General features: G+C 40.1%; 1 protein-coding gene across 3 annotated transcripts; it reads right to left on the bottom strand.

Moving 5' to 3' along the window:
• Positions 1-25,601: 25,601 nt before the first annotated feature.
• LMO7 (LIM domain 7) lies at positions 25,602-70,715 on the bottom strand. 3 transcript variants are annotated; one of them, XM_082485056.1, is made up of 27 exons: positions 70,622-70,715; positions 69,171-69,423; positions 68,406-68,705; positions 67,764-68,054; positions 67,303-67,503; positions 66,100-66,816; positions 64,540-64,569; positions 61,901-62,018; positions 60,561-60,703; positions 58,781-59,222; positions 57,688-58,008; positions 54,621-54,735; positions 48,976-49,137; positions 47,411-47,514; positions 46,674-46,734; positions 43,411-43,436; positions 43,003-43,107; positions 41,086-41,178; positions 39,303-39,673; positions 37,363-37,428; positions 36,963-37,028; positions 35,066-35,118; positions 33,282-33,501; positions 32,094-32,366; positions 30,648-30,756; positions 28,753-28,855; positions 25,602-26,342 (listed from the first exon to the last, which is right to left on the bottom strand). In XM_082485056.1, the coding sequence occupies exons 2-27, from the start codon at positions 69,383-69,385 to the stop codon at positions 26,320-26,322; spliced, it is 4,728 nt and encodes a 1,575-aa protein (XP_082341182.1). In that variant the 5' UTR covers positions 69,386-69,423; positions 70,622-70,715; the 3' UTR covers positions 25,602-26,319. The 3 variants fall into 3 exon arrangements, with proteins under 3 accessions (XP_082341182.1, XP_082341181.1, XP_082341183.1); XM_082485055.1 differs by lacking the exon at positions 68,406-68,705 and having other exon boundaries at positions 57,688-57,728; positions 57,879-58,008; positions 70,622-70,697; XM_082485057.1 differs by lacking the exon at positions 68,406-68,705.
• Positions 70,716-144,179: the final 73,464 nt, after the last annotated feature.

Genomic DNA, 144,179 nt, shown 5'->3' on the forward strand with positions numbered 1-144,179 from the left:
ACTTTTCAACTCAGATTTGCTCCCTCAGAATTTAGGTGTTGTAAAAACAAGCTTTTACAGAACTGTACTGTTGGCTTTGCTTTAAGACATCTACGGAAATGGATTGGTTTTAAACAAACAACATATTCCCCAGCACTGTTGGCAGCCTAAGCTTCCTCAGACACAGAGCCTGAAAACAAAACTGATATTAAACAAAAATGCAACTAACCTCGATGTCTAAAATAAACAAAATGAAGGAAAGGAACAAAACAAGCAGTCCACAGCCTGGAGAGTGAAGTGCTGTTTAATATCTTCAGTTTTCCTGAGGTAAGAGGTTGATCTCAGTCTTACCCAAATCAGTGAAAAGATTTGGAGTGACTTTTAGGGAGCTCCGCATTAAGCCTGCCATTATTATAATGTATCATCTAAAGTGTGTTTAGCAATGATCAGTATCTTACTTATTAATTATCAAATTCTCTAGGATATATCCATGTTAAAAACCAAAACGTTAACTTCCAATATCCTTCTAAAAGCTTCATGGTAACCGCTGGTTTTGCCAGAGAAGTTTTTTCAAGTTTCTCTTGCTAGTAATCCAACACAGAATTTAAATATAAACCATATTTAACACCATACTGAATTGCTTGTTCCAAACATGCGGATTTAAGAGGGTAGGCTCTTCCTGAATATTACAAGATTCCTAATGAGTCATCTGGATTTTGGTTAACACACAGCACAATAAATAAATAAATAAATAAATAAAATTTCACCAGTCCTAGCCCAAAGAGATTAGCTAATGCCTGGTTCAAAACATGGGCCAAGTAATATATACAGATTCCTTTGGTCTGCAATCTCAGAACATTTGCAGTATTTCAAACCTTAGCAGCTAAGACCAAGACAGCAGAAATCAGGAAAGGGATGGGGAAATGAGAGAAACAAGACATCCAGGAGCTTACAGCCAAAGCAGCAATTAAGATTGTGGTGCTTAACACTATGATGAGCACTTTAAAGTGGAAAGTTAAAAGCACGGTACAAGTGCTTCAACCCACCCCTGTAAGCAGTGCCCTCTGCATTCTCACAAATAGAGCAAATCCTTTAATGCCCTTCATCCATTTTCAAGTTTCCTAACACGAAAGCAGTAACGTGCAGTGCTGCCCCTCACTTTGCTGCTGGGCTTTGCTATGGCTGTGATCGCTTGAGGCCTCTTTCTATGCTCTGTACAAAAGGAGGAAATGAAAGAGCAACAGAAAAGCTGCTTCTTAAGTTCTCATCTCCTTCAAGTATGTATTGAAAGAAATCTCTCCAAGAAGAAAAGGCATTTCTCCCACATTCACTGTGAGATGGAATCTGCATAGTTTTTGAAAAGAAATCCATGTTGTGGTTACATGAAAACGTTAGTACTCATTTTCCCTTCAGTCTAATGTTTCTACGGAATTATTTCCATGCATGCATAATTATATACATACATACATAAAAAAGAATTTGTAATTATAAAAGCTTTTTAAACACAATTTATTATATTTGTACTGGTTTTTCCCCTTCTGTTTTTTTTTTCAGGGAGAAGAGGGAGTAGTAGCAGCCTGCACCCGTGACGCATGGGTACAGCGATACTGAGTCTCGTAATCTACTGTCCCTCAGCAATGGCTCCTGACTTTATGTCATCTAAGTTTAAAGTCCTGACTCCTCATGTGATCAGTGAAGGGAAAAAGGCATCTGGAAGGTATCTAAATAGAGAGGCAAAAGTATATGTGTCTCACTGGTCCAAATTACTCTCTGGAGTTAATTCTTCCCACAGCTATATAGGGAACTTCAGCTCTTAAACTAAAATGAATAACTAAAATGTTCTTTCTTTAAGTGTTGTGAATACCTTGCCAAACTTCAGTCCTCAACTCTCTTTCCTACTTATGGAGAAGATCAGATAAGCCAGTTAAATGACTACATATTTTTTCCTAGAAAAAATTCATTTACCCTTATGAATAACCAACTGTGAATTAATGCATATAACCATTCAGTGTGTGCCATGTTCACAGACTGATAAGACGTATAATCCTTACTGTAAATGTAACTTGATAGACTTAAACATTTGAGGGTCAATGGATCTGTATTGTTTTGAGGCATTTTTTGAAAGATGATTCATACACCCAAGGCCAGGCAATATTGTTACATTCTTTTAATCTACTTTGATGAGTAATAGAAAACACAGCTACAATTCAGTGATTCATACAGAAGACCTATCATTTCTCACAAGACTAGAAGTTTGGAAGCAAATCTGTAGTCTGAGCCCATTTCTATCTTGATCTATCACGGAAGTTTGCATACATAGTATTTAAATACCAAATTAGGCAAATAAGTATTTAATGATTTTTTAAAACCTGGTTCATTGATACATTTGAGCTATTAGCATCTACTCCAGACACACATTCATGAAGTTCATAAAATGTTCATTAACCAAACCGAGGAGAAGCAGACCTCTTGTTCCTTGCTGTAAAGTAAAAATTTCATATTATATGTCATTTTAATATCAGATGGACCATAAAACACCCATGAATTATTTTTATATAGACAATATAAAAAGCACAGACTTCTGCCCAGAAAAATCTGAATTAAAACCAGAAACGTGCTTATGCCCAGCAGCTGACTTAAAATTGCAGGGCTGAGCCAGCTATGAATTATTTTTAGCACATCAGGGGAGGAAAGTATGAGACCACAGTCGGGGATTAACAGCTAGACACAATGCCAGAGTTCAGCAAAAATACAGATCGCCCCATCTTAACAGCCAAAGTCATCAACTCTTGAAACGGTTTAAAAAAATCTTTCCTAGTACAGGTAAGATACCCCACACCGGGCTTCAGAGATCTCCGTGGCTGGGCTAAGCGGAAGAAAGCAGAGCAGCACTTCACAGATCAGGTTCCCTCATCACCATGCTGTTTGGATATAGCAACCATCTCTCCATCCTCCCCCTTCAGGCAGACTTGCTTATCACAGAGGCTTCAGACCTCATCCCCAGCAAATTCTGAAGTTACATGGACCACCTGCGTGTAAAAGACAGCTGTTGGTCATGTCATCGTCATCGTGTCGTGTCGTGTGTCCCCCATATTTTCTACTTCATTCACGTGCTGGTACATACTCTATTGCTTTCTCACCCAGCTCGGAGGAGTGGATCCCTCCAGCCTGTTTCCTGCAGAGGGAGTGGTTGCCCTGGGATTAGCCTGTGCTCCCCAGCATCTCCAGCTCTCCTACAGAGGCAGAGATCGGAGAGGCTTCATGCAACAGTTGCTAAAGGAAAAAAAAAATAAAATAGCAGCAGGTCCCTCCTTGCCTTTGCCCTCTTACTGATCACATCTGGTGTAATAGGGATGGGAGCACCGGTTCCTCACGTGTCAGGACCACTGCTCTTCACTCCTACAAGGTGTTTCTAGACAGTTTTTCTAGAAGGGAAGAGGTCTGAGTTTCGAAAGTAACTAGTGATATCAGGACCTTTGCACTTTGCCTAGCTTGCTTAAAAGGATTTTGCTCTGAAAGTAATGTAATCCCATCCTTGGACTGTAAACCCTATCATTTAAGGTATCTCACACACTGAGTACCAAAAAAAGTGCAGAGGCATCCAGACTCTAGTCCTTTTCCAAAAGCCAGGCCAACAATTTTAATAATGAACATCACCCTGTATGTTACCCATACAGGCATATGCCAGTTATTCTTTCCCTCTGCCCCACGTAAGAGAGAAAACTGTCAGAGCTAAAAGGAAAAGGGAGAAAACACTGAATAAATCAATCGCTAGATGTGTCACTTAAATGTCTCACCTGCTAAACCTTCTGAGGTTTGCCCGCTGACATTTACTGATTGTATTTGGTCCCAGATGCTGGTAGACTCCCTGTACTTCGATTTCTTTGTAAGGCAGCTCTCTGCTTTGCTGGTGGCCCCCTTACATGGAGTTCATGCCAGAATCGCCCTATGAAGAATTATAAAGCACAAAGCCTCCCAGGACCTACATGATACGTAAAGGCCATGGCAGCAGGGTGCTGTCATGTTTTCTTTAAAAATCAATGGCAAGATGCCCGTTGACTTTGCTGGTGACAGGAGGATTTCATAGCATGTACACGAAGGCCAGGTTTGAGTGCTGCTGAGGTCTCAATTTTATTCCTCGTGAGTGAGAAAGATGACAGGAATTTTTAAAATCATAAAACCAGCTTTACTACTTCAGTGCTATCTCATGTCCCTGCAAGAAAGCCTTGTGTATTCTCGGGGGTTTTTAATGGTTGTCATTAAAAGCTCATTCTCCTCAATCTCACTCTGACATAGTTTGCTGTAGCATATCTTTTAATCTTAGCTGAAATGACTTAAGATGGCTATGTTATGCAGAGCATCTCCAGGATAACAAGGCAGGAAGGCCCAGGTTGGGGCGCTGGGATTTGAATCTCGGACTCAGCTCCAGGTTCAGGTATCTCAATGTAGATGCCTACAGAAGTGTCCATACTTGGTGTTAGTGGAGATCTAGTCAATACAGCTAAGGGCATCAGAAGAGCAGTTCAATGAGCAAATGTAGGGACACAATTCAATTGTCTCAGTCAGCCATCTCTCACGTATGCAAGGCCCATGCAGATGGCTCAGATAGCCATGAATATCTCAAGTGGCATTAGATGCCTAGGTTTTAACAACTGAATTGAGCCATAACTATCTGGTACATGATAAAATGCATAACCATCGCTCTCAGTCGGTCCCACTGACTGTATTGATCCGCTCTCCTTGGACTGTAGTGGGAGCATAGACACTGGACACACAGGTGGACATGTAGACATACACATTAATATGTGACCCAGGAGCTGAATCGCACCGTGGTACGTTGCTCGCATGCATCAAACCTCTCTGAAGAAGAGAGGATCCCAAATTCCAAACTGACGCTTTCAGTCCAAAGTGAACACGCGTCTGCATTAATTGCTAGTGTTTATGACAGTCATGCACCCATTACCTAAGTGAGAAATGTAAAAAAATAGTACTTACAGGCAGGTCATTAAAAAAAATTCATATGTATTTTCCATTTTTGCTGCTTTTGGATCCTGTTGAGTTACACTGGGCTATGTGCCTACTTTGTTAACACACACACATTATATACATATAAGACATGACGTGACATATATACAGGTACTTTTAACAAAGGTCAGAGTCACCTCAAAATTTGGAACACTCTTGAACGCCTATTTAAATAAGTATTCACATCCATGATTAAACATCATTTCTATCCTCTCTGCCTGACATCAGCTGTGCTGTGACATTAGCCAGCTAGTCACTGATACTTTCCAGACACTCCCTCGCAGACTATTTGAAAAGGATTTCATTTGCTTTTCACATTGTCTCGTCTGGCTTCAAGACTGTTTAAGGTAAAGAATGTGGAAACAATGCTCCCAGCTTGAACATGATCTTGGGTGAAATGCGGGGAAAAAAAAATAGAAAAAAAAAAACCAAACAAGTGGCCAGCAAAGCATAAACAATGTGACAAGACTTTTCAATACACTGCAAAGCTATTTTCTCGCCTGTTCAAAAATGACTGCTTCCATGAACAGCAGAAGGGTCCCGCTGCTGGCTGCCTATGGTTTTGTGGCCTCTGTCCCCAAAACCTCTTCACCACCACAACTGCACATCCCCACACCCCCTGCGGTATCTCCATGAAGAGCCCAGGATGGTTGAGAGCCACCTAATTGACACATGTCAGCCAAGACCAGTAACAACTGAGCCTGGATTCATCTCTACTTATCAAAAACTTTCAATGCGGGCACTGATTTGAGCCTTTTCCGTCCACTCAGCATTTTCACAGAACCCCCAGGAATGTAGTTATTTTGAAATTTCCACATCTCTGCCAGGTTAAGCAGATGTTAGCCAACAAAAGCCTGACAGACAGAGGCAGTGCAATCACAGAAGCCTTTAGCTCATAGGAAAGAAGAAAAAACAGATTTCAAAGGTATTTTCCGACTGAATGGGGAACACCTATATTTCACTTATCCTGGAGGAGGTGTGAATTGAAAGTAGCGCACATCTTCCAGTGAAAATATTTAGTTTGTACAAAATCTGAAACAAAAATTACATTCGATAGTGCACTGATGTCACAGAGGAAGAGTAAGAGCCATTTTAAATGGCCACAACATAAATGCTAAGTTTGCTGGTTTTTGTCTGCTAGACATTGCACAGAAAAGGTTAACCGTTTTTCATCCAGGAGTTTCTGGATTTTTCCATGGGGAAAGGCAAAGAACATACCTACCATACCTGCCCATACCTGCCCATGGATTCAAAAAGAAAAAGAGTTACAAAATCAGAAAGCAAACAGTAAAAGACACAGAGAAGAGGAAACAGAAACTATTGTTTTCCTGTTGAAGACCAGCAGGTAAAATTCAAAGTGGAGTCAGAGTCAGTTAGGAGAAGTCGTCAGTGTTAACAACCAGTATTTCTTTACTTCTTTGCTATTTATTAGGAAAGACGAAGAGAAAAGGCAGTTTCCCTGAACACAACAGGAGTCAGACAGCAATAAGCAGCAGCCTGGCTCATCAGAAAGCAATTCCCGATCATGGGAAAGTTTGTTTTCTCAGCAGTTGTTCCTTTATAAGGGAGAATAGTGCCATGACCTCTAAAAAACTGCAAGCCCCAGCAACCACCATGAATATTCAGTGGCTCTGTGGTCATAGCGCTTGTGTTGGATGAGGAAAACTCAGGGGTTGGTAGCACTCTGTGGGTTCCCTCATACCACACCTCTGAGTCTACTAACACTTCTGGGATCTGCCTCTGCATTTTTGCCCATCGATGTAGACCTAAAACGTTCCTGTTTGAAGTTTCACTGAAAGCCCTTTTGGAAAATTACTTTCAATATAATTAGTACTTTTCTATTATTTCTTTTTCTCCAATTCAGATTTTTTAAAATTTGATCTTTCTCTACTTAACAGCTCCAGCCCTCTTTCTTCATCCAGAGGAATTCTCCCTAGGCTTTTCCTGGGCTGGACCAAATCCCTGGGCTTGGGTCTAGCTTTATGCTGTCTCTCCTATTTTCAGACACGTGCACACCTTTGCTCAATCATGCCAAAGAGAACGTTTGCATGTCACACACCTTGACACCCAGAGAGAAGAGGTGGCGGCAGGGAGAGGCTGACCAAATGGGGTGGAAATGGAGGAAGAAGCAGGGTGAGGTAGGTGCTATTCACCACGTGAGTTAGAGATCTCTAAGCAAACGCCATGAGCAGCCTGATTTTTTACATAGAATTGCACACATTTTCAGCAAGAGCAGCAATTTTTACCAATTTAAGAGCTCTTTTAGTTTGTTTCTTTGTTTAGTTGAGCTTTTCCTTTCTTTTTTTCTTGGAGCAGGAAAAGAGAGAAACTCTTGTCATAGTTTTTTAACACCTTAAATGAAACTTTCACCGTCTCTCTATCTGCACTCCTTATATGAACATGTCATGCAGTGATTTGCTTGTGTCAGGTTTGAGGTAAAGCTAAAACACAACTTTTCCAAAACAAAACAAGCAACAAAGAATTTTTGCAATTACAAACACATTTTCCCTTCTCTTTCCCTAAGACAATACATTCTCCACTGCAGCTATCCTATGATATATTTTCACACCTAAAAAATTATTTGTTGGGATGATTATTATTTTGATACTTGTGGGATGTAAATAAAGCCTTTAAACAGAGAAGAAAAACAAGTGAATTATCAAACTCTGGAATTAAACTGCACAGCAAACCACAAAACCATTTCAATGAAGCGATAAGCCAAGATGTGGTGAGTTTTACTTACTAATGAGGTAATCGCTTTGCAAAGCGGATAATTTACTTTCAAGAGTAAGCAGTCAACTGTTTGGGAGCATATGAACCGTGAGAGGATATGCTTCCTTCAAGTTATTGTTGTAACTCTTGTTTATATGAGGAAAACCAGGCAGCATTAAGTGGATATGAGAGAGGTTAGCTGAATTAAATGGCTGTGTGCTTGCAGAGCTTTGCTTTTTCACAGTTAACCAAGGTTTTCATGGGGATGTTGGCAGCGCTGATTGTATTCAGGAATGTCTGGACTTGCACAGCAAAGAGGCATCTGGGCTGTACTGCAGGCAGATAAACACTGGGAAAATGCAGTTGTGTGTAGTGAATAGATGAGTCGAGTAAAGACAGATGGCAACGAACAGACTGACAGCATTTTTTTCTTTTTTGGTAATGAAGAAATTATAGATTTCTCCATTCCGGTCCCTCTGAGAGGTTTTCTCCTGCACCCATAAAGACACCACGACTCCTCTTTTCTGTGTTCAGCACGACGTGCATCAATCAGTGCACAACAGCTGCACCCCACTGATGTTTTATTACTGGAGTGTCTTCAGCAACAGATTTTCCAAACAGCTGGCAAAAGATTTCCGCCAGCAGAGAGGCCAAGCTGGAGATTTAGGCTAGAGCCTTTTTATAGTATTTTTTCATTACTCGCTAAATATTTCACTGAAGTCAGGCATTTCCCCTCCAGAAAGACCATAAAGTGGGTTTAACCTCTACTACTCTATGGAGAAGAGTATTGAGCCATTTAAGCAATGAGTATTTTGAGAAAGGCACTTTACATAGCTCACGGACATTGGTGAGCTATTCCCATTAACAGGGGGAGTCCATACCTAAGCATGACTGTCATCCTTTCCTATATACAGCTGCAGGATAAAAGAAAGCCTGGTAACATCCGAGGGGACTAATCCGTATGTTATCTACACACCGGTTACACATTGTAAAGAAGACAGCTGGTCTTTCCACAGGTGCAACCCCTGCACAAGTCACAGTGAGATGCTATGTGATAAATTTGGGCCGTACAGATGTTTACTTTGCCTGAAAGTTAAACAGCCAAATAAACAAAAGCGTCCCATTGCCCCATAGAGTTGGTTTTATTATGGCCGCCTTCTCCACCTTGTGGGAGATTCCCAGTACCACGTGCTAGCCAGTGCTAAGGAAAAGACTAGCAAGGGAGAGCCTGTACGGCACAATGACTTTAAACAGCCAAGAATTGCCATCACTTTATTTAAAAACAAAACAAAACAAAACATACACACACACACAAAAAAAAAAAAAAACACAAAACAAGACCAATCTCAATCGACGGAAAAGCAATGTTTAAAGGAAAACAACAACTCTGCAACAGTACCTGAAGGGAGATCCAAAGAACCGAGAGGAGTCCCTGGGCCATGGTGGAAATCACTGCACCCTTGTGATGAGAAATGTGCAAAAATTCTGTCTGCTGGAGTACCATGGTCCACTGAGATAGTCATAGCAATGCAAATATTTGTTTGAATGGAGACTAATATCCTGATGATTTTAGACATAATGAAAGACAATAGTACCTTAGGGAGTCTACAAGAGAAACAGAAATACCCTGGCTCAGTGTCTGAGCCTGATTCCCAGGGTGCAAAAATGAAAGGTTTTAACAGAAACAAGTAAGCATGCTTGCTAAATATTGCAAGTACCACAACATTACCCCAACTAATTTCTAAATACCTTATACATTGGTGAATACTATCATATTCTATATTTATTATATTACAAACAGAGCCAATACAATCTCGCATATTATTCCACTGTTCTGATTTACTATTTCTAATCTGCATCTTGAGTTACAGTACAGCACATGGGGCCATCACAATCCTGCTGAGAGATCCCCCTGTTTTTCTACAACGAGATGTTCCAGCCCTGACCTACAAACCTGAATCTCTAGATGCTAAAATAATTTCATGAACATGTGTCAAGGGAAGCTACCTCCACTGCCTGGTAACAGAAAGTTTTCAACATGCCATAATCTTGCCAAATCATTTTGGATATACTTTGCCTTTTTTTGCAGACCGTGTGCTCCTCAGAAATACAGTATTTAAATCATGCCACACATAGTTAATTCACATTACCTTGAAAATACATATACCAGTTAATGACTAAAACCACACTGAGTTATAAGAATTTTACTGCAAATATCTCAGCAAAGGGTGGAGAGGGAAGAGTGGGTCAACTGCTTCAAAAGAGATGCAAGGGACCCCAGTGAAAATCACATGCATCATCAAATAACAGGGAAGATGAAAAATGAAACATAGGGATTAACACTTAACTTACAGAAGCAGATTAGAAGAATTAAAATACGAATAATAGCATTTATATACATTCTAAATGAATTAAGGGCCTCTCTCTACCAGGTCCATTTGCAAAATTAAACACAAAGCTCATGGATGACTTAACATGCTACTCATAAGATAGCATGAAATACAGCAGCATTTACTGCATTAAGACACAGTAAACTACTTAACATATACTTTATGACATAGCAAATTAAAAGGTATTTCTTGAAGGAAATTTTGCAGAATAGGTTGCCATGGTAACTAATAAAAAATCACTGTCTATTGTTAAACTTAGTACTTACTGACTTATTAAAAATAAAAGGAAAAAAAAACATTTTAGGTAGCCAACACACTCTGTGATCAACAGCTGGAAAATTAAAATGCATAGGAAAATTGTTAATTGTTGTTTCAATTCATAGCTTACTTCATTTTTGAAATAAGTAACAAGAACAAAAGTTTTTAAAAAAAATCCCCCAAAGCTATTGTAAAGAGAAATTTTCACTTTTTCCAGGATTTTCTAACTTTCAAAGAAATGGACTGATTTGGATTGATTTTCTGTTTCACCTCAAGCTACTAAAGTTCAGAACTCTTGGAAAGTCATCAAACATGTCCTTCCAAAGTCGCTCTGTGTTGAAATTGATGAAAGAGCTGATCCTTTCTGACAAATACACATCCGTCAGTTTCTACCGCAGATGCTCTTATTGCATATGAAGAAAATAAAAGTAGGCTTATTATTAGAAGCAGCTGCTGCCCTTTAATGTGGGGGAATAGGGAACAGAAAAAATTTTATTTGTTTTTAATATGGAGCTCCCAACTTCTCTATGTTTGTAATGCGCATGAAACAATTCTACAAGGGTGAATTTTTTAGGAAATAACATTTGAGCATTTCTCGAAATTATTTCCATGATGTCATACTTGAAGAATGAATATTGAAGAATAAAGTTTGTGACTAAAAAACCTTTTCGCTCTTTTCACTGCCCAATTTGAAAAGCAAGTAATAAAATCAACAAACAAGTACTTAATTTTTAATATGTGTTTATTGTCAGTTATCGCTAATATAGCAAATAAATAAATTTGAATTATTGGGTTAATTCCCTAACGTTGAGAAGCAGTTTCTGCCCTTTACTTTCGAAGATGCTAGGAAGCAAGTTGAGGATTTGGCTCAGGCATTTCACTAACATAGCATGAGAAAAAGATGAAAATATATGCACATGTCCAGAGTTTACTGAGTCATAGCTCTGATGTAATTTGCCACCTGACACCATTTGGGAAAGAAAACGTGAAGTCTGATGAACACAGAGATAGAAGTGACCATTAGAAGGCAGGCAGAGGCAGGCTTCATAAAGTATGATGCTTTAGTAAAACTCTAAATATTGCATCTCACCATCACATCGGAAAAATTAATTCATACTGTCTTTCTGTGCTATGAACTGAAAGACTGGAAGAACTTTAGTAAGAGGCTAACCATGGATGTGTCAGAATGTCCTTTTCAGGCTATTTCGGGTCAAGATCTTTAATGACCTGGAAAACAGAATCCATTCAATCTGAGCACAATGATACATATTTTGGAAGGGTATTCTTGTGACCTCAGGTAATGATGGGGAATAATGTCTGAGCGTTCTTAGAAAACTCAGGTCAGCAGGGGACGGAACTGCATTACAAAGAGGGCAGTAAATTGCAGAAGGGAGGGGGACCTGTGAGAAAACTGAATACATGATGTAGGTCTCAACCAGACAGGAATAAGATAAGTACCCACGTGTACTTGTACAGAATGAAAAGGACCTAATGCATTGGCATCTAACATCCAAATTCAGCCAGAAGCTAAATTTTTATAACATGCCATAGAAACAGATCAGGAAGGATCAAGAGCATTGCCACTGTCCTTAATCCTGCCAGCAACGGAGAATTTGCCTGGTGAAGCTCCCTTTTTCTCCTAGTATGTCCCACACATTGGTAAAACCCCAAAACCCCAGTCCTCCTGACTGGGAAGGGCTCTGTCGTGGTCAATCCAGTCAATCCTGTGAGTGACCAAAGCTGGGTGATAGACCCGGGACCTACAAAATATACAAATGTCACTAGAAGGACAAACACACCCTACTCATGCCAGTAGTTGTAGCCAAACTACCATGCCTCAGAAACCATCAAGAGAGGGAAGAAAGAGGTTTGAGCCACAAGATTATTTTTTTCTATGCCCAGGAACTGCTCTGTTTTCTGCTAGAAACACTCCTCCATATATCTCTGAAAGTCCATCTTGTCTTTACTGCCATGTTTGGAATGCTAGCTCAGACCTCATTCTTCAAATGGTCAGAAATCTTCTGATTTCCAGTCGAAATTTATGACCGGTGTACAACGCTTTGGTCTCCTGCCAGTACTTCCTCTTAACTTGAAAAGATTTTGTCTTTTTTACCACCTTCCCTCTCCTGAATGCGTTTATACATGAAACATCATAGTCTTTTTCAGCCCTTTGCTAGGCCAAACAAATCTAAAGGCAATGGGACTCATGCACAGAGCGTTTTGAATGATTAAAAAAAAATAATGTGAGAGTCAGACAGGCTCACATGGCACCTGCATGTATTATAACAACCATGTAAGATCTATAACAGGTTGCATTTTGAATATAATTTGGAAGATTTAGCTTGCCCCTCTTCCATTCATTAGGATTCTAAGTGTATGCAAAGAAATACAATTGATGATTATCTGAATTCAATCTAAAACCCAAACAAAACTTAATCTTAACAAATTAGACTGTTAGCAAATAAAACAGAAACTGGAATGTTCACCTAATTGAATATTATACTGAGCTATGAAAGCAGTTCATTAACTCCAATAAGGTTTCTCAGCGTAAAAATGCAATTAAATATAGTGTCATTTTAAAGAAAAATCTTTAAACGCATTCACTGAATATATTTAAATGGCATTTATGGAAAAGAACATGACCTTTTATTAAGTGGTCTTAATACATTTAACCTGAGCAGATGTGATTCATGCTGTCTGAAAAGATTTTTGAGGGTAAAGAAGAGGTGAAACGAAGGTAATTACACTGTGTCAAAAAATGTATAGCGGTTTGTAAAATTATTTTAATATTAAATATTGCCATAAGTGGTCAGTACACCCTGTGAGCCTTTTGGGGCTTGGATTTCTGATCCATGGCTTCTGAGTTCAGAATCAGACCAGAGCACACAGGGACAACAGAGAACTCAAAGCCTGGATGCACTTTGCAAGCAAATGTCGGTGTGCCCTGGCCAGTTCTCAACCAAACTAGAAAGACTGAATCAGTTGTAGTTCTCAAACGTAACAACAGCTGAAGCCAAAACAGAGAAGAACAAAGATTTCAGCTTTTTAGGACTCTCTCCTGTTCTCTTCTCCACTTCCTCCATTTTAATTAAAAATTAATCAAAAGGCATATCTAACTCTTTAATCATTGTATGGTTCTGCAAAGCCAGAGGCATTGCCACAAATGCCACAAGGGAAGCAAGGTCAAACCTACAATGACCTTGGGTATGAAACCTCAGAGAAAATCCACCATCTAGGTAAGAAAGTGACAATTAGAGATAGTCTAAAGCCAACACTGTTTTCACGAAACATAGAAAAATTGCTCAGTATTTTTCCGATAAAAATCTCCAAAATTCAGCTCTTTCGTTGCTCTGAGACTGCTGATCAGCTGCTCCTGTCACTGAGTCAGTCCCAACTAAATTCTTCAGAGAAAGGCCTGTAGAAATGGTGTCTTTGACTGAAATACAAAAAGAGGGGTTTATCACATCCTAAAAAGTAAGAGATTAAGCCTATGATACCCTCTGTTGATGTAAATAGCTTTGCATCCAGTTGTCCCTCATGTTATGCAAGCCATATTACCATCATAGAGTCCTCCAATACAGTGAGGTTTTCACCAAACTGGTTCTAACCTCTTAGAAAAAGGAATTAAATGCATCTGTCAGAAAATGCCAAAAAAAAAAATCGTTTTGCACTGTGTCATTAGCCTTTAAGTTCTAAGTTTTTTTCTTTAACAATCAAAGGCGCAGCTCAAGGTATGATAAGGGAAATAGCTTTTAATGACTGCAACCAGTGAAGTTGAAAGCTGCCTTTCTCTGTTCTGCCTTCCTCTGTTCAGGGCTCTGCCCTTTCCTGCTGTGATCTGCCTTCATTCGAATTCCTGCAGTCAGCATATACCATCACACTCATCACAGTCTCACCTAAACCAACACACTCATCACGGTACCAGTTAAAAACAGGAGGCAACACTTCATAGGGTTCCCCTTATTCCTACTTTTCTTGGGGATGGGAATACAAGGGATTAATAGCTCCCCTGCTAAACAGTTCGGGGTTGCACTTCCTTTACCCTAAATTTATACTGTTCCTCCAGTACCTGATTTAGACAGTCAAAGGGTCAAAACGTTCTGCTCCCTGGGAGCCTCTGTCAGCAGAGGCGGCTTCTGCTTAAAATAAGCAACTACCACTGCGCGGTGGCAGGCAGATATACAGCTGATGGAAATCAGGAACCTCCAAAACCGCCCCGCATTTAAAGCAGGTGATTTATGAAACCTACAACTTCACTTAATTACAAGGTCAACGGGGAAGAGCTCCCCTCAGCATAGCGAATGCAGAGAAGGAACCCGAGCCCCTGCTGAATCTGTAAAGCGCTGCTGAAGCGGGGCTGAAGGAAAGCAATAATAGCTTAAGTAGCAAGTCACGCGCGGGCTAGCTGCCAAAGAGACATCACTCCTTCTGCCAGCAACACGTCTGTCAGTAGATAATCGCTGAGCCAACCTGACAGTGCCGTAGGAAAGTGAGGAGACTGCCACATTTCGCTTTCCAGCGCGGCTGCAAGAACTCCAAGGCTCACCGCTTGGCAAGCAAAACGCTACAGTTAATTACTGACATTACAGGGAGAGGCCGATAGAGGCTGAACATCAGGTTTCCTCCTTTTTCAGCTGTCAGGAATGCAAAAATTTGACTTTAGTGCTGGAACGTGAGCATGGAGAAGATAAAACCAGCAGCCATGATATGGGAGCATTTCCAACCCACTTGTCCAGAACCACCAGTGAAGAAAATGCACCGTTCTGCTCAGAAAAGCAACCAGGTAAACACGTCAAATTCTGCCCAATGCAATGCACAGGGCAAATCCTGTACCGGCAGAAAGAAGAGAGTCCATGCTCTAATTCCAGAGGAAGCAGGACAGCAGAACTTGCCTGGCATTTATCTGTCCTGGCTGTTATCTGCCCTTTTCTGTATTGAAAAGCCGGTGGATGAAAGCCGTTTCTATCTGTTACAGCTCTGAAGTGTTGAATCAGGTCTCAGAGGTTCAGGGTTTAATATCTGGGCAGCGGAAAGAAACAAACACTACTCTTTCTAATCTGACCCAACGCAGCAGAGTGGGACACGTCTGGCAAGAGATTTGAGTCCCCAAACCTTCTACCACTGCTGGAGATGATGTATTTCAGTGCAATCTCCCCATCCCCACAGCGAGTGCCCTCCACACAGAGAAACAGAGCAACAAAGAGGAAAAAGTTTAGATCTTGGCCGAACACAGATCTAAGATTAAACAGAAACATATATCATCCTTCTAGGCATTCTGCTTACAGGTTGGTTTGTTGAATACTGAAGCTTACTCACAGCTGATGGGTGCTACAAATATGCCTGGAAAATTTTAAAATTTAAGCCCTCATGTGGAAAATAATAATCAATACAGCTACACAGATTCATGTTACAAACATCTAACTAGAAAAGTTAGAAACTACTGCCCACAAACTCTTTTTAAAAGTAGTGGGGGATCCAGGACCAGATTCATTTTATAATTTAAGAAACAATTAAACCTTGGTATTTCTTTTGGTGAAGCAATCATCTATCAAGGGCTCTTCACACTCTATTAGCTGAAGAAATACCAACAGAAGTTAATTTTTCATTCAACTATTTGGTTTGCTGTCATTGTTTTCTTGCTCTAAGGAGAAAAAAAGAAGTCACCTGGTTTATTAAATTTACCATTTATTAGACAGCTTGAAATCAGTGGCTTCAAGAACATCACAAAGGAGATTTCTAGTCTGGCAAAATAGGTGAGCATTCAACACCTTCACCGAATCACAGCATATTGTTTTCATCACTTAACTCTCCAGTTACTCTCTCAAGCTTCCAAAAAACAACCCCAACCTGGTGGTACCTGTACGCCTGTAGAAGAACTCTGCAGCACCTATACAAAAACTTAGAGTAGAGATAAGAATTACAAAATAGTTGGAATTTCATCTGCACCATGCACACATCCCAAGCTGAGGAAAACCACTGTGGTTCTGCTCACATCAGCAGAGCTGATTTTTCTAACTCTGTCGGGCAACACAGCCTTTCAGGATTTAGCTCCCTCAAGGTTATCACTTCACAGCCTCACTAATGGGCCTTGCTGGTCCAAGTCACACTCCTGTTCTCACTGGCCAGCAAGGCAGTAAACCTCCAGTGGTGGAGGCTCGCCTTTCACGCAAGCCACTGGAGTTTATTGAACAGCAGAACATACCCGTGGGTTGCACGGGGAAATCTTTTTCCCAGGCTAGAGAGCGGCAGCGCTGTTGCAAAGGGCCTGTTCCATCATGGGAGGCAAGAGGTGGGCAGACGACTCCCAGGCTCACTTTTGTCGAGTGCTCTGCTCAAAACCAATCAGGCTCTGTGGGAATCAGAGTTGCAGTCGATCTATGTGCATGAGAACAGCATTATAAATGCATCTGTTTTGCTGCCTCAGCATGAAGCCTGATCAGAAGATAAATATATTTGCTGAACAGTATAACCATTGTTGTCATCATGGAAAAAAACAGTGAAGCAGGACTGATGAGAGAAAAAAACACTAACTGTGAAAATTGGGGAGTGCAAATATCTGCTGCTTGGGGGACTGACCCAGGAACATTTTCGCTATTGATACTTTTATGGACGTACTTCCAAGGTCGTAGCCTTGAGACACTGAAGGGAAGAATTCAAACGCTCTCCAGTGCTAGGTGAAGGGATGCTTTGGCTTTGCAAGCTGAATGAATTTAGCACTTTCAGTTAGTATTTTATACACAATTCAGTCTTATGAACAATTCACGATCTGGCAAAGAGATTAGAAATAAAAGATTATGTAAACAGCGTTTCTGAATCAGCAGGTTTCTTGGCTTCGAGTCCAAGATGTTACAGACAAATAGGATTTAAGAGAACATAAGTGCATAGGATACCAAGAACACGCTGTGTGATAACACTGTATATCTTCAAAGTGCTACAGGAAATAATCAGAGAGCATTAGCGTAATAAGGGTAAATGGATTGGGTAGCCCATATATCCTTTCTTGTTTAGCATCTACTCATCTTTCCAGTATCAAACTGGTGTTTGTCATCTGCTCGCTTTTTGATTTCCATTTAGCAGTACATCACGAGAAGAAGCAGATGAAATGAAAAAGATTAGCTGATGGTGAAACTAAAGTGGCTGGTGTAATACAGAATGTTCTGGGACAACCTAAATACCTTAGTACATTGACGGAGATGACCTTCAGTCTAGAATTTCCATTCTAGAATTTCTTTTCCCAGTGAGGGGCAATGGGCACAAGTTAGAACACAGGAAGTTCCATTCAAATACACGGAAACACTTCTTTACGGTGAGGGTGACAGAGCACTGGCACAGGCTGCCCAGGGAGGTTGTGGAGTCCCCTTCCCTGGAGATTTTCAAGACCCGCCTGGATGCAGTCCTGAGTAATGTGCTCTGGGCAATCCTGCTTTAGCAGGGGAGTTGGACTAGATGATCTCTAGAGGTCCCTTCCAACTCTGAAACTCCGTGATTCCGTGATTCTTTTATTGCTGAGTTGACACAGTAGTGAGGGAGAGGAAACACATCCCGAAGTTTGCAGGTATTAGATATGCTATGATCCATCACGGGCAACAAAAAATCCCAAAGAATACTGAGTCCACCAGTCAAAAGCCAAAACCATCCAATTATCCCAACAGCAAAGGGCAAAGAAGTGATCTGTCACTTTTTTTTTACTTGCTGAGGTCCAAAAGTACTTGTAAGCATTTAAATTGTTGATAGAAATGCATACTCATTTGTAACATGAATTTTGCATAAAATATGCTGACTAGCATAGCTCGTGGCTGCCATTTGGCAGTGTGCAGTCTTAGATGGCCATGGCTTATTAATAAGCAGTAGCTGTGCCTAGCTAAAGGCTGCTCATTTACTGACTTGCTCCAAAGGGGGCCTACAGGAGAGCTGGGGAAGGACTTCTTACAAGGGCGTGTAGCGACAGGACGAGGGGGAATGGCTTCAAACTGGAAGAAGGTAGATTTAGATTAGATATTAGGAAGAATTTTTTCACTTTGAGGGTGGTGAGGCACTGGAATAGGTTGCCCAGGGAGGTTGTGGAAGCTCCATCCCTGGAGGTGTTTAAGGCCAGGCTGGATGGGGCTTTGAGCAACCTGGTCTAGTGGGAGGTGCCCCTGCCTATGGCAGGGGGGTTGGAACTTGATGATCTTCAAGGTCCCTTCCAACCTAAACCATTCTATGATTGCAATAAATGGGGCTTGTCCTAAACTGTTTTGGGATTCTCCTCTGATTTGCACAGACAGGAGTACGCTGGTACAACCATTGGCATTAACAATGAGGTGCAGCACATAGATATCTCATAAATGCAATAGCTACCTCAGTAGGAATTAATTTGATTTAAAATGAAGTATCACATGCAAGTAAAACTAATGTTTCTCTGCAGGAGTCTTCTTTACCTGGGCATCAAAAGACTGTTATCTTTAGAGAGCTAGAGGTTGATGGAAGGCTGCAAGTTGGAGCCCTCCTAGAAATACCTGCCAAACATTGAAGGAACTAAGTGTATTTTTGCAGCTGACAATTCATGCTGAGAAATAAAAATGGAATGTGATCTTCTCCCTTTGTCAACTAAGACATGTCATCAGGGGAATCTCTTACAGGTGCTTTCCTAAGACAGGAAAATGAGCAGAAACACACAGGAATTTGGGCATGGTCATTCCCACAAAGGCAATTCAATGCCTTAGTAATTATGGCACAAGATTTATGCAGCAAAATTCCCTTGTGGGCATAAGGTCTTATTTGAATCTATGCATTACACAAAGAAATTCTTATAGACCTTAATGCACTTAAAGATTATTTCCCCTCTGTTCTAGATATTCTCCTGGGAGAGTTTTGTATTGCAATTCACTGAGAGAGGGTCGGTTTACCCACAATATCCTCCAATGGATGTAACCTTGCATTTTCTGACTGATGTGAGAGCAGTAAGGCTTTCTGTACAGGCGCGAACAGTGGACGTTGTCTACCTAGACTTCAGCAAGGCTTTTGACAGTCTTGCATAATATCCTCACAGGTAAGCTTCAGAAGTGTGGGTTAGATGAGTGGACAGTGAGGTGGATTGAGAACTGGCTGGCAGACAGAACTCAAAGGGTTGTGATCAGCGGCACAGAGTCCAGTTGGAGGCCTGTAGCTAGTGGTGTACCCCAGGGGTCAGTACTGGGTTCAGTCTTGTTCAACATATTCAGTAACGACCTGGATGAGGGGAGAGTGTGTACCCTCAGAAAGTTTGCTGATGATACAAAACTGGGAGGAGTGACTGATACACCAGAAGGCTGTGCCACCATTCAGCAAGACCTGGACAGGCTGGAGAGCCGGGCAGAGAGGAACCTAGTGACGTTCAACAAGGGCAAGTGTAGGGTCCTGTGCCTAGGGAGGAATAACCCCATACACCGGAACAGGTTAGGGGTTGACCTGCTGGAAAGCAGCTCTGCAGAGATGGGCCTGGGAGACTTGGTGGACAAGATGACCATGAGCCATCAATGTGCCCTGGTGGCCAAGGAGGCCAATGGCATCCTGGGGTGCATCAAGAAAAGTGTGGCCAGCAGGTTGAAGGAGGTCATCTTCCCACTCTACTCTGCCCTGGTGAGGCCACATCTGGAGTACTGTGTCCAGTTCTGGGGCCCCCAGTTTAAGAAAGACAAGGAACTACTGGGGAGATTCCAGCAGAGGATTACGAAGATGATTAAGGCACTGGAGCACCTCTCTTAGGAGGAAAGACTGAGAGACCTGGTTCTGCTTAGCCTAGAGAAGACTGAGAGGGGGTCTCATCAATGCTTATAAATATCTAAAGGGTGGGTGTCAAGAGGATGGGGCCAGACTCTTTTCAGTGGTGCCCAGCGACAGGACACGGGGCAACAGGCACAAGCTGGAAATTCCATCTGAACATGAGGAAAAATTTTGTTTTGAGGGTAACAGAGCACTGGAACAGGCTGCCTGGGGAAGTTGTGGAGTCTCCTTCTCTGGAGATACTCAAAACCCGCCTGGATGCATTCCTGTCCAACTGTTGGACTAGATGATCTACAAAGGTCCCTTCCAACCCTGACCATTCTATAACAAGAAATAAAATTTAAAAAAATCGGGACTACCAAAGTCACAGGTACAATCTAAGAGAAAAAGAAAAAAAGAGTTAATCCAGTGCTAAGATCCTAAATCATGTTAAATGAATGAAAATAAAATCATAATAAGCTAGCAAGCTCATTAAAATAAAACAGCCAAAAATAAAATCAACATTTTTAAGAGTGCTAATTAACCACTGGAACAATTTATGTTGACATATGGTAGATTTTCCATCATTTGCATACTTTAGATCTACACAGGGCTTCTTTCCAACAAAGAACACTGTTGTTCACACAGAAGTTTTGTGTTCAATACAGGAATTATTGGGGGAGAAGTTCTGATCTTTGTAGGGACGTAGGCAGATCAAATGATTGCAGCAGCCTCATCTGACCCTGAAATCTGTGAATTTCCATCCCAGAGAGTCCATATGCAATTGATGCAACAATAAATGGCACATCTGGTTGACTGCCTTGGGGCAAAAGAAAATTCCAGTTCAGGGAATCAGAAGCACTTGCTGTGGCACAGCTACTTGCAAAAGGCCATTTAAGATGACATGCTGGGCTGACCGCAAGCCTGCTCTCGTTGGGTTGTATTTAAGAACTGTCCATTTAACAGCCCGAGCTTTTTCTTTCGTCTATTACAATTAATAAAGACAATCTGCGTGTACACACACCCTTGTACATACCTTTTAGTGCTTTAGTTCTTCGTACAATGTTGACTGTTAAGGCAAACCCACAGAAGCCAGTACTTCCCATTGCACGATGCATCTCTTTCGAGTGTTTGTTGCCTACAGCAGCTAATTAATTGGCAAGTTTGTTTCCAGTAGGTTGTTGAACCAATTAAAAAAAATTCTTCAGCTTTAATAAACTGATACCCTACCGCTCACCCTAGAATATTCCTTTTGTGATCAAGTGCTCTACATCATCCTCCTATGCTGTTTTATGTCGCAGCCCCTAGCTCCCAAGAAGCATGGAGCTAAAATGAAAATGCTGAAGAGCTTCCAGCATGAAGCTCCTCTTTCATGTAATTACACCTGCTGCTAATAGCCTTCCATTACAGCTCTGGCACAGGTTTTGCTAATCCATTACAAATGATTGGTTGGAATTTAAAAGACCGCTGCAAGTGCTCCGGATTTCACATTGAGCTCAAATTGTCAGATTTCAAACCCTTTTACCCTCTGTAAGCGACGAGGTGGGCCACGTTACAACAGCTATTACCCTAAGGGAAGTGTTGAACTTATCACTTGGACCCTCCTCGGGGTTCACCTGTGAGGTGCCTTCCTGAAAATAATGAGACTGGTTCTGCCCATTTCTTGTATCGGTGCGAGTTCCAAATTCAGACACCAGGCTGTAACAAAGGGCTTGCTGCATAAATCTCGCCACTAACCAGCACTGCCTGCAGCGCTGCAGCTTGCCTGGAGGGATGAATGCATAGGTAATTGAGCTTGAAATTTCTGACAAATGTTCTATTTTAAAAAAGTTCTTAAAGAAATATCAGCAAAACTAAGAGCATATGCAATACCTTGAATTTCACTCCGAGATGCTTGATTTGTTTGTTCTTGTCTATTAGTGGAATCCCACAGTAAGTTCATATACTGAAAGTTATACAAAGCTTTTCCTATTTTGAAGTGCCGTTTTATTTATATATTTTATATTATTATGCCCTGTGCCAGAGCTGCTATCCATAGACCACTCAGTTTCAAAGCCATATTCAAATTTACATTGCAATTAGCTGACAGCCTAAAAATAGGGTAGATGAAGGATTTAGCTGAATCGGTGTTCTTCAGATAGAATCATAGAATGGTTTGGGTTGGAAAGGACCTTGAAGATCATTGAGTTCCAACCCCCCTGCCAAGGCAGGGATACCTCCCACTAGACCAGGTTGCCCAAGGCCATGTCAAACCTGGCCCTGAACACCTCCAGGGATGGGGCCTCAATAACCTCTCTGGGCAACCTGTTCCAGTGCCTTACCACCCTTAAAGTGAAAAACTTCTTCCTATACTTCCGATACCTTCGGAAGAATTCAGTCAGTATTAAGACACAGGAGTGCGAAAATGCAGATGTCTACGTGTGAGCCAGGGTCCACACACCTCTTAAAGCCAGTCAAGCTTAGACAGCCAAGCACCTCACCTGACAGTGGACACCTACTCGCTGGCCCGTGAAATCACACCTTTGCTCTGCTGTCTGTAGGTAGTTGAGCTTGATCCCATTTGCTTGCTTATAAATCTCAGCTGCCCTTTCAGACGCTCTAAAGCATTCCACGAGACCTGCACCAGCAGCTGTACGAGTATCTTCCAGGCTTGCACCATACCTGTCCCCAACCCTGGGCAGATGTCCTAGACACTCGAAAGCATCCCAAGCAGCACCAGACACTGGAGAGCAAAGAACAGAGCTGAGCCTTAAATCTGCCCAGATTTTAATAGCAGTGCAGAGGCCTAGATTGCCTGTAGACACCTGCATTTAAGGGTTTTAACCTCAGTTTCTGGAGCTGATGAGCAGAGGGAGAGCAATTGATTCTTCCTCCATGAATAGCATCATAAAATTTAAGAATTCAACAAAATATGCCCAAACCCTCCACTGTAAATCATCTAGTTTATTTTTCTTCATAGGAAGTGTTCTCTTTACTTTTCTCCCTACTCAGTATTGGTATAAATAAAAGTTCATTAACCAGTTAATTAACCAACTGGCAGACAAAATCAAAGGAGACTGCTCAGATTCAGTTGCACATCCCACCTCCACAATGCCAGGTGGGGAGAAAGGCCCAAGATCAAGAGGAAGTTCTCTCTATAACTCTCATTACATTGCAACTTTAATATCATTTAGCAAATGCGATCCTTTTTATGTAAGATTACAACCATGGAAAAGGCTTTTTATTGTGCGAGTTGCACTTACACACTGCCATCTTGTGTTGCTAGCGGATAATCGGTTTTGCTGAACTTCAGAGCCCAACACACTCCAAATACTTTAGTGAGGATCAAAATACATCGATACAGCGGCATTCATCATGTGGGGTTTCTCTGCCTGTTGCCTCCAGGGAAAGGAGAGGAGGAAAGAGTTTTCGTTGCTCACATTTGCCAGCTCGAATTAGCAAACGTAGGTTTGAAGGAGCCTTGTTTAACCAGGTCTTTTAACAAGGGTGAGAAACATGGCTTCAGCTCTGCAAGAGTTTCAACTTCAGCTCTTCGAGCCTCACTAAACCAAAATTCCCCTCGCTGTTTGCTCACAGGCAAGCCATTTGGAACAGGCTAATGAAATACTCCCCCCCCCCTTTTTTTTTTTTCCCTGATATTTTGTGGGAAAATGAAATTGGAGGCCCCATGGAAATACTTGACACCATTTAGGAAAAGCCAGCCTAGCTCAGAGCGCATCACTCCAGGCTGTGGGACACCAGTCAGGCAGCTCTAGCGGCACTGCAGACCGCAGGTTGCTGAGCTTTCTTTTCTTCCTCTGTTCTTCACCCCCCAGGCGATTCCCATGCCCAAGTGATTCCCAGGGACAGGGCAACAAGACTGGTCTTAAGATGCAAGAGGTGGTGTGACCATCCCTGACTTTTCCTGATGCTTTGCTGCATAACACAATGCTGTGAGAGGGGAAATCATGGATAGGCTAAGATAAATTCATTGATGCCTTGGAGGCTGAGAAACTTTTGACCTGTAACAAAAAAAAAATTGTCTCACTGTATTTCAGGGCTGGTGATGAGAACTGTGGGGATCTTGAATTTACTGGGCGGGGGGAGGTTAGTTCATAGTCTGATTCTGCTTACCATAAAAGGAGGCTGAAAACTAGGTGGTGTAGAGGGGCATCCAGAACATCTCCGTTAGGTATGTGCCTTAACTGAGAGCCAGATCTGCACAGCACCTAATTTGGGTTCCCATTCTGAATAGCTCTCAGGGAAGCAATCTTCTTCCACAAACAGCAGAGAGGACCCCGGGCTCGCAGGGGGCTGTGAGTGTGGATATCCCTCCATGGTCTGTATTTGAGGACTAGGGTCTTCATATCCCCGAGTTCTCACCTGCGATCTACCACATCATTACTTACCACAACTGTGGAAACCAAATGAAGTATCTTTACCAGTCCACCTCATAGGAGACACTTTAACTGAATACCAAAAGCCAACGCCAAGTCACGAAGGTGATTGAACAAGAAGCTTGTCAACTTTCAGTTGCTGAGGCATTTTTTTTTTTAAAGCAAAATTTGAAAATTATGTTTGGCATTTTGTAATTCAGTATTTATTAGCAGGGAGTTCCTTGGCAGAAGGCAGAACCCATCTGTTCAGGGGAAAGATCAATAAATGGAAGGAAAACAGGAGACAGGCAGAGTTACAACCAGGAGAAGTTACAGGAGGCCCACACAGGTGAAGTTCTCACACTACACAGAAACAGTGTGATGTTCCCTTGCTGTCCCCAGCTATCACAGACACAATCTCTCTCCCCAGTCTGCTAAGCTCCCCTATCCGTCCGTGAAATCCCCTGAGAGGAAGGAGCACCCTAAGCTACTTTGGCACCCTCACTGCGGCTCCTCATGGTGCCAGGTACAAGCTCAAACTCAGAGCCCCACCACCCTCTGACATCTCCCAGCTGTCCTCTTCCTCAGTTTCACCCACAAAATGCTCCCCCAAACTCCTCCGATCCACATCTCATGTTTTCTTCGCTGCTTCCCAAGATGCAGACACAGAAGGGTACGTAACTGGGCATGAAAGGCTTTGCGTCAGAAGCCACTGACCGAAGCAATTTGCAAGCCACCGCTGAAAAACACATAGTGCACATTCCAGCTGCATTTTCAGAAGGAGCAGAACCTAACCCAAAAATACTTTCAGCACCTCGTTCCTAGTCACAGCAGAGAGGTTTCGGGGAACTTTCACCTCTTTCAATTGTCATGCTTCAGGGATGAGCATAGACGTCAAAGAATCAGTCTTTCCACTTGTATTAAATGCAAAAGGCAAAGAGCACAAGGAGCTTGACGGGAGAACTATATACAAAATTTGACATCTACTGTAAAGGAAAAGAGAAAAGCAAGAACTATTGTTCTTACACGTATTTAGGTCTTAATAATTTCATAAAAAAATATTTTCCTGAGATGAAATTCAAACAATTTTATATTTCAGCAAATCAGCTTAGACATGCTTAGCTGGATAGAAAGGAAAAAAAAACCACCACACTTCTAATAAATGCAACATCAGAAATTTTATTTACAAATATACTGTAATTCAACAACCATTTTCCACTCAGTTTGTGGAAGAAAAAGTGATAGTTACATTTACCAAATGGGAAAAGACAACTCTTCTCCTTAAATGGATTCCACAGAATATTATGCCAACACCACTGAGCAAACAGACTATCTGTTGTATTTAAGTTTCAAAAAAGCAGATAATTTTAGAAACCACCAGACGGAAAGCAAACACATTTGAGTGCATTAAATGCAGCTTCATATTAACCTAGAGAATTCACTTTCAGTATATGTCAAAAATAAAGACAGCAATTGCAAATATATATATTTATATTAGCTATTTCTCTAATGCTCATTTCAAGAGCTTAGAAACAAAATACCCTCTTCATATACCATTGGAAAGTCAACTAGTTGATTATAAGCCTCAAAAATATTTTGAAGTTATTACTGAAAATATACTTATTCTCCCTTGTGCTCTCAGTACTTGAAGCTGAAAAAGTGAAAGCATTTTCCCCAGATATTTCCTTACTGCAATTACTTTCTTATAAATAAAAATAGTTATATGAAGAATACAATGCATAGCTATGAAGACTAGACAAGCAAGAGTTACTCTTAGAAAAAACACACATACACACAATATATATATTTATAGATCTACATCAGCAGCAATCACCTCTTCTTTTATCTGCAACAGTGGTTTCATATCTTCATTTGCTTCACATGGAGGTTGGTTGTCCAGCTGTTAGAGAAAGAAGAAATTGTAATTAAAGTCTAGCTACTGAAGAATCTTCGTGACAAAAATTAAAATTTCCAAGTTAAAAATAGTCAGATAATGTTATTTCCAACACCTATTGCAAATGGTAACACGAACTAAGGTATACATTCTGAATCCAAATTTAATGAACAATACAAATTTGAGTTTAATCCAGTTATAGCACTGCAAGTATTTCAGGCTAAGTAATATTCCACAGCACATGCACCTTACCAAGTTTTTAAGAATTATTTTTAATATTAACATAGAGACAGGGTGACAGTTTTTCTAAATTTACCCTTCAATGAAGAAGTTAAAATTTGCTAAATAACTGTAACAATATTAAAAAAGACCTTTTGTATCCTCTCTCTGCACATATTTGTGGGCATCTGCCAATTCGCTGGTGTTTCGCTAATAATGTTCCAAGTTTAAACCACAGAATTAACATAAAAATGTGCAAAAAATATCACACCATAACATTACACAGTGAATATTAATAATCTTACAGTTTATCAAACCTTTTAGCCCATATATTCACGTTCCAAACTAACGAATAATTACCCAGGCTGATGTCAAGTGCCAACTGCAAACAAAGTAATCTGCATTACAGACCAGTGCTGTGCTGTCAGTATATCTTCATTGCAGTAATCACATCGCTGGTTTTTGTATTATTCAAATAGCTAATTTGAATTACTAATCACTAATTTCAATGCTTTGTTCTGTACCTACAAGTTCTTACAATTCCCGATTCACTCGTATCTCATACAATTATGTTTTGAGGTGCCCACTGGCCCAAGAAGATGCAGTTTTGAAGGGAAGGGAATAGAACCATTTCTCACAGATCAACTCTGCTTCTGAAAGGCACTGCTGTGACTTTATGGGCTGTAACGTCAGAGAGAGACTAAATAGCAATTTATCCACGATAAAGTTCTTGCTTACTTCCATCACCAAATTCCTGAATACTGTCTTGCCAGGAAATAACAAAAATCGGATTATTTTTTTTTTTCAGTACCAAACTTAGACAACTTCTCCAGCAATTTTGCCCACTAAAAGAAAAGATAAAGCAAAAATAACACAAGCGGGCTTCAGATGGAATCTCCCACACATTTGGGTGCTTCAAATAGGAACATGGTCACTTTGGTGTAGTCTTGTCACCAAGCGGGAGATAAATTCTCCAAACAGTAACTCTGAGAGATAGGACCCGGTGCTCTGGATGACCTCCAGATGGAAGGGGGTGCATTCTCTTCTTCCTTCCACTGATCACAGCAGCACCCTTACACCTAACATTTGCCTCTGTGAATGCACTGTTAGCATCAAGGAGAGCTGTGGGGTTTTCTGGTTTTAGCTTGGGTACCACACAATCATTTCTGTGTGGTGCCGGCAGCTTTTCCTCTTCCTGGAAGCCAAAAAGAGCCTGAAAATACTAACAGCATCAGATGCAGAGCTTCTCTTTTTCTGAGCTAGGCTTCTCAGGCAGCAGCTGCCCAAGTCCTGCTCAAGTGTTGTTGCATGAGTATCCTGTTCCCTTCACTGCCTTCTGGTCCACCATGAGAAAAATGTGCCAGGCTCATGAAGAAACGCGGACATCTTTCCCAGGAAGTAATTCAGAAATGCTTTCCCTTAGATGAATTTTACAGTTCCAGAGAATTCCATATTTGCTACGTAAAGATAGAGCCACGTAAAACTCGCGAGACTTGTCAAAAATTAGGAGATTGTCTACCATCATCTATGACAGCAGAAAAAACAACTCAACACCATTATTCAAAGCCTTAACATCATGCTCCAATAAATCAGAATTCTGCAAAACATAATAAATGAAAAAAATGATACTGCACCTTTTAATTAAGATCTGTAAGTAAATCAATTCCTCCTGAACTTGTACCTAAATGAATAACCAATCACAGACCTATAATTCAAATAATAATAGCATCGCAAAAAGAAACCAGCATTTGTGCCACCTGCACAGGATAAACTAATAGCTTTCCAGGTATGCGTTAGGATTGAATTAAGTACATATTCAGATTACTTTTTTAAAAAAACGTAGACAATTTTTCAAAAAGACTTCTATGTTATCAAGACAAGCCTGTTCAGCAACTGACAACTCCCTGACACCACTTTCTCAGATCTATGAAGAAAGCAGCAAGACTACACCGCGTTGTCTGCTTGAAGCTGCTTAATAACAAGGTGGCAAAAATCAGCTACGAGCAACTTAAAAGTTAGGAATGACTACTCTACAAAAGAGAGAAACTGGCAATCAGACCTTGCTGAACCTATTCTCTTAGATACCAACTTAAAGCTAAACGTGAAAGCTATCGAGTGGCTCAGCTGTGCAAACACTTGAGGTTTTACAGCACAAAGAAGAACTACGGTCATGCACACTGCAGCTGGATCACCTTACTTTTAAATCTGATATAGCAGTCGTTGCAGAAGAGTTTGTTGTTTCGGATCCTAACTTCAGCTCCAGAGCGGGATCCTCCAAGGTCGCATCCACAGGCAACGCACTGTATGATAGATGAATAATTAGCAACTCCTTACAAAATATTAGGAAACGGAAATGCTGTTCAAAAGCAGCTTGGATTAAGCTCAACAAAGCTTGAACCATAAACCCACAATCACTAGAAGCAAATGTATAACGATTAGTAGATCAAAATGCAACCGACCCTCAGAAAGTATTTTAAGGCAACAACTGGACAACGAATAGCAGAGATACACCAACTAAGCAAACACAGAGCAGGCTGTTTTTAGAGATTAGTTCATTACATCTAATTTGAACTTCAGTTTCTCTGAAAATTAAAACTGGCTCGACATGAAAAAAATTTGTTCTCTAGACGGCAACAGCGATTTTGGCACAGAACACCTGGGTGTGCTACTTGCAGATTTCCATGCGGCACTATCTGCTGCTGGCATCCTCAGCCCTCTGGCACTCAAAGCAGCAAACACTCAGGTACCAACAACTTCCTGGGTTTGCATCACAGAAACAAGTTCTTATTTGGAGAGAAGGGGCAAATCTCATTTTTCTTGAATAAACACATAAATAAAGGGCTTGAAAGCTGTCACGCTAACATTAAACTATTTAACTATGGTGGCTGAACACATCTTTGCTGTGAATATTAACCACTTCTGGAAGGACTATAAACCAAAGCGTAACACTCGTCTTACCGAATTTACAAAGCAAAATACTCAGCTGTCTCTAGGACAGAGAGCTTGCCTGTTTAAAGGAGTAATGAATCTTTCGGATAGCAATCTGTTCAACAGCTCATTAATCTTCAGAAATTTGAAAACCACAAATTTGGTATTTTCTTACGTAGGTTAGGATCTACAGGTGGACTCCCTCCCACACAATACATGTTCAGCAGAAAGGGAACGACGACCAGCCCCCATGGATTACCCCAGTCCCTCTTGCTCACGCAGGCAGGACCAGAAAGAGCTTTCAGTAAATCCCCTGCAATATTCTAGCTGACCCATTTGAGCTGGGCATGGAGGGCAGCAGAGGGTTCTGTTCCGAACCAGACACAGAAGTCTTTTTCTTCAAGCCATGGAAGAAGCAGGGTCCAGCAGCACCTCCAAATCAGTCTAATTCCTCATCTGGTCCCAGGGCAAGGCAACTAGGAGTGTTTTTACATCTCTTTCAGGCAAGCATTTATTCTTTCAGGTCTACATATGCCCTAAGCTGACTGGAAACCACGTAAAACTATGTCTCGGTGCTGAGCATAAGCTAATGTACCTAGCTTCTGACCGGGGCTGATTGGCCCTAATATATCCAGCTTCTGACCAGGGCTGATTAGCACTAAACACAGCTTCTGGTTTGGTGCTGGGTTTTATCCTGCCAGTTTGAACACCGCCAACATGCCGTTGCCTGGAAAATACCATACGAACACTGTCTGCTAGGATTAGCTTAGAAGTGATGGATCATCTTAAATGATCCAACTGCATGGGTCCAGGCTGAGTTTTTTTTTTTTTTTTTTTAAGGAGAGGATTTCTGTGGGAGAGATGGCTCAGCGCCTTCTGATTTTTTTGCTATTTGAAGAAGGAAGAACTTTGATCTCACAGTCGACGTGTCCATTTTACTTGTCACAGTCCTACTTGTCAGCTCTGGCACTTAAGAAATAGTCCTAGAGTTGAGTGCTAAACGCCTGCAGACAGGACTGCCTCATGGAAATATGCACGCACCACGCTGTCAAGAGTAGAAGGCAAAGCAGGTGATTAGTAGAGCCCCTGTGAGCGTAACACTGAGTAGCCATGCGTGCTCCTGATTAGTTCCTGTTCGTTCGTGATGTGACTCTCGGCTCTCACCTTAAAGCAATGTAAATGATAACAAAGACCAAGAGATTCAATGATCATGGCTGCTCCTTTGCCCAGAACGTTATTACAGTATGAACAGATTTTCTTCCCACTGACTGACCTAGATACAGAATGAAAATCCTTAAAACCAGCTTGAAAAGGTTTAAAAGACAAAGAAAAGTTATCAAAGAACTTTTTGAGATTAAAAATAAAAACATACTGGTAAAAAGTGGACTATTAGGCTGCTTGGGGAAAATAAAGTTAAAAATATTATTTACAGTAGATCTCTAAGCTAGGGAAAGCTGAAGTGTTATAATTTAGATCAAAGTTACATTAGGAACAAATGAAGAAATTCTGTCACATCCTTGGGAGATATTTCATACCTTCATACCTTCTACAAACAAACATTAAAACTATATTGTTAGGTTTGGAGAGTAAGAACGCAGGTTTTGTGCTCCTGCCTTATTTCTTATTTGCAGGGAAGTATCCCAAAGGCTAAGTTTTAGCAAGCACTCCCGCCAAGTCCCACCATCTGCACCTAGTTAGATAACAGAAGGCTAGTCCTGGATATATAATATTATGTTAACTCTTGGAACATAAGCCATACGGAGGTCAGTTTCCATAGAACTACCAAGATGTTAGCAAATGGAAGCAAGAACAAGATAAGCAAACATGGTTAAGAAGGTAATTTTCTTACATTATAAAGGATGTAGGCGTCTAGCTTAAAGAAAAAAGGCTCAATTTATCACTAAGTGCCTGAGAGTGTAAGACCTACTGAAACAGTGTTCACACTGTCATTATATATAATACATGTAGTTGTGTGGGGATGATTCTCTATAGTCTTATCCCAAGGTATTTTTAAAATGTTTCAAGTACATAAACTCACAGAGTTATCTGCCCTACCACAACTGAATTCCATTTTTGTTTCAAAATATGTTGCAATTCTTGCTTTCTCCTCCTAGATTAAAACCAACATCCTACTCTGTAATTCTCCAGGGTCACGGGTTATAAGCATTCCTGAGTGCTCCTTGAGATGATATTGAACACATGCCAGGAAGGGGGGAGGAGAGACCAAGACGAGGGCCATAAAGCGTGGGTTTCAGGAATCTTTTGTTAAAACAAACCTAAGAAAATAAATGTCAGAAATGCCATCTGGAGTAGGCTTTTACTAATCATTTTGGTAACCGACATACAGCTTGGAGACTGGAGATTTATTATTCCAGTTCCTTTGTTTTTTTAACCCATGTCAAGCAGCAATGACAAACCTGGGGAACTTTCTGAATGACTGGAGCAGGGAGGTAACACCAGCCCATATTTCCACCATCCCAACCAGACAGAAAACTGGTACTTTTCAGACTTGTTAATCAAAGTTACGGGCGAGAAGACTGCTGTAGACCACCATATATACAAAGTGCAGCCCAACATTTCTACCTTCCCAGCAGAAGGGCAACCGCTCACCTGCTGCGTGTCTGGGACCCTGGCTGAGAAGCAGAGAGGGGAGACTGAGCCCGGGGGGCTGCCTGGGACATGGAGGGGGCTCTCGCAGAGGTGGCCGCAGGAGATGCTTTGCTGGAGGAAGGAGTGCACATGTAGGCTCGGTTTGAAGTGGACACTGGGCGACTGGAATCTTGACTAGAGGACAGGGATGAAGAGGAGGCAGACTGGCTCAGCCATGAATGGTGCCTCCAGGAGCTCGTTCTTGAAGAATCAAGATTGTCCAAAGACTCCCCTCTGCAATAAAGGTACACATACAGATGTAAATGGCAGTACAGCTGGAGCAGAAGAGCTACTATATTCTTATTTTTTTAAAAAAGAGGAAACCATTATCCAAGCATTTTTAAGATTTTCTAGCATTAATACGTTTGTCTGATCACCCTATGCAATATTCTTTACATACTGATTTAAAATGTTTGAGCTGCGAATCATCCTTTATGTCCAGTTCTAGTCTCATGGGAAAAAAAAGCAGGCAAGGCAAAAGAGAGGCGGCACTTAACCACTACAGAATAAAGGCAAAACACTCTTTGCTCCAGCCTTATCAGGGTGAACCATATCAAAAGCCGCTGTACAGCAACGGACCTCAGATACCAGGTTTGTTTTTGTTTTCTCCAAGGGATACCAGATCGAAATAGCAATCCACCCAGACTGGATAGCATCGTCTAGGTACAAGGTGTTGGCCCAATAGCCAAACACTCTCTGATAACAAGGCTGTTTCCTAAGTGACAAAACCAACATTCATACATTACTTAAAGCAAGAAACAAACTCCAGACTTTCTGACATATTTCTGTGTAAAAAGAAAGGTATACTCCTTAGCCATAATAATCGATTTCCACGAATTGTCATGCTGAAATTCTTAAGCACATCTGCCAACGGCAAGGCGCACGTATTGATTTCCATCGCTGGCATACTGACAGAGCAATAAGCATTTGAGTTATTTACAGGTCACATCCACATTCTCTATTTGCAAAAAGCATTTAATCCCAGCTGTAATACTGCTACTTTCTTCTATCGGTGCTGCTATTCAGTTTACCTTACAACATTTCACAGACTCAATTCGTTTCTGTGCTCTGTAATACACGCTGAAGTTTAGAATAACCAAACAAAAATATTTAATGAGAGACAAAGTTAATTTTTAACGCGATTCCTACCTCCTCATACTATTGCTGTACAGACTAATAGGCTCCTTGTGTATACTGGAACTGCGCTGCCTAATCCAGCTGCTGTCTGTGTGTAGAGATGTTCTCTTCCTCATTTCCTGAAGGATTTGCTGTCTCTCCAACTCCGCCGCAGACAGGTTGTGCTCCTTCTGAGACTTCTTCTGAGACTCACCCACGTTCCAGGACCTCTCTGAATACTTGCTCTGAGTACCTGTTGGGACAACATGGGCAAAATTCAGCTAGACACAGTAAGGCACAAAAGCAGTTATCACACGTCCAGTACTCTAGCTATAACTCCAAAAGCAGTCATTCACCGCTACATTCACAAGTTTCTCCAGTTCCTTTTTGCAGTGGGGTGACCAGTATCAAACTGGGCAATACATCATTATTATTACAGTTTTTTAATTCATGTTTCTGTTAATGTGGCCTTTTACATGATGTTTAACTTAAATACAAGTAGGTGTTTTCCTTCACTTCCTAAGTGCATATGCATATACATTTGTGTGTACACATACATACATACACACATACATGTGTTTTTAAAATGGTGTGATCTCTTTTACTGCCACAATTTGGACTCTTCCTCCATTGCAAACTAAAGCACGTATGGAATATATAATTCAACAGTGGGATACCTTCTTTCCCTTTAGGAGTTCACATTCTCTTCTATAAGTCGTCCCTGTTTTCAAGAATTGTTTCCTTATTCAAGGCACTAAACACATCGCTTCATATGAAGGGGGGTGTGGGGGTAGAGTGTGTAGTCTTATGGCCTTTGGCATTTTGGAAGGGGAAACAAACAAGACATCTTTCTCTGATGTGTCTTGACATGTTAGAAAGCAATAACTTTCCTTTATTTCCTAGATTCAGTAACTATTTTTTACAGTAAGACTAATTAAGAAAATTACTCAGCAATAAGTCATTCAATTGAAATTTTAATCCCTTTAAATGCTGCTCTGACTACAGATTTGCTCTTGGTTTTATTGCTATAGATTACCATTATAAAATATTGTGGATGTTTACTTACTCATTAGGTTCAATGACCAAGCTTTAATGTGTAAAAGCAGTGTTGTCAATCTGCAATAATTTTCTCTAATACATATTTACTTTTTATGATTACTTCTGGTTACTTTTTTTTAACCATGTTTTAGACACAGGAATAGCTTTCAGGCATTTTCCACTGTAACGCATTTATAAAAACTGGTTGGTTGGTTTGTTTGACACACATTTCTCTAAAAATGCAGTAACGTAACTGAAGGACAACCCAAGAAAGGCAGCAACGAAGCAGAGGCCAAGAGACAAGCCACTGTGACAGTATGGAGAGCTGGCTTCTAGCTGTGTTATTCCTACACTAGCTGAAGTTAAAAAGAGCAAACAGTTGTATTAAATACATTAGCATCTTGGTATGGGCAGCATTTTTTACTGTCAGCATAACAAGAGCACACACATCTTCGATGACATACCTACGCGATTGATTTAATTTCATATAAACATCAGTCATCTAAAATTTAAGCATCTGAGTTCCATTTGTGATCACTGCTATGGCACGTTGTGAGCAGTTAATCATATTTTTCCTAGGCTTATATGTTACTGTACGAATTTCCTCTTGCTGTTAAAACTTCATTAAATTGTGGCATGGTATGAATTTGAATTACAATGCAACTATCAAAAAGCACTTTGACAATTAAGGTTTTTTTGGATGACTATGTCTGATACACCTTTTTTTTTTTTTTCAAAAAAATATATTTTAAAAATAATGGAAACTAAACAGTACTGACCATTTCTGACTGTGTTGAATTCATTCAATTCTGAAGTCGACTTGGACTTATTCCTAAGGAGATAGAAAACATTCATTTCTCTATCTCAACCAGGAGAACTCATCATAGACAAAGATCTTACCATTGCAGACCACAGATACACAGCCCCTTTTTTCACCATCCATCTCATCAAGAACTTATGCTGTACTTAAAACAAGAGGCAAAAATACCCAAACAAAGACTAACAGGATATTAAGGGGAAAAAAGAGATGTCAATATTTAGAAGTCAATACCTAATCGCTGATGAAACTTTAAAACTGTGTATTGAAAGTTCCCAGTGCTTCAGGTGTAAGGAACTGAGCCCTGCCCTGCGGAAGCTTTGTGAAGACTACAGTAAGACAGCCAAAGAAGCAATAACTTTCAAAGCAGGTTTATAAATTATTTAACTTCATGAGAAACTTAAATCAGACTTCAGCTCAGTTACTAGCAAAACACCTCCTCAAAATGCAGATTGTTCTCCAGAAATTTATTACTCACTGATTATACCCAGCAGCATAACTTTTTAATGAGTTTTAGCCAAGAAATGTCATTCAATATACAGGAAGACAAATGGCAAAAAGCTGGTTTTCTGACAGCACAGAGGAGGAACTTCAGCAATACTTCTGTGCCGCATTATTAGTCTCAAGTAATACAGCCAGTTATCTTAGTTTAAAATACTTTGGAAAAGAAGAGAGATCCTTTGCTGGGTCATAACTCAAAGCTGCTACATTAATGTGTTTACATGTGCAGCATTGGTTGCATAACAGCATTTTGAGGGAGTCTTGTCCTTTGTCTGCAAATAAATGATGCATAAACTGCATCACATTTCTTGCTCCCCCAAGTTCTGGTTGTCTGTCCTATGGTGCAGACTTATTTTATTATCTATTTGAGAAGATGCAACAATTTCACAGTTGCTTATAGTAAACAAGAGCTCCAAAGAGCAGGTCAGCCTTGCCTGGAATGCTTTTAGCACCTGAGTGTCCTCACACATATATCCAACATGTAACTATTTAGTGCAGGCACCTTCGGAAGTTAGATTTAGATCCTCCATTAGTAACAGGTCCATTAGTTGTACCCTGTAAGTTTTGGGGTTCCTCTTAATATACAAAAAAAGGTATGCTCAGGCCAACTATAAGAACTGATTAAATATGCAGCAGGGGTGATCTTTCAGAGCTACTGTGGGATACCATCTAAGACAAAGGCTTGATACAAAAACTTTCTGGATTTAAATTACTTCAACATTTTTTAACCATAGCCCAGTTATTAAAAGGGAGAAGAAAAAACTATCTATTCAAAGAGCCCAAATCTGCAATGGCTAGTATATTCTATTGAAATAAAAACAAAACAAAACCAAACAAACAACAATAAAACTCCCAAACAAACCACCAAGCAAAACAAAATAGAAAATAGCCAAGGTAACTCGACAAGTGGCACCTCTACTATCTTCCTGACAAATACACTGCTGCAGCCTCTCACTTCCCTCCCTGTTTACTCTCTCTTAAGTTGCACAACCCTGATTGGGATGACTGCACCTTAATTTGTATAGGATGTTACGACACAATCACAATACTATCTGAAATTGTTTTCCAGCCAGGTAAGTCTAGTACCACCCACATATTTACTTCCTTACAGTTCTGCTTCTCCCAGTAAAGTCCTACTGACTGACTAACTGTTGTTTACAGCACAGCGTGCAATTTGCCAAAAGTTTGGCTGCTTGTTTTCTCAATATGAAAACATGCCATAAAAACTGCAAAACACAGCAGCAATGTACAGCACACACACTTAGCTGCCATGGATAAAATTTATTTAAAGTTTCAAAGCTTTCTGACACAGAAACGGTGATGTTACAATCTACGCTGAGATTTGGTATCACACATACCTGTCAGCAAATGACTGGCCAGGTTGCTCCTCAATGGTTTTAGAAACTTCATAACGCTCATAATGCCTATAAAAAAAAAAAAAAAAAAAAAACACAAACATTATGTTCATATACAGAAAAAGACATACATAGACATAAATATTTCCTACTAAAAATATTCAAAACAGATCCTTAAGGGAACAAAAGGAAAAAAATCCCCAAGAGTTAAAGTTCTAAGTAGGCTTAATTTTAGTCAGAAACACAACTAAAAAAAGAAGGCAGAAAAGGAAAGGTTATTATAAAAATTGCCTGAAATTACATTTTTGTAAGTGACAAGGAATCTAAGCCTGAGCGTGCCAAAATGGTTAATACTTATTGATGAAGATGTTTCAACCTACCTATCAATTCAATGTCTTATTACCTGTCAATGAGAGGATGGCCAGCTCGATCCTCTATTGTTTTAGATACTTCATAGCGCTCATAATGTCTAGAAGCAAAACACAGATAAAATACATTTTAAACACATAAAACACATTTTCTAGAAATTGAGCAAACAGTAAGTATACATACAGAAAAATGAGACAGTTCAGATGCATTAGTTAGAAACGTAAAAATACATGATAAAAAAACTCCAAAGGCTTTTTAGGATGCTGCAAAAATTACAAGTATCAGTATATGACAGTGATTCTCTCATCTGTTTCAAAGCCAGGAGGTAAGCTTTGTCCAAACACAGAAGTTCTCCAAAAGTCATATGTATATTCTAGCAAATTATGTAGATGCAGTTGGTAACCCATAGAAAAGCACTCACTGACTTCCACAGATAAAGCTCTTCCAGCTGCCTGTCCCCAGCCTCAATGCTCTTTGTAGCAAGTATCAAGCCTTCGCAGATGTTTATATAACATTTTAGATTTCAAGTTGTATCTTTGGATATCATCGTAAAGCAAACATTTAACACCAGATATTTTAAATCCCAGTTTCACTGAACTTGTTCCTTTACTGTTAAGCAAAGCCATCCTTGTCTAGCAAAACACATCCTTTGGCAGCAACCTCAGAAGCGATGAAATCCCCTGAGACTAAAGCATATATCAAGGATTTAGATATGCAGATATTGCAGCAGTTACCGCCCAAAGTCCTATTATCTTGCAATTGGAGCAAGCTAAAACTGTAGAGATAACCTGGCTCAGCTGCCAAGAAGAACCTGTTTAGCCATTGTAACAACTGTGCCTCTGCTTTGCTCAGCAGGGATCTCAAGCAGCAGTCATTTACAATGAGCTTAAGCAACTCCAGGTCTCACCATCTCCCCTGCAAGTATATGCAACTTTATAATCATATTTTCTTCTCCTAGGACTTAATCTGATACCATGTGTTATCTTCAGTCTTCTCTCATTACTTATACAAGGAAAGGGGAAAAATCCTCAAGAGAAACGGCAAAGCTAGTCATACACAAGGCAGTAAGCCAAATGCCCATGAAATAAGGAAAAGTTAGTGTTTTAATCTGTTTCAGACAGATTAATCTCCCACAATGACTGTAATGGTAGTCCAAAAACTTCTGGGCAAGAACATGCACTTGTAAACTAATAGCTAGAGGGGTGGATTGTTTGGTTTTTTTTGATCTAGTCATTTTTTTAATAAATAAGCTGCTGAAGAAGGGAGTGGAAGAAACTTTTTCATGCTCTAGAACAAATATATCCACAGTGGGTACTTCTAACAGGCTATGATATCCAAACCAGTATCTGTTCACTGATATACCATGATACCTCTCATTGACAAATTAACCCAGTAGTGCCATTGAATTTTATCATTGCACTGTTGAACTAAAATGAGAGAGGAGTCTGGAAAACCAGTAACACATTTGTTGGAAGAGAGTTAACTTGGTATTGAGCAACCTGGTCTAGTGGGAGGTGTCCCTGCCTACGGCAGGGGGGTTGGAACTCGATGATCTTCAAGGTCCTTTCCAGCCTAAACCATTCTATGATTTCTTCCGAAAGCACTGTATGTTGAACCACTGGCTCTCAATTTACAAGCTTATGCAGGGTTCTTACAAAATCTTCACGCTAAGTGCTTCAGGTCATCTTTGATTTGGCTGCAATTACTGTATTGACACTTCCTATTTAAAAAACAAGCTGAAGTGGGTTAATAGAGCACTTGATTCATGGGGAAAGACTTTGCCTTGTGCCTGATTCTTCTACCTTCAGAAAAAAAAGGCTATCCTGTGGTATCTTGCACTGATTGACTAATCTACAGTACAAGTCTTACATGAATACACTTATATATTCAGTACATACGCAGTCCCTTTAGAAATGAATTTGAATTTGTAACACAGAAGGAAGAGAGAGAGCGCATCCCATCACAAGCACACACCTTTGGTACTGAGGAGTCTCCACTGACACCTCCCTCTGCCTTTCAGCTTGCTGCCTCTGCTCCTCCATCTCTGCCTGCCGCCTCTGCTCCTCAGCATATTGCTGTTCCCTCTCTTTACGTTGTCTCTCAAGCTCCAGTTCCTGGAGTTCCCTTTCTTGCTCAAAACGCAGGGCTGCTTCTTCCTGGATCCTGCGTTCCTCCTGAAGCCTCCTCCTTTCTTCCTCCTCGTGCAGCAAGCGCGCTGCCAGCTCGCTTCCTCCATCTCCTTCTGGCTCCTCAGGAGTATCTGCTTCAGGGCTTGCCCTCCAGCTAGACACAGATGGAGCCCGTGCAGGGACAGACGTCATGTTTAAGGTTAGAACAGTCTGCTCCTGTAGCAAAGGGAAAAAAAAAAAAAAAAAATCATGTTTTTATGCAAGGGAGACGGTTTTTAAACAGGTTGCTCGCTCAGAAAAGTTCCTTTATTCTTTGAGGGAAGACTGTGTAAAAAAGCATCCCGAACACTTTCAATGCAAGACCCAGGGTGTACTTTGGTTTCATTTTTTGAGTGCCTGCTAGCACATTCTCCTAATGCGAGAGCTTCATTCCACACGGCAGCCTTAGCGAGTGCCACAGGCAGTGCGGCCACAACTATGCGAAACATTCTGCTTTCTGAAATATCACTTACATTTCAAGCCATCCCATCCCCACTTAGATATCCAGGGAAAACAAACTCTTTCATGATACCCAGCATTTCTCCCTACTGTTTTGACTTCGAAAACTGACACCTACCTAAAAGCGTATACACCAAGATATATGCTGCACATGTACATCAGACCAATAAATTTCACATGAATCATCATTTGGAGGAAACCCCCATCTCTCCTCCATTCTCCTACCATTTGAAAGTCAAGCCTCAGACCTACCACCCTATGACTCTTCTCTCAGACGTGAAAAAAAGGCCTTTCAGTGGTCAAACACATTTTAATGGCAGAGAACAAATACTGTTTGCCTACTAAGGACTGGTCCATCTAAACTTCTCATGATGAAAAATATGAAATGGTTTACATTCTTGTACAGAGAAGGCCTCTAACAGCTCAAAGAGCTTTCTTATTGAAGTCCTAAGCCTTAAATTACAGTCTACTTATTCCTGACTGTATAAACACAACTGATCTAGCTAGAATGCCTGAAGCAGCACTCGCATAGCAATACACAAGAGATATCTCAGACGCCTCCCACACCCAGGAAAAAAACCTGTTCATCTTCCCATAAGCAACAGCCACAAAAGTCAGCATCTACAGAAACTACATGCATTTGATATTTTGAAACATATGATAGCAAATCTGAAGCTGATTTGATATGTAGGTTTACCAGAGCTAGGATGAACTGGTTGCCAGTAACAAGCCAGGCACTTACGAACATGCCTCATGATGAAGCACTGAAGCGGAATTCTAACGAGTAGCATCAAGAGGTAAATATACAGCAAAGGTGACCATTTTATTCTGGTCACAATAATTAATACATGTTGTAATTTTTTGCCAACATATTTTTGGTGTCAGTTACCCAACCAATCCATAAGGAAAAAAGTCAAACTGAACGGGTCTCAAAACATCCCATTTACTCTTTCCTTCCCATTTTTGCAACCTCTTTCTACCAAGTCATAGACAACAATTTATTTTCCCAAATGAGAAGACAAATGACATAGCAAAATAAATTATTTGCCTGCTTGAATGCATCTCCTTTTAGGGGAAAAAAGTCATCATGGAACTAAACAGTCAAAGGTGAAGCCATATTCATAGCCTACCTCATCAAAATACTTGGAGCTCTCTTTTTCTGCTTCTTGCTTAGCTCGTAGCCATTCTTCCCTTAGTTTTTCTTGTTCCCGTTTGTACTTCTCCTGTTAGGTTAGATCGAAGTTAAACATGCAAATAAGAAACATGGTATTTTTTATTTGCATTAAAATGTACTACTGGTATTTAATGTGTTTCTTAAACAGACCAGCGTGGTGAAAACATACTTGAGATACACTAGGACATTAAGATCTGCCACAAGTGAATGAAATCCTGGCTCAAATACAATCCAAAGGAGTTCTGCAACTGATTTTAGAGAATCCAGGCTTATTACACGCTGAGTCTTATAACAACTGACCTCATGTCTGTTATATTCCCCATCTTACAGTTCAGTTCCCATTTGAACAAAAATCAGCTATCTAAGGTATTTATTGAAAGATGGAGTGATTATATTTAACTTGGAATTGGGCACATTAATACAGTAAATAGAAAGTGATCACTAAGTGAAATATGAGGCAGTAATTTGGTTTAAGCAAGAACTCTTGGTCTTTTGGAAGCTTATCTAAACAAAAAACAGTTTCTGGACCTCCAATTTTGTCCTATGACAGGATTTGGTATGAAATCAATGCAATGTCTTAAGGCATTGCTAAAGGTACACAATAAAAGTTTTGGTGGTTTTGTCAGTTACCACTTAGGTCTTGCGAAAAACAAAACATTTAATGATGTCAAAAGTATTCTTTCTAAGATGTTGGAAATAACCAAAGTAAGACTTCACTTCCTTTCTCTGTTATTTGGAAATTGATTACTGGGATCGTGGGGAAGAGAAAGAACATTATTGCTCTGGCCAAATTTACTACTTCAGGACTAAGAAAGGAGAAGCAAAGAAAAGAAAAATGATGGCAGAGGGGCTGAGATTGCTCTCAAGAAAGGGGAGCCAAGGTTTACATTCTTTAAAGCCATCTCTTCAGGTGTCAAATGGAGAAGCCAAACCATAACAGAGCCCACAAATATGTTTAGGAAGGCACAGTTCTTGCCTTGCAGAGTTTGTAAGCTAAAAGGAATAACAAAAGATAAAACATCCAAAAAGCAACAGAGTTGCTACTCTGTACTTTGACATAACAGTTTTCTGCTGAATGCACCAAACTTATTAAGAGGGCTTGTGCAGAGTAAATTATGCTTACTGACACCTCTCCTAGCCATCAGACTTTAGATAACTACGTTTAATTTAATTTGCAGAGATGTGTCTTGTTGAATGTGGTTGAATGGGCTTATGCTGAGGTCTTTGCAGAGATATGTGCTTGGGTTTTGTGCTATCCCAAGATGACAAACATCACCCCTTCCTTCTGCAATACTTCCTTCTGTCTCTAGCAAGTGGTTATCAAGGTGGTTTTGGGTTAGTAGGTTGAGCTTCCTGACTCGCAGAGGTCCTGGGAACCAGGTTGATTCCAAATTTTGGAATGATTGCTAGATGACGCGATGCTAGCAGGCATCTAACCATAGCACTGGCTGCCTTCTGTTCATCTCTAAATATAAGGCAGTATCGCTAATTGAAGGTAAAACTCATTCTAGAGACAATTTTCTTAAGGGGAAAAAATAAAACTAATTCCAATGTGAAGACTACTACCCCTTAGGTCTTTGTTTATCCTTTAAATTCTGTTGCCAGGAAGAGCATACCAGCATTGTGACGGCTGAGCACTCCTGGCTGTAGTGAATACTCAGTGTGGTTTAGATGTAATGAAGCTCACTAATGCATTGTCCTCTTTTTGCTGAAAAATTGCTATTATGTGTAACTGTGCAGCCCAGCAAATGTATCTGAAAGTCCTCTTAGGCCATCAGTAAGAAGAGTTGCAGGAGTCACGTGTTACTTTTCTTCCCTAATGGTTGCTGTACCCAAGGGATTGCGAGTTTATGATTATGAAGATTAATTATACCTGCAATAAGCGGTCCTGCTCCTTTTGCCATTTTTCCTGTCGTTTACGTTCTTCCTCTTGATCCCAAACCCGACGACTAGGAGCGCTAATGGACGGGACTGGGAGCTAATAGAGCAGAGAAAGGAAATAATATTACTTTCTTTTCGTGACATCGACAATCTACATATTAAAACACTTTTTTTCCAAAATTAGAAATAAAATCCATTACAAACACTACAGCTTAATAGTGACATGGACCTAAATTAGCCTTTTCTAAATTAGCCATTCCACTACACATTCGAAAATGTTAGTCAGTACTCTTGGATTTTATCACTGTTTTAAAGCAGTACAAAAAGCAATAGAAAGCAGTGGATGTCTTGAAAAGACCAGGATGATACAACTAATTAGTAGTTTGTAAATAGTACTTACATCAGGCATCGCAGGCTCTGGGCCTCCTGTGAGATTTGGAAGACAAAACCCAGAAATTATTAGAACCATAGATACTTGCTACTGCAAGACTTGTGCAAATGTGGAAAGTCTGAGCTCTAGACTAATTTTTGCCTCCTTAGTAAGCCATGCTTGCATTTTGCCCTACTGAACTTACTTGTGGCCAGAATTCATTAGGTGCTTTCAGCTAATGTGCGCAATTATTTAAAGCTTTACGTGCTTACAAATGCCATCAGCAATTGCTTGAATTAGCAGTACATATCCCACTGTGGCAATACAGAGGTTCTTTGTCACACCTTTCCTATTATTATTATTCCGAAACCCAAATGTTTAGCATGACCAATAACCAGAACGCTGCTCCAGGGTAGAGCAGCTACTCACCTACTGCCCTTGACGTGAATTAAAAGCAATAGACATCCGCAGGCAACTTCTCTACCAGAAAACCATGTATTTTCCCTTTCCAACTGTCCTCCTTTCCTAGCCCCAAAAGCACACCTGAATTTCGTGAGCTTGTCACCATTCTTCACAAAGTTTATGCTATTTGAGGCTACCATGCCTCTTGTGCCAAGATCATTATTAGAGAGATGTATACTCTGCTAATATATTAAAAAACATGAAAATGTGGAGAAGAACAAATTTAAGTATAATCCTTTCCGAAGCATCATCACTATTGTTGTTTGTTGCTAGCGTTACTTGTTACTTAGCTGTCCAAATTTCAGTTTAAAAAGAATGCATAAAAGCAACAAGTGGCAACAGCTTTCTGAAGTATGACCACATGAAGTGGAGAAAAGGTCAAATTTAGGATACATAGGATATCTAATGAGTCACAGACTGGTGTCCAGTTGTCGTGGACATATATATATATATATATATATATGCGCGCAAGTTTGTCTTCGTTATCAGATTACAACAGCCACAGTGACAATGGGACAAACGGACTTGATCTCTTGCAATTGCACCAGGAGATGCTGAAGGGAAGCATAGGCAGCACCTATCTTTGCTCTGCTCTTATCACCCCTGTAAGCTTATGCTGGTCTGTACAGGTTTAGAAAGAAGAATCTTTCATATCATTGTAAAGCTGAAGTGTCAAAAGTTTAAAGTGAATAAAACTGTACTGAGCGTACACTATAGAAATACACCCTTCTCCTCCCCATCAAGCACAAGCAATATTGCTATAAAATTTATCCAAATAAAAACCAAACTTCATAGCCAGCCTTAAAAAAAAAAAAAAAAAAAAAAAAAACCAAACGAAAAAAACAACAAAAAAAACCCAAATGGCAACAAAATACCACCATATTGCAGATACAATGCAACAGAAGTATTTAAAAGCAAACAGAACCACACAGATTTATGCTGTGGCATTTCACATATCACTTCTGGAGAAAACAGAAGCCATCACCACTGAAGGCAAAGTCCTGGCTCCACTAAAATCATTGGCAAATTTCACACTGAGCTTCCAGTGAGCCAGAATTTCACTGTTTCAGGCTACAGCAAAACAGCAAGGCATACATAGTCTGAAGACAGCATTAGACATACAAATTAGTGGAAGTATGTGAGTTTGACATGCAAAACACCAAAAAGCAACCTACAAAACCAAAATTGAGTGCCTCGTTTTTTGCCCTTAAAAGCTAGCATATTCAATTCAAAATTTATATTGGTCTTCTTGGGATCTTGCGACATCACCACATCATGGAAAGCCAGCAGCTGCTGGCCTTTTTCACCAATTTAGATGAAAGCACAGAGCTGCAACTCAAGAGTAAGTCAAATCCAGAATTAAGTATTTTACCAACAGCTCTTTGAGATGTGCGTAAGCCTCTGCTGGAATATTCAACGTTATTCTTGTTTTGTAGGTAGTAGCAAACCTGAACAGAGAGTGATATCCTTCTTACTCCTACCCAGTGAAAAAAAAGTATGAACAACATAGAAAAGACTCAAACAGCTCTAGATATAAGAGAACACACAAAGACCCATTACCACAAAGGTAGACCCATGAATTGTAAGAATAACCTGATGACCCTGGGGAAAGAAGGGAAATTAATTATGTTGCTTCATTGTAACTGCAACAAACAATTCTGAAGAGGTATAGTACCCAGCACCAGACTTGTTAGGAAGAGTGTGCAGCAGGAACATTTTCATGGAAGTACATGAAATGTTAGCACTTTGGTTTACCTTGTTCAAAAAATTGTGACCGTCTTTTAAAGTTTTTCAAAGAAATAGGTTCAGAAGCTATTTGAAAAATACAAAGAATACAAACAAGTCAATGAGGTGCTGTCTTTTTTTTTAATGACTATCACCACTGGATAACAAACATGTCAGACCTTCAACCTACAGTAACATCACTTCAGAAAAATAAAAAGACCCTGAAACACAAAGGAAATCTAATCTTTCATAGTAACAAATACAGTTTTTAGTAGGTTACATCATATCCTGATTAGTATTTCATTTTATCGCTAACAATGTCTAACTATAACAACAGTACAAGTGTCACACTTGGACTCAGTTTCTCCCTATCTAATTTAAGCCACTTCAACTGAGATGCCAAATTGGATTGAGGAGCCTAATCACCATTTAAGGTCATCAGAAAGGCATCTCCAGAGGGCAAATGATCTCTTGAGGAAACTCTTTTATAAATCGCCATGCACACTCAAGATAAAACGAATTACAAAGTTCCCATTTAAGGATTACTGTTCCATTAGGAAGTCTACGTACCTGATTTCTCTCACTGTCATCAAGTAAGGCTATAACTGTTCATAGCATCATAAGTAAGTATTATTCATACCAAAACCATCAACAGAAGTAAAATAATAATAGTAAAACAACCACTACCTCCAAAACCTCACAACTAAAATAGGAAAAAAACCCCACCCTGAATACTCTTTACACTCTTCCTGGGCAGCAAAATAAATTGATACTCATACTGACTCAGTCTCCACATGAAGCAGTGGCAATTACAATACATTGTGTGCCTTCTCCTTCCCTTTGACCCCTACCACACAGTGAATTTACAACCACTAATGCTGAGACTGGGGGGGTTGTCACTGCTTTGCTGTCAGTTCTCCTAGCACGTCGTGGAAGCAAACTACACCCAGTTTGGATGCAACTAGATCTCTGTGATACCTGTCTAGCTTTCAGTTCATTAAGGTCCCACTTCATCCACTGTATAAAGCTGACGATGATTACGGGTTTAGTGCCTATGCTTGTTCCAAACGCACACAAATAATGGATAAAAAGCAATGGTAGTTTACCTCTTTGTTCGCTAGAGCCAAGATCTCCTTGCATTCCATTTATCAACTTTGCTTCCGTAACCTGAAAAAAAATACAAAATAAAGGGCTTAGGTTCATTAGATTCGCGGAAGAAGAATCCAATTACATGTCTCCCCTGACAGGAACTGTATATCGTGAAACACTTCAGAACGCTTTTCACAGAAAGATACAAAACCATCAAAAATTTCCTGAGCGTATGATATGATAAAATGACTGCAGGCATTTGAGGGGATCAATACCCAGCTGTGAATTCGTAGATGAAATAAAATAAATTAGTTTGCAAGTAAATGCCAGAAGCAGAGATCTTCCTATTTTACCTCCCTGGCAAGCAGAGAGCTATTTGCAGACAATTTGAAAGCACATATACCCTTGCTTTTTGGGGCTGCAACTTTCATTTACACTAATAATAGAGGTAGAAGTCTTTTCTAAAGAATAAACACTCTATACATTTTAGTTAAAATACAGGCTGCAAATATTTTAATATTTATCACTTAGCAGTGTCCACCCATGAATGGACAGTAGCAAGTCTTTAAAACATCTTATTTACCTTAGTAAGTACAGGGCTACATCTCCATATTTGCTGTATCCTATATGTTCCTTAAGTAATACAAGTAAAAGTAAGATTTCTAACTTTTTTTTCCATCCTCCCCCTATCAAGGCATTACATTTTACTTTCTTCCTTCCCCCAAATCCCTTGACCCTTCAAAACCATACTCACAGAACTTTGAAGGCTGCTGGAGAAATCTCTTTTTGTTGATATGGTGGAAACATTTGAAACGTGTTCTCCAGAAGTTGCATCAATCCATTTATTTTCAGAGGTACCTATAATGTTGGTAGCCATACTGGTGAGATTGAGGATTTTATGCCTTACTTGTGGCAGGGAAGGCTGGTCTTTGCCCCAATCTTTTTGGTATGTGGAGGATCAAGAAATTAATGTAGACAGTAATGTCAAAGAACAGAACAAGAGTTAGTGAAAACACATGAAAATAACACAAAAAAAGCACATAACAGAAGAAGGAGAGACACAAATCGGGTGGAATTTGTGAAGACAGGAAAAAGGGCTTTTATGAGCAGACCGCCTTCCCCAAAAAATGCAAGTGTTAGTCATAAGCCAGGTAAAAGTTTACCAGATGTTTTGCTAATATGAACTACAGCAGCTCAACATTACAAAGCAATTAGTATTCATTGGAAACTATTTCATTAGCATTAGTAAGGATCGAGAAAATTCTTCCACCTTTACTCACACAAGGTACAATTTGACTCACACACTATCCAGGGATTGTCATTTTCCTGTCCATGCTCGTCAGGAAGCACACAGGGCAAAAAAAAAAGGCAGTCTAAACTAAATGAGCAAAACTGATGTGGTGAAGACAAATGATAATCTTCTATCAGACTCCATCATTTCTCCCCTCCCACTACATAAAATTTATTCAATGAGTTGTTCTCCACTAATCTTGCTCTTCATTTGTGCTAGGCCCTGTAGAAGTTGCGATTTGTTTCTTTTCTCTTCCTCACCTCACTATTTTTTCCCCACTTGCTGGTAACTTATTCTACCTAGCTTCCCACTAAGAGAATGTTTTGTATTTATACTGAGAAAAAAGTCATCGGTCGCGCTTCCCACTCCGGGGAATTCTTTTGGGACTTTGAAAGCGTATCCTGATTAAACCCATGGCAAGTCTAGAGATGCTACAAGGCCTTCAGCCAGGATGGAACTCCTCACTAGCCAGAATGGGTAGTACCATCCTGGAGAGATTACAGCATCAAAATATTTGGGTCAATGGCCAAAATCATAGCACAGACGTGCTACGTCATCCACAAGCTCATATGCCACCTGCAATACTCGCTGAAGAAAGGAACACAAGATTCACCTTCCTTGAAGAAAGGAAGCTGCTGATTGACGGAGAGAGGCTCTAAAAATTACTATCCTCTAGAGACCAGTCCCTCTTCGTTTCTGTGGTACGGCAGAAAAGAAAATGTTATATTCCCTTGTGTGGTGGTTGCACACTTTTTTACCTGTGCATCCTCTCAGAAACAGGCCAGAGCACAAGAGAGAGGTCAGTAGTTCAATGCTTTGCAGACTTGCTTGTCAAGACATTTCTAGTGCGCGAGTAGTTAAAAAAAGCCAAGTTGTGTTAAAATGCAACAGACACGCTGGCAAACTACTTAGCTTAGATACATATGACTACTGTAAGGGTAATAAGGACTCTCAGCTGTCAGGTACAGCATAGACAAAGCTTATTTGCCTTACAGAGCATACTGTATCTGCCTGACGAAACAACTCACCATTCTTTCCATATCGTCTGACATCCATGACCAGGTTTCCAGTTTCTAGCGCTCTGCTGATGGCTTCTTCCCACTGACTGTAGTCCATACGTGAAACCTTTGTGCCGTTGATAGCAATGATCTCATCATCTACATGCAGCTGACAAAGCGCTGCAGGACTACCTGCAGAAAACAGGAGAAAAATAAAATTATGTCTCCATTCACGATTATTTTTTTTACCACAGTTGTGACTGAGGGCAGGGTGGGGCAGGCAGGGAGAGACATTCAAAGAAATGCTCATTGGTAGATATTCAGAAAGTCTGAAATATCTAATACACTGTAATATCAGGTCAGTAAACTCAGCTGATATCCAAGAAGTGTTTCATTTTGAAACTCATGAAAATGACAAAGAACATCAGTCTGCCTGCACTAACTCACCTTTATAATCTGCAGTAATGAGAGACAGGCAGCACCACAGTGTCTGAAGCCAACAATTAGCTGACATTCAGCCAATGTTTGGGTAATCCTCTTACTTGCCAAAAAAAAAAACCAACAAACCACCCCAGCCTCCACTTTGTTAATTCCAGCAGAAGCTGGCTTCCTCATATTCTTATTTATATTTTGTGGGCTCTACGGACAAGAACATGCTGCTTTATTGCTTTGCTAAAATAGTTTGTTAGCTCTGAATTGACTGGTAACTGGACTTAAGACGTTGCTGGGTGCTGTCCCATTAGACTTCTCTGGATTCTACTTATTTTGTCATGTAAGAGCAAATGTTATTGCAGCTTGGACTTTGAATTCTACTGATACTTTGCAAGACAGGCTGCACTTTATACTCTTTTCCATCTACTACTAAACATTGGCAAGTGATCTCACTAGCCTAAAGACAGAGAGCATACAGGATCAATTAATAAACTTTTTTTCTATTTAATTGAGAAAACATAGTTGAAGACTGCACAATAAATCCTCACATTAATAAAATAAAACAAATTTGAATTGCACAATGTAAGTATTTTCCAAAGCAAGTAGTGAAATCCACACATCATTTTTAAAATATACCAAGAACAATGCTATATTACATTATCAGAACAAATGGGAACAAGCATGACAGAAGAATTAAGACACTGTATGCTTAGACACCTTCTTCTGACTCACTAGTAAAATGCTGCTAGAAGTCTGGATCATCCACTAAGGATTTGAATAGCTTTTAATGTTCCTGGCACCCCAGCAAGTTAAGAAATGAAGAAATGTCATGTTTCCTAATACTGCAGTGATCCATCATAGTTCAGTAAAAACCAATACTAACTACTATAGCATAGCTCCATATTCTGTTTTCCTGCTTTCTTCTTAAATTATGGACTAAAAACTCCATTAGCAGTTATCAGCAAAATTTTTAAAACACACCAATAACTTTCAAGCAATATTATAGAAGAAAAGGTAGGTTTTTCATTTGGAGGAAGAAAACATGGGTGACAGTTAAACTGAAAAAACATGCATCTTCTTAGTGCCAGGAAGATATTAAAGAATTAATGGACTTTTCAAAGCTATTAGCGGAAGGTACTCCTAAAGATATTGTTGAAGATACTACCGATGAAGTGGCTATTTTCAACAACACCATATAACATTTGGAATTGCGTCTGATTTAAAAATCTAAGATCTTTATTACCGTATAGTTTGACTATATGTAGACTGCACTTTATGCCTATGGCACAGAGAATGCTTTAGGCTCAAGGAAAGACATCAAAACTGGTTATTTCCCTGTTTTATGTTGTGACAGAATGAGCCCTAGGAACCAGAAAAGATGGTCTTCATTTTACTCAGATAATTCAACTGGGATGAGACCCAGTTCAGAGGCAAGAACAGTACCTCAGCTCAGTTACAGTAAGCCCGTGAGAGAAAAAGTGGGTTACTAATTCAAGTTTCAGGAAAGGAAGGAAACTTACGATTGCATAGTTCCTTTTATGATATCACCAGAAAAACACATCCAGACCATACAGGTTTGAATGAATAGCAGCAGTCTCTAGATTGCCCATGTAGAGCTACCACAGCCAGGACAACTTAACACTGCTCAATTTTTGGCACATAAATTTGCCAGCTGCTCTGCCTCTACAGTATGTGAATAAAAGGGCTTCTCAGGAGTGCAAACCAAGGTGACTATATCGGGCTTCTGCTCTGATTCACCTGCAGAGAAGTCCACAGAGAGTAGCTGGCAATTCAGATGCCAAAAGTTGTATGGTGCTGTCCTGGTTTAAGCTGCTTTTCTCTGTCCAGTTCCTCCAAGACCATAGTATTTACTGATAACTTCTTTCTACCTAAATATTCTCTCTATATAGAGGATTTAGTTTATGTTACATAAAACGGGTATTGCTGTTTTTCATAAGTTTCCCTGAAGGTAAAAGATTTTTCTTTCTTACTAACCCCCAATGAAAACACAACAAATCAAATTCACTCATTTTCCACGTGTATTTAGCTATCTCTAACCAACCCTCATCTGTTGTTATTACAACAGATAAATACTAGCTCAGACTCATAAAAAAAATTTAAAACTGGAAGCAAGTGGGTCAAATTTACTTTGTCCTGCATGCCTGCAAGTGTTTGAGCACAGACATGTGCACTCCTGCATCAATGCAATCTAAAAACCCGATTGCAAATAGCGTGGGTGAAAGGGAAAGGACTGAAACAATAAAGATTACATGACACTGAGGAAGTTGGCAGAACAATGTATAGATTAATGACTTGAAGGCTTTCTATTTACCTATTTTTCAGCATAAAGGTTGAAAATTCCTGTAAAAAATGAGCAGTGTCTTCTTTTATATGTAGTAAACGGGTCTCACTGAAACACATGTTACAATTTTAACTCTTATTAAGCTTTTTGAGAACACTTATAAGAAGTTAATTTTGCTTGCCAAGGAGTTTTCTTAAGATTTTTTTGAAGGAAAAGCATATGAAGAATAGAGAGTCATTTGTAAGTGGCAAAAAGTTAAATGCAGGTTATCACCTGAAGAAAATCATGTAGCTAGTTAGGATTAAAAGTACGTCAAGACAGAGAAAGTCCTCCTTGAAGCCGCTTCAGGATTCACAAAAGAGAGAAAGGTAACTGGGAAGAGTTGGTATGGATTTGCAAGCCTAAATCATGCTTGATCATCCTGGTTGTCCTCAGTGACGATATGAAAAGATCTGTGGATGAAGGGAGATTGGTGGATACCACCCACCTTGTCTTTAATAAGGCTTTTGACATGATATTCTACAGTATCCTGGTATCAAAGTGGGGATGGTATTCTCTACAGAGCAGAACCACCAGATGGGTGAAAAAAAGGCTGGGCTTTCAGCCTCTTTTGGTAGTGGTTAATGGTTCACACTCAGCCTGGATCCTGGTTACAAATATTGCTCCCCAGGGTTGTATCCTGGGGATACAACCTCTCTAACGTGTTCACCAATAACCAGGAGAAGGAGGTGAAACACACCCCCATCAAGTTTTCAAACCATGCCAAAACAAAGAGGGTGCCGCTGATACGCTGGAGGGCAGAGCTGCTGTTCAGAGCAGGAACCTGACATTCAACAAGGGCAAATGCACAGTCCTGCTCCTGGGATGGACTAACCCCAGTGATGGTACAGGCTAGGGGCTGATGGGCTGGACAGCAGGGCTGGGGGGACCCTGGTAGTGGTGGAGCTATATGAAAACTAGCAGATTGAGAGAAGTGACTATCCTATTCACTCAGCACTTGTTATGCCACATCAAAAATATTGCGTCCAGTTTTGGTGTCCCACTGTAAGAGAGACATCAATAAACAGGGGCAAGTTTCATGGGAGGCCACTGGGATGGTCGGGGCTGGAGCACTTGCCCTGTGAGGAGAAACTGACAGGTATGGGCTTCTTCAGCTTGGAGAAGAGAGAAGGACCTAACAGTAGTCCCTCCGATACCTACCGGGAGGTCACTGAGAACTTTATTGAATGAACTACCATGAATTTTCATGGTAGGAGAATACAGCACAGTGGTTACAAACTGAGACAAAGTTCAGTCTGACTGGATATGCAAGGAAAATTTTCTGAGAGGATAATTACGCAATGCCCAGAGAGGCTGTGCAGTTTCCAGCCTTGGAGGGTCTCACACTCTGCTGGGTAAAGCCCTAGGCAACCTGGTCTGAATTCAGTCTTGACACTTTTTTGAGCAGGGGTTTACTCCAGGTGATCTTTCAAGATCCCTTCCAACCTGAATTATCCTATGACTTAACCTTAAAAATAGGAAACGCAACATTCAGAAGTGCCCAGCTGAAAGCAGGTCTTACTCTTTCAACGGGCTGTCCACCTCTTCCATCCTTCTTTTTTTTAAAGGAAGATACAGCTTTTGAATAAGGATACAACATGAGTCAGTTGTTGAAAAAAATATGTTAAACACATGCTATAAACAAGATTACCAAGATATAGTCCATTCCCCATTCAATCTTTGTACTTTGTGCCCTTCCTTGTGAGAACAGTAATAAAGCACAACCAAGATAACAGCCACAAGGCCTTCATCTTCTCCCTGCCTATAGACTTGGGGACAGAGGCCACATGGACCTTTGTGAATGACCAGCAGGAACATTCACTACCCTCAGGTTGCTCTACAGCTGGCAATGTAAAGAGACAGTCCTCTGCCTCCAAGTAACAAAATTAAACCAGAAGCCTAGCAGCAGGGAAAGCAAATGGAAAGCTATTCTTCAGGCAAAGAGAATATTAATGGTTAAAATCTAATTATGAGAAGTACCGAGCTATAGTGAAGAGAGGCCCAAAAATTTAATTTTAAATGAAAAAAAAAGTAAAATCAAGGCTTCTCAGTAAGTGCTGTTAAGTGGTTTGTTTTTTTTTCCTCTCTGGAAAGCATAATGAAGGGCTAACTAAATGAGAAGTTTCCAGTTATTTCTCTTTTCTCAGGATGATCTTGTGTTAGCTGGAAGAAAGGGCACAATTCAATATTCCGCAAATATTACTGGCAAAGGGAAAGATCACAGTTCAGAAAACAAGCATTACATGTGATTTGCTTAGTTTTCTGTTGTGTTTTGTTGGGGTCTTTTAAATTAAGAAAACTGAGCTTGTTCTCTGCAGAAGACTACTAAAGCTTAGAAATAAACTTTATGTATGTTTCATTTCAAGACAAAAATGTTTACTTTTCCTCAGTATTAACACATCTGAAAAACTGCACTGGAAATCAATTTAGAAGTTGCAACTGCTCAAAAATATTAACTGTCTCCAAAATTCAACATGACTAAGAAAGGGAAAATTGAAATAAAAATCCTAACTTCTAAATAAGTTTCCTCTGCATGCATTACAAACCATATGAAGTGGAACCTTTTACACTTAGCTGAAACGAACAATCTGGATATTAGAAGTCTGCATGTACCCCCTACTGTTGTTCTGTAAAGGGCTCGGTGAATGTTTGAGCAACCACGTTTATGCCTTTTCGGTGGTTATAGAGAAGTCCTTGATTAGGACAACGCGTTTTCCGCATTTCTGAATTCAACCTGTTTCAAGAGATGAGGATTCAGAAATATATCAGCAAACTAAATATTGATTTCTCAATTCTCCACCTGTTTTTTTTTTTTCAGCATTCTTAACAGCAAATGTTTTAATTTAAAGGCTCTGAAAATTAAACATGAGAACAAAAATTTGCACAGTTAACACACGTTTACCTTCTTCAACTGTCTGTACAAAGGCCCCTGAAGAACTCCAATTTGTTGTAAACCCAAAGTTGCGACTGTGGCCAGGTCTCTGGTTTATACTGATTCTCAATTCACTGTACTGCTCCTGAAAAATAAAACATGACACTACAGTATCTGGTATCACAGGAATCTAAATGAGGGAAAGTTTATCCTCTAAATAAGTGAGGCTGCTCACAATGTCCACTTTAATCATCTATTATTAGCACCATAGACAAAGGAAACAGTATTGAAGTCAGTTACCCAAGTCATTTGTTTTTATTCAAACAGGTATGTTTTCAGTTTACGTTTATATTTTCTCTCCGCATATATTTAGCTGTGCATTTCTCTTATTTTAAATGTTTTGTAACAGAATCCTACAAAATGTAAGAAAGTTGAGGAAACTAAGCATGGGTCTTCACGGACAGTCTTGTGAATTTTTGGAACGCGCTGCCTCCTGAGAAAGCATCAGAGATGCGAAAAAGCTAGACAACAGTAATTCATCTTATTTTTTTCTTGCACATCCTACAGTGGGTATCATCAGTTTCCTTTAGGCTCAGTGTTGCAACTAGGTTTACTTGGGTGAAGAATCACCTTTTTAATTTCATGTGAAATAAAACCAGCTTGCTACGGATTTTGTAATGGAGACCTTAGATAATACAACTAATCCCAGAATTCGCTAGAATCCAGATCTTCCATTCTAGCAGACTTGCAAGATGCTTTCAAAATCAGAATCAAAACCTTACATTACCATTTTAAACTACAGAAATATTTGATTGGGAAAAAATTTTGTAACACTTGGTTTCAATCCCACACTATATTATGAGCATGTGTTGCATACATTAACATTTTAACATGAACTCATTAAAAAACAACTGAAATACCCAAATGCATGCTATTCACTTCATTATCATAGAACTGACATTGTTATAAAAGGAAAAAAAAAAAAACAGACTTTTTCTGTCAAACACAATTAAAATACATATATTCCAGCAACACGTACACAGAAGAGACCCTGACTGGTTACTAAAGTTGGTGTACTAAATGTGCACCTACATTTTAAGTTGCTTAGCGAACCAGCTTTACTGAAGGATGGGATTCATCTTCCCTAACTTAAAATATTTAGAAATCTAGGTATCTAAGTCAATTCCCCAAAGTTCCTATGGCGGTAGGATGCACCAGGCAGCCATAGGGAGCACCGCACAGATGGAGTTAGCCAGAGTCTCCAGGCAGGATGCAGCCACAGGAGGCTTCAGCAGTACCCCAGCGTTGGGTGCAGAAGACAACAACACTGCAAGGCAACATCCTGAGGTTTGGCCTCGTGTTACAGGAATGTTCCTGGCAAAACAGTCCCTGTTACAGCCCAGGGTAGAAATTAAGTCCTTACTGCGAAACACAACTACCATTGTGTAAATGCTCCTGTAGAACCCAAGTCCTTAGGTGTGTAACAGCACATTAAAAGTGAGTCTACTAATAGACAGGTTAGCACACTGGGGCAGAGCACGCATAAAGCTTTTGAATTTGAGCATGTTCCTGGAAATTACCGTTATTTTTATTTCTACCATCCTAACCTAGCTCTTCTTCAAACCTACCTCTTGTCAGACAAGTAATGCAACTTTGTACACTGAACTTCATCATTCGGACAGGTCTTCTCCAAAACACTGAGCACTCCACAAACCTGGTGTTATTGCCCTGATGACTACTGAACTATATCAATCTCTCAACTCTGGCAATGATTTACAAACATATCAAATGGAACTTGCATTCCTTAAGGTATAGCTTGTTTGAGGCACAACACAAGCTTTTTTTTTTTTATTTTTTTTTTTATTTTAAAACCTCACATTATTAATCTGCAGGAAGGACAATTTATGATCTTGTGACTAACGACAAGAAAAAAAAAATGGACTTAGTACATTTTGTTCTCATTTGGCTCACGTAAAGTGATACAAAGAAACCATATCTAATCTACGTTTTCACTGATTAGAACAGCAATTCCTCTGCCTGGTTTTGCTACAGCACAGGAAAAAGAAGTGGTCATGATCTCTTTCCTTATACAACAATCACAGTTTCAAAAAAATTAGGATAATTTCATGGCAATGGCCAAAGGGTATCAGGAGTATTAAATTGAAATCTGTTCCTTTTACACAAGTGATTAGGAAGAAGAATGTTTCAAAGTGACCAAATTTATAAAAAGCTGGTGTGGGAAGTGATTTCATGGATCAGCATCCAAAGTCTTATTATCCTCACCCAAGCAACTGGCACAATTAACTTTTACAGCAGCGTCAGGAATGCAAAGAGTTCATCTCTAATCTGTCAAGGGGTATGAACCACATCATTAGATATTATAGAAATGTATTGACAATTAAAGCTGTTGCTGGTCATTTTTCACGTGTGAAACATGCACAATTGGAGGAAACAGCACTTGAAGATACATACTCCAAAAAAACACAGAGCAACCCAGCTCCTGCGTAAGCACATACACAAAGAGATAGTGATTTGCTTTAAAATTCATTAATGTGAACATTAATTAGATTAATTTAAAGTCAATAACTATTTAAAGAAAAAAAAAAAGGGGGGGGGGGGAGCTTCAAGCCACAAAGGGTGGAAAAAGGGATAGTATGATACTAATGTTTAAGGCTGGCCTTTGAAAAGCTGATCTTTATTTTCCACCACCAGTTCAAAAGTGCAAATGAATGCTACAGCAGCTCAGACCATTCATCTAACTAACATACCTAATTGGGCACACAATGTGCTAATCTGGAGAATAACAAAAACTTTCCAAGCATCAAACAATATTTAGAATAACTATTTTGAATTAGAACGAGAAATAAAATTAAGGACAGGATACATAAAGGGTAGGTAAAAAATGCAGCAAAAGAACCAATTATTTTCTTCCCAAATATTCTCTTTCCCCTGAATTAAATCAAAGGAAATAGCAGTTCTCCAAGCTGTTTTCTTACTACCAAAAAATACTTGCATTAGATGTGATTTTATTTATTTTTTCTTTTACTCTGCTGTACCATTCAGTTACACTAAGTAATCACATTATTTCCACGCTTACCAGGGATTTTGAATCCTCAGGCTCTGGCAGACTCACATTTTCTGCAGAAGATGCAAGTGAAAGAGAATCAGGAGGAGAGCAATACTCTGGTTTAAGAATACTGCTTCCAGCATCTTGGTCTTGGGATTTTACAAGTAATGCCAAACTAGGAGGAGGTGTTGACTGAACACCTTCTTTTTCCTCCTCCTCACCTCTGCTTCTGAACGCACTAGCGGAGAGAGGGTGTGCAGAGTCTGGTTGTGAAAATGAACTGCTGGTGAACAAAGTTTGAGTTCTTTTAGCTTTTTCTACTTCTCCGTTGTATTTCTGGGTATCATCCATCTGGGATAAAAATGACAGTTTGGTAAATATGTGCTTAAAAAAAACCAAACAAACCCCAATATTTCAGCAATCTAAATATATAACGAAAAAAGCTCTCCCTTACATGCAAATTCTGGTTACTGTACCCATTTCTATCTACCCACTTTAAAGAAGAGCAACACATTTTTTTCGCTTGAAGTGCTTGCAGAAGAATTAGTCCTGAATTTTTAAGATACACTTGTTAAAATCACCTGCTTAGAATGATTTGCATTCCTACCATTTTTAAAATTGAGACAAATAGAGATTTAGGAGAAAGCTATGAAAATAGACATAGTAATCAGGGGGGATCAGTTTCTGTGTTTCAGTGCTTTACTGAGCAGGCAAATTTTAGGATAGCATAAAATTTCAATTTCAAAGTCAGCAGAGCAGAGGAAACCTGTATCACCTGAAAAATTTGTCTTTAACACTTAATTATGTTAACTTAGCTTCAGACAATTTCATCCGATGAAGGCAGGTTTTTTGATAAGGAACACTAAGGACAGATACTACGAGTAATAAAAAGATTATTCTATCATCAAATATATTTATCAGCCTTATTTCTAGGAGTGCCTTTAAGTATAGAAACATAAGTAAACATCTAAAGCCACAACAGAATTGTCTGCTATACTAACACAGCCTTCATCAAACAGTAGACAATTTTTTTAAAAGAACAATGAAAGTTAAAACTCTGCTGTTTCCCCAGCTATCCAAGACCCCAACATTTACAAACTTTGGGAAAGAAGCGGAATTTTACCGTGAACGACCGTGGAAGTGACGAGATTCCTCTTGACTGGGCACCAAAAGGTCTTGGTGTAACCACAGATGTTAACCTAGAGGTATCAGTTTTCTGGTAACTTCTCGGGAGAGAAGCTGAAACCTGAGCTGACCCAGTTTGAGCATTCACCGAGTAGCGGGTAGACAAAAGAGCAGAGCTCTGCTCCTCTGCCAGGCTCTTTGACAGAGAGGGAGCTTCCCGAGTGGCCAAGCTCTCCGGCAGGTTCTCCTTGCGCGTCTGTGTGGCATACGCACTTTTGTTGTCCTTAGTGCTGTAGGAGGTATCTTCTTCCAAAAGGTAATCTTTTGCTGCTGACTGTGTGGAAGGTGCTTTTTCGTCACTAAACACATCATCATTCAGTGAATACATCCATCTGCGTTCATGTTTTCGTTGCCCATAGGAGTCTTGATCTCTGTCCTCCCTATGGGGACAAAGCATGTTAAAATACCAAAGTGACTTGACAAACAGGTGGGCACTAAGTTTTTCAACTACTGAATGTTCAAGGCAGAACATAAACAGAGAAACACATCTCCAGTAAATTAAAATGAATGGAATCATTTAAAAGTATTAGTATTTTAATGTATTTTTAAATCTACCTTCTTCCCCCTCCTCCCCATTTCAACACTCCCATAACGCTCAGGTACTCCACTCTCACATTAGGTACTCCACTCTCACATTATCAGGTTGCCACTACGACAGAAATATCTTTGCCAAGAAAATGGCGTAGCTATTCAAGTTACATATCCTCAGGAATTCAGACTTTATTGAGGAAATAATAGGTAGAAGGTAGTCCCATAACACTGCCTGAACTGTATAGCTCTGCTGATGTCTCTGAGCTATGAAAATGCTATACTGAACTTTAGATAACAAAATAAGATGGTGCCCTGAAGTTCAGATTGTTTTTTTTTTTTCTGCTATTCCTTCCTTTGTCATAAAGGACAACCACCACAGAGATAGTCTTTACCACATCATTTTTAAGATTCTGACAATACTGGACATTCAATATAATTAGCATTCACATTTTTATTCAAGAGACCATTTTTTGTCCTCACAAATAAGAAAAAAAAAGTACAGAAACTCAAAACATCGCTTTAAGACTTATTTAAATTTCTTTTATGAATACATGCCATGTGCCTATTCCATTCATCTCAGCCATACCTGCATAAAAAAAAAAAAACCCAAAAAAAAACCAGCCACCCAAAACCCTGTCATTACTGGAAACGGTACTCTGCTACTCAGATAACACTTTTGACTCTTTGGAGAAAACGGCAGAACACCCAGAGGAACCAATTGGGGATAGAGGGGAAATCAAGTAAAAGTTTACAGCTCTGTGATATACATTAAAATTCTGGCTGTATTTATCCACAGTGGCTAAAAGAATAGCAAATGCAGTGGTAGGGGAAAGAGAAATAGTTAAGTTGATCCAAGAATAAAAAAGGCAATTATCCAGTTCAACACTATTGTTTTAACTTCTTTAAAGTGGATGTAAATACTGACTTCTCAATACATTTCTTATGGATAGAAAGTAAAACATTACTTATAGAACAAAACAATTTATCATTCTGTGAAAACAATGCATTAGAGGACCATATTCCACCCTTCAATTGCCTAGATTTCTACACTATAATTTACAACTAAAATTGTTGAGTTGTCCGCAGAATCAATTGTAACTTGCCAGTAAAAGCTGCTCAAGAATTCAAGGGAATAAAAATGCTCAGATTTAAGTTCTTCAACACAATACTCCCTTTAGGGTCATTACCTCTCCTGCTGCATTTCTTTCAGTGACTTGGTAGTCCTTTCAGACACTTCAGAGGCTCTCCTTTCTATTTCTTCTCTCTCTTCCTTTTTCTTTTGCAATTCGGAAGTGAAGCTCTTTCTACGATTCTTCCATTTTGCTAGATCCTATAAGAATAACATGAATGTACACAAACAGATTTTCACAAGACCTCATAAATCTACAGAGGCATCCCATCACATGCTACCTACTGCCCTGATTTTATTTCCATGTCTGCATCACAGCCACATTTTGATGCACCTTCCCCCTAAATAATAAACAGGTTCTCATATTTCAGTTAGGGTTACAGGCTCACTGCCTGTAAGTTAAATAGTAATTACCAGACTACAAGTGGAAAAGTATGTGTTTTGCCCTTCCCCCCCCGCCCCCCCCCTTAATATTTTCAATTTTATTCTAGAATACTTCACCCAATGACACATAGTTGAAAACTAATGCAAATGCCATTTGTATTTCTATGTTGTAGGCTTTGGAGTTTGGGATTTTTTTATTTTTTTTTTTTCTCCCAAAATCACTACCATGTTAGACCGATACATTAGCTTAAGCATAAACATGCCTTAAATTCTAAATTGAAAACATATACTTCTATATTTTCTTCAGTTCTGTAAAACCACAATGCGAACAAGCAATATTCTGCACGAAATACCAGAGCTGATTTCAGATAAGTATTGAATGTTAGAACTGAGATGGCTGAGATACATGAAACAAACAACTATGAACTTCTTGCTTGGAGCTCTGTTCTTAACTTCAGCTTCCTGTTGGTAATTATTATCAAGCAGAGATTTTAATAAAAAAGAAAAGGTCTTCAGATACCCTTATGTTGCTGTGCAAAGCTACCACATCAATTTACAAGCTGGACTTAAGACAGAATTATTAGGGGAGAGGAGCCTCAAGAATTTGCACAAGAAAATATTATTTCCCTCCCTTTTCCCAAAGGATCAAATACTCAGACATTCCAATCATTTCACAAAAAAAAAAGTATTCACAAATTTCATATAACACATGAAACTATGCCCTAACTTTTCTTTATGTCCACAGAACTCAAGCCTGAAGGCTTTATTACAACATACACAAGCTTTATCCTGAAGCATTAAACAGATACTTATGATGGTATTTAGAATAATTTCAGTGCTGCGTTAAATGGACATTCCCAAAACCACTGCCAGTTGCATGAGATAGATCGTTTTAGAAGTCAGCCCCGTGAATTGCTGCACACATGCCAAAGCCTCTCTTCTAGCCACACTGAAGGCAGGGGGCACCCAGCCCTTCAGCAGGACACGCGAGGAGGGGCGAAAAGGAGTACTTACTTCTTGCCACTTCAGATCTTGTTCTTGTAATTGTTCTTTTATCTTTTGAAGCTCTTCGTAACGGATTTTGCGCAATGACTGCAGCTCCTCTGCACTGACATCATTCAAAGATTTACTCCTAGAAAGAAAAAAAAAGAGTACTCGGCTTTATCACATCGTAGCCATCATTTACACAAGTGAAACCTTCAAGAGAGAGAGATTTGTATTAGTACAACTGAGCGCTCTTGAGTGTTATTTCAAATAGAGCAGGAAACACACAGGCAGCTGAACGAGCAAGGCTGGGACATGCTCTAGTGACAGCACTCAAGTCAGTAGTTGCATATTTGAGCAAATAAAAATCAGGTTAAGGGAATAAGCAGCTCCGTAGCAGCTCCACGCTGATCCTTCACATTGAGATCCTCGTACCTGACAGCTACTTCTGTTTAAACTTGTTACTCTCTTTATTGACCTTGCTACTTTCTTTGACCTAAAAGGCATCTCCCCTCCTTGAGTCCAAATTCCTTTCATTTCTTCTCTCCAGTAACAGCCCCAGCATTGCCTCCCATTCTTTCCTTTCTTAGGCTAACCACAAAATTAAGTCAGTTATCGATGCATGTTTCTACATAATAAGAGTCATGCATGTCATAGGCCCCACTGGCCTACATTACTCCTCCCCAAGCCTCCCTGATGCTTTCCATCCAAGTCAGGACAGCCATCTTTTCAATAATTTCTTCAATATGGCTACAAGTTTCACCCGTGACCTTCTACTCACTAGTTCCCTTTAATCTAAATTCCTCCAAGCTCCCCTTTCATGCTTTTTCCCCTTCTCTCCAAAGCTATTTTCTCCTTTATTCTTTCACACTACAGTGATAATCATAACAGGCCTTTTAATTTAGGTATAGGACAAGACTTCTGCTCAGAGCTGATCACAGGCTCCTGAGACACCAAGCAAAATGCAGGTGTTCCATCATAAAGTTCAGTGCTGTGATATCAAAGGAAAGCTACACTTCTGGGTTTTATTTTTTCAAAAATACTTCTGTTTGCATTTATCCAAACAAAATCAAAATGTAACCAAGTTCTAACAGGACTTGAAAGTGCGGCACTCTTATATGATGGAAAATCAGGTTAAAAACAAAACTGATTCGGCACAGGGCCTTGCTCTATCTAACCTGTTACATACCAAGAAAGCTCTGAACTAACAAATCAGGCTCTCTCACTTCCTCCCAAGAGGCCCAACTTGCTTTTGTTGGTAACATAAGACTTTGGACTTTGGCCTCTAGAAATAAAGGCCAGGGCATTAACTCATTACACCTGTTTGCTTGTCTGCTTTCTGAGTAGGAAGAACACCAAATTTAGCAAAAATCTCATGGTCGTTACTGCAGAAAGTCTTTTCTTGTCCAGTTTTTTTCCTTATTTTTTTAATGGTTAAGTTATATCACATGTAGAAAAGGTTTCGGGTAATGGAACTCTAGGTAAGTATCAAAACTGTTGCAGATGAGTTCAAGAAAACTTACACGACTAGGGTTTCCTTTTCTTTCTCTCAAATTTCTACAGCTGCCTGCAACAAAATAGGAAAATCTAGACCTAAATACAATATACTATAAGTATGGGTATATTAATACCCAGGAACAGGATGTAAGTTTCAATTCTGGTCTTAAATTAAAAAAATCTAAGTAGTGACTTGAGCGTTCTGAGACTCCCTCCTCTAACATCTAACTTCTTCTGAAATATTTCTTGCTTCTTCTGGAAGTGTTCAGCCATTTACCAGGTCTTGCCTCAAGGTAAAAATAAGTAAGTAAATAAATAAGTGTACAATTAAAAAAAAAAAATAGAACACCATGCACAACCGAATACTTATCATGCCATCACACAGTAAGTGGAAAAAGATTTTTCTTTGAGTAACAGTACATCGTAAACAATACCTAAGTTCACATGGTACTAACCAATAAGTTTACCACTGAGGATTCAATAACCTGGAGTATATAAAATAACCACAGAACATTCATCAATCCCATGACAAATACCATGTTGTTTAATTATTTTCAAATTCTAGCTGTTCAGCCTTTGAAATAAAATATTTACTAATCTTCCTTTAAGTTTTTGAATGTTTTAAAGCCTAATTTAAGTACAGAACACCTAGTACTTCACTTCAGCAGGAATAAAATATTAGAGCTGATCTTCAAAGTGCCTGATAATGGGTTCAAGTTATGTCAGATGAGGACTGGATATTAGGAAACATTTTTTCACTGAAAGGGTTATTAAACATTGGAATAGGCTGCCCAGGGAGGTGGTGGATTTGCCATCCCTGGAGGTGTTTAAAAAAAGGGTCGATGTGGTACTTAGGGACATGGTTTAGAAGTAGTTTTGTCAGGGTAGGTTAATGGTTGGACTTGATGATCTTAAAGGTCCCTTCCAACCTCAGTAATTCTATGATTCTATGATAACCATAACTCGGATACCCTAGATGCTAGAGAGAACTTTTGCCAGACACATTGCTTTTAGTCTCTTACATTTGTTATGTAAATTGCCCAAGCACAGAACAACAAAGCAGCATGCACAAGTTGCTTTCAGCATGAGATTTTTGGCTACTGTGCATGCATGAAAATTTAAACAAGAGGCAAAAATAGCGCTATGATCTTTCAAGCTTTTATAAAACTTACCCTTGCTCATCAGAAAGCTTTTGAAACAGTCTGAGAAATCAGAAACCAAAAAAGAAAAGATTCAGTGTCTTGATATTCACAACAACATTAATACCACCAGTACACCAGCACTCTCACCAAGTGAAGGAGAAACAGAAAGCTTGAGGACCAGCCAGCACGGAATAGCACATCGGAGATCTGACACTACTCAAAACACACATCAGGACTTGCATGATGTGCAAGTTGGGCAGAACACTGACAGAACAAGGCTGCCTGCAAGTTTCCAACGCTTCCAATTTGGCAATAATGCATGAATAGAGCCTTGCATTAATTCTGCACCACTTATTCCAATGCTGCTGAACAGCATGATGCTCAAAAGATACTCATTTCAAGAAATGAAAATTAACGCAACTTGAGTTCCAACAAGAAGCCTAGCTTACAGAGGCTGTTTTCTTTTTACTTCAACCATGTCTGATACTAAATGAAAGTAATACTTGGAATGAATAAGTATAAAAGGCCATATATAGAAGTATAGCACACTAAGCAGATAACCAAATTCATGCAGTGTGATTCAAGAAGATTTTTAGTATCCTTGAATATGAGTATTTTATTCTACTGAATGAATTCTTAAAACGTGAAATATTTTCAAGCACTTCAGAAATATTCCTCAGTGAAGCTCGCACTCTGTTAACAGTAGTAAGCTTAAAAATTAAATGCAGCAACATCAAAGTATCAGCTGGAACATGGAAGTGTCTTAGTCACAAAGTAATGATGCACAGCTGGGAGAACTGCAACTTGCAATGCCGTATTTTCATAGCTAAGGAAACATTTCAAACCCCACTCTCCCCCAGTAAGTACAAAATCCAAAGGAGAGCTAGGAACTAGTTAAAAAACAGTATTCAGTCACAGAAGAAAAAAATGAGTATACCAGAAAAGGATTAGAGGAAAGAATTAATCAGGACTGTATGAAAGCAGGGAGGTAATACTGGCAGAATAAAATATGTCACAGTGGAATTTAATATTACATGGACACACACCTTGCATGCACCGTGACTTTAGCTGGGCAAAACAGCACTAACATTTTTTTTTACCTCATCTAATCATCTCAAAACTGTGGCAGGACAGTTTATAAGCATTTTCAAACTTAGGTGCAAGCAAGAATATGAGAATGCCCATTTCCAGAATTTGTTATTAAAGCATTCATGTGTTTCAGAAATGTTTTTACCAATTACATTGGGAAAAAAAAAAGAAAATATTTCTAGCTTCCATAGTCTTTTGAATAACCACTATTCCTGTTCAACCATGGAAAGAAACTTATGCAGAACTTTGAGCCTGAAGGAATGAGAATATATTTTCTCCAAAATAGCAGCCTAAAACTAGGAAACATTGTAATTGTTTTTTGTTGAAAATATGGTATTGCAGTCATGAGCTTCTATTTAAAGCAAATAAAAAGCTTGTCCAGGACACCACGAACAAGGAGCAGATTGGCACTCTATGAATGGTTCAGCACAAGACGATGCTTTTCTGAATGGAAAGGGTTCAACTGCACTCAAGCGCAATCCGTGCAGGACACAACCTGACCTCTCCACCATCTGCCGTTTCTTGTGTCTAACTTTGCTGGCCTCCCTGATTGCTTCCCACTTCTTCCAGTCTTCTTCACTGCACGGACCAGGGATAAAATTTACTGGCTGGACGTTGCTTCCCACCTTCCAAGATTCAATCTTGCGGGTCAGCATATCGTCCTTCTTATGGCGGGAAGATGGTGACATCACTCTGCCGTTGCTCTTTCTTTCCTCCGTTGTCGTGTTTTTTTCAAGTAAACATAGAAATTTGGACCGGATCTCCTCCGGAAGACTCCATGGATCAGGAAAGAGTGCCGGGTGATACTTGTCTGGAGCACCTGATAAAGGCACCTCTTTTTTCTGAGAGAGGATTTTACGGAAAATCATGTCATCCTTTTCCAAATCTGGAATCACAGGTTGGCCCTCTCTGGGTTGTAAAATTATCTCACCCTCTAGAGGAGGCTCCTCCTCAGATAATTTTTTTAAATACCGTGGGTCTTGGAGAACAACTTGATTCACATGGAAAGCCCCAGTTTTCCGAACGAACAAGTCATCATTTTCTAAATCTGGATACAGATATCCATTTTCCGCATCTCCTTGCTTGCTTCCTGGTTCAAAGGAAATATTCCTTCTACATTTTATGAGCCTAGGGCCAGAAGTAGGATCAATTTTGGTCTTCGTTTCAGAAGACAAGTAGTCAGAGTATTTTTGCAGGGCCTGAAGTAACGAAAACTGACTGAAGCATATAAAACAAAAGGAGGGAAGTAAAAATATCATTAACTAGCAAGAGACAAGCAGATCACAACGTACTGTGATATACATTTGGTTTAGACTTGCAGTATCCCTAGCAGTACAACTACACCACTTGGCATTCACCACCACTAACTGTAGCACAGCACACGTCAACCAATACGAAGGTATCACGGCATACCAACCTGCTCAGAAACAGCACACTTACATGCTCACACATAAAGCCAGTAACCCTATGCAGCATGTTATGCTTTGGCACTTATATGTTTCAGAAGACCAGCAACTTACGGCTACATTTAAAAAAAAAAAAAAAAAAAAAAAGAAAAAAAGAACAACAACAAAATAGTAATAACCAAAAAAAAAAAAAAAAAAGCACGACATCACAGGACGTGGTTTAATTTCATTTAGCTGTTGCATATCCAGCCATTTCTTTTTGATGCAGCAAGAGTACAGCTCATGCAGCGATATCAACCTGGGCTGATCAGAAGCCTCCAAGATTTTTCCTTCTGCAATCTGTGACAATGAGCTTCCCACAAATTCAGCAGTTGGTTTATAGCTCTGATCCCTTCTGTAACTGCTGTTCCAGTCAAAACTTGGTCTTGGTTGATTAGCAACAATGGCAGAACTTTGTTTGTAAGCAAATTCCCCATCCTCGGAATCTGATTTCTTTCTACTGTGCAGCAGCACAAAGAATGAGCAGAGGGAAAGACAAAAAAACCCATGAAGAGTACTCATTGAGTAAAATGCACAGTAGCAAGAGTGCAACAGTGTAATGGAAATAATATTTTAATTACTTTCTCAAAAAAAAAAAAAGTGAAAACATATCTTGCTGCTACACTGGCAATAAAAATGAAAAATAAAAAGTCATACAACTACATTTTATTTGTAAGTTTTGCACACAGGAGAGAAACAGGGGCATGCATGAAAACGCACCTGAACCCTTGAATCTCTTTATACCAAGGTTTGAAAGAGGATTTCCTGATTTTTTTCCATAGCAACTCTTCTTCTGGAGTCCAAAATTTAGGAAGAAATTTGTCAAAAGCAACCACTGTATTTGCCGCTGAAGAACTTAGCTTGCGAAAATAGAGATCATCTTTTTCAATGTTTGGGATGCCTATTTCTTCTTCCTCGTCCTCATCAAAATACCCAGATAATTCTGAAGGAATGTTAACTCTTGGTTTGTTTTCCTCTTTAGCATCCAAGTCCCTCTGCCTCCTCTGGTTACTGTTCAAAATACCCAATCAGTTAAGATATTTTAGGAGCAACTTGACATAAAGAATGCAAAAAGACATGCTTTTTGGCTCAGGAGTTCAACCTCGTGAATGAAGCAAATTAGTTCTCAATTCCATCACTGCAGCACCAGAAATAATAATATATATATATATAAAAAAAAAAGTTAAAAGGTTATATCAGCATCCTATAGCCTCTGACAAAAATATGAAGTTTGATAGAAAAGGCATAACAATTTATCAACTGTGTTAAAATGCTGATTAGAAGACTAACTTTATGGAGTTATTTATGGACTGCAATTTAGGTAATACAATAGTTACTGGATCTTGGATTAGTATCTCTGACCTCAGTGGTTCAAGCATTGCAGCTAGTGGACCAGCTGGATAACTTTCTTGTGAGCAAGATTTAGGAGGGTCATTGTGCAACACGAAATGATGTCCAGGTGCAGCAGAGCTTACAGGGCTCTTTTTGACTAGAAATCTACGATTTGCTAAGTCATCCATGACCACGTCGGGCAGCCTTCTTTCATCTTCTGAATCAGAGCCACTGTCATATTCATAGTTCATCTGGAGGGAAGCTGGATTTGTGAGCCCACACTCTGCTCTGCTACTTTGGCAGGAAGCTACAGGATTCCTTTCACGTCCACTGAGGTTGGCCAAAACAGGAACAGAATGAAGACAGTGAAGTCACGAAGGCAATGGTGAAACCCAAGAACTGCCCACTAATCTTATCTGTACGCACCAAGAAGCCGGACAACTGAAATTCATCACTGTATTTTCGAAGGCTTTAATGAGAAACTAAAACTGTAGGTCTAGCTCCCATGAACTTGCATTTAAGATCATTTAAATCCCCTCTATCTGGAGTCTGACCAGTCTCAAAACATTACTCAAAAAACAGAAAACTAGTTATGTGGAACAAAGTAAAAAAAGAAAGCCAAAACAAAAAACCAACCACACAACCACACCAAAACATCCCTCCCATTAAAATATGGAAACTCAAATACTTTACTTTGTATTTCAGCAACAGCAGCTTTTCTTTAACTAATAAAGAAATCATTTATTTAAGAATTCCTAAGTCAAAGTCTGGCTTACTAAGACCACACACAAGTACCTTGAAAATGTTCCGTCTGACTCGGTGAAGACAGGACTTGCCCAGCTCCTCCTGTTGTCCTCGTTCTTCTCTGTCCTCTTCTTTCTTAAGGGTGCCGGCACATATGCTGTCTGCTTGTTTTTATTGGGTAAGAAGCGATTGAAGTCAGTGGTAGGTTTCGGTTCAATCACAGAAATCCTACGGTAAGTCCTGTCATCTTTATGGGAGTCGTGCATTTTGAAAGGCAGTTCTGAGTCTGTGTCACTGTCACAACCTTAGAAGAAACGGGAGAAAAATGAAGGCAAAACATTATTCTCTAGACAGAAGCTTCTAGATAGAACTTGCACCAAGATGTTCTACAATCAATTTAACTCCATATTCAAGATGTTTTGGCTGCAAACTTGCTGAGCTACTGACAGGACAGTAGAAGAGGTATTTTTAGAAGAGATTGTAGTGAAGTTGCGATAAGGCCCATTAAGCTGAGTTTGGTTTGCATGCCCCTGCTACATTTGTTCCATTCTTTCACTATCACAGCACCCTGCAGGAAACAAAGAGCTAACCTCTAAAACCTTCTGTGCTGTTTTACATCTTAAATCTAATTAAAAACATCCTGACCACACAAATTTACTATCAAAGCCAAGTTACCAGCAAATACTATAGCAACATGCTCATCTCACCAGATTTATGCCCAGTAGAAGCCAAAGGTACGTCACATATGGAGCATGGCTACGGGCTGCTTTGCTCAGATCAGAAATGCTCCATATGGCCTTGGCTCAATGATTTTGTTATTCACATGGTACAAAATCCAAAAGCTCACTATTTTTATAACTTTAAGATAGACTACAAGGTAGTATTGCATTTTAAAACGGGGAGAGAAACACAGATTAGACTACAGCTGTAGGGATCCAATTTCACAAACTTTCCTCTTGTTAATTTTCTTTCCACAACAAGCTATCAAAAATAACAATTACTCTTCAGTTTTTAACCTAGACGGGAAAAACCCTATTCAATATTGAATAGTCACAAATGGAAGTGAAGACACAGAGGTTTAAGACACAGAGGTTTGACATATCCACACTAGGAACAAGGCAAGAGACTTCTGCAACTGTTGAATTTTAGGTGATCCCATCAGGACCTGAATTCTAGCAAGTTCCCTTCCTGTACCGTGGGAAAATACCCACACATACACATACACACACCATAATGCGGCTGTGAGAGTAAGAACCTACACATACACACACCATAATGCGGCTGTGAGAGTAAGAGTCCCAGCAACCCTTCATAGGAAAATGTATGTGAGCATATCTTTGTTTCTACCAACTGTTAAAGGTCAATATTTGCTTAAGCAAAATGCAACTGCAGCAGTTGCAAAACTAGAGTTGCCTTTCCCGAAGTACTAGGTCCATACATTGTCTTCTCTCACACTCGTAAGACGTATGTCAACAAAAGACTTAAAAGAGGAAAAAACATACCTTCACTGCCACCTTTCAAGGTTATATCTGATGAAAAGCTTGTGGAGGATCTTGAACCGAGAGAGTCCAAGCTATCAAAGGAATCGTCTCTTTTATGGGTAGTTGAAGATGAAAAGGGCTCTCCCCGGTCAACGTACCAAATATCACCGTACCCACTATCCCTGCCACTTCTGTTCAGGTGACTGGACTCTTCAAGCGCCTATGAGAGTAAGTTTTGAAAGGTATTTTGCAATAATTTAAGGTGCAAGTGCTACTCACAAGTTTTTGCTCAAAAAATTTTAAAATGCATTTTGAGTGCACAAATGGACTTTACCAAAGACTACTGCAAACTCCTAAAAATGACATATACAAAAGCTTGGATAGGAGATTCAACACAAGGTCTTAAATTGCTCTTATCTTAGCCAAAGGGAATCAAGACGAGGCTTTTCACAATTTATCACATCAATAAGAGACGGTGGATTCTGAATTTCATGATTATACGGGTAGCAGAAGAACCAGTGTAAGTCAAAAATTCCTTTCACGTGGACTTTGACAGCAAGCAAAACAAACAAATGACTATGTTCTCCAAACTAAGAATAAAATTAAACTCCCAAGAGATTGTTTAGAGTCGATGCTGTAATGTATAGCACACTATAAAATTCAGGCTATTTGTTTACTATTCTTTTTGGATTCCTTACCTTAGTCAACGCTTGCCCTAATAACTTCTCAAATGCTTTAAGATTGAGGTATGGACCATTATAATGAGGGTTACTTTGTGCTTTTCTCCCAAGCCAGTATAATGTAATCAAAACCTAAAACCAAACAAATAAAAAAAATACAAACTTAATTAGTATCTTCTCATACAATGTACCAGCATAAAAGAATCTCAACATGCTGTTAGAGATGTTTTTCACAATGAATTGTAACATCTGGTTTACAGTATTAGATATGATCTCCATCAAAACCAATTAAAGAGCGTTACGATGCAGCTCGTGTATCTCAAGTAAACTGTTTCTAATTATTACACTTATTTGGGAAAGTAAGCTGCATAGAGATCATCATAAGATGGCACTAATTTGCATCAGATAAATGAAGAGCTGAAGAATAAGGTAAACATGATAGTGCCATAACCAGAAGTGTTTTAAAAATATTTAATGAGAATTAGCATGAAATTGTTTCAGAAAGCATTGAAGTAAGTATGTCTTACATTTTTCACTCTTCTGTTGGTCTCCTCCGGTCTGAAGCAGGACAGGGAGTGAGAAAAACAAACCAAAAAGTTTTAAAATACTTGACTTAAAATTTAATTATTATTCAAGACTTAAAAGGTTTCAAGCCCAATTAGAGGCCAGTTCTAAATATACAACTATGACTGTTCCAAAAGAAATCAAAAGCAATTTGCTTTGAATTCATAGGCCTAACTGTACTATTTCAATCGTACATATAAAGCGAGAAACTGGCTGATCTATTATCGTTTCTGATTTGAGAGGTACTCAGAAAGGCTCTAGGGTTCTTTAATTAGCCAAGATTTTTAGTTGTCAACAAAATAAAAGTGGAAAACTAGAGAACGACTTTGGGAAATATAGTCTCTGTTAGCCAGGAAGATCTTCAGTTCCAAAAGAGAGCAGATTCAGTTGCTACTTTTCCCCCCTGATTGTATTACGTTTTCTAAAATATTTGCCTAAAACACAGAGAATGCTTCAGCCTAGAGAGCATTTTTCAGGCAAAAAAAATGAGCAACTGACACTGGGACAGCTGGAGAGCGATGTTGTAGGGCTGGAAGGAGGGGTTTGGTTTGCTTTGATGCAAGATGCATGTTTCTTAAAAAGTATTAAATAGATATGCGATCATCAACATTAGTAAACTCTTTTTTTCAAAACACATAGCCAATTTGTGGCACACCTCAGAAGTGCACCAGTCGACACTCAGCGTGGTCCTGTTCTCCTCCTGCTCATTTTCAGAGCAAGAAGAAGAAAGTTTTTGGATGGGACCCTCCCGCAGGTGGGGTACCGTGGACTCAGTCCTCAGATGTAGATATCCACAGCTGGACTGCAGACAGCGGCTGCACAACACTCCCCGTTATGGAAGGGCAAGCAAGTGGCTTAAATACACTGAAATGACTTTTCACCTGCCCCAGACGCTGTTGGTGTGGGGTGGCTCAGTGGCAAGCTTCCCACATCGCACGGTGAAGCGGTTCAAACAAAAAACGCCATGAATTAACATATGGCAGCAGAAAGACCTATGCAGAGCCCCCTAACAGGTCAAACCAACCATGTACCAGGGCACCTATCCTGTTTCTGGTCATTTAGGAACAAATTAGTCAACAGCTGCAGCGAACAGGTAAAATAAACCGTTCAGGGAACGGTTACGAGGTAGCAAAATGATGACAGGGCCTGGTCAGGGTAGATGGCACTCTTCACGGAAATACAATATTCAAAGCAACATGACAACCAGCAGGAACACTGACCATCCCTCCTTCTTTTTCTTTCTAGTTTGAGAGCACCCGCTCCCACTCGGTGCGGCTGTAACTGCCTTGCCCGTCCCTCACACCATCAGGCTGCCGGGAACACAAAGTCCTGGGATGGATCCGACCTGCGCAATCCCCACCTGCAGCTTCCTTAAAATCACATGCCAGAGATGCTACTGGCTTTGTAGTCAGTGACCTCTTTCTCACGGATAAGGAGGAACCCTTTTCCTTTAATGTGAAATATTCACACATCTTTTTTTTTTTTTAAACCCCTTCTGAAACACATTGTTGTTCTTTTTTCACTGGAGACTATTATTGAAAAAAATTTTCCTCTTCCTTTTGTTCAGTACACGGATTTCTTTTCCAACGTCCATGCTGCAGGACAGACCACGGCCGTGACATAATGCACTGGCTCGAGACAGGTTGGTTTCCCAAGCAGTGGATGGAAAACTATTCTTGTAGCGGTGCGTATCAGCATTATGCTTCCCACACCTGACAGAGAGCATTTTAAGGATTTACATTCTTTAGCTTCAAGATCTAAGAGCCTTTAGGGCAGAATTTTTTCCGTTATTTGCAATTATATAAGCAGAGGCCAGGCATGCCCTTGCTAAGGATGCCTTAAAGTTTGCTTCCAAACTTTAGCAATCTAGCAAGCAGCAAAAACCTCTGCCCGTAGTCAGCTGGGGCCTACATCCAAGAGGTGGCCAACACTCATGTAGAGCAAAGCCACATGATTGAACGTGATGGGTGTCCACTTCTGCTTTCCATGAGTTCTCTGGGATCGTTCATGTCAATCATTTGCAACAGGAGGAACGTTCAAGCTGGTTTTATATTTTAATATATTTTCTACACTTGAATAACCACAAATACACTAGGCCTGCGTACTTGGGCTATAAACAACGCAAAACTTAAGACATCCACGTAAACTAATGAGCATAGTTGAGACCCAAAAGGCAGCCAGGGAAATACTTCACACACTCGAATGAGAGACCGTGCTCCATTCGCATGTTTGCTCGGCTAACAACGGAAGCAAACGGACAAACTGTTTACTCTGCGTGAGCAAGATTTCTTCACTTGTATTACTACTCTCCTTCTCTTAACTACACCTATTGGTCTTTAAACCTTTTAAGCAGTGTTTCGTGATAGATGTGGTCTGACCAGAACAAAAAACAAAGTAAGAAAATCCCTGCTAATGTAGAACAATCAGTTCCTCATTTATACAGCCATATATTAATTCTTCGATGGCCCTGAAGTAAGGGAAAAAAGGAGGATTCCAGATGATAAATGTATTGTCCTAGAATCTGTGTAAAACAAAAGGTATATAATTTTTTGCCAAAACAAAATCCGGAATAAAAAAAAAAGCAATGCTGTTATCTTACTGGAAGGCCTTAAAAGGAATTTGTCACCTGCAAATGTCACAGCTGCTTCTCTCTGAGGCATGCAACTTACAGAAGGTGCACTTTGGATCCACTTGTTATCATTCTCCAAGTGAAATAAGAACCTTTTATAAGTACAACCTGGCCAACCTCACGATGCGTATCTGAGCTTAGGTGCACACGCCATTGCCCAGTTACCCTCCAGTATATTACGTTTAAAATAGCTGGGCAAATATCTATTGGATGGTAGTGTGAGACAAACTGAAGAGCTTTTAAGAGGAATGACTTTTACCTGTGAGCAACAAAATAAAATAAAGCCAGATTTTACCTCAATTGAAGTACATGAAAACACAAAATGAAATAATTATATTAAATAGAAGTTCCTCATAAAGTGTTATCAGAATGTAAATATTATGCAGTACTATGCAAAGAATTCAACTGGGGACTCGTGTATAACTCTGAACAGCTACAGTTCACAGCAGGGCACAAGACGGAGGCACCAACCTCAAGTATAGCAAGTTCTTCGCTGCTGTGAGAGGAGGCAGGATCCTACCTTCTCTGACAACCTGTTGCTACCCAACAGTGAGCTCCTGCTCCCGCCTCCGCTCCCCTTCTCCAGTCTGGCTCTAAACATACAGGGCTGAAACACTCAGTTTCTCACACTGTATTTGAAGAAATCAGTTAGAGGCTGGAGTGCAAGAACTTCAGCAATGCAGCCTTTAAGCTTTTTAAAAACTCCTGGACAATTATAACCTTATTTTGAACATGTCTATAGCATTGAAGCTCGCACAGAGCGCTGCTCGTAGAGACATTTGTCCTATGAAAGCTATTCTAGGAACTGAAGGGGCAACCCACTTGCTGAAGTATCTTCATCAATGCAAATAAAAGCCAATCCTACAGTGGGCAACTGTGAAAGAAGTCTGCTTTTTGATGTTTTCATCCAAAATCATCACAGAGCCCAGCTGGTGCAGAGTATGTTCTTTATAAAAACATTATTCTGCGTAACCTAATTTCTGGCTTGCATAAACGTAGGCCATTATGTTGAAAGTTACAAGCAGGCTGCTGCTTTGCTCAGGAGGGCACAGCCAAGGCTGCATCTTAAAAATTATCTGCTGAAAGAAGAGGGTTCCCGTCCAAAAGACGATGCAACACCACCTACCAAAGCACTTCGTGTCATTTCAAACATTACCATCTCTGTCTTCCCAGAGGTTTTTACATCTCCTTTCACTAACAATGCAACTTCTCTAAAGATGTCTGAAGCAAGCAAAGGAAGCTGCTAAGGAGAGTGGTTAAGATCTTGCAGAAAGAATTTTATTCCAAATACTTCCTCTGCTCTTGCCACAGTCTCAGCATTTTAGCATTCATCCTGAAGTTTAAAAGAAAAGCAACTCTGATCTTTTGCATTACCTAATCTAACCCCAATGTCAAAACCCAACTCAAAATTGTCAAAATTTTAAAAGTACAACTTTAATTCACAAGGCGTGAACCTTAATTGTTGGCAGTGGTTTCAATAAAAGCTTATGTACAACTTCAAGATTAGCCATCCCGGAAAATATCTATCAAACACAGCATGAAAGTCTAAAGGCCACGAGGTAACAGTACATGGATTTATTATAATAATTACGAAGCACAACTACACGATTCCAGGTTGAACGCTGATGCAAAAAGATGTGAAATAACCACCCGTGGAGAAATAATACCTTTTGTGTAAATCATCTCATCTACGTCAATCCTTTAGCAAACAGAAAAAAAAATACAAATAGGACAGAAATAGCTCTGGCTTGTTAGTAGGTGATACACATAGAGACTAAATACCTCTGTTATGCTTGAACGCAGTGCATATTCACAGACATCACTTACGCCCAGCCAGCACGGACCGACGGATGTTTCCCTCATGAGGATCACTCTACAAGAATAAAGCTAAGTGACATGGCACATCAGCAGGCTGAGCTGCAGCTCAAGGAATTTATTCTTGGCTACGCTGTTTGCTCAAGGTTAAATAGCAAAATTAGTCACCAAGGTCCCAGCCTGACAATACAAAGGCCCTGGCAGCAGCTCTAGCTTAAGGATTTCCTGGTCTCCCTTTCCCTTCCAGCCGCTCCTGTTTGCTGCCCCCGTGGTTATGCCAACACAGCTCTGAATCACGCTGTGGTTCCACATTGCGCATCAGGACCAGAGGGCTGTGCCCGTTTCTTTGTTTGGGTTTTTCCTAATACACGTTTTTCAACCCCCAGATTAACTCGCTCATCTGTTTTTACAGCACACTTGTACAAGCGACTGCATCAGCGCCGCGGCAGAGGCCACGCGCTGCCGCAGAGGAGCGGGCAGGGGGCTCGGTGGAGGAGGACCCCGTTCCACACGCCCGTACCATGAGTGTGTGCCCCTGTCTGAAGAAACCCCAGCCAGGGGCACTCGGTGCTTCCCCTTCACCTGCTGACACTTAGCTCTGAGGAGCAAGGAAAGCTTGCTAGTATTATTTTAATGCACTTTGAGGTACTTTAAAAATAATTTAAAAAAAAAAAATTGTACCAGACAGCCATACACCTTACAGTAGCTAGCAGACCGCAGTACTTTAAGAAATCATGAACTGGACTTTATAGATTATGAAATACATCCATCGGCAATGCTGACACTTACACATACACCTCTCCAGAGACTCCTCACAAAAGAGTAGTGCATTTTAAATAGCTATGTTGAGGTTGACCTATTTCAAGACTTTTAACAAATACACCCTATAGTTTGGATTTTGTTCTCCTAACACATTAAATGGTATGGTTCCCCCACATCTAATACATATTAAATTACAGAAACTATCAATTCATTATGTCAAATCTAATTCAACAATTCACTTAATTATTTTCCAGGGATAACATCAACGTGAAGCTCAAGACCAAATCCAAGATAACAAGAAGTCAGAGCAAAATTCTGGAAGATGATTTTACAGCATCTCATTCAGAAAGTGTGGCTTTCTGAGGGTCTGCTTCTTGTGTAGAAAAATATTTACAGTATAGGTATCAATCTATGATTAAAAAAAAAAACAAAATAACCCCAAAAACCTAGATGAGAGAATCCCCCTCCCCTAAATGAGAGTTATCTGCAAGAAGAGGCCATGAGGTCATGCCCAAAGAGATAAGACAAATCCGAGTCCATTTACGGGGAGAGAGAAGGGACAGAGACACTCCCACTGATAGAAAGGAATGTACCAGTGACAAATGCACCCTGCCCAGTGCCAAACCCTTCCCTTGGTGACGAATGCCCCAGAAACCCCAACAGCTGCCAAAGCTATCCATTTTCCATGCCTTCCTCTGTATTACAGGTGTCACAAACACAGGACTTGAACAGATTTGTTTAAAAAGAAGTATCGGTGCTCTCCCTTTGAACATCCATCCACCAAAGCAGCAGTTCCACCTCCCAGATGCCCTTTGAAGTACTTGGAAGAAGCATGCCCTGGCCTGGGAGCTAGAGCAGAACAAGCTGCAGAACAAGCCCACTCCCGAGCTCCTCGCTGAGCTCCAGGCACTCGAGCATGACACCCACTAGCTTCACTTACGCTTCTGAGGACAACGTCGGAGGGCTTGAAGGATTCTCCACCCCTGCCGAGGTATGCTACGCAGGAGATGAACGCCGGCTGTCCAACTAGCAGCAGGCTTGTACTAAATTTCAACCTCTTTGGCCACCTACTCAACTGCTATTAATATTGCCGTTATCGGATCTCACCGAATTCCCACGTGCTGCTGAGAATAGAAATGCTCCAGTGAAAGACAGGGCTGCCGTATGGGTACAGAAACATGAGGACATTCCTCCGGCACTTGGATTCTTAGCAGACTGATATACAACCCCAACAGCCACAGTTCACTGCTGAGATTGGTGGAAATAAAACAGTCAGGTTATAGCTGCAGCGTTCAAGAACAGCTTTTGGAAATGCACCTTTCTATTTGACTATAAAAAGCACATGTATTTTCCATAGCAACATATCCACCATACCCAATGCCACTTACATAGTTACAGCACAGTGAGTCAGGTATAAAATGATGCAGAAAGCATCTCTCCATGCCCCTACAAAACCACCAGCAAGGAGCTCTGTGGGCCCTGATAACCGAGCACCCTGTCCCCACCCCATGCCCTCACCTACTAACTAAGGGGCTGCGGGGTGGAGAGGAGATGCCCAAGAGGGGAAAGGCGGAGAGGGAACGCAGCCGGCCAACACCCTCCGTGGGAACGCGTCCCTGTCCATCGCCTCAGAGCCTGTCCTTTCATACTGCCTCTTGAGCATGGCACTTCCTTGCTGATCTCACCCATTATGCTTCCACACTATTCTTAAATCCCTTATCAAAACAAAACCAGGCACTTCTAGAAATGTGCATCAGCCCTGGCAAGTCACTGGACACTCAAATTATCCATTTCCTCACGCTCTTTTCCGACCCCTCCCTGGGTGGTCCACCTCTACCAGCTTCCTCATATCTCAGTCTAATCTACAGGTTCTCCCAAACAGAAAACTAATATTCAGGATAGTGTAGGGCAGAAGGCACACCTGTCAAATAAAAAATAAAAATAAGACACCCAAAGAACCTGCAAAATCATCCCCAGAAGAACAAGCCTGTGCCGAGGAGCCTGGCTGATAACCTGAGCACTCCTTGGCTCTTGTCTCATGGGCGGGCAGGGGAAGAGGGATGGAGCATCGCTGGAGCAACACCTTGCACAGAAAGAAGAGACTGAAAGGATACTGCAGCTTCTTGCTCAAATTTTAAGTTACAGTAAAGAAAATCGAAGTACTTAAAATAATTAGTGTAGCTTTGTTGACTGGTCTCTTTTTGTGTCTTTTTCTTATGCCTTTCCTAAACACCCCTAAAAGTCAGCAGCTTCACAAAATACAGGTAATTAAACTGGCTACTACCTTCTATTATTTTTTGTTTGTTTGTTTTTCCCAGGGCAAATCTAGACTTTTTCCCCAGTCTGTATTAGTTACTTTAAATTCCAGGTCTAGAGTGGTACCTATGCAAAAATAAATAGCGGGTATTTGATTTCTGAAAGCTACCAGTCACACGCCATATACTTTGGCCAAGAAGCACAAGAACATCCATTGACCCTTATGAGAAATGACAGACTCTCTACACAAGGAATTAGAAGCTGCAGAGTTGACTCCAAGCTCAGATGGAGTGTTAGTAGTTCTCAAAGGAAACCAAACTGTTTACATTCATAAGGATGTTTGAATTTAAGAGGTGAAATTAATTGCTTTTCAAGAAAAAAAATAATCAACACTTAAACACAGCAATTTAGATAGGTGGATCAATAGCTATCATATCACTATTTACACACCCTATAGATTTTTGTAACTTCCAAACCATTGGTCTTTAGAACTTGGAGCATATCACTTTACTGGATCGTTCCATCTCTCCTCCTTTTACCTCCCTGTTGTCCTTTTTTTTTTTTTTTCTTATTTTTAACCTGTACATAATTCAGTTGACCCTGTTACCACTTCTACCTTTTTTCTTCCTGGTACCTTCTATAAATGCTGAGATTTTACACTCCCCCCTACCAAAAAATCAACAGACTTGAGCTCATCCTGTTGATCATCATCTACATTGACTTGTCTTGCATTCAGTTTTGACGACCCTTTCCCTTCATGCTCCCCCCCTCCCAAACTAGACCATCTTGTGTAAATTTTGTAGATTAATTTGAAGAGAAATCCATATGGGGAACACACACTTATGCTAGCATTCTTTCCAAAAGGAACAGTTGGTATATCTGGAGAGTCACTCTGAAATATAAGTATCACAATAGGCAATTAAGTGTGATCCTGTAAGTTCTTAGAAATATACACAAAAACACATGAATGTGCAGCTGTTAACCAGCATGGAAACAGTACAACAGCATTTTACAAAAATATTCTTCTGTATAAAGTATGTTATTTGCTTCAGCTAAGCTGCAGCAACCATGGCAACTCACAGTTCGCATTTTTTCAAGACAATACCAAAATCCACTTTCTCTATTGCCTGATGCCTCTTTGCCATTGTTAAATTCAGCATTTCCAAAATTGTTGTCCTTTTTACTCCCACTCTTAAATCCAACCAAAGTATTTCAACGTCCCCTCTCCCCACACAGATACCAGAGGTAATTTTGTAGAATAGCCATCAATACTGACTCATTTATTCCCTTCTAAGGTATCGTTCAGACACCTCTGCACCAACTCCGGGCACGGAAAAACAAGTTACCGCAAGGTAAGTGAGGGTAAAAAATTTTCCATCTACCAACTACTCCATAGCAACTGCCTGCATGCACTCTCTTACCCTCGACCCCCAGGATTAATACAATAGTTCATTTTGGATAAAGCATTCAGAGGTGGTCCCTTGGGAAGAGCTAGGATTTGGCAGGTTATACAACTTTGCTTGCTCAGAGAGACAGCGAGATTTTTATAGCCTCTATAATCAGAGAGGAGAAAAAAAACCCACCCTCCTACATTCAATCTCCTCCCTTGGTCCGTGCCCAGAGAAAGATTTGGTAAATGTAATCCTTTGTTATTTTTGCGTCAAGCAAACAGGTGGTGATATACAAGTGCCTTGTGTATACGGAAAACAGTTTAACACAGCTTGTAACACTCAAAAGCAACTTCAGGAGGTTTATTTAATTTCTCATGGTGTGCAAAAAAGGATTTAAAAAACCCAACAACTTATGTCTATACTGTATAATTTATACCGGATATTTGGCAACGAGCGTATCCGCTGATAAAAAAAGATGACTGACAGTAACTTATACCGAGTATTGCTATGTTCACGCCTGTGCTAACATCAAGTTTCACCAGTCCAAATAGGCATCTGTTTGGTTGCTGTTGTTCTAACGCATACACAGGAAACAATTCAGCACAGAGGTGACTCACTAAGAGTTAACAGCAGAAACTACAGATGCCCTATCCATGGCCCATGAGTGGGAAGTAATCCAGACTTCAGTCCACTCCAGTCACCATCTCTGCAGGGGAGCCAAGAACCAGAATACCAGGTATATGCATGAGGATGGAAATATCCTCCTGAGAGGAGACAGGCCCCCTGCATTTTGGTGGTACATGGGATATGCAGCACTTGATAGTCACTTGCACAGATTTCTGATGGCTCGGTTTTTGCCCCTAGAGCAATTCCAAGGTAGTGCTGGCCAAACTATTGTATAGGACAGACAACTGGGGCATTGTCTACCCCAGCCCCTCTTTTTATCCTCAACTTTTGTCACATTATTAAAGAACAACTGCTTTAGCAGTTTAAAGGGGAATTACTAAAAGCACAGCTTTGGGGAAAGTGTCATAAAGCTAGGATTTTGGAAAGAATTAAGATTTATTTATAGAGAAGGACAGAGCAAAGATGACAAAACGGAGGTACAAGGTAAGTGCAGTTTATTCCATGATAATGGTTTTGGAAACAAGTTAAAGTGATGTTGGAATTTGTTCTTAAGTAGAAATAAATCACTACTGCATGACTGCATCATTTAGTTTAGTCTCTACATTTGGAATAAAAACTTTAAAGGACTACTGGGTTTTCTCAGTAATATTTTGGCAAAATATTTCACAAGCAAATAAGAAGCACTGAAGAAATTATAATGCTTCCTTTTTGAAATTTTGCCGTATTTTCTCTATGTTTCTTTGGGTTACCCTAGCAACACAGACCACAACATCATCACTCATCACACACAGCACAAAAGTATGAAACACAGATTGAACCTGACTTCTCTCTACTGAAGTCAGTTCTCTATTAACTTAGGTTGATGCATATATGCCCAAAAGAAGTGAGGTACACAGATACAACTGAACTTAATTATTTCCTATGTTTTCTTGACCTGCTTTCATTTTTGAAGACATATTTAGAGCCAGGAAAGAGCACTTCAATTAATGCAGAGTCAAATGTTAATGTATTCACCCTTATCAGAAAAGAATACTGAAAGGATGTATTCCCTCGAATCACCTCTCCCAGAAGACATGGCGTGAAACAGCAACACAATTTAAAACAAAAACAAAGATACAAAAATCAAGTAAAATTCATAAAGTGTACCACTCTTAGCAAAAGCGTGCCCTTTTGTTTTGGGGAAGAGACAAGATCTAAGATAAGCAGGTATTATTTTCCATATTTGCTACAATTCTCACCTCCCATCCTCAGCTCCTGCAACATCCACATGTAAGAGAACTCCTTAAAGATGTAATTATTCTTATCCAGGTTCCTTACGGCTTCAGATTTATTTCTTTCATATTTGAAATGACATGCTATCAATATCACTAGATAAGTATTAGCTTTTTTGGGGGAAGAAGAATTTGTCCACCTCAGTGGACAGCACTGCTTTAAGGCTACTTAGAGCAGCCAAGTCAGAGGGTATTTTTAAACATTTGCTCAAAACATTAAGCTTTTTGGGCCAGGTTTTCTGGCCAAGTTTTTAATGTTGGAAAAATGAATGCTTCTTTACTGCAAAGTGAGAGAATGGGTAAAAGTCCAAATGCTTGCTTTGCCAGAATGTTAGAAAGTCCGTGTGGGAGGCAAAACAGGAGAGGGAGGAGAGAAAAAGTAAAAAGAAAGAAAAGTTAAGCTAGTCTGACCATATACCTCTGAAGTTGGAGAATTTACATCGATTCTGAGCATCTCAACCTACTGAAACCAAATGTGCTATTAGTCACTTGAGAGTTTCTGTCATAAAGTTAGAGTAGTCTGAGAATAAAAACTTGAGCAAAATTAATGATATGGGAAAACAATCCCAGCCAGGGAACTATAGATGATCTCACACCTCTCTTTCACTGGTACTCATGAAGTATGTAATTTGTACCACAAAACTGATGACTGAGGGAAAAAAAAAACAAAACTTAACACACCAATTAAGACACCACCAAAATGCTCCAACAAGCTATTACAACTAAGTCTGGTGGTAGGGAGGGAGTGGAACAAAACGATCCGATTCTGCTCCAAGTGAGGCCATGGCAATATTCCCAACATCTTTAATGAGTGCATGAGTAAAAGCTAAATTAGGAATCTTCCTTCTCATGAGAAAGAAGATACTATATGCACCAACTCTTGGAAACTACAGTTAGCCATCTGCAGAATTTCACCAACTGCCTAGCCAGATGAAGCACTGGAGAAACAGGCTCCTTAAAACACACATGGTGGTTGTAAGCTATCCTTTCCAGAAGTCAATCAAACCGCAGAGCCAGGATAACACAAAAGTAACCCTTGGGCTCTGGAAGAGGCTATTCTGCAAATCCTTTCCCCAGCGATACTCACCATTTCTACACAAAGACCAGGCAGTCTTTTTGACCCAGATAAGGTTAACAGAAACCTTGAGACTCTCATCTAGGAATCCACAGCTTCTGAAGGCTAAGGATCTCTTGAAAACCCTGCAAATGGCAATCATTATTGCATTTAATCATTGCAAAGATTAAATCAAACTAATGGTTAAACTGCAAAGTACGTCAAAGGCATCAGATTGCTATGAGGCTCAGCTTCATAAGGGAAAGTAGGCACGTTGGGCTAGGGAGTGCTAAATCCAGACCTGCTGCCTTGGGAGTGTCTATGGAAGCGGCCATTTCGATCTCAAGTTTTTGGCCCTACTTGATTCAGAAATCCCAACAACTGCAGTACTGTCACTGCATTCACTGTTTTGCAATTCATTGAAAAGCCAAGACCTTATCATCCCCCAATTAAGACTGATAATCTAGACAGGATGAGAAATGCAAAGGCAGTTCCCTAAAACTAATCAGATGTTTCTCCTCTTGATTACACTTAATTCTAGTGTAGCCTACCTGAAACAAATTGCAATTGAGGAAGAATCACACAGGAAGCCATCCCAAAGGCCTCATCACCAACGCGCACATTGCAACAGGGAGACTCAGTATCACTTCCAAGGTCTCCCCTCCTTCTTTTCACCTCCAGGCTAACAGAGCTACAAGAAGTAGTTAACTCAGTGCAACAGAGGAATAACGAGTAGCGTCCTCCAACAAGGAGAGGATAAATCAGTCTCTGCTGATGGTTTAGGAATAGGTTGTCAAACTGCAGCAAAACTCAGCTGCTCCTTGACAGGAAGGCAACCACCATAAAGTACAGGAGAAAAGAATGGGATGAAAATACCTTCACCCTCGGACCCACAGATAGCGTACATGGGCGATAACCTTGACCATCACATTTGATTGCAAGATGGCAAACTGTTGACCTCATTATCCACAGTAGACAAAATTTTTTGCAATATAATTTCACTTTCTTGCTGCATAACATTAGATAGGTGCAGAAGGCCACAAAAAAAATAGCTGGAGAGCGCTTAACTTATTATCCTCTCTACATTTCAGTGTAGATGCTGTTAGTGGCCCAATTAACCTGCTAAAGTATATATTTTAAAAATAAATTTAGTAGGAGTCACTGTTGTAGAAGGTTTTTTAGCAAGTGAAGGTACAAAGACATGCAACAGTCTTCATCATCAAGGAAATATATTTATGGCAGGGTAGTACAGTGTAAAAGTTTTCTAAGATACTCAAAAATAGCTTATACTGCAGTGTAAGTTATGCAAGCCTCATCTTTAATAACATAAATCAGTACTATCAGAAACAGCTCATGATATAACAAATCAGCCATCTGTTTGATGCTAATTTATTGGAAGACATGGATTCAGAACCACTGCAGTAGTCAGATATTTACTGCTCAAAGAGAAAGATGATGAATGTGAAGTATTCTTGCCACATCACATTTAAAGCTCTTCACTTGGAGAACAGCACATTGAGAACATGTAAAAATATGTACCCCAAAATTTTTTTCAGGTAGGAAAGAATCTGTGGAAGCTTTTGCTAGGGAAAGAAATCCAGAATTGTTGCATGAACTCTGGACAGAATGTCAAGTATGTAATTATTTGAACTATTATTAAAAGTAACATAATTATTACTTAAGTCCCTGAAGGAAAAACCCTAGCAGACACAGGATAAGGTACACACAGGTGAATATATGTGAACTTTTTTCTATAATAAAGTTACCAACAAAAACCAGGCAATGCTTCAAAAAGGAAAGCCACCAGGAAAAGAATAATAAATTAAAAGCACAGAGATATTCTTTGCACCGAGAAAAAGCAAACTCCTGTCAAAAGCACTCTCAAATTGCTTCTCTCTTTAAGCGGTGACATGGAAATTTTAGCATTGATGGATGCCAATAGCATAGAAATCAGCAGACTGGATGTGAAGTAAACAGGCCTTTTAAAATACATAAATGCACATTTAAATTCATTCTGTGCTGATTTACAGTGTGTAAAATCTCAAATACACTCATTTTCAGTGTTATACCAATTCCCCTCAAAAATATGTTCGCTAACAAGCTCATGATTCCAGAGCAACTAACAGAAATAAAGCCCGTTTTTAAGTTCTGCTTTCTTCAAAAAGTCTTATTTTTTGCTAATTTTGGCTTGCACAGAGGATCCTGTGTTTCACGGGTACAACCAAGCCTTGCCAAAGTGCTTTCACAAGTTGAAGACTAGCTAGGGAGTAACACCAGAGTTAAGAGAGCCTTAGTCAAACCAAAAAGCTTTTTTTTTTTTTTTTTTTTAATTAAAACTATAATTATCCAATGACCACAATAACACAGTATTTACTCTCTTAAATAATTATTAATCGTATTGCAGGTACAAAGATTAGAATGGACTGCAACTTGCATTGTTTAATAAGTTAACTTCTTTTTCTGCCCTCTCTCTTCTACAAGGCTTTTAAGTTGACCATCTACACCCAGTTTGTCTTATACTCTTGTCTTTGTTCCTGTATCTTCCTCTGTTGACCATCACTTAAAATAAGAGCCACACGCTTTCAAATCCTGGCTATAAACTAATTTCTGCTATATCCTCCACCACCAAGGAAAGTATACAGTAATTTTTTCAAATAATTACCCACTAATTATTTTTTCTTTGTAAGGGTCAAGGCACTACACGCTTTAATAAGCAAATTCATGGAAACCTCTCCAGCTACCTTTTGTAATACCATTAAAGACTAACCTTTTATAACCGTCACCTGCCCTCTTCTTCAAAGCGTGCACTCTTTGTGGCTGACCCGGTGTTGCTGTTTGTTTTGAGAGTTGCCTGGCAGAGAAGTCTGAGCAATGGAGAATGAAAACAGCGAGAAAGCATCTTCAACCAGGTATCCCAAATTAGCTGTAGAGTTATCAGAAGGCTATTCTGAATCACGGCAGTGGTCACAAGCGGACCACCTATGGCCAAGGAACTAGAAACTGAGAAGATGCTACCCCCTCTTCACTGACAGTAAAAGCAGATTCTAGAATATTTTACAGGTAAAGATTGATGTTAATACACTCGTTTTGAAACTGAAGGGAATCTTCATAATTAAACATATAGCATTAACAAAGAAGTCACGGTAACAAGAGCTGAAGTAACCTGAAGTAATTAGCTGAAGTACTCTCGGATGGGTGAAGGCAGAAAAACACACTGTTTAGTAGCTTTCTTCCACCGTTTTCACTGCTTCTTATTTCAGCTTATAAGGAGCCCAGTCTCTCCTGCGACTACAGATGCACAAATAACAGGAACATGTTCCATTAAACACTGTATGCCAAAACCTACATGCAATCAAGCTTGACCAAACAGTTTCCAGGAGCTTGAACATATTTGCTTTCCTGACAAAAATTCTGCAAACAAAAGCTTCCTCTATAAGTAAGGTGCGCGTGCCTTTGGTACACGTCCATCAAAAAGATTCCTTCCCCAGGAGATAAAAGCGAGCTTCTCTGCTCTGACTGATCAGACAGCAATACACCATTTTTACATGATGGAAACCACACAAACACATTCCTGGGCAACTGGAGACAAGAAAAAATTTCCAGTGTTCACTGCTTCCTCACCTCCCCCGAACTGGAATTAAGCCAATACAGAAACTTTTAATTCAGGATCCTCTTGGACATGAAAAAAAAAAACAAACACCCAAAATCTGTTGGTATACAAATACAAACCTTTCTCCCACATGAAATGAGGTACTTGAAAGTGAGAAAATGCATTTCGGTGATGCTGACAATAACTTGCAATGCTTCTCTAATACTAGTGACCAGCTGAGATCTATTTCTCCGGCATAGTTAAAAAAAGAGATAGAGAGCTTGATTCTTTCACATTAGCTTTTAATAAATTTTTGCTGCAATTTCTTTTGCCCTCACTACACTGTTACTCTGACAAGTTCTCCAGAGGAACACAGTAATTCATGCAGAGCTGAGGTTAGATGGCTACATCAAGCAGCACAGTACAGAAATACTAAAGCTCTTGTGGAAAGGGAAAGATGGGTAAATGAGAAAGCTGTAATATGATGTCACTCCAGCAGGAAACAGTCACAGGTGCTGACAACACACGCTCCAGATGCACCGTGGTGGGACACAACTCTGGGTCACTCCTTGCCGTATTAGCAGAAGCTGCTGTTCCCATGACCTCGGTGTTAAGCTAACCCAGCACACCTTTTTGTGCAGACCTACCTCTGATCAAGTAAAACCAAGAGAAGCTGTGTACTACCTGAACCAGTGGCCTCCTTTCTTCTTCACAGACTACACTGCCTGGGAAGAAGGATTCTTCTGTTTGACCTACTTCGACATACGCATTTTCACTTACGTGCTCATACTTGAGCTGCTTGAGGGAACCAAGACTTTGCCTTTTATTCTCCTCATATATTTTTATGTTCAGTTTATATTTCTATTCATACAGTTTTTCAAGCCATTGGACTTTTTCACTGTAAAATTTATCCTTTGGGAAAGGATATATAGTAAAGGTTAAAAAAAAATAATTGCTAAGAAGTGAATTTATTTCATGTACTGAGTTCATTCTTAAGATTAAGATTTCCTATCTCTTCTCAGCCCTATTTCAGTTCAAATTTGAGTTCAGTGAAGATTTCACAACTTCTCAGATTAAGCTGCAGTTTGAGAACAGGTTTTGAATCCTCTTTGGATTCAGATTCTTCTTGGGTCTTACCTTGCACAGCCGGTAGGACTTCTTGGCCCTTTCACTGCAGTACCCATTTGCGTGAATACACTTTCTGAGAAAACCAAGAAGCACCAGCCCTTCATTCCAGCTTTTCTCCTGATAAAACTCATGCTGTCTATTCAAGAACGGAAGTTTATCAAGCAACTTTGGCAGACACCTAACATAGCATAAGCGTGGAGTACCTGCCTTAGGTTTTTTCTGAGAGTCTGAACCAGCACACTCTTCCACAGCGGTGCTGGCAAGCCAGGCGATGAGCTGATGTGTCCACCTGTGGTGGCAGCCTGGTGCGCAGCTGAGAGCAGCTACCGTGCACTCATCGCTCCCGGGGTACCCAAAGCAAGCAAAGCTTGGACACGCAGACTCGCGCTGTTTGGTGCCATCAGTCCCTGGATTCATAGATTTAAAAATCTTATCCGATCAATGAAAGAATACTGAACAGAAAATAGAACACAGTCACATAATTTTGGTGATGATCACCAGCCTAGACTGACTACACCACCTGGGTAACTGGAGATTTCTGTAGAGATTAGTTAATAACTAAACAAACTATCTTGTTGAATACATTCACACACTATTCAAACAGAAGACTGAATTAAACCAAGTAATTTGGTCACAACTCAAAGAGGAAAATGCTTCAGAAAGGCAAAATGTTTATAAAAAGGAAAGTATCCTTTTGCAAGAGAACTTTTTTCCTCTTGAAGGAACGAAAACATCACAATGAAATAGCAAATACTAGTAAATCACCAGTGCTAAGTGACTTTTGTATGATTTCTCAACAGCAGCCAACATTCAATACAAGAGGCGAGCTCAGATTTCAAAGAATAAAATGTTCTGCACAGAGAAAGTGACTGTTTTGCAGGGCGAGCATAGCAGAGGAGTATCATTACTGATGCCTCTTATTCTGCGCTTATTCAATCTGGGTGGGTGTGCCTTCTGCATAACCATCTGATGTGTGATCGTACAGTTACATTAACCATGCCAAAATCAGCAACAAAACCTCTTAAATTAACTCATTTTTTTAGAGCAGAAGTAGGTTTTAAGTAATGATGCTGAATATAGTATATGCAAATACATATGCCAGCTTATTTCAAGAGAATTTCAGCCATTCTTATTTATTTTTCTCATCTTTTACTAAAATTTCAAATGGCTTGATTAAAACCCATCAAACGTTAAATTCCTAAGAACTGATAATAAGATTTTTCCTTGTGATTGTAAAACGTGGTCACATACAGAAGTAGTCAGATACTGGTCAAGATTAAGAGACCTACCAGGATTTTATTCATCTTTTCAGTACCTCTGCATAACGTTGCACTCTTACTAAAGCCTAACAATAGTAGATTGCTCGATTGATTTAGCAAATCAAATTAATTGCTCCCATAAAATTTGCATCTGATTTTTTCTTTAGTTTTGCTTCTTGGAGGAGGTTATCATAGATCTACAGAAGTTAAAAGCAGCTTTCACCGAATGTGACCTTTTCAAAACCACACACAGGAGCGTCCACATGGGCCCAGATCAAAACTCTATCTAGCACAGCATCCCATCCTCCCATGCAACCCCAAGTGGTTGCCTAAAGAAGAGTAAAAATAGAGCAGGCAAGATGCTGCTCCTTCTGGGACTCCCCAGGCTAGACATGGTTTCCCCGTACTAAGTAACACGTAAGAGATTTCCTTCTGTGAACTTCTCCACTACCCCTTGAACTGAAGTACACTTTTATCATCCACAGCATCTGCTGACAAGGGAACCTACTGCCCCTTCCTTTGGTTCATTGATTATTCATATAACATGGGACACAACAACTAGTTGAACCAGTTTGTCCATGCCATCTGCTAGGGGTTTGTTGTTGTTTATTTGTTTTAAGATTGCTACTTTGTCCACTTCTTCTCTTCACCCATCATCTCCTTCAGGCTCAAGACTCCTACTGTATTTAACTACACCTGCAGCAGAAGCTTCGGTCAGAGAAACGCCATGAGGATGAAGATACTCCAGTTCCATAGATTTGATTTTGGGGTAATTTGGTGAAGTGAGAGAGTGAGGAAAGGGAAAGTGATCAAAGTCCAAAGCTCCAGGTGGTATTTACAACACTGGCAAACTCCAGATGACACCCACCAGCACAGTGATGTGCCACTGTTTTTCCTATTCCTAATACTTCTTAACAACGGTTGTGTTTTGTTTCGGGGGGGGGGGGGTAGCTGTGGGGTTTTTTGTTGTTGGTTTTCTTTTCTTTTTCTCTTGGACTGGTACGGAACTCACAAAACTCTCACAAAACTCCTAATCCCATTTCCTCAGGCCTGAGCAGTATCAGCTGTTCCAGAACTCATCATTTTATACACAAAACTGGAATTTTTCCGATTTTCCTGTTCTCACTTAAGTAACCCAAGTTTTCCTTCTATTTTATACATAAAAAAGAATGTAATCTCTGAAAAATTAACTACTATTAAGAGCTGTTTACTAGAGTGGTCGATGCTGGTAAATTTGGACAGATTAAGATTAGTTTGGGGGATTGCACAGTAATTCCCAAACTGCACAGATCTGTGATGAAAATACATCAAGACCTTAAAGTCAAACCATACATAAATACACTGTGCCTTCTGTTAACTTGGGCATTTTTAGCTAGTGCTTTACAAAGTACATCCCTCACTCCAGAAAATGATCACAGCTGAGAGCATCTTGCAAACATCGGGTCACGGAGTTAAAAAGGATACATTACTGCACCATAAATCTGACAAGCATATTTCAGCGTTTATTCACAAGGCACAAGTGGCTGTCTGTAATTTAATAGCCGTCACAAAAGCAGAAGTATTTTGAACTTAGCCTTTCCCCGCCCCAGTTAAATATTTTATCATATAACGCACTGGAATCCACGTCAGTTGATGTGTATCTGTACATACTGGGTTCAAAGGTGTGTTACGTGTTTACATTTGCAGGACGTTTTTTCTAGAAGGGAAAGGAAAGAGGAAATATCATCTGCGTTAGTCAGCCTTCTCACTCTCGTCCCAGCAATCGGCTGCAACAGCTTACAAAATTTTTCTTTCTGAGTCAGTTTCTGATACTGCGGCACCCTCCCCAAGCAAACGAGAGCCTGGGGAGAGTGCAGTCCCTACGCTAGAGGGCAGGGCCGCCGGGAGGACTAGCTCTGCAGGAACCTCATGACGTTCAATGAGGACAAAGTCAGAGTCCTGCCCCCGGGATGGACCTAACCCCCGCGATGGCAGAGTCCAGTGGGGAGCCAAGCCTGGGGGTCCTACTGGGCTGAACGTCAGCCAGCAGCAGACTCCAGCAATGTCAGCCAACAGCACCTGGGGCTGTACAAAATGGAGTGTGGCCAGAAGGCTGATGGACCTGATCATCACCTCTTTTCCTCAGCGCTCGTTATGCCACATCTATAATGCTGCTCTCTCCAGTTTGGTGCCCCGCAGTACAGGAGAGACATTGGTAAATTGAAGCAAGTTGAGCGGAGGCCACCACGATGGTCAGGGCTGGAGATCTTGAGCTTGATCGTCCAGCTTGTTCAGCCTGGAGAAGAGTCCTCCAGTTGGGTTTTCTGTTGTCATTAGGTTTTTCCTTTCGTTTCTTAAAGACAACATATCTTTATCATTTAAAAGAAACATGAAAAGACCATGCCTTTGTGTGGTTAAGCTTGGCTGCTATCTAGCACTCTTCATTTCCCCCTCCCCCCCCGCCCCTCCTTGTCTTCTAACCATGTGGCGAGACATGATTTCATTTAACTGGTTTCAGTGACAAGATGAAAACAACCCTGCAACCCTCCCGACATGCACTTTATAAACATATTTTAATTTTTTATTGCATTACCAATTACGTTCTCTAGTACTCACAGCAGAAAACCTGTTAATGCTACTTTGAAGGATACTATGAATGCTCCAATTAAGCAGTAATAACAACCAGAGTTGAAATCCCCAAAAGCAGTGTAACAATAGTATTAATCACAGCTCAGGAAAAAAATGGCCAAAATTAGGGGTTTTGTATGAAGTAGGATCCAGAAGTGTCAACACACGTTCAGCTTTACTTTTACTGTTTACAGAGTATGGTTAACATACTCCTGTATCCATGGAAAACTTCAAGAAGTCAGCTTCACCCAGTATTTAAATATAGGGGCTCTTCCTATGGAGTTGTCTGTCTACAGAAAAGCTGAACGAACTTCAGCAATTTCACAGTAAAATAGAATTAAAAATAATAAGATTGTGAACTTGCATAGATATTCTGTAGAACTGATATGGAGGTAACACAAGCTTATTCTTTTTAGAAGTCCTTCAACTTCCAACCTCAAACACAAGCACCTTTTTTGGTGGTGATTTTTTTTTTCCTCATCCAAAACATATAGGTTTTCTCTTTACCTTCTTTCGTAACTCACTGCTACTTAAATTGCTTTCCCCTCTCTACTGCATTGTTTTACAAACTGCATTTAATCCTAGGATGTTAGGGGATTGATGTGCAATACTTAAAATGAATACAGGTGCCTAAGATTTAGACGGATTCCCATGGAAATCCTAAAAGATTAGAGGCACTTCTCTCGATACAAAGCAAGAGAGCATTGAAAAACATTGTAAAGGCTTTTAGTAATAATGGTTTTGTACCTCCATAAAAGTTATTCCAGAAATACTGTAAGTGGATCAAACATAAGGACTTTAAGCAAATCAACACCTTTCAGCAGAAAGCTACTATAACCTCCTTCAGCAAATCATTCAGTTTTGTAGCATAACTACTTAAATTCCAATATAAGATCTGTGTCGCTGAAGGTACCTGAACTGCTCTCGACACAACTAACACATTAATGTCATTTTTTCCAGATTTGTTCAGACTCCTCCTGTACACTTGCACATACAGGTATACAACTCCAAAAGTTTTTCATTTATACAGCAGAACCATCTTCACAAAACAGATAAATGGTAAATCAAACACTATCAAGAGTATAATCCCATAAAGGTAGTGTAAATTATTAACTGTTAAATTACTCAATAGAAAAAATGAGCAATCTCAAGCATTTCTCTTGTTGATCAGAAACTTCACAGATAAAGTAGAAGGATTAAATAGCACCACACCCAACACTCCATAGACTTTACACTGAAGAGTTGGAGGTCAATTTCTAGCAGGTATGGTCCAAAGTCTGGATCATATTTTATTGCCTACAACGGTTTTACTGGAATGATTTAAAGCTTATGCAAATTAATGACATGAATGTGAATACTTTACTCTAAGCACAACAGTTTCACAAGGCTGATGAAAATAGATTGTATTTTATTTTCTTTACCTCTGCACAACTGTCACCAGTATTATGGAAAGTTAAACATGTGAATGATCTCGAAATTAGTTATATCACAAACATAATAAATACAGCAGTTTCAATGTTTAGAATATGGCTATGCTCAGGAAGATTAGCTGCTGTAAATATTACCTATTTCTATAAAAATGTCCATAGCCAAAAGAGAATTTCCATACTTACAAAGTCATAGGAACGTTTCTAGAGCCATTCTGAAGTGAGGGCGCTGCACTTTTCCATTTCAAGGGAAGTGTCACTAGGAAACTCAGTTACCACAATAAAAGCCTATTACAACCACATGTGTAAGAAATGTTATTTCCCTGGATGTAAGGGTGCGGGGGGGGGGGGGGGGGGCGGGGGAAGCAGCATTCATTGTTCTAATTAAATTTTGGTTAAATGGTTTGCATTTCAGCTTTCAAGACCCACAAGATGCCCTGTTTTATCCCTTTCATCTCAACTTGAATTCAAAAATAGCTTCTTAAACCTTTATGCCCCAGCCTTTGGAGCAACTCAACTGTTCAGTCACACAGGTGTAAGCTGGAGACATTACACAGGTGTAAGTTTTGGGCTAACTACTGTCATAGTTGCACTGAAACACTTGGCTTTCATCCAGTCCACAACTTTCTACTCTACACAAAATAAAAAGGCAGGAAAGGGTGGTTCTGTATTGTGTTTTCTTTTGGTTTTTTTTTTTTTTCTTTTTTTGAAGCCAAATTAGAACTATTTTTTTTCAACTCATTAAAATGTGTGTTTCTTGGAAAAAATCAGTATAACAAATTCAGGTTCAGCTCCATCATGTACTCTTACTAAAAGCATGAAATTCTTATGCAAAAAAGTTTTCAAGAAGGTATAGTAACTCTGCAAATACATTAGATATGGAAGAAGACCCAAGTGTGAATTGAGTGTTATCAACAGCAAAGACCACCTCTGAGCTACCTGAACACAAAATGACTTGCACTGTCTCTCTCTCTGACAGTGCAAGCCAATTTGTGGGCAATTTGTCTCTCTCTCTCGACTCTGACTCCTTTGAGCAAAAATATGGCAGCTATTCCCAAGGCACAAAATGGGATACAAGTCCCACCTTAAGCTTCCAGGTAAGTTCCTTGCCAGACAGTTCAAAGATCTGAGCGTTACTGGCAAAGTGACCTTAAAAAAATTCCTCCTAAGATTGAGAGGTGGTACTGCTTTCACAATTAAAGCTCTCAAAAAATCAGATTTTTAAGAGCACTGACAACAATCCTCCAGTCAAAAAGCACATCTTTCCAGTGGTTTCTATTCAGTGATCTATTCAGCAGTGGTAACACTCATTCCATACAACAGAAATTTCACTTTGCCTTTGTTGACCCTGCAGAGGAAAGCACCCCGAGCAGGAAACACAAGCAGAATCAGGAAACCCGGCATATTCCCCAGGACTAGACAGGAAGAACATGAAAGTCATGAGAAACTATCAACTTATATTAAAAAAAACAAAACACCACAAACAAAACCCAACACCCAAACAAACAAACAAAAACAAACCAACAAAATTAGAAACCAAACTAATTAGAAACTAAAATCTACAGTTATTTTCCTACCACATGAAGAATGGGAAGTTGCTAAAGCACTGAACATGGAACTGGAAGAAGCTACGTCTGAATTAAACCCCCCTCTGCTACTGCTTTGCTGCTATTTTCAGAAACCCTATTATACCTGCACATTCAGTGGTTGCACCCAAGACGACAAGTGAGGGAACTTTATCACTGAAAGGAAGCACTGGCGTTATTGTAATTCGTATTATGGGATGAAGGTAGGTACTAGAGGATGCTCTGTGTTTGGCTTAACGCGATGCTAGAAGGCTTAGTTTTCGAGATGGTTGCTTAGTAAGGGACAATAGTTGTGATGTGGACGGTAGTGATTCTGTATGTATGCTTAAAAATAGTTTATTTTGGTATAATGGGTATAATCATTCTTATTTAATCAGAAGAAAAGCCCATGAAACGTACCCTGCTCCAGATGGATGAAGAGATGCAGAATATATACTTACAACCACATCACTTAAGCGACTATTTAATTTTCTCAGGCTTTATTTTAAAAGCATCTAATCTCTGAAAAACTTTTTTTTTTGGTGGTATTTTAAACTCAGAAAGAATTATCTCTGAACTGAAGTAGAGAGCCTGTTTCAAAAACTCAGCTTCTGAAAAGCATGAACACAAGGATGAACATGACAGGTAACAGTTGTTGCTTCTCTCCAGTTGGCTCTAAGTTCCGTATGCTACAGAAAACACGGTATTCAAATTTTTCCAGGGTTGCTTTTTGCTTTAGGAAATAATGAAAATAATTGTGCTAAAGAAGCAGTCAATTGCTAAGTTAAAACCACCCAAAGGTTAGAAATGCCAGGGCCAGAGTCAGACCTCTGTTATTTCATCTCACGTATGCACTTAATCCCACTTCAGCAAGACTTCTCCGACAGCCTTTTCTGTTTGCTTTATACGATGTACACTTCATTTAGCATACAGGATTGATAATCAACACGTGAAGAAATACAGAGCAGCAGAAAGTTAGAAGGCCCTTATCCAAATACTGAGTTCTGCAAGGTGTTGAGACACTTCTAGCTATCTTTGGAGACAATTTTTCAGTTTCATTCAAGACCTACTCTAAATATAACCCCGTAGTAATAATATTAATAGAAGCCAAATATTTTGATTTGATATTTTATCAAAGAATGAAATTAATGTAGTAAAACTTCAACATCAGGACTCAGGGCCTTGCAGTATCTTTTAAAAAGTTTGCTATTTAGAATTAAGGTAGTGAATTGTTTCACTTCTTTTTTTGCTTAGTTTAATATTTTCATCTATTAATCCACCACTGTTTGGATTTATTGTTGGTATTTAATGAGATTCTTTAAGTGGATACCTAATTTTACAGAATTAGGGTTTTTTTCAGATGGAAGAAATAATTTGCTTGAAAAACAACACAAATTCTAATTATGCCATCCATCTGATTGTTCGGGCTGCCTCCTTTAAAACTGCTAATTGGGATAACACATTCCATCAGAATAGAAGTTTGGTTTGAGCCAACTCTCACTTTTAACTCCCTGGCATGATTTTACTGAGAACCCTTCCACAGCTGGGAACAACTGGGTGTGTCACCCCTAAAGAGCTGGGTAAGGAAGTGCTTAACGTTTTTAAATAGTAACCATGCTGACAACTGAGAGTCACTAAGCTTGTATTACATTCTTACTCTGATAGAACTAAAAAAAAAAAAAAAATATCAAATGAAGTATTAAGACAACCCTTCATTACTATAAAAAACAAAACAAAACAACAAACAAACAAAAACCAAAACAAGCTGGCTTTAAAATAACATCTCCTCTGATTAAAAATAATAAAATCCTAGGCTAAAAAAAAAAAAAATAAAATATACTGAAAGAACTGAAGAGAGACACATATGCATTTACACAAATAACTAGCCAGGAAACAAGAAGATACACACATGACTGCCGGACATGGTATGCGAAGAATAAATCCATCTGGATAGTCTTTACTGGAACACATGACACATTACTGTACTGTACCATTGAACAATAACTTCTGCAGATTTACAGAAAGACTGTACTATAAGTCTCAGACGTTAATCCACACTCCCATTTTCTTTGGCAAAAAAGAAACCATCGATGCCAGTATATTTTTCCACATCACCCGACTACTAAGCTCACTGCTGATCCGGCAAAGCATAAAGTTTGCAAGGCTTTGAACAGCAACTGGTAATTTTAACCAGCCCTCTTCACACAAACTTCTAAACAATAAAATTTTAAGGAGCTTTTTCTTTGCAAAAAGGATAATCACATAATCACTTGGAACTGAGAGTATGGATATTTAAGAGGATTTTTGCCTCTCCTGTCCCAGATACTAGTAGTAATTACAGAGGAGGGTTTCACATTATGCCTGTGCATCATCTCAGCTGCAATAGAAAACAAAATGCAAGTGAAAGTTGCAACCTCCTTACCAGATAGGAAGATTATTTTCTTAGTACAGCTTCTGGCAAGCCGTGAGGAACACAGGGTCTTCACCTTAACTCAAATGACACAAGAACATTCCACCACATACAAATAAAGAGTTTGGTATTTCTTAATGGCTTGACATTATTGGTGATGAGACAGAAAGACAGTGCGCTATCAGCAAAGGTACGGCGAAAGGCAGCAAGCACACCCAGAAATGAGGTACGAGGAGAAAATAACTTTTCCTGCTAGGAAGGGAGCCTGCCCAGGTGGGACAGACAGGACAGCGGTCTGAGATGCCAACAGCCTGAGGACCTATGAATTTCCACAAGGCAAGAAGGAGGTGGTACAACTCCAGGCAACAGGGACAGGAGGAACAGAGGTAACGCCTCTCCACAGAGCACCATCATCATCAGAGGGGCAGAGTTCCTCCTGCAGGACCTTCCCAGCACCGGAGGCATCAGGACAATTAGCCAAGCCTACAGGAGGCCAAGTGCGGCGGGGACACAGATGGAACCTCCCAGCCAGTGTCAGAGACTGTTTTTTCTCTGACATAAGACAACAACTCATGTCCTCCTCAGCGACAGGAGCGGACCCACCTTTTTAATGGTTCCTCTTCTCTATTTTCCACATACAAGGTAAATCAGGCTTTTTTTTTTTTTTTTATGCCGGGCTGTACATACGTGTGTCCTATCAGCGCACTGTTCTCAGCCATCCCAGCCTGAAAAGCTGACTGTTTAAGCAACTGTTTATTTAATCTATTTTGGGTAGATAAAAAGCACGTGCTAACGGTGGTGTAACAGCAGAACACAGCATTAGTGCTGAGGTGTCAAAATACACACTGCTTCAGGCATACGTTATTGTTATGCTGTACAACCTATCGCAGCTGGTTTAAGATGTGGGCAATTAGCCTCAGGCGACAGCGCCAAAATGAATTTGCTTCGCAATGTTAGAAAGCCAAAACTGAAATGCAATCTTTTATAAAAATCAGCATATAAAAAAAAAAAAATTCCCTCTTTGTGACAAGAAATGATTTACTTTCAATGCTGAGTCCAGGGTTAACAGAGGATAATGCAAAAGCAGGACATGAAGCAACATCCCTTTTCTGAGGCCTGGCATCCTACAAGTTTTAAACAAATTTGTAATTCAGCTTGAACATATGAAATTCCTTATTTCTATTAAATAACAGTAATAAAAAAATAGATCAGATAAAGTTCCTGATCAGGCAGCATTTCTCTTCTGACACACACACATGACTCTCCCTGGAAACACTCTGAAGACCAGCTTGCCCTCTGCGTAATCAAGTGACGCATAATTAACTTTTCAGTTGAGAAAGTTATCTTCATATAACTTATTTCCTTCATTTCTTGGAATAAAACTTCCCTCCTGTCTGTCCCCAAACTCTTAAACGTGTCAAAATGTGCTAGCATAGTTAGGTAACCACTTTACAGCATGCTCAGATACAGAAGTTTTGAATTACTCTATAAGCATTTTATACACACTGTGGGACTGCCATATGATATGTAACGTGTGGAAAATCAAACTTATGCTGAAACAAATTCAAAGAGCATGGCTACACTGCTGGCAGCTCTTTCGACTCTTAACCCAGACCCCGTTCCAGTGCTGTCCATAAGAAGTGCTCAACAGTTAAATCCGGGTTTTTGAAAACCACTAATTAATGCACTGCCTAGTAGGTATGATGCAAAACCCTCATTGCCTTATAGCGACTTCAAATTCCAGCCTCACTCTCGGCTCCTGGAGCTGGAAAGGGAACTGGCAGAGATGAAAGGAGCCCCAAAAAACCCCGGTTACAGACCCACTGGATGCATTTCATGGCTGACCTCACTTGGGCACCGCGGTTAATGTAGGGAGGAGTTGGACAACGTACCTTGCACAACCGTTTGCTAACTTGACCTCCCTGCAGTTTCAGATTGTCGCTGCTGAAGACCAGCTCCTGCTCGCCTCCAACCCTTCCCAGCCATACCCTTCGAGCAAACCTCCACCAAAATAACTTTAGCAAGGGTTTTGCGGATAATTAAAGCATGGCAGAGGTTACCAACCCTCCAGCTTTTGGCATGACATAGGACCGAGCAGGGAGAATATGGGCGTCCTGGAAAGGCGCCAAGTCCCTAAACACCACATTAGCGAGAAATTACGTTTCGGGTATGAGTCAAAGATTGGAAAACATGTTGCCATCTCAAGTATCAGACCTCAAAACGGTATGAGCTTTCATTCTGAAACCAAGCAGAGAGTATGTCAACATGCTACCACCTGATCCACCTACAAGAGATTTCTTTCTAATTAAAGCAGTTATGTGTCATTTCACAGTATTTTGTATTTACAGAAGGATTACTGCCTATTCCTCTTTGATAAAGCTGGTGATTTAAGATAGGAGTCAATTCTTAACATTTAACCTGACAGTTTTTCAGTGATACTCACTAAAGCTTGTCTTTTTTTTTTTTTTTGAGACTTAACAATAAATTCACCCTTTGCACCAACGTAATAAAAACAGCTAATACTGTAACAAAGCAAGATACCCCAAGATGATATTTTTCCATGGCACATTTATCTTAAAACACCTGTTAAGTGTCTATATAGACACTTACAGACACTATATAGATGCTCCACCTGAATCTCTCAGAAACTCGTATTAGGAGACACAGCAGTCCCGAAATTTGAGAATCCACTAATAATATTTCAGAACCAAACCACTGCTGTTTCACAGGAAAACTCTTTTCTCTGTAAACATGACAATTACCCTTTGTGCAATTCAGTACTTGGTTTCTACTCTCACACACACACACACACTCCTTGACAGGAGTTGTGACGTTCAGTGACAAACATCTGATTAAAATTTGGAATGGCAAAACCAGTGGTCCTTTACGAACACCATACCCGAGCCTTAGAGCCATTCAGATAAGTATCAGAAGTACCACCTCAGCCTTTCAGATTTTACTTCAGTAATCTCAAAGCATAAAGGGAAGCAATGCTTTCAATATCATTTAACAGCTAATTTTGCTCCAAGTTTACAATAACCTGAAAAGCTTCCGTCTCATACATTAAATCCTGTAAATATTCATTAACAATTAGTTTGCTTGTAAGGCATAGTACTACTTCATTTTTTAAATTAAATTTGTGCAATCTGATCTACCAGCCTTAACAATGCTTAAACCCTCACGACAATATTCAGAACTACTTGTATCAGATTAAAAGGAGAATTTTCCATAGGCAAACATAAAAAAAAAAAAACCAAACACTGAAACAGCTTAGAGGGAGAAGGAGAGGGGAAAAAAACAAAACCAGAAAACTCACTTGACTGTAACTCGATTGGACAAATCCTGAAGATCTCCTGGGTGAAAAAGCTGAGCTTCTTTCAGTCCAATATTTTCGCACGCTTTCAGAAAAACATTTATATTATCCTGTGAAGAGAAGTAGAAAGCAGTTGCTTAGTTAAAAGCACTAAGCAGGTTTTGCAAGATGATTAGTGCGAGCCTTTAAATGTCAAAGTCCAGCTCACGGAAATAATCCTGAAAAAGCAGTCTTCTGGATCATAAACGCAGGTCGTTTCTCATGCACAGGGGCAGGCTGGGTTGCGATCCCAGTGACTGAGGGGTACGTTAAAGATTACCTGGCATAAGGCAGCGGCGAGCCAGTAGGCAGCAATCTCCACTTTGATGTCAGCTCTGCTCAGCAAACAAACGCCCTCTTCCTAGCTTTGCACGACAAGCCTCACCTCTTGCCTTTAAAAATAACTCCAGCTACTGACATTCACCACCCAGAAACTCTTGGCAGGGGAGGAAGAAGAGGAGGGACGCGCTGTTTCTATGCTCACAGACTGAGGAGGGAATACTGCACCTGGAGTCTGGGTTTGGTTGCTGAGCAAAGCTCCGGAGAGACAGAAACCAAATCGCATTCAGCTCTGCTGCTTCCTTACTTGTGTGTGTGTGTGTGTGTGTCTCTCTCCTTTGCGTTTCCCCCTCCGTCCACTCCACACCCCCCCACCAGCTCACACCGATATAAAACAAAATATAGGTGCGGTGTATTATGGCACCCACTCACTGCACCTGCTGCAGATCAACCGAATGGCAAGAGCAAGGTTACAAAAATAAAAATAAATCCAGCGATATAGAGAGAGATTATACAACTTGTGATCTCTTTCCACTTCATAAACAATAGGCAAGAAATTCCTTCTCGTTAAGGCGGAATGCTATCAACAACAAAAGAATGTGCCCTCTTGCGCACTTGCTCCCTTCAGCTGGGAGCCACGGGAAAAGGTACACAAAGTTACTTAATCCATAAGCTCCGCACAGCCCTGTCATTCAAAGGGTTTGTAAGTCAAGGCACTGGCATCAGACTTTTACAGTATGGAAAAGCTCCATTTCATCAATTTAATACACTTTAATATTTTTTTAATATATATTCACTGGCTGTAACAATTATTCCATCATTGAAAATTTATTTTAAAAAAATCCATAGAGAAAACAGCAGCTGCTTCTAATATAGACTTTAAAAAGTAAAACAAACACTTAAAAAAAGTAAAGCAAACCCAAGAATCCCCACAACCTTCTGTTTTGAAGGTCCCTAGGATTCTAGTATTTCTTATCTGTCTGTAAACACAGCTTCGTTCAAGGAAAATATTTGAACAAGGTACTCCCCATGCAGGCTGTGGGCGCCACGTTACCGCATCCGAAAGATCGCAAGTGTCTCACGCCGTGAAGGTTATGCCCCAAAGCCTAATGGGGGCTGTTCTGCTGGGGCAGAGGAAACAACCTGACAGTGATGATGGGGGACAGGACATGGTGGCGGATGAGCAGAGGGGGCTGGGAAGGATGGAGGACAGACAACCTCACCTCTTCCTTGGCACCAGCTCCTGCCATACCCAAGGGGCTGCCAGCACAAGTGGCCAAGGTAGAAGCTCATGCTGAGGATGCAACCTCAGGAGGGGCATTTACTTTTCCTTTCCATACAATGCACCTATGGGGAAGGCTGGCTAAATGCATCATTTTTAGTCAATTAATAATGGACCGTCACATTAGCACTAAAACCCCAAGGGCCTGAAAAGTCATCGTTTCTTCTGCATGCAAGAGACCACGGGTTGAAGTCCCACTGCGAGACGGAGAGGAACTACTTGTTAAACAATAAGAAACATGCAACTATTAGGTCAGTATTCGGGGGTCTGGGAAGTCCAAGAAAGAGGCAAGGAAAGCAAAGGAAGAAAGCAGCAGAGCAGAAGAAACAAGTAGTTGCAAGCTAACAAACAGAACAGACACCAACACCAAGGCAACATGCCCCGATTGGTCTGACCAGGCACCAAAACTCAAGAGTAAACTCCCAAACTTACGGGTTATGTCAACTGAACTGCGGAGAATGAGCACATTGTGCAGGTAAACAAGGAAGAAGACTCAGAGATTTAGAGAAATGGATGCTGCCTACACCCGGAGTGCAACGAAAACAAAGCAGAGGTGTTGCTCATCAGTGGCTGCTCAGCTGCACAACTACCACTAAGAGAGAATTAGTTTTGAAGGTGTCACATCCTAAAAAACCTGCCTCTAAACCTATCAAGCACCAACATTCTGATAAATAACACTTACAGCCCCTGAGAACATCATCAACGATGTGAGTCAAGACCTTCAGAAATGGGTGAGAGGCAGGAGGAGATAACACGGGAGACAGAACACAGCCAGTCATGGCACTCATTGGTGTGCAGGATAAAACATGGTTCAAAATCCACCTCTCCCCAGCTTTCCAAGCCAGCAGTTTGATCACACCTGCCATCTCACAGATGACCGCCCCAACACCAGCTTTCCTCCAGTCAGGGCCTGGAATTCACCCCTAGAGCATCAAGAGAGGTTAACTCAAAAGGCTATTGCTCAGGTTTGGATATCGACACACAGAGGTGGAATTTCAAGAAATCAGCACTTTTAAATATTGTCCTTGGCAAGTTATTCTTGACCACCCCTAATCATCGTAGTAAATCATAGAAGCTGCAGGTCTTGAAATAGCTAGCAGCTTTTTTAAACCCTACCAGAATAATGAACCTGAAAATGAATTTTAAATAGCACCACAGAAATAAGCAGAAAAAAAATGACAAGCTATCAACCTTGCAATTAGATTTATCATTAGAAATGTGAACATGAACATTGTTCGATGATTAATGCACTCAAATATAGAAGCCATCACGCTATTCCTTTTACCAACATAGCTGTACTTTAATAAGACTAATGGTCGTTACCACTTCAGCTCCAAAGGGTATAAGGCAATCTGAATCTCATCGTACTCCACAAAAAGGATTCTTTTTAAACATTCAGAACTCAAAAACCTGAAGCAGCACAACATACCAGGCCTATCTCCTGGTGACCACCAGTCACCCAAGCAGCATGCTTGAGAACAAAAGGGTTTCATGCCTGTGTCTACACACTCCCCTCTGCCACCGAGGGGTTCCCAATCTCTGTAAATGAGGGCAGGCTGTTTAAACTTTGGAAAGGTTCAAATTTGCAAAGGAGGAGTATGATGAAGAGAAGACAAGGGACCTATATGATGGAGACGACTGGAGAACTCTGTTCCGTTACACCAATAAAATGGAGCATGAGAGGCAATACTGCTGCCATCTATCAGCACAAGGGGAGCAACACGAGAAGGGGAGAGAAGAGCTGCCCAGCCCAAAAGCAAGGATCCATGGTCAGGCAGATCAAATACATTTATGCAGAAAACATAAGGTTTCTGACCATTAAAAAAGAAAGCTTCTGAACTGAGTAACAGGGACAATGGGGACAAAAATCAACCAGATGATTTTAATACAGAGCTTGATCAATGCATTTCTGTGAGCATCTGAAGTTGGAATTAGCATTGTACAATCACAGGTCTTAAATCACAACAAAAATAAAGCCTAAAGCCTTAAGCCTTAACCACAAAATTCAAATACAATTCCCTTATGTTATTACTACTTCTAAGTGTTTTGGTGGGAGGAGGTGGAGAGGTTGGAAGGAGACTGAGCGGGGGACTGGTTTGGATTTTTTTTTCCCCCCAGACTACTGCATGATAAAACAAGAGAGCATTTCAGATGCTCCCAGCACAACATGAGTTTCCCACACCCCTAACAGACTTAACATTAAACGCACACCGCGGAACGCTGACTAGATAGAGCTATTACCTCTCAGCGTTTCACTTTTGCCTCAAACTTCAAAGTAAACCTCACCCAAAAACTCTGCAAAGTTGTAACACGGGAGAGACGGAGCCGGCAGCGGGAAGCAGGTCATCCACGAGCAGGCATGTAAATACCACCGTTCAGAGGAATGGCAAACGATACCGCACGCTTTCAGGCATGCAGCTGCCTTTCTGGTCCCCACGGGGCATTCGCTAGCCACAAAAGCCTTCCCTCTACCTGTTGCTAAAGCATCCCCCTCTAACCAACACTGCGAAGGAGACCAGATGGCACGGCCCATATTGAAAGTAAGATTGTGGTCTGTGCCCTCCCGCCAATGTCCTAGCAGAGTAGGGTTGCCTTTCTCACTCCTGCAACCTCATGGACATGGGGAGAGGAAAGAGCCGAGTACTCCTTGTCCTTCCTCGCCAGCCCTCAGCATCGCTTCTGCTCCTAGGCAAGGGGCGGGGGGGGGCTGTCCCAGAGCTCTGCAGCTCCAGCAGGTGAATGGGGTGGGAAGAGCAGGGCTGCTGCCGCAGGGCTCCGCATTCCCATCACTATCCTCCAGACCGCATGGGAAAACTTGAGAATATGGACACCTTCCTTTAAAAAAAGAAATAGTAATTTTAAAAAGTAATTTTAAAAGTTGGGGGATGAGGACTGGCAGTAGTGCTGTGTTTGCAACTGTTATCAGCTCCTAATGTATGTCACCACGGCAAGAACTTAAGACAAAAGATAACGCGGCACTATGAAAAGGAAGACAAACATATAGCACTGGTGCGGCGGTGGTGGGGAAGTACATAGGTGCCTCAGCACCTAAAAACACAGGGGGGAAAAGAGAAAGGGTGCTTCTAAAATGGAAAAAAATAGCATGAGCAACAGGGAAATGAGGGAAAAGACAGGAGTATACACGCAAAAACAATCAAAAAAGGGTTGAGCTTAAGTAGAAACAAAAAAAATCCAAACAACCCAAGAAGGGACATTTTAAAAATCTCTAAAGTGAAAGAACATGAAATAAAAGCTAATTAAGAAGAGAGGTCTCCATGTAAGAACGTGTAAATAAATACCATCTTATTTTGACTACTTATGTGCAATGCAACATCACCCTAAGTTTGGCTTCTATATTTGAGCTGGAATTTAATTTAAAAAATAAATCCTTCATTATCATTATTATCTGGGCGGGACACAAATATTCATTTAAACACGCGTGTAAATACATTTGCTTTCTTTAGGGTGCAGTCATGCAGTGTGGTAAGTCTTCTCCCTAGTTAACTGTTTCTCTGAAACCCTACGCATGCACCAAAACACAGCGAGATCTCGTAGGCATACAAGTTATGGCACATCTTTCAATTCAGTTGGCATCTCGGAGAAAAACAATTTAATTAACATGGTGTTTTTCTGTTTTTCCTGGCTTCATCAGCCAAAAGATGAAGACAGTCCGCTGTCTCTTACTCTTATGCAAATACCCATGGTTTCAGTTAAAGCCTTTACCTCTACTGCTTATTCAACCTCTGGTTTGGGTTTTTTTTGTTGGGGTTTTCAGTTGGGGTTGGGGGTTTTTTGGTGGGTTTTTTTGGTTTTTTCCCTCCAGAGTACAAAGGGGAAGGATGGGAACATAATTTCATAATGGCACCCAATGCTCCCAGGACTATGAAGTCTGTTTGCATGGAAGTATTACGGCATCTTCCAAACTGTGACTTGGTGCCAGAAGTTGTTTTCAATTTCCCAGCTCCCAAAAAAAGGAAAGGAAAAAAAAAAAAAAAAAAAAAAAAAAATCACTCAGTACCTACAGTGCCTAGCAACAAAAACTTTTGACATTTTAGGAAGAGAGACTGATGCATTTTTTTGGCTACAGAACTCAAATATGATCTATTCAGATGATTTTCTAACAGGCACGCTTCTTAGTACTACATTTATGAAGACATTTGGAGCCATTTTGAAAGCTTACACTGTGTCTCCTTCAGCTCTGCATTCACAAGAAACCCTCCTTAAGGGCAACTGTGTTCCCTTAAGTAAGGGCCTATTTCCATTACAAAAAGAGGTCTCTTTTTAAAAAGTAGAAAAACGTTTTTCATAGATGCAGCATTACACCACTAAAGCCGGCTCAAATGAGTTTAATACAGAACTTGGAACTGCATTTTGCAGCAGCATCACTGCACAGCTACGCGTTGTTTATACTTGGAGGTGGGGTAAGGGAAGAAACCTAGAGCAGGAGCTCGTTGAACAAGTCAGGTAACTTGCTCTTCCTCGGAGGTACGTTTCGGTTATTAGCGCTGGCTACGGGTGGGGGCAGAAAGGGTGAGGGGGAGAGCGGGGAACGGGGCTGAACCAACCTTGTGGTCTGACCACAGGCCTGGGAGCCAGGAACTCCCAATTACCGCTTTGGGATGCTCAGTGCCCATCACCCACTCGTTCCATCTGTAGACGGCGATCCCAGCTCCTACAGCTCTCCATATTTCTCTGAAGGCTGCTAACAGGTTTGACCTTGAACTGAAAGGAGGAGTGGGTGGAATAGCTAAACTACTTTTTTTTCCCCTCCCTTTTTGGGCCAAAACCTAAAAATAATAATTAAAACTATCATCCTGCAGGCATAATTTGACTTAGAGTGACCTCAAGGCTTCTATTTGGTAAATTATCCCACCTATAACAGCGTGCACAGAGCACTGTATTGGCCAAAGATCAGAAACGGTGCTAATTGCTTTGCCACTCCCTTTCATGTGCCCTTCGTTGTTTTTTCCACATTAGCTAAAATAATAAATTAATGTGATTGCTGACACAGGGATTCCCTGCCCCAGCTCTATGCACAATTACACACACCAACTCTTTAACGATTCACTTCCACCTTTCCTCTCAAAAAGCAGGAGCTCCTGCTGCCAGAATGCAGGAATGAAACTTTCTGTATAAACTCTCCCATTTCCTTGGTGTTCCCAGTATCAGTAACTGTAAATCATCGCATTCCCCTTCACGAGTCTCAGGGTTCAACCATGATGAAAACCACGTTCTGAAACAGCCTCAGATAAGAACCATTCTGGGTTTGGTCAGAAAGGCCCATCCATCCTCCAAACCCCAGCTCCATCTGTGATGACAGTAGCCAGTCATCATGGACCTCTGTAAGATCAAGGTGTGTGTTGAAGGATCTTCCCCAGAGTTTGTTCCTTAGCTCCTGGCACTGCCCACCACCGTGTGTAACAGCCAGCAGAAGACCTCTGCCCAGCTCACCCCATTGCCTGCAACCTCTTGCAGCACTGAGCTCCACAGCTTCTTTCTAGCAGGACTAATGGGATTAAGGAAAACACACAACAAAAATTAACGGGCTTTTTTTTTTGAAGCAGGACTTCTGCGTTGACAGTTTTCGAGGTCCTTGACACAGGAAGGGAACAACTGCCCCCAAGGACTCGAAATCCCTCCCAGGTCCCTGTCGCTTACTGTGCTACAGCATAACCTTTGCTATGACATTACAGCCGTGTATTACGGCAAGAAAGTGTACCGAATGAGCCTTTTATTGATAAGAGAGAGTGAACACCAGCTTGTAAACCGCAGGTGAGTTTCTGGGATGTCACTGGCACCAAATAAGGACAGCTGGAAAGCAGAAGGGCAAAAGCACAGCACGTGGGCACCCTGAGCAGACATGCCTTGTGAATTGAGAGAACCTTCTGTACTTCACGGCTTCATCCCATTTTGGACAAAACAAAAGGAATTTAGCTTGCCCACTCACAGGCATTCTTACTGTAAAGAAAGCATAGGCTGGAATAACCATCCCAGGTTATTTCCGTGTTTAGACAAGCCTTAACTATCTCACCAGTTACCTGCATTCCAGTCAAAGTCAAGGAAAAATAAAATAAAATGAAATAAAATAAACAATCAAGTGATGTGCTTTTCACCCCAAATGGTTTATACAAAACAGACTTTACAAGCGAAGTGTGTAAAATACTCCAGTGCCAAGTCACCCCACTACACAGAACTGGAATGACAGTAATCCACTTAAAGGTGAAACGCCCCTGAAGCCTAATGAGTACTAAAAGAAGTAAAGACCTCTTGTTCTGAAAACACAGCGTTTTGGCGGAGCTTGCCTCCTCCCCTCCTTTTTTTTTTTTTTAATTATTATTTGTATACACAAGTTTTTATGTTTTGCTCACACAGGTTAACCATTCGATATAGATGACGTTCAGCCCCTCTGTACACGGGGCTTGAAACAGAGCAAGTTGTCTTAGATCCTCAACTCACGTAGTCCCTGATTTTTAGGTTATGATTTAGCACTTCACTCTTCCTAAAAGAGAATTTGGAAGTTTCTTCTGACTTTGCTTCCTTCAGTAGCCAGACATAGTTTGTTTCTCAAGAGGATTAGCATCCTACTACCCTGTTTAACCCTTGCTGCACTACGTGGGCTCATCCCACAGTGTAGAGGAGCTCCCCCTGCGCACCCCACTCGGTGATCTGGGCTTAGAGACGATCTGCCTCGCAGCCCACCTGAACTCCCGCATTAGTGCCCGTGCATTCGGCAGCATTTGGTATTGGCATCGTATTTAATAGCTCTTTTACATACATCACCGGAGGAGGGTGATTCAGCACGGGCACACGGGCGTGGAGGTGTTCAGACAGGCGTTAAAAGATGTGGTATGAGGATTTCGTACCAAACAGAAGAGCAAGTAGCATGGCTGTACAGCTCCAGCACTGATACCGCGGGAGGGGGGGGGAGGGGGAGGAGGGGAAGAAAAGTTATCACTGCTGCAATTAACATCTACTTTCTTTGGAAATTGCCAAGAATTTTAAGCACCGCACATCAATAAATATTTGACAGGACAGGAAGAAACGCGCTGTAGTGTCCAGCTTGTGAAGATTTAACACAGATAAACACTGACTGCTGCAAGAAATCTCAAAACCACACTTCCTTGGCAAAGGGAGGAGAAATCAGATTATAAACGTCTCAAGTATGATTTAAGGTGTGTACCTTTTCTACGTGGTTGACCTTTTTTTTTCCAGCTAGGAAGGAATGTTTCTTTACAAACACAGAAACAGTCATCAGTATTTAAGGAAATAAGAATAGCATACAAATGACAGAGTATACCACAGACTACAGCTGATTGAGTTGATAAATGGAAATTTTTTGCAGTTCATTTGGCAACCGTATTTATGTATTTTGTTAAATGCTGGCAAGTTGAGGCAAAAAGGGTCATACTTTTTCAGAACTTTGGTTTAGAGCAGGAAGAGGGATGAAAAATTTCCACATAAGAAAGTTCTTGCCGTCAATCATATTACTTTACAGTTAGTTCACATGAATTTTTAAATTAATTAATTAGCGTTTTGACATCTCATCCCAGTAACATGCTGGAAGCATCAGTTTGGAAGACACGATCTCATTTAAAGCAGCTCCAAAATATTACTTTTGATTTACGCAGATCAACCAACAGGCACAGCACTTGCTGTCCCCTGACAAGACGCCAGAGCAAGGAGTTGAACCACCATTTCTTGGGGGCTACACCCATATTATTTCTCCCCAAGTATGTCTCCGAGATACATTTGACTTTATCATCACCCACCCAAAACCTGTCAAGTTCAATCCAGCATCTGGGTTTCATTCTGCCTGATCGAAGTCTTGAGCAGCTACTAAAAATGTCACAAAGAGTTTGCATCAACCTCCCCTTTCTCCACACCCTACATTTCAAAGTGTTTAGGCAGCAACAGAAAACAATTAAAGGAAATTCAGAGCTAAGGCTGAAACGTACCATATGTTTTCAAGCAGAAGGGCACAAAACATCAGTAAACCACTGGCGAGATTACATACTCCCACTATCAGGCATTGAAAGACTACAGAACAATGTCACCTCTAACTATTAATAACCATACTTCCTTTCCAGCACACAACACTCTTTTCTTAATTGTCTAACAGAGGTATTTCCATACAAGCCACATTCCTCTTTCCCATAAGACAGCAGAAAAAGTACCAGAAGTGATTTATAGTTCCACATACATTCCTATCAGGTCTTGCATCACTCTTGACGTTCGCTAATTTATAGGTTTAGGTTTTCAGAATTTAGGTCAGATGTAATTTTTATTTTTTTTTTTTTTGGTTCACAGTATACTCTATGAGAGAATCGGACTGAGAGTCAAAATTTCACCCCTACCCTACTCTGACTTACTGACTGACCTCAGGAAAGCCATTAAAACTCCCTCTGCCCATGCTCTGCTATCTTCAGGTATAAAACTGAAACCATGGTAAAGAGCTCTTTGTGAAGTATTCTGAGATCTAATGCTTTACATACTTTTTACGTAAGAGGTAATGATCAGGTTTTTTAAATGCTTCATAAGTTTACAAAGACCAAAAACACTCATAACTTTTCTTTTTAATTGGGATTTTCATCCCCCAGTTTGTGTGCCCATCGTTCTCACAAATTTGAAGCAACATCTGCTTAGGACTTTGAAGTAACGGCAACTGAAACTTCTGAATTTTACAACAGAAACACACATGCTAATTTCCAATTGCATTTTTTGTAGCACTGACAAAATCTCACCAAAATTCATTAAGTAAGAAATTTAACATGTGGATGGTTACATTTGAAATACCACGGTGTGTCACTTCCCAGCTGAAAAGATATTTTTCTCAGACTAATGTGAGTTCTTTTATGTCCAGGAAACTTGTTTGAGCACTTCAGCTGGACCACTGATCAAAGAAAAAAGTTTCCCCTCCCATGTAATTGTACTTGTCAGAACAAAACTAGATACTTAAGATGTATCCTAGTCACCTGTTTGGTAACAGTCAGGTAGAAGTCCTCATCTGGTTGAAGCGCTTATAAAAACCTGAAGATGTTACTGCATGCACTTAAACCAATGTAGTAAATATAATACTATACATTAAAATGCTTTTCATTATTTAATAAAACTATATTATCTGCCAGAGCAGACAGTTTCAAGCTAAGTGTAATAACAGGCTGAAGTATCGGGGGGGAGGGAGGGGGGGGCGCAGAGACAAAAAAAGACAAAACCACAGAAAACATGGTGCCTCAAATTGCCTATTTGTTTTTTTAAGTACAGTAAAACATGATCACTTAAAGTTATGCTGTCCTTCCCGGCAATTACCATTTCTTTATTGAAAAAAAAAACCAAAAACAAACAAAAACTATAGAATGGGTTGGGTTGGGAAGGGACCTTCAAAGGTCATGTACTCCAAACCCCCTGCAATAAGCAGGGACATCTTCAACTACATCAGGTTGCTCAGAGCCCCCTCCAACCTGACCCTGAACGTTTCCAGGGATGGGGCATCTACCACCTCTCTGCACAACCTGTGCCAGTGTTTCACCACCTTCATTGTAAAACATTTTTTCCTTATGTCTAGTCTGAATCTACCCTCTTTCAGTTTAAAACTTACCTCTCATCCTATCACTACGCTCCCTAATAGAGTCCCTCACCATCTTTCCCTTTTGAGAAGCCACAAGGTCTCACTGGAGTCTTCTCTTCTCCAGGCTGAACAACCCCAACTCTCTCTGCCTGTCCTCATAGGAGAGACGTTCCATCCCTCTGACCATTTTGTGGCCCTCCTCTGGACCCGCTCCAACAGGTCCATGTCTTTCCTGTGCTGAGGGCTCCAGAGCTGGACACAAGACTCCAGGTGGGATCTCACCAGAGCGGAACAGAGGAGCAGAATCCCCTCCCTCAACCTGCTGGCCATGTTTTTTCTGATGCAGCCCAGGATGTGGTTGACTTTCTGGGCTGCAAGCGCACTTCACTAGCTCATGCCCAGCTTTATATCCACCAGTACTCCCAAGTCCTTCTCAGCAGGGCTGCTCTCTATCCCTTTATCCCCCAGCCTGTATTGATACTGGGGAATGCCCTGACACAGGTGCAGGACCCTACTTACACTTGGCCTTGTTGAATCTCATGAGGTCCACATGGGCCCACCCCTTGAGCTTGTCCGTCCGGTGTGTCAGCCACACCACTCAGCTTGGTGTCATCTGCAAACTCGCTGAGAGTGCTCTCAATCCCACTATGTCATTGATGAAGATATTAAACAGTACTGGTCCCAATACGGACCCCTGAGGGACACCACTTGCCACTGATCTCTGTTTGGATATTGAGCTGTTGACCACTACCCTCTGGATACGACCATCCAGCCAATTCTCCATCCACTGAACAGTCCACCCATCAAATCCCTACCTCTCCAATTTAGAGAGAAGGATATAGTGGGGGACTGTGTCAAAGGCCTTACAGAAGTCCAGACAGACGACATGTGCAGTTCTTTCCCTTGTCCACTGATGTAATCACTATCATAGTAGGCTGCTAGGTTGGTCAGGCAGGACTTGCTCTCAGTGAAGCCATTCTGGCTGTCTCAAATCACTTCCCTGTCCTCCGTGGGCCTTAGCATAGCTTCTAGGAGGATCTGTTCCATGATCTTCCCAGGCAGAGAGGTGAGGCTGACAGGTCGGTAGTTCCCAGGGTCCTCCTTTCAACCCTTTTTAGAAATAGGTGCGATGCTTCCCATTTCCCACAAATCTTTTGCTTCCGACAAGAAAAAGGAAAATAAACACTTTTGGGGAAGTTTTGTTACCTGCAGCATAAAAAGGATACTGAATGAAAAGAGATAGATAACTACTGCTATAAGGAGCAACCTCACCTCATTTTTGCCATCTGAACTGCTCCTGAGCCTGCATTAAATATACAGGCTGCTGTATAAAGGAGAGCACACGTACGCAGGGCATGAGTTCTGCCAGACCATATCCACTTTCATTTTCTCCCCCTTGCTCTTCTGTTTTAGATATATTGAAGTTAAAAGTCACAACAAACACCAATCGCTGTTGTAAAACAAAAATCTCCACTCACGTAAGGATTATGCCAAGCAACTAGAAGTCTCTTAAAATACTTGTCTTTCTGAATTCCCCAACAACTTGCTGAGCATATTCATCTGGAAAATGCGCGACGATGCCTCTTTAACTTTGATTATACATTGAAATTACCAAGTTTTCAGAAAAAGACATGTATTGTCTTGTGCCTTGCCTTATGAAAAGCAATACCAGACTAATCAGAGCTTCCAGGTGAAAGACATCAAATAGGACTTATGCAACTTCACTCTTCACAGCACTACTGCGTATGCACTCACCCTGTACCTCTGAATTTACAATCCACAGACAAATCAAAATCCCAAGACAAAGGTCAGCCATGAGAGAGGGCGATGAAGGCAGGGCTCAAGGTAGAACCCACAGCTGCTATGTTAGCCATGATGTGTTCTAGTACTCTTCCAAAAGGTGACTTAAACCTTCAGAAGAAAAAGCAATGCTCCAAGTCACTCAGTACAATTCCCTCATCACTGCAAAAAGAAAAAAAATCAGACAAGCAAACAGAGCATGTCAAATGGTTATCAGCTCATCAGTCAGCTCTTGACCAAAATTTATGAGGCTATTTCTTATGAGCGTTTTCTGACACTTAGTTGCTGCACAACCAGCAATTCCATCCAGGTTTGAGTCTTTATTTTTTGTTATCTGGTAGCAAAGCAAAGCAAACAACAGTGGCTTTTTTGTAACTTGGTCCATGTATTTGTATATTTGCCCTTCCTCATTTTTCACGAGGAATAGAAAGGAGAAGTTCTGTTACACTCATTTTCTCATACCAGACAAGCTACTACTAGTATTACTAATGTAGCCCATACTAGTCAAATTCACAGAGCAGGAGTATAATATTTTAAAATTCAAATAATTAAAAAAAAAAAATACGAAATGCAAGAAGACACACAGCATGGACCAATATAAAGGCTATACTAAACATAAGGAGGTGAACAACAGGAGAAAAAAAAAAAGTCAGGATCTTCAGCGTGAACTTCGGAAGCAGAGCTGCTTTGAAAAAATCATTATTCTTTTAAATTAAGACAAAACCTCTCATATTAATATTACCATCAGACTTTTAAATTTAAGGGGAAAACACAACTAACTTTGAAGTAATCCGGAGAAGGAATTTTGTAACCAAGTCTTACATAAAACATACCACTGAAATAATCTTCTCTTTGCAAGTGTGGATTTTACCTGAAAAATTGTTTTAAAAGTGTCCTATAATAAAGTCGAAATGCCATCTGCATGCCATTCCCCTGCAACACAAAAAAAAAAAAAAAAACCAACCCAAAATCTAAAACCCTGTCAAGAAAACTTTCCCACAGTAAAGGAAATTTTGGCCAGCTCTACTTGATGACAAGAGATAAGGAAGTACCAGGGCGGTTCCACGGTTTGGAAAGCGTTAGGCACAAAGGCTCAGAAAAATATTTTTTAATGACAACATTTTTATCTTCTCCACCCCTGTCTTTATCTCCCCTTTCATTTTGGTATAGCTTACTTACATATTTCTCCCTTCTTTCCTTTATTATTCCTACTTTCCTGGTTTAGGAGGTACAAGACGATGATCTCCGTAACAAAGTGGCTCTCCCTCACTGTTTGAGGTGGTTATCTTGGTGCAAATGGAATAAGTACCTTCTGATACATTAAATAACTAGGTTATAGAATGTAGTGGTGTTATATTAGATTGCATCAAAGACAGGGAATGATGTTTGAGTAGCACTTGTCAGAAGGGTATATTGGGCCTCGGTGAACCGGGATATTTTCCCGGTGTTTGAAAAATCCTGCCTGGAAAACTGTCAAGATGGCTCTTCACCCTAAAGGAACCCTCATTCCCCACTAAAACAAAAAAATCCCACTCTACAGTATTTCAGATGCACACATTCAAACCTGAGACTGCCCAGAGAGGTGCAGTTTTATCCTCTTGTGTGAAAGGGAAACAAAAGTTCACCAAAAAACCCTCAGCCAAAGCTGAAGAACTTCATGACGATGACATTTGGTGCTAATATTCGTCCACCACTCATACTGAGACAGGCAGAGTTAGCAATATCTCTACTTGTTTGAAATGAAGGCCCGACATTAAAAAAAAAAAAGCGCCAATGGCATTTAATTTCCAACTCTAAAAACACAATAGCTTTCTACTCTGCCCTGTGGTTTGACCACAGCCCTCACGCCTCTGATGTGATGAAACGCTTCCCAGCCACAGAGCAAAGTGTTGCACTTCCATCTTACTCACAAGAGCTGCAAGGAAAGATAGATGGTCTTAGAATACCAAATCGGTACACTGCAAGGCAAAGTTCCCATTAGCTACCGCTCTTCAAAGGGGATATTGACTCCAACTCTGAATTTCCTTCACCACCTGGTTTCAGCTGGAAACTTACAGTATATTCCTCCCAAGTAATGAGCAATGTTTTATTCTGACAGATATGTTGAGCTTGCATATAACTATACAAAACTCGTTCATCTTCCCACTGTCTCATGATGTCTTATGACTTCCATCCCAGTTTACGATTCTCTGTGTTCAGCCAACTGAGCTGGAAACGTGAGGTTTCTGGGGAACAACAGTGCTGCAGCCATAGATGCGCTTCTGAAAATCCTCAGAGAGCCTTGTTGGAAAATATGTTGTCAGACCACAAAGTCCTCCCCCTCATGCGATTATATCTAAACCATCTTCACATGCTGGGATTCAAGCTGAAAAGTCTGTATTTATTGAGAAGCAGGTTTTCTTTGGGTTTGCTCGTTAAGCATTCCTTTTATTTCCCCCACCCCCACCTCCCGAGAACTCTAAGCAAAATCATTCTGGAGGATTTGAACCCAGCAAAATTTATCAATTTGAGTCATTTTGAGTCATTTAAACACCATTTCTATTTCACATAAGTATGGATCAGAGAAAGCGGATTTTTAAGGCAGACTGCACTTTCACTGCTGTGCATAATGAAACCCCAGCTTCCACAAACCTCTGACCTTTCAGTTACCCTCACCATGTTCCCCAGAAATGCCAGAGGGCTTCAGGAACTGCTGCTCTCTACTGGTTTGCTCTGTACTGCTCTGCTGTACTAGGGAAAATATATGCATTGCTCTTTGCACAAACTGTGTGTTTTCAACAGTTTGCAAGATAAGCACAAATTAAATTTTCATTTTCCAGAAATGATTTAAGTGCAAAGGCTTTAAATGGCATTTTTAAGAAATGGCCAAAATTAAAGCACACAAAGCAACAGCCATGTCCCAGCTCACTCCCTCTGGGGAAAACCTAGGGGAACGTCACCGTCTCCAAAACCTGCCGTGTGCTGTTAAAAATCAACCTGCCACAAGTGGCATCCTTCTGTGACTACTGCTGGAGTTAGTCCTCTGCACCCCACGGGCAGCGCGCCTCATCGCTCAGGAAACCACCTCAAGAGCTGCACAGACGTTTCTTCGGTCACCTGTCTTTGACCACCGCTTCCCTGCAACAGCTCTGGTACTCGCCTTACCCCCAGTGAAGCAGTTCAGTTTTCCAAACCGGAACAGAAATGAATAGATAAACATGGGTAAGGCGATGGCTAGATCTCACCCAAACCATGGGAGGCACGTGCCCCAGCAGAGACACAGAGCAGCGGGGCTGGAGGAACAAGCTGCTAGATGAAGATCGAGTTATGGCCAGGTCCAAATCCCCTTCCCAAAAAGTTTTAACAAACCTTCTCATGCAAGCTGCGGCCCAGCCTCCCTGCATCACGCCAAACTGGGGATAAATTTAATCTTTTTTTTTTTTTTTTTATGCTTGCCTGGTAACAATTCAGCATTTTTTGTTAGCTGAATGCTGAGTTTCATTTCGGCATTTAATCACCAAAACACCATTATACCTGAACCACTGCGATCCACACCCAAAAAAAGAAAAAAAAAAAAAGACTAGACAGCAGTATAATCAAACTAAAGGTGAAGCTAAGGCTTATTTTCAGTTGTCTGAAATATGCTTGAAATTTAGGTGATCCAGCTAATATAAAGCTCCTATTAGATTTTATAACTAAAGTGTCATAAAAGTAAATATGACAAAACAAATTAATAATGCACTTCATTAAAAAAAAAAATAACAAAACACCTCACCCTAACTCAATACAAAAAAAAAAAAAAGTACAGCACACAATATTCCATATAAAACAGAATGTTCCATTATTCATATAGACTTTCACGTCTTATTTTACTTAAAAAAAATTGTTTTCAAAATAACCATGAAATCAAAGAAACAATATAATGAAACTCTTCTGGAGATAAAACCAAAGACGCCTATTGAACACTATTTCTGTACTGCTGAAAAAAACCTGCCAAATATTTGAAGTGAAAACAACACTTAAAAAACCACACTTATATGGAAATCAAATATATTAACTCCCTAGAGAACAAAACCAAATCTGAAGAAATTCCTGGAGGGAAAGAAAACAAAGGAAAAAAAGAAAGAAACAAGATGTCTTTTAAAGCATTTGTTTCCTGCTGATAATCAGACTGCCACAAAACTGTCAAGAAAACGGGTTTTTTGTTTTCCTTTAATCAGAAGAGCCAGGAGAGAAATGGATGCTAGTTGCCCAATGATGAATGCATAAGATGTTTTGGAAATGGACTTGAGGACACAGGTCTAGAAGACCACGAAGAAGCTGTAGAAAGAACATGATCAAAAGATGTTTGGATTACAAGATCTGCAAGACCCAAATTCAAGTTGCAGCATCTGTTTATCCTTTAGGAAAAAAAGAAAAGCGCCATCTCTTGAAGTTAAAATTTCCATCTGTTTTAAAAAAAAAAAAAAAGAAAGTCCCCCTACAACAGTAATTTCTAAATCTCATAAAGGCTTGGTGGGGAGCAATTAATGCAAGACTGAAAGACACTGAAAACAGCAGAAGCAAGAGCCATAGAAGTATATATATGAAGCCACACAAAACACCATCTAGAAGCAGATTTGTGGGAGAAACAACTTACAAGCAATGAATATATTTCCAGAACAGGGCAAGCAAGCCTACCAGCTAATTCCTTCGCAAGCTCTTTCCGTCTCTAAATCCTATGGTTCATCAGCCACAGTATCCTGACCCTGTCAAGTATCAATGCTTGTTTTTATATAAATACAAAAAAAAACATCATTTTTAGTTTGAGTTTTACATGCCGGGATGAAAGCCGGGCTCTTCAAAGCTGGTGTAACTGAGCATTTTCCTCTAAAGCCTAGGAAAACACATCTCCCGTCCCACTATTGCCATCGTAAGCACCATCTTCTGAAGTCCTCCCATATGGCCCTCATAATCATGATCTTCTGATACTGAACCTTTTCCACGGGTGCACACAAAACATCAGCTCTCTCAATGACTATCTTCAAGCGGTATTTTAACAACAATACCATTGAATGATCTTGGTTTACGAGAATCATTCACCTTTCCTCCCCTTCATTTTTTAAGACTTGTAGGAACTAGAAACAACTTGAAGGAACAATAATACACTACAAGTAAGATATAAACTACACACCTAATGAATACTCCAAATTTTTGCATCTGGTAACAAACAAAAACATGCCTATAAAACCAAGAGTTCTTACAGTTATGATTTAAGACAACTCTTAAGTCACCACAAAAATGAAATCTAGCCTATGGTTTTCTGGTTTGGATCAAATGGCTACTTCAGAGGCAATTTAGGCACTCAAACTGCCGATAGAATAACTGTGCTGTCCTCCCCAGAATGATTTTGGTTTCATTTGAATTCTTTCTTGGATGCCTCACGGGAAAAGAATGTGCAGCACTCATTATGCGCAAGCCTAATACCCTGAGCTTTTCTGGGACAAAGGCGACTAATACTTTCTACATTCATTTGATGTGGAAATGCACGTTCTCAGCTTGTACCATAATATATGGCAAGTTAATCCAATCTCATGACCTCCAGCAAAGTTTAACTACACTTCTTCTCTAATGAGGTACACTATAGACCAGCAAAATCAGATGTTTTGTTGGCTCACCCCATTAAAACATATAAATAAACATATCTAGAGATGCTTTGCATTCTACTCTTACTAAGAAATCATGTCACTTTCCCTAATGTTGAGATTTCACGTTTACCATAAAGTGGGATCTTCCTGTTCTCCTTGGGTCTTTTAAAATGAGACCAACAGTTCTCATGACAGGACTAAATGGCCTAGATACCTTAGTGATATGAATAGCCAACAAGGCTTTTATAGGAAAAAAAAAGATGAAGAAAAAATTCTTTGAGTTCGTTTACACACAAAAGGGTTTCTCATGCTAAATGGCTACAAAATTTATCCTGCAGTCTCTGGCCTGCAAATTTGCCAAACAGCATACAGGAAATCTTTTAAATTTCCTGTGAAACTGATTACATGTATCTCCCCCCTCACCTCGCCAACAACGTGATTTGCAGCCAAAACATTGGCAAATCCCTCAGCTGAAGCCTGAAGAGAGATCTTTGCATCACCAGAGTTATTTTAATGCAACCTAAGCTTTGCTGTGGGTGGGGAGAAGCAGATTCTAAAAATACCTGTTACACAGAACATTTCCTAGCGTGCCCATTCCCTAATAAAGAGACATCTAAAGTGGCTTGTAAATGTAAAATAGGATGGTGGCCTCTAAATAAAGACAAGAAATACTATATAGGTTTGTGGACAGGAGCCATCAGTGCTTGATACATCTGGGGATGATGAAGTTTCATGCAGTGACAAGCTGATTAAAGTTACAGATCCAAATCACAGAACAGGTAACCTTTGCGGTCTAATTCAATGTATAAATGGTACAATGTTAAACAAAAATGGAAATCATAGAATCATAGAATGACAGAATCATAGAATGGTTTAGGTTGGAACGGACCTTAAAGATGACCTAGTTCCAACCCCCCTGCCATAGGCAGGGACACCTCCCACTAGACCAGGTTGCTCAAAGCCCCATCCAGCCTGGCCTTAAACACTTCCAGGCATGGGGTCTCAACAGCTTCTCCAGGCAACCTGTTCCAGTGCCTCACCACCCTCAGAGTGAAAAATTTCTTCCTGATATCTAGCCTAAATCTACCTTTTTCCAGTTTGAGGCCATTACCCCTCGTCCTATCACTATGTGTCTTTGTAAAAAGTCCCTCTCAATCTTTCCTGTAGGCCCCCTTCAGATACTGGAGGGCTGCTGTAAGGTCTCCCTGAAGGCTTCTCTTCTCCAGGCTGAACAACCCCAGCTCTCTCAGCCTGTCAATGGAGTTAAAATTTTGAAAACTTGTTAGGTTTTTGTAGCAAGATCACGGAAGAACAATAGGCAAGTGAGTGCTCATTAAAAACAAACAGAACTCAGTGTCATACCTCAGATATTAGATTTGATGTCATTACTTACCAAGCCAGCTATTGGAGTCGACAGACGATTGATCTTCTTAACGATGCCAGGTTTGATCTTGTTAATCAAACTAAAAAGAAGTCATACGATTTTCTGTTACATAATCAATTTTATTTAGGCATGAGCATCAATGCTAATTAAGAAATACTTTACATAACTTATACAACTTGAACCAAGTGAATTTGAACCTACTAACGCCCCCTACATTTATTTTCTTTTTCAATCAGTTTTCCAAGAAGTAACAAGCAACAACAGACTGTAGAAGGAAAAATGGGACAAGTCACACACACACCAAAAAAAGAGATTTCTGAGAATGGCAAAGTGAGAAAGAAGAAAAGAAAATGCCTGGGTAGGCGTAGGCAGAAATGGATTTATGTTTAACATCACCATCCATGTAGTAGAATCAGAGTCAAATTTCCCACTTAAAGATCTGCATCACAAATTTTATGTGAAGAAAAAGATGTCAAAAATACGTCAGAATATTAATTTTCAGAGTTCAGTGTGAAACCACTGATATTCCTGTAAGTGGAAGAAATCAACTCAGTTTTCATAATACTATCAAGCCAGTATGATGTGCACGGCAATCATTTTTGGGACATATAATTTACATGCTCAAGTCATTTTCCATGTCAGCCAGAAGAGATTGTGCCTCATATCATTCTTTCTTTATATAAAATTCATAATTAAACTGATAGGACAGACTAAGGCATCACTGTTGAATACACAAGTCAAAATGCATACCTTGTCCCACAGTGAGGATGAGGCAGGATGAGGCACAGGATTCCCTGCACCTTTATACCCAGTTTTTCAGTCATGGAGGTAGGAAAATACTGTGGGTCACCAAATTTCACACTAGACCACAGGATCAACAGAGAACGGGTTCCCCAGGATACCCTGCAGACTTCATCAGCCTATATAACTTTGAGGACTTTGGACTTGCTCCCTCTTCTTGTTGCTGCTTGTGTGGCTTTACCCCACAAAGCATCAGCAAGGTTTTGTGATCTACCCACGCCAACGCAGAGTGAGGACCTGGAGTTTAAAACTCTATGTGGGAAAAGGCATTTTTTGCTCAAGCAGCAGATGTATTTGGAAAATAAACACAAAGAACAGAGTTTACCTATACACACTGGAATGGAGGATAGATTTCTAAGTGCCTGCAGAAGAGTGAATAATGGCTGCAGGTCCTGTGATTTTTCAACTGCGTTATTTAGTAAACAGAATACACTTGACTTTTTTTTTTTTGTGTGTGTGTGGAACGAGTGATCTGTTGAGGTAGAATTAAAAGAAAAAAAGTTTGGGTTCCCCCAAACTCCTATAGTTTAAGTCAAATAGTCAAATATACCATGTCCAGAGATAACGCATCCATGGACACTAAATCAGCCATATCACAGGTGAACCAAGGAAATGGGTAACGTCATGTCTGTTTGTCTCAATTATTTAAGAACTTGCACTCTATTGACTTTGGTGAAAATTGGACAGCTGAAAACCCTTCCCATCTTGCTTTTTTTCTGTCCACAGAATTTCTATGTAAATCCCTTCTCCTTGTACTTCAAGTATGTCAAATTTGAAATTGTGACACAGGAGGACAGCTGTATGATTTAGTGCAATATAATGAGGCAACTTTTGCATTAAAGAAAGTTGCATGCCTCCTGAGGCAAGCTGCTCAGCTGAAGAAATTAGAGGATGTTTTTCTTGCATATGGCTATTAATTACAGATAAATTTAACTGATTTGCATTTGGCAGATGGAGGCTCATATTCTTTTGCCAAATAAGCGTCAACAATGAAGATATCAGAGGATTAGAATATATCAGTTCACTGCCAATTCTTAAAGATGCTATTTAAAAGTTACATCTGAATACAATAAACACATCCCACTACATAGCCGAAGAAATACCTTCTTATTAAAAGTATAAACTATTTTTATTACCACATTCAGTCTAGTTAACATTTGATTACATAAGAAATTCAAATACAGTGCCCATCTCTACAACATAAATCAAAATGAATCAACTCCCCCATATCACAAAGATAACTGCAGAAGCAGCTAGCAAGACAGACTGAAGGGGCAAATGGCCCAAAGAGAAAAATAAAGGCAAGGACAGAAAACACAGTATCATTCACTGAAGGGAAAATGCAGGAATGTTGCCTTTTTGCATTTACTTTGATTATATCTGATATATAGTAAAAAAATTCAGAGAACTGAACATTTATAAATATTTTCTGAAAGTTAGCTTGGCTGAACTGATTTAAGAATGGCTCTGAGACTTGAGATATTTTTAAGTGTCCCAAGTAGTTCTCTAATGAGATTTCTCTCATACTGGCTTCTAATGACATTTACACCTGCCGTTCCTTAAAACACTAAGGGATTAGCACTACTTCCAGTCCTGGAAACCTGTCCAGTAAGTACAAAACCAATTACAGATATGTGGAAGAGACCTGACGAGTGGACATTTTACATCTCTGACTCAGGCTAGCAACGAAACCAGACAAGTCTCATTATCACCAAGCCTATAATATATAGGCACGAGGAAGCTTTTTACAGAAAGCACTCCAAAAAAAGCTGAGGTCAGAGTTTGCTGTTGAAAGCAATAACTAAGTCAGTCCAGAAAGTACTGAAACCTGGACTGCTTCTGCACATACATAACAATGTATTTCTATGTTATGCTGAGACCCAATCCACTTACTTTTATCATCCTAGAGTGTTCGGGTTTTTTTTTAAAAAAAAAAAAAAAGTATGTTTTCATAACGTATGCCAAATGACATCCAATAGATTCTACACCATTGAGATACTTGGATGTAACCATGAGAACAGTTTTAGTAAGTAAAAGACATATGAAATCAAATGCCTACCTGTTACCTTAAATTTACAATTCTGTAAAGTTCACTTCTGAAATGTAGTACTTTTTAAAAGAAAACTTCCTGAGTATAAAGTTCTCTGGCAGGAATAGGCAGCTTTCACTATTTAGACAACAGCCAGCACACGAAGTTTACAGTGCTTTCTTACAAGGGGGCAAGGATGGAGGACAAAAACCCAAACCCAAACAACAACAGTAGGTATAGGGGTAACCGAGTGCTTTGATCCCAGCCATGGCCACACCACCTTGCACAAGCTGAAAAGAAAGCCCAGTGACACCATGACCATTGTAATCAATAAAACCAATCAACTGCCTAGATGATCAGCACGATCCTGTCAGTAACACATGAAGAAGTGTGTGGAACAACACATCGAACATGTAGATCTAGAAAGAAGATGTCTGAAACCTGTTCTTCCTTCCCATGGCAAACAATAAGTATAAAAAAAAAATTACTTATTACAAAATGTATATGGTATTAAAAAAACAAAACAAAACAAAACCTTTTCAGAGGCCTGCAAGGAAAGAGCCCAACTGATGTTAACCTGAAGGATTTTTATATAGATTAGTCAATACTCACTCGCACAGCAGGACTCCATTTTCTAGAGCTGCTCGAAAATCTTTGGTTCCAAAGCTTTTCCCAGTAACTGTCTACAAAAATAAGAATTGAGAATTAATTGGACATACACACAATATCAGGACTAAGTAGAGTATCTAAGTAGTACTAAAAAAGAAAGAAAACCACAACAAAACCCAAGAAACCAACAAAAACTTTTGGATTCAACACTTAGTTCATACTATTATTTTCTTATATTAATTTCAAAAGAAGTAAGCATTTAAAAACTAGTTCTTTATGCCTCAAAACAAGTCAGATCCAACATCTTCAAATAGTTTCCTCTAGTGTAAAACAATCTTCAGCTAAATTCTGTGGAAATACTTATTATTTTCTAAAGAAATACCAGCCACACTGAAAAGCATAAAATAAATTTCAAACAGAAGTGCAAAATAGAGAAAAAGTCTTTTATCTCCTACTTCACATTACAGCGTGTATACTCATGATATCTGGCACAAAGTATTTTAATAGGAGGTTTTTTATCCTGCCACTTACACCTACGGCAATGTGACTAAAGAACCACTCCGGCAAGTCTGTATTACCACACGCACATCAATTCCCATTACTTGGCAAGTGGCAGGACTATACTAATGGGACTACTTTTCATATTCAGAGTAAAAAGCAGTGAACAAGAACAATCTCTTATAAAGGACTTAAGACACCTAATGCCAAAAGCATTGCCTGCAGATTTTCAGCAAAGTTGTTTTCCACACAAAAAAAAAAAAGAAAAAAAAAATTGCTCCTGGCATTAACTCCCTCCATCTCAAATGGAGACCATCAACACAGCAACCCGATCAAGTCTAAACTCACTCGGATTCTTCTTACTAGATCCCCCCTCTGCCCATGTCCCTTGAAGAGACCAAATTTGGCAGATTTCTTCTAAACGCCTAGATTAGTAACCCACATGCAAGTCAAAAAAGGAGTAAGTATTCTTAAAGCAGTCCAAAAGAGGGTTTTATCACAATTGGGTACAGAAATCAAACACTAGGAAGGGTATTTATTTGAGCTTAGAGGTCACCATGTTCAGTCACCAGCTAATTATGAACCTCCCTTTGGGAATCCTGACCGTCCCCAATACTGCACAGGACTCGAGGCACACAATTAAACGTGCTGTGGAACCTGCATGCATCCCAGACTAAAGCTACTGTTACCACAGTAATTAAGGAAATTAGTCGTGAAACAAATGAGCTGTGCTTCATAAAAGAGCAAAGGAGAGGATGTAGCTCTTTAAGGATCTGTTACATTATCACCCCATTATTTTTTTCCTAAATTGCAAAAGGAATGCATACTAACACCAGAAATGCTAGAATTTAAATAAATAGTTTTTGCATAAATTATGTTTTAATTAAAAAGCTGTAACTTCAATCTCCCTATTGGGAACAAATTTAGACGTTACAAAAATCTCCTTCAGGGTTTAAGGTTTTTCTTCCAGGATGTAACAAATAAGGAGAGAAAGAATTATGACAAACCAACTCAAGATAAGAAAAATTCTAACCTGCAGGTAAAGCGAGGCGGGAGGGAGGTGGGGGGTAGGGAAATCAACCCCAAAACTTTTAACAACAACAAAGGATGACAGTGATTCCCCTGGGAGAACTTCATTCTATAGAATATTCCTTTAACAGTCTGTTCTTACAGAAGAGTAGATGTTGCATTTTAGCAATATAATTTTCAGGAATCATTTCAAAACACAGCATCTGAAAACTACCCTTATCTCAAATAAAATATGGCTTTTGCTTCCAAATTTGTAGAGAAAGTTATTACATTTAGTGACAATAATTTTGAGGAAAGTAGCCAATGTAACATAACATCACTGAAAGTTTAAATACGAATATTGTGTTCCCTAAGTAACATGGGTTATAAATTAGGCCCTTCATTCTGCAAACTAGAAACTTGAAGTTTGCATGTCATACAGCAGAACTGTACTGTAATAGGGGCTGCAGGATGGGGGTCTGCTTTTATGGTTACATTTCAAACTCCAATCAATTCTTAAAGTCCAAAAGTTATTCTCATTCTGGAGTTGTCACTGACATCTACAGGACTACACAGTCCAAATGTTTGGTTTTACACAGACAGTTTACTGTAAGTCATGCGTGCAAGATCACAAGATGTTTCCTTCACTTAAAATTGGGCCCATCCCAAACCTGCAATATGTTAAATAGCCGCAAACAACCTTCATGCTGAAATTCTAGGATTATTTTTTTTAAGGAACTGCAGCGTGCAGCTAAAGGGATCATGCCTCAAAAATTATTCTCAAGAAGTCAAGGAGCATGTGCTACTGAAGACCCATTAAACTTCAGCATAGCCCCTCCAGAACACACAAATGCCACACTGCAGTGCAGAGTCATGTTTTCTTGTGGTCTTTTCCACCAAAAAAAACCCCAACAACTCCATCTCCAAAATTGTGTGTGGAACATTTTTGACTGCCACAAAGTCTTCAGGCACATAACCTCAGATAAATAGAAGCCACCCTTGAACAACAAGACAGGCCAACCTGAGTACAAGGTTGTAAATACTACTATTAGACTCACAGACCTCTTAAAACTGCATTAGAGGGCATTACACTGGAAGCATTTTGACTAATTTATTTGTGCAGCCACTGTGGCAATCAACACTGATGTGATATACAGGATGAAGCTGTCAGACTGATCTTGTGACCCACAGATTCTGATGACTACGTGGTTTGTTGACAGTAAAAATAAAAGCCTTGGTACTGCCAAGTTGGGTTTCATTAATATTGACTTTTAAAGGATAACTAATAATTAAGTAATTAAGAGGTATTCTCAAGGAACAATTTAACACTGGTGGCTTGAAACTGAAATTTTTTCCAAGTTGCACAACACCTTGAATTTGTTGATGTCACAAAAATAAGTACTCCATTTTAAACCCTGCTTATATCCACTGCAAGGCATCAAGCACAGCTGTAACTATTACAGCCTACATTGGAATTAGGTATCATTTAAAAAAAAAAAAAATGGAAAGCCACGGGCTGGCTCAGAGTTCCCTGACTTTTAAGAACTTGAGTAAGACAAAATAAATCCCATCCTGAGATATTACATCTTCAAACAATGTCTACGATTTGTGAGTCACTGTTTATTCATTAAAACTGGTTATACTGGGTGTGATACTCTTATGTAACAGGCATAATTGATTTTGGACAATTTTTCAACCACTTAGGCCATGTCAGCCACCAAATAATATAGAAAATATTTTGCAAAAGTTTTTTATCCATGTTTAAACAACATCTCTTTTCGAATTAGGTCTCTGCTCTCCTTCATTCAGTTGAATGCATTCTGCTTCATTCTCTGCTTTTCTGATAGAAAGAGAGCAATGACATAATTAAAGGCTATATCATAAAATCACATTTAATTGCTGCTGTAAAACAGTTTGACTTTATTTTTGTAAGTCAGCGTCCCCAAATACTTTGGTAACTTGCAATTGCCAGGTCCAAGCAATTTACTTCAAACAGTATGCAAATCAAGTCTTTACTTAAATTTAGACATTTTAAAAATGCTTACGCACACACACACAGAGGGCTAGTTTAATTTCAGGTTTGCTGTGATTCCTGTAGGAGGAGGCAAATCAAGAAGAAATAACCAGAGATCAACCATTCTGAAGATGGCATGACATCAAAATCATGATGGACTGAACAAAAAGCACATGGCACAGAAGAATATGCTGATTATATGCCTCAGTACCAAAATTAACATTGAGTACATTTCTTTGGCTTGTCATACTAGAGGTCAAATATAGCTGATCATAATAGGTCTTCTTTGCCTTAAGAGCTATTCAAAATTGAAAGATTTTTCAGAGTTAGTAAAAAATACTACGGGAGTTTACGTCAAGTTGCTTCCATGGTCTACACTGCTTTGAATGGCTTTAGCAGAAAGGCAGCTCCACCGCAGGAGGTACATGTCTTCAAGTGGGTTGGCTTCCCATACATACCACCACATGCAACTCAAAGTGCAAGGGACTGGCAGGTTTCTCAATTTAACTTTGCTGTGGTGGAAACACCAAAGCTAGACTCTCCCCATCCAATGCAAGACCGACACCACATATACAGGCACGCTGGCTAACCGATTCTCCATCACAAAAGCGTTAGCAGCTCAAAACTGAGGAGGCAGCACTGCATCATGCCCAGCCTCTGACCTAAATGATGCCTTGCTGCAGAGGAGCCAGGTACCCGCCATCCATCTGGCTCCACAGCCCTCCCCTCTCCCATCTCATTGAGAGCTCCTCCACCACCACCTCACATAGAATACACCGTCTCAACCCATTCAAGGGCCCCACACACCGATTTGAGAGAAATGCTAACTGCACTGGCATGAAGCATGGAGCTCCCTGCTGTAGGGCTGTAGGTTAGGGATGGAAGATTCAAGAAAGATACTGAACCACACATGACAGCAACAGCCATAATGCAGGCTCATGCAAGGATCTCATGGGGCAAGCAATTAATCAGATGGCGACCTCAAGGATACTACACTGATTTATGAACTTCAGGTCCCCTGTAGCAAGAAAAGCCAAGTTTATCGTGCTGCAGAGAGGACTAACTGCTCGCGTGCTGTAGGGAACTGGGACAATGATACGCATCTGACACTGTGGTACCATCCCTGCTATGGAATTCTGGCTACACCTGCCAGTTTCTGTCACAGTGCCCACCTTGTTAGATTATCACACATACATATCAATGTCCAAATACTACCTTGCTAACAGCCTTTCTTCCCCCGCCCCAGTTACCATCTGGATCAGATGACATGGCAAAATGGCTCCATCTTTACATAATTCCAGCGTTACATATCTCCGTTTACAGCACTCATTTGGCTCCAACCACCCTCATCCAATATATCACTCCAGAACAGTACTGTTACTGTAAGACACACAAGAAGATATATAGGCTACACCTACTGCCAACAAGCAAGGGTTCAAGCAACTCCCAATGCTCTGGCATCTGTACGGTTTGGCAGGGCCTGGAAGAAGATTCCTGACACGTTTTATACATTATTTCAAGTTCACTGCATTTTATATACAGTTGTCACTAACACGCTCTACCTCAGCCTGACAAATTTTACCTTTTAGGGTCTATCAAAAGCAGTACGTGTTTTTTCCTCTCTTGTGTTCCTGTAGGAACTGATGGTTCTTCTGGACTGTGACCATGAGTAGCTGCTTTGTGGGACTCTTCAGGTGCACCACCCAAAGTCCTGCAAGAGGTCCTGCCTCCCCCCTTCACATCTATTTGTAGTCCTTTTTAATGGACTACATTAAAAAAAAATGCAGGATATGAGCTTGTCCTTGAATGGCGAATGTGGTGGCTGTCAACAAAAATGCTGCCATTATGCTTTGAAGTAAGGAGCTTGTGATGTTTCGCCTTTTCAGATTTCCCATCCAGTTATCTCCTTCCCACTGGTTCTTCTTCTCTGAATTTCTTTTCTAAAAAACCCAAATCAAAATAGAAAAAACTAACATTGCCACAATTTGCTCCAATCGTCAACTGATTTATCCAAATCCTTCTCAAAGGGCAGATGGTAGCAACCATATTCAGAGGGTTACTGCACACAATCTTGAACACACAAGTGGCAAAATGAGGCATTTGTGTAGAAGGCCTTTGGTGTTGCAGCAAACAGCCCGACCACAGTGGTTACTAGCTTTCTCAAGGTCAAGCGGTAGAAAAAAGCAGCTTATTTTTGAAGCAAGCAGGATCTTCCTCCCTGAATTCTGGGCCCTGGGAAGATGTACAGAAAGAGCGGGCATTCATTTCTTCCACCCATGTGAGAAAACTGCTGGCATTTCACTTCTGGCAGCAGGAGGGATGCCAGGCCTAAAGCAGCCAAGGTCATAAAGGGAACCATGCTGCTATCTTCCCTACTGATCACAATTTAATTCACAGTCCAACAAACCCCTGAGACATCAACAAGTGCTTGAGAAGCTGGTACCCACAGAGGCTTTCCCGATCAGCTGTCCAGTAATGAACTTCTGACACTGCCCAGCCTAGCAACTACAGAGGAGTCAACAGCAAGGCCTGGATTTCTACAAAAGGAAACTCCTCATTTCAAGTCCTCACAATTCATTCACTCCACTAAGGAAAAGATCTGGGGGAGGAAGTGGCATTAAGAAAAATATCTACCAAGAAATCTACTGTATAATCTAACTGCACAGCAAAAGTAAGAAGGCTGAAGGAGATCACAGAATCATAGAATGGTTTAGGTTGGAAGGCACCTTAAAGATCATATAGTTCCAACCCCCCTGCCACGGGCAAGGAGCTGAGTATTTTTGCCATTGATCACTTATGCTGGTCCATGTGAATGTCCCCCTTTGTATTCGTAAAGCTGCTGTTCCTCAATTGGAATAATTCCTGCTCTGTTGCTCAATGCAAAGCTGTACTCCCCTGTTTAACCCCATACCCCAAATCCCTGGGCATCATTTAATTTCAGAGGATGTGGAAATTTTTCAATCTTCAGCCAAAACTGCCTTTGATAACAAACCAGAACAGACATTTATAAAAGGAAATGACTGATTATTGAAAAAGTCTTACTGTTATTTTCTATCATCAACATAATGATGGGGTCTTATTGTGGTATGCCTTCTGGACAGACACGCCAAGACTCCTGAAATAACATACAACTACATTTTTACAAAAGATGAAGAAAAACAATGAATAAGGGGCAAGCAAGGAGGCACACAATTACTGGTGTGGAGGGTGTGAGAAGCATAAATCTCTGCTGATCAGCTGCTTATGCTCTGTTTTTTCAGCTCTTCTGTCAAATTACATATAAAAATACAATCTGAAGGATGGAATCGTAGAATCATAGAATGGTTTAGGTTGGAAAGGACCTTGAAGATCGAGTTCCAACCCCTCTGCCATAGGCAGAGACACCTCTCACTAGGCCAGGTTGCCCAAGACCACGTCCAGCCTGGCCTTGAACACCTCCAGGGATGGGGCCTCAACAGCTTCTCTGGGCAACCTGTTCCAGTGCCTTACCACCCTCAAGGTGAAAAACTTCTTCCTAATGTTCAATCTGAACCTGCCCTCTTCCAATTTAAAGCCATTCCCACTCGTCCTATTGCTACATACTCTAGTAAAAAGTCCTTCCCCAGCTCTCCTGTAGCCCCCCCTTTAGGTACTGGAAGGCCGCAATAAGATCTCCCTGGAGCCTTCTTTTTTAACTAACTTCAGTTAAGCAAAAGTGAGTATTTATGCACAGTCACAAAACAATATGAGAATAACATGACTATTTGAAGGTTTGCCGGCTGAGTTCCATACTAGTTCAGTGATCAGTGGTAAAAGAAGGGTGGCAGTGGGCACCTTAACACCTAAGTGTTCCCAATTAAGCAGAGAAAAGAACAAAATCATTATGAGAAAACAAACATCCATTCAGTTCACCCTTGAAGCAACCAGAAACCAGCCACTGAATTCCTTAAACACGCAAAAAAATGGTTGATTGAAAGTTGTCTTTTCCAAGCAATTCACAATATAAAACAATGGTGTACTAGAGCTGTTTGTTTCTGCCACAGGGAAAAAAAATTAAGAAGTTAAACATACCCAGGGAATGAGGAATACGAAGGAAAGATTTCTAGAAAAGTGATTGACTAACAGAAGTGGCGAGCAGAGACTCCAGTTTCACTGATTAGATATCTTTTAATGACCCTGTTTCATCATGTACGCACTCTCATGCTAGCTAACTTCTGAACTTGCCCATTGTGAAAGCCAGTCACTTCACGTGCCTTTTTTTAAAACTTTTTTTCTGAAACCTCTTCAGCACTGCATTGGTTGTTACCTGACCTCAAGTTGTTAATGGCTTTCCAAGCAGGGGAATGAGCAATCAAGAGATAAACGAATCTGTGCACAGCTGTGTCTCAGCTGGACTCCTACATAGCGTTCACCTGGGGAATACAAAAAGCTTGCCCTGGACAGAAAAATCAGTATGTTCTCAACATCTCCCTTAGGATGTTGAAATAAAAAGACTAGAAGAATATCAGCAACCACACAGCTTAGAAAAGAGAACTTGCGAGAAGACTTAGACACGCAACTGGCAGAAGGTTTTGTAGGGCTGGCGGAGCAGTCCGGTCACAGAAGAAAACCATGATCTTCCTGCCATCCTGAAATGGCATCAGAGCCTCCTTTCCCGCTCTCTTCTTCATGCCCATCTGAAGAGTCTGCATTTAGAAAATGTCCTGCAATCACCCAAATGACTTTGTGCTTTAATGTAGTACTAAAAACAAACAAACAAAAAAACCCAATTCTCTCATAACTCCCTCACGCATCTCACCACCTCTCCCCAGCCCCAAAACAACCATGGCGATTGAGCCAGGGGTTCCAAGCACCGGGGAAGGGCACCACAGGGCTGGAGCCACAGCATGCTGGAAATGAGAGAGGGATAACATTTGGACTTTGTGCAGATTCTTGAGAGGCTTAACATACCCAAAGATCCAGTGAGTCAGCGCCCTGACAGCTGGGTGGTACGTGACCGATGGGAAGGCCAGCCGTGCACCCTCACAAAGGACTTCAAGTTCAGGCAATAATAATGAAAAACCCCACCCTGAAGACCTCAATGCAAAATCCATCTTTAGCTTTTGCTAAAGGAGGAAAACAAAGCTTATGACAACTGCAGCACTTTGGTTTCAGATGAACAAGAAAAAAAGAACATTTGCTTTTACAAGCCTCAGTTAAAATAGAGACATTACTTGAAATATTAACAGATAAAATGTTAGTGATACTAAAGTCACATTTGTCTAGGGCAAATGTAAAGAAAGGATTAAAGCGAATACAAACTTGGACTTTTCTGCTGTAGAGGTAACTATAACCACACTTGTCTAACATTTTAATCTATTATTTTATATTTGGTATTTTAAGTAATATCTCCACTTCACTGTAATTGAATCTTTAAATATTTTAGTTGTGTTCATTTGGAACAAAAGATAAACGCAAGCTATAAAGAGCATTCTGACGTTTGTATTTCCTGAGTTCATAGCTCAGGTTTGCTACTATTGTAATTCGAGGTCAGAGAGTATATGCTGCAAGTTTCAATACTGGTTGTCAGTTCATTAACATTTAATATTATAGGAAAGACCTTTGCTTACACTGAATGAGAAGAATACACTAAAATTCTGCTGCTATTTGCAAGTGGGCCCCTGTTGGGATTATTTATGTAAGTGGCCAAACAGTTCAGAGATACAGAATGAAATGGCCAGAACCAGAGCATACTTATACCCTAGACTGCAGTTATAGCTTACAAATAACTGATTTGGTCCTGGGTGCATCTAATACTTTGATTTTTTTGATATTTTTTAAATATGCATGGTTCTCCAGAGGGCAGTGCCAGTGCCATGAGCAAACCAGGGATCTAACTGCAGGGTCCCAAAATTATGTTCAGCAGCAGGAGAAAAAAAGCATCAGAGAAAAGAATATGCACACAAGAAGGAAATGCTTTAGAAACAATTGCTTTCGCGTGTTGAGTGGGGTTATTCATGCATGGAAGTAATTTCTTGTTATTACTGGAGATTTGTCAATCTTTTCAAATGTTTCAACCTTTACTGGAAGCAGTACTTTGAGCAGCATACATACCGAGATGTAGTTGGAGTCAGCTCCAGCCAAACACATGCACCAACCCCCTCTCTGTCTCTCTCACGCGTACACCCACGTGCGCACACACAGGGTTTGGGGAACCAACAGCCATCCCACCACGTCTTCCCTCCCGACCCCACATCTGTCTCCTCCCCACATCCCCCCCCTTTTCTGTCTCCTTCTACACCCACAGGTTTCCAACCCATTTCACCAGGTTTACTTAGCTCATCAACACGGCAGCAGATGGACAGCGAGTGAAGAAATTGTGCGGAAATGAACACTTAACAGGGTCAAAAGACACCCAAAGGCAATTAGTGTCATGTATGGAGTCTGGAAAAAATAGTCAGGACACCACTTCCCGCGAACTATGGCACTTGGCATTATTTGAAGTGCTTAAATGACTGCTTTTAGGAATTTCAGTATTATCTAGCAACAGTTATGTAGAAATAAACCATCAGGTGGAAGTCACTGAAATGAATGCTGATTAAGCATTACAGCTTCAGCTGTAGAAATATTATGCTCTTCTCTGGAGTTGGAATAATTCAGGGGGAAGGATAAGCTTAAGGGAACTCCACTGACATGATCTGTTCAATTCAAAATAAAAGCAAGACTGTAAATCTCTTGAATACTACTATGTTTATTAGGTGGGTTGTTTTTCAACTACATTGAAGTTTTAAGAAATGAGAGTGAGTAAGCAGTAGGAGAAGCTATATAGAACTGCAACGTCAAGAAAAATTATATTACGGGGTTTTTGTGGGAGTTTTTTAGGACTCTTTAAAATCCAAAGTTTAAAGGAGTATAAACACATACAAATAATTATATTGGGATATTTGAAATACACTGTGAGTGCACCAAGTTACTCAGCTGGGAGTGAGGCTTCTGAAGGCTCCATTTCCCAAGGCTTGTAGTGATATACTGCATTACAGGTAATGAGCTCCTCTATTACAGCACTGGACGGGAGAGGACACTGCCACTGCCGCACAGCACCATCTAATGAGAGATGCCAGGTACGGCATATGACCAGAGGCTTTGTGCTTATATGTAGTCCCTCTCCTTGGCAGGAGATGAAAGAAATTGCCTCTGGCAAAGAAATTAAATAATTGCAGTCAGAGAAGGAAGGATAGCTACAGAGGAAATTGAAGTCCAAGGGAGCCGCAAAAGGACAGCGTGCATCTGAAAAGATGACAGGAGCACAACCAGAAGAGGCAGAATACCAGTCTTGGCAATAGGATAAGGAAGTTTAGGCTCAGTAAGTTTTGCTGATCAACTCTTGTCTCTGATTAAGTTTTTGAGGAGTTCTAAAATACGAGTGCTGCCCTTCTAAATGATTTAAATATAAAGGAATATTTGATGAGCACGTAGCAAGTTACTGAAGTGTCTTTATACTTGGAGAACTCCAAAACAAACGTGCTCTTGTGCTTGATCACACAGCTTTCATATTTTCAGGGGATCCTGTTCCAGCTACACCTCCTTCAGGACCCTTCCATCATCTCACAGCAGACATGGTTCCACCCTGAACAGTAGCTTACCCTACTCACCTATTATTCCTAATTATATACGTTTCTCCCCCCCCCCCCCCCCCCAAGATGTAACTCCTTCACTGTTTGAGATGTATTTGCCTTTACAAAAATAATATGTCATTGCTAACAGAAATCAGGAATCAGGCTTCCATGAACCTCAAAATCAGGACTTCACTCTATGTAAAGAGCGAAGATGACATGAAGAGAGTCCTTCTTTATGCACCACACTACCCTGTCATCTGTCTTTCCTATTTTAACAGTTTGGTCTAGTCATTTGAGTATTTATTAATCCAAATACACCACTAGTAAACTACTATTCTCCATGGAACTCTTCTGCCTGGTTTGCAAAACCACAGATAGAAGAAGCGTTAGCAACTGCCAACGTCATAGGTGGCCTCGTGCAGGGATAGCTGCTCCACTTCAGTTAAAGAATTAAGGTGAAGAACACAGAGGAGAGATTGTGGTCCTGAAGTGAAGCCACAAGTGACAACTGCTGCTCTTCCAAGCTCTTCCAACACTTCCCCCTTCCTATCTTTCTTCTTCGACATCGTCACTCACCACTCCACTTCTGATCCGGGCTGAGCATCGATACAACCCAAGCGTTACTCAACCACTCCTGGTGTGACACTTCCTCCAGCCATCTTATTGCTCCTCTGCAAATACATTTAAGGAGCCAAACTGGTTTTTCAGAGTGCTTGCCTCCTCACCTGGGTGTGTTTAAAGGAGCCCAAGATAAAATTGACTGTCATAGCAACTCTGTGTAGCTGCTATGTACACTGCCCAGAGGTGGGATTTAATTACTAGTCAAAAGCAGCCAATCTCCCCCTTATTACAGAAGACAATTATAATTTGCTTATATTTATTATGACAACCTTAGAGAAATGTTCGTGACTCTCAGTAAACAATTCCATACCCTGCAAGGGAGAGGCAGAAATTTACCCCACATTTCCATATTCAACCCACGAAGAATTTAAAATGTGAATCCTCAATACCCAATTTTTATTTTATATTGTCAGAAAATTTCATGTTGCTGAAAATATTAATTTATTTTCCTCCGGAAAAAAAGACAATGGTATATAAAATAAATTTATCTGCATATAGCTGATACATCCCTTCTCAAAGGGAGACACTGACCTTAAGTCCCATGTCGAAATACCAGAGAGGTTCCAACCTGTAGTGGGCTGGTTCACATATATTTACATAACCCCCTCTAATGATAAAGCTACAGTGATTTAAAAAGCCACACAAAATGCATGCAAGGAAAGTACTGAGATGCAAACAAACAAATTGTGCCAGAAAATGCTCTGTCTAGAGCTATAAAAAAAGTCTTGGAAGACTACTCTGATCCCTTCATTTAGCAGGATTACGCTTGTACCTTGTAACAACAAAAAATATGCACTTTCTGGATTGCAAACAGATGCACGTACTTTGGGCATTTTTCTTCTCTAGCTTAACTTTCTTTTGTTTTTAAAAATAGTAACGCATTAAATAGAGCAATATTATCAGTAACCCATATGGTTTCTCATCAGCAGAGAATATCTACGTCCTGGAAGGCTGAGATTTTCTTCCACCATAGGCAAGATGCCTCAAGCATTTCAGGTTCAAGCCACAATGGTTTCTACAACCAGCTGCCTTCCAGGGCATGCAGACTTCAGGAATGTCTGAACCTTTGCCTAGCAACTGAGACAAAGCATAGACTGCCCCCAATTTAAACATTTTCCTCCATACATATTGCATGAAGTTATAGCAATTTCTGCTACTTGATCTGGTACGTGATTACTCTTTCTACAAGAAAATTTTGGCCATTTTATTTACAGCTCAGTAGAGCAGCTGAAGAGACTTTCCCTACCATAACAAAAACAAAACTGGGGAAGTGCATTTAACATTAGGTCACTGCTTTATCAAAGCAGAATGATGTCTTTGGGTGTTTTTTTTTTTATTTGAAATTCCAGAGAGAAAGGAATGGTAGTCTGTATCATCAATGTTATTTCTGATGCAAGATTTAGGTTTTTTGGGGGGCATCTCAAAATTATGCATTTTATTAGACTCACGTCCTCTTAAATATTTTCTGTTAGAACAAAAAGTTGGATGTAACTTCAGCTTGAAGCATTCAAACACGACTTGCACAACGTTTACAGACTAACAAAGGAATTATCCCATTGAGTAAAACTCGCCCAGCATCCTCGGTCCAACAGTGACCTGTACCAGGTATGGCAACACATTCGCAGAGTGGGGAGGGAGGACACCAGTACTTTCATATTTAGAGTAGAGGAGTTCAAGCCTTCTCTATAATTAAATGGTAAAACACACAGATAGGGAGAGCAACACAGCTTTTCAAACAGTTCTCTTGCATCAGAAATCATTACAGAAAGGAGAAATATCACCCACCACTTCCTCCTGCCCCCATATACAATTTTTTATTTATTTATTTTTTTAATATTTGCTTGCTTAACTAGTTCTTTGTGATGTACAATAAGATAGGGAAACATGCATCCAGCTTTGTCTGGATACAAGTCTAACTTGTATTAAATCCAAAGTGTTAAATCTAGACAACGCCTTTTTAACCAAGGTATGTATGTAACCATGAATATGCTATTAAAAACTCATATATCTTATGCCAGCCAGTGTTCTCCAAGACCGGTGCATCAGTTCGAGAGCCTGCATTGATATCGGGTGTGAATTCACACAGAATCTGGGTGTCACTGCAAAATTGATTTCACATATCTCCTGACATATTCTGACCTCTGCTGTTATAAAGTGGAATTTATTTTGACAATAATTTTCTTTAAAACACTGCCTTCAGCTGAATTAGCATTTTCAATATCTGCAATTATCCAGGGTAAAGAAATTATATGAAAATAATTTTTATTTTATAGCGTGAAGCACAAAAATTAAAGTGCCCAAGCTTTTCTTTCCCATTCATGTTCCTGTCATCCTGTCATTTATTACATGCTGCATATTTGACTATTACATAAATACACATAGCCTGTTCTTTTAGCATCTGGATTCTACACATGCTGCCAAACTGTCCCAAAATTATCCTTCTCTGAGAATACATTGGTTTAGGCTTTTTATGATAGAAACCAGCAAAAACCATTCAGCACACCAGTATACAGACTATGACTAACGTGGAGCTATTCAAACAACTAGTTTTAAACTGAAAAAAAAAAAAGTGCTGCCTAACTTGCATTTTTACTACAAAAATATTCTACAGTAGACTAGCAACCTCTCTTAATTATGTACAAGTCTGGGACTCTATACTTAATTTTGACAGTACTGTTTAGTAAAGAAATCATATTCTAAGTATCCCATACATTAACATCAGTAAAAGCGTAAATCTGAATAAATCATGACTACATGGGTTGGCAAGATTTTGAAGTGATAGGTACATTCAGAGGGGAAAAAAGAAGAAACAAGGGGGTGTCCATCATGATGCTCTACTTCTAAACTTCTCTTTCCCTCTTGGATAAGAAGTCTCCTCTCAGACCTTGATCTTGAAGATTAAGGCATGAACCTTTACTGTACCTACCACAAACGCTCAAAGAACATTTGCTCTTCCTTTCCCACTGTAACACCTGATACACTTCAAAATAAAATTGTGTCTACAGCTTGCATTATTTCCGCCAGACTTGCTGATTTCCCATGGCTTGGGAGATGATACAGTATTTGATCAAATATTTATAAACAGTACGAATCTATGACTGTATCTCCCAGTCAGATAACCCTTTTGACTAAGGAATGGAAATAGAACGGCACAGTGCCCAATGAGTGTTTTAGCACCAAATGCTCATTGTATCCTCATGTTTAACTAGGAAAGAGACCCTAATCTCAAATCAGCAAGTTCACCCTTATGCCAAGAGCCAACCTCTTTTAGAGCAAAGAGTAGGAAAGAGTCTTGTTCGAATCTTATGAATAGAATATTTTTGTTCTAAAAAATATTTAGAACAATATTTTAGTGTTGTTAATAATAATAATATTTTGTTCTTAAAAAAGTGTTTTCACCAACAACCGTGTTCTTTACCAGCAATACTAAAATTAATGGTGTTTTTTATTGTCCTGCATGCAATGACTTTATTTTCACCTTCATGCATACAGTTAAGTGATTTTATTTTTTTTTAATGGTTGAGGATTTTGCTTCTGCTGGGACAAACATATGGAAGTTTGCCATAACACCTTTATTGGAGTAAAAGCAGGAAATGCAATAGCCTAATATGAATAAATCACAGAAAGGATCCTCAATTATACCTACAAAACAAAGAGTCATTAAAACTCAGCACGGCACCTTAATCCATTGCACAGATGCCCTGGTGACAGCTTGTTCACTTACACATATACACACCATTCCAATAACCATCCTCACATGTTTTCTTTTGCCTTCGGTTGCAACCACCATCCGCTGGTAACTAAAACAGCAAGGGCCCCCAAAAATGTTACTGCAACTCCAGAAATAAATACCTTAGTTAGTACTGTCAGCAAGGATGCTAAGCAAAGGGTTACACAAGATACCACAAGTGTCCTGTAGGTTTTAACATTACAATTGATATTTTAAAACATGGAACTACTTTAAGTAAGGCACGTCAAGACAGCTCAGTTTCCCACTCAAAAATGTTATTGATAAGACAACAGTTTTGCACAATATAAGGAGGAAGCCTCAGTTCTGCTCTCTCTGTATAAGGACTACCCAGCACGACCTTGCAATTGGGCTCAAAACTTCATTTATTGTTTTAAAGGGTATTACAGAATCTAGTAAGTGCTCAATCAAATCAATAAAGTACTACGGCTTGTTTAATTTTGTATTCTGTCAAAAACATGCTGAGAAATTGAATAGCCTAAACCAAACAGGAATATGATTAAACAGGAACTCTTTGAGAAACCAATTAGCGAGAATAGAAGCAAACAAAATTCACAGAACTAGCACAATAAAAAAAAGTCAGGCAAGTTAAAGTGAAAAAAAAGATGACCAAAGACAAAACGTAGAGGAAATTCTATGGCCATGCTAGAAAAAAAGAACAGATCGGGTATGATGAAGGTGAATAGTTAATGACAAGATGGCTATGATGTTTGGTTAAAGAGCTGTCAGATTCTTCAGAAAAGCATGGGACTGGGAAAACAACCACTGAGAGTAGAAGAAAAGTGTTGAAGATGGCAAAGCCTGGAAGAAATTGCTTAATTAAGTTCTTCTGAGTTCTAGCACACGCTCTAAGCCATGAGCAACTATCTTCAACTCAAAGGGCTGAAAAGATCTCATTGACCGAAAAATTAAAAATAAAGATCCCTTTTAGAGGTGTGATGACACGAGAAGAAACCAGAATAAGAGTCAGAAAAACACTTAGACCAATCTCCCCAACTTTAGTTTCTGGAAGGGTATTAAATATTGCTGACTCACCACCACACCATAGCTGTTTGGAAGGGAGATGACACTTAAATTTGAAAAAAATCACATGAAAATATTTATTTTTTTTCCTACTTTGGCAAATTAACTGGTCTGATATACAAGAAAAGCAATAAGTAAACTATAGATGGACTTAAGTTAAGCAACTGGCAAAAAAGCCTTGCTATTTTATTTAAAGACAGACAGAGTGTGGAAATGTGGTCCAGGCAAGGAGATAGAGTGCTTAGGGACTTGGTTTAGAGGTGGGCTTGTCAGTGATAGGTTAACGATTGGACTAGATGATCTTACAGGTCTTTTCCAATCTAGGAGATTCTGTGATTAAAACTGTGACAGTAGGAAGAAGATCACACACGTAAAAGAACAGGTTTCTAAGGTGCAACATCAAACTGGGATAAGGTACTAAACCGGACCCAAGAGAAGTTGCTTCAAATTCCAGGGCTCTCTAGTATGTTCTTTACAGAATTAGGTGACAGACTACAACCATATTATTTATAAACCCAAACTGAGATATTGCATGAGCATTATCAGGGGAGATGAGAATTTGCCATTCTAGTCCTAAACTGTAGCACTGGTCTAAAGTTCAGCAAGAGAAAATTCAGCAGAGCTTAGTTAAAAAAAAATCTCATTCTTAAAACAGGGCAACTGAACACAAAAATAGGATACTTCTGTACATCTCAAAACAATGTTAACTTTTTTTTTGTTTTGCAACAGACTTGACCTCAATTTGTAGTCAAGTCACCCCCACACCCTTTTATGTAGTGCCACTGCCTTAAGTGGTTATTTACCAGTTTGCATTGGTGCAGTAGTTGTCCTACTCTTATAAGGTTTGGTACGTGCTATGGCATGTATCGCAATTAAGAACAGAAAAGAGGTTTAAGAGTATGAGGACTAGTTACTATAAAGAAGAGATGAGACTGAGAGGAAACACTTCTTTTCCAAGTTTATCAAAGCAAAAGTTGTAATAATTGGTTTCATTTGTAGAAAAGAAAATTCCCACATATTCAGGAAGAAAAGTTAACCATAAAAGTTATGTACCACAGAGCAGTTTGCCAGATTTTAAGAAGCTAAAAAAAAAAAAAAAAAAAACCAAACAAAATAAAACCACCATGCTAGGAATGGTCTAGATATAAGAATATCCAGTCTTACAAGAGAATAGTCATGAACTATATGACCTTGGAGCTCCTTCCAGCCACATAGGCAATTTCCACATGAAAGAGCTTATTACTCATTCATCATCTGAATACCAAACCAAGAGAAAATTCTTAGTTAAGCATGTATGCATCTGCAGGATTTAGGGCATAAGACAGAACAAAGTGAGTTTCGGGGGAGTTTTGGTGTTGTTTTAGAAATGAAGTACTTCACAACAACTGCTCAAAACACATGATAACCTAGACACAAAAAACGTCTACACATAAATCAGTTTGCTTTAGGATGTATACTCTAAATGTCAAGTCAGAAATTCAAACCCATAATGCCCACTATGACATGACATTGTTTAAACAACAAAAAAGAAAAACTTTATACCATGGTGGGGGGACAGACACAAGTACTCCCCCCACCCCCCAAGTAACTATAATTACTCAGATCAGGATAATTACCATTTCTGAAGACACACAGTTTAAGTGGCACTTACACTATCATATATAACCCAAACACCAGACTCTATAATGTTAGGGTAAAAGTTGCACAGGGAACTATGATTTATTAGAATTTAAAAACCAAGGTACAGGTTGCATCCAATTTATGCACCCTAATGAATTTTGTTCACAAAATAAATTCCTCTGTATGGCCTGTTAATTTTCATCACTTGCTGGGGATGGAAGGAACTGACTGATCTTTATGCATAGGGTTATTAATATCATAGTTTAGAGAAGCTCTTGGTGGTCCCATTTTGCTCCTCTAGCGGGCTGCTGCCCTGGAAGACGCCTGCAGAGAGACAGGAGAGGCTCAAGATGGTGGTGCTGAGGATGCCTATGCACCATTGGCACTTTCTACATCTCCACAGAGATTACGTGACCGTTTCAGACAACAACAACAAAATAAATAAAATTATGGTTTCCCTTTCTGTGGTGGAGGGTTGTCTTGACCTGATAAAAATAACTGGCCTACAAGTTGGCACAGGTTGTGCAGAGAGGTGGTAGATGTCCCATCCCTGGAAACATTCAAGGTCAGGTTGGACAGGGGCTCTGAGCAACCTCATCTATTTCAAGTTGTCCCTACTCACTGCAGGGAAGGTTGGACTAGATGACTTTTAACAGCCCCGTCCAACCCAAACTATTATATGTTTCTAAGCTCTGAAGGACAAAGGGCTCTCCCTGGGCACCTCCAATGACAGAGTTACGTAGGAATGAGGCAGGTACCAGCAGAGAGGATTGCTACAGCTACTGCAGTGTTTTCTTTGAAGAACCTCCAGAAACCACATAAGAAAAATAACAGAAACATATTTTTTGGAAGGGAACATTCAAAGTAAAAATGGGTCTGGACTTTGTTACATAGCTTTCGGTCACATGTGCTACATGAATCCACCTGCTCGAGGCATCATTTTAAAAACACACATTAAAAAAAATTAAAAAAAAAAAAAAAATCAAGTTTTCACCACCTCAAGGAAGAAGATGCAAAACCCCACGCAACCATGCTGCCAGAGGAAGGAGCAGAAGGAACAGGAAAAAAAAAAAAAAAAAAAAAAAAATAGAGAACCCTGAAAGATCTGCTGTTCATGCTTGCATTGGAGAAATGGTGGTGGAAAGATGAGAACAACCACTTTTGTTGTCTGCCTCATCCCCTGCCAGCAAGTCCAGCACAGCACTCACATAACCCTGCCTCGGGTCGGCAGGGGATACGTGATTTTTGCTACACCTTGGTCTCCTGCCTTTGCCTATGCTTAGTGCTGGGAGAAGGTGTGAGTCTGGATAACTGCAGTTCCACTGCTGCTTCCAGCAGCCCTGCACAACATTATCCCTGAATTCAGGGAGATTTCACAGGAACCCGCTCGGCTGAGACAACCCCAAGGCTCGATGACCAAGCATTTCATAGTAATGGTGGCTGGCACAAGAACCTCAAAAAAAATCCCAAATATGAAAATCAGAAACTGGCAGATCAGAGTTAGCCCCCCCAGGTTTTGTCTGGACAAAGCTTTGTCAAGGCTACATACACTTCAACATGTGCCAACTTCATGCAGGTAAGAATCTCTGCCAAAAGATATGTCTATGAAAAGTGACTGCCAGTCCTCAGGTTAGATTTATCAATAGAGACCAAAGGACAGATTTGGGGTCAATAAAGCAAACCTAAGTGAATGTTCCATCTTTCAATGGCTATTAAGAAGCAAATTATAATT

This window comes from Vanellus vanellus (assembly GCF_965231255.1).
Source record: "Vanellus vanellus genome assembly, chromosome: 1".
Taxonomy (NCBI): Eukaryota; Metazoa; Chordata; class Aves; order Charadriiformes; family Charadriidae; genus Vanellus; species Vanellus vanellus.

Bases quoted from the DNA above. Each gene is read 5' to 3' on its own strand.
- LMO7 (XM_082485056.1), bottom strand. From the start codon at position 69,385: ATGCACGACTCCCATAAAGATGACAGGACTTACCGTAGGATTTCTGTG. The intron at 35,119-36,962 runs GTATGTGTGATA...CTATCTCCTTAG, and splicing joins GGCCAGTCATTTGCTGACAG to GAATAAGTCCAAGTCGACTT. The intron at 33,502-35,065 runs GTCAGTACTGTT...TTGTCCCAACAG, and splicing joins ATTCAACACAGTCAGAAATG to GTACTCAGAGCAAGTATTCA.